Raw genomic sequence first — 109504 nt, forward strand, 5'->3', positions numbered from 1 at the left:
TAATTCAATAGGATAGGTTTTCCTCTCAGTTTGTGCGATTGTTTTCTCTGGGTACAATGTATGTCCAATTTTTCTTTGACTGTTTTTCTCTACGTCAGCATCTGGAGTCAAGAACATGGTACATGCCAATGTACAATTTCTTGATGATTTGGTAATGCTGTTATACATGATTTTATTAAACATATCTTTGTCAGAACATAAATTTTTTTGTCAGTTATGCCTCAGTTAGACAGAAGGCTGGATTGATCTTCAAAGTCAGAAATAATTACCTGTACCTCTGTATTGTCAATGATGAGAAATAACTACCATAGCATAAGCCCCAGAAGAATACCTTGGAGTAAGAGATCTAACCTTATGTTAAAAAAAAAATGTCAAGAATAAACTTAAGTGAGGAGGATACTGTACTCCTTAGGCATGTTCAGGTCATAACTTCTTGGAGAATGGATATTATGGATGGATTTCACTCAGAAATGGGACACTGCATCCATTATTCAGTTAGGTCTCCACCCATAAATCAAATGGAGGTTTGAGGTGGTATAATCAATCATTTTATTTGGACAAAAATATTTGAGGTGATAAAGTATGGGGCTTTTTTGGATGACTACAATTTACAGTTAGACGGGTCAAAAAATTATATAGATCTTTTCTCCAACAGAAAATATTTTCTGGAGCTAAAGTATTAAAGCTTTTATGAAAATCTATTTTTAATGACATTTTATTTGTTGATTTCTTTCACATTTTAAATGACAAAATTAAAGAAAAAAAGCTTTTTCCCCTGTAACATACTGCCTTTTCTCCTTCTGCTTTCAGACTTCTACTGTAATAAAAAAACTTGTTTTAGGGAAAGAAAAATAGTTTAGAATTTTCTATTAAAAAGAAAAAATGAAAAAATTAGAAAAAAGGAAAAAAAATATTAATTTCTTCCAGCAATTTTAATCAAAAATCCCACTTTGGGCCTACTCAGTTCTACATTAATTTCAATCAAGGGAGGCATGTAGCCACAAAATCAGAGCAAACGTGACTCCAACCAACACTGTCCTGATGAATGGCATTGTCAGTATATGGAAAATCATATATTTTCTTAAACAGGAGGAGTTATTAGCAAAAAATGAAAACCAGCTCCATGTGCAGACAGAAAGGCTCGTGTCTTTCCTTGTTCCAGCTTTACCCCATTCGCTAGCGGTTGGGACCTGCTCTCCCTCCACCCCATGGTGATACCAAGGGTGGGATTCATATGATGAGTTGTGGGCTCCACCTCACCCAGTAGCAACCGTATAGACAGGGTCAGATGAATCACGCCCTAAAAATTCCCATTCCTCCCCACTGACCATAAGGGGACCCCCAAGTGATGATTTCTTAGCATTAGCTGAGATGAATGGGAGACAAGAGGCTGAGTCCAACGCAACAAATAGCCATATGGTTGCTTGTAATGGACTGAGAACAGATGGACCGCTGAGCGATTTACAGATGCAATAATGCTGGATGATCCCAACCCCATAATGAAGTAATACTATCCCCAGTTTGTAGACGAGGAAATTGAAGCATGGGGAAGTGTAGAGCCCAGTCCCATTCCTGGCGAAGCCAAATTATTTGTCTGTCATTACCCATGATGAGGAAAATCTGGGAATAGAACACAGGCATTTTGAGCCCCGTCCTGATATAGGGAATCCCAGCCATAAACTGTACGGTTATGCACAGGACCTGGATCTGACGTGGAAAGTCTCCTACTTGGCCGCGCAGCCTGCTGCATCACAGTAAATCCACTTAGCACATCCTTCAAACTCTTCTTTTGCTGCAGCACTGGGAAGGACTTTTGGTTCTCCCCTGTCTTGCTGCCCATGAGTTCAGCTCTTTGGGGAGATCCCAGAAAGCAAAACAGTGAAAGGGTCAAGAGTGTTTCTGCTATTAAGTGTCACATCACCGACTCTTCTGGGAGTACCTTGGTTTGTACTTTTCCTTCCTTTACTACGGAACGTGCTCGCAAGATGTGGACTGCTGGACACCTCATGGGACGGTGGAGTCAATGCTTCCCAGAAGCGTTCCAATTTCTGTGCGCATGCCAGCACATTTTCCCAGGTAACAAACTTCCAGTCCCAAGGGATCTCCAGAAATGGGTATTTTGCTGCAGCTTACACTGCCAGCGTCATTCATTGAGATGCTCCTGCTCACCATCTTTTTCAAGGTCAAAACTAGGAATCAGCAGGTCAGGGTTGGGTGAAGGAGTGGCTGTGGCTGCTTGTAGCTACCATCTTCCCCAAAGGCTTCAGAAGACATTTCCTGGCCCAGGTAATCCCAAACCCAGGGGAGAGGCTGTGGCACTATGGAAGCTGAACACAAAATTCTCCCACCTCCAAACAGACACAGCCAGCCTATGGCTTCTTACCTCAATGCCCTGGAGAAAGAATATCGTTGAAGGCGGGACACTGGATGAATTGTCTTGCATGGCCCCAGACAAGTCATGGGCTGAGCATCCTAACTGCAATTCTAACCTGGGTCAACATCGTATTGCTGCAGCATCTGGCCCTGAGGAATCCACTGGTAGCAACTGGAACCACAGCCTTAGCCAACTTGGTCTTTCTGCCCATGGTGAGCTGTCAAGCTACCTTGCTCCATCACTACTTGAGCCAGCTGATAGGTATTTCCCATCCTCAAGGCTGTACTGTGGGGTGTGGGTTGGTGTTACACTGAATCCGGTGTAAATTGCTCCTGTGAGCAGTGACCATCCCCCTTTCTCCTCCTCCAGCTATGTGGCTTTGATGCTCTTAATTCTGATACTGCAGGAATTGTCCAGCCGCATGGTAAATCAGAGTAACTGGCAGACCAGACAGAAAACTAAGGAGGTTCGTATCCGATCAGTTCATCGATCGCATTCACCTCTTCGCTGTGCAGTTAGTACAAAAAATGTTCAGTGCAAGGCAGAGAGAGGGAACATGTGGCTGGGGCTGTGGGGAGGAGGGAGCAGGCCATTCCCCCTATCGCCGGATTAAGTGTGACACGAAATCTCTGGTTTCACAATGGTTTAAATGGTCTAAGGCTGTGGCGGTCCTTCTTCCCTGCCGCCCCTCTTAATTCTGGGAACTCTCCCATGCCAGCACTAACACTCAGGTGGCGGCAGGAAGCACTGGAATAGGTTCTTGATGTGGATGGGCTATTTTGATTTTTTTTTTTTTTTTTTTTCCTGGCTAAGGTTGCAGCCACCTCAGTTCCCTCCCCTGGCTCCCCCCTTCATAACTGAGCAAGGTGCAGTGGTTGGGAGCTGCAGAGGGAGAGGAAGACCAACGATTTTACAGGCAGGACAGATAGAATGCTTTTAACCGTCTTGCCAAACTATGCCCCAAGACGTACACCAGCTGGGTTGCAGATAAGTAGATTGGTGGGGGTGGGGGGAGGGGAAGAAGAACAGATCAGCAAAACACGGAGACTGGCAGAGAAAACCAACTGCCAAAGTACCGTCAAAGCATTTTGGGGTTTTGGGTGGACCAAATGGGATCTTTAAAGAAGCAAAAGGAGGAGGCAGGTGGATTTGTCATGGTTTGAGCCTGGTCGGCAGCCAACCACCACGCAGCGGCTCTCTCTCCCTTCTCTTCCAGCAATGAGAAGGGACAGAGAGCCAGGCTTGGGGTTCGAGATAGGACTGGGATGGGGAAAAATTCCCCTTTATGGGCATGAGCAAAAGGCAGACTCGTTAGGGGAAGAAAAAAAAGAACATACATTTATTACAGACACTAACAACACATAACAGAGTAGGACAGTGAGAAGCATTGCCACATCTTGAGAACACCTTCCCCCCACCCCTCCCTTCTTCCTGGGCTCAGCTCTGCTCCCGATATCTCTACCTCCTCCTCCAGTGGCACAGGGGCAGGGAATGGGGGGTGCAGGCAGTCAGTGCTGCCACTTCTGCCATCTTCGGTGAGGGGAGTTTCTGGAACTTCTTCCCCCTGCTCCATCGTGGTCCCCCTCTCACAGGAGACAGTCCTCCACAAACTTTCTCCAACATGAGTCCCTACCACGGGCTGCAGTGTTCCCCACACTGCTCCGTCGTGGGTCACTAACTTCCTCCGACTGGATTCCCTCCCACGGCTGCAGCCCTTCCCGAGCTGCTCCGGCGTGGGACACCCCCACGTGCTGCAATCCTCCCAGCACTGAATTACAGCAGCGGGGCTGCCTTTTCCCATGAGACCCCGGCCTTCTTCGGGCACAGCACCTTGATCATCCAGGTGAAAAAACACAGGCCATAAATCAATGTCTGCTCCACTGTAGATCTCCATGGGTGGCGGGGGGGGGGGCGCCCTGCTATCTCCCCACAGGATACAGGGAGGTCTCTGCTCCGGCACACCTCCCCCCTCCTTTCTCCCTCCGTTCCTCCACTGACCTTGGTGTTCACGCAGCTGCCCCAACTCCTCCTCACAAGTCCGACTGCCCGTCACCACGTCCCTTCTTAAATACGTTATCACAGAGACACAGCTGATTGGCTCAGTTTTTGAGCAGAGGTGGAGCTGACTTGGAGCTGGGGGATCTTCGAAAAGCTTCTCACAGGGGGGCTGCCCCTATAGCCCCCTCCCCTGCCACCAAAAAAAACTCCACCACTCACTCAACCCAGGACAGGATTTGAAGCAGGGCTGCAGTGTGTGGGCAGCACCCCTCAGCGGGGACTGCTTGGGGTGGCTGCTCTGCATGGAGGCGGCTGCAGGGAGAAAATAGAAAATGGGGACGGGAGGACACGGTGTGGAGGAGCTCAAGAGCTTGCGTAACTGAGGCATGATGTGAAACATGCTTGACTGCATGCCCTCATGTCTGTTGGCCCTATTTGGACCAGGCTCCTTTCCTTACCCCTCCTCACATCGGCTGAAGGGCACTTGGAGCACAGGATCTCTTGGGGTCATCTGCCAAGGTGGCACCACCTTTTATTTAAACAACCCTTCAACACATCCACCATCCTGGCTGAACTGGCTGCCAGACTATTCTGGGAGTGGTGTCCCCTTGATTCAAGCTGAACTAGGTTAGATTTCTTTCTTTTTTGGTCATTCAGACAAAAATAATGATATTCTCATCTGTTCAGCTCCAACATTATTATGGGCTTTTCAATGGATTCCATATTGCGCCCTCAGTTATAACATTAAACCAGCCAGTTCCAAACCACAGGATGATTGAAACATTCTGGTTCAGCTGCGTGTTCCAGCTCACGTCAAGCCAAGTTATTTTAAATACATCAAAATTCATGGGATGCATAAAGAATGCAGGTCAAACACAGTCACAGAGATCTGTGGCTGATAGGAGTGGCGTTCAAAGAATGCCACGGGGCGAGACAGTACCCCTTCTTGCTTTGTGAATTTAAAATGAAATGAAATAGAATAAAATAAAATAACATGGATTTAAAAATACACGAGGAGACAGATCTTAGCGCATAGAGCTGGAGTTAGTCCAGGTTACCTGGAAGAACCTGGGCAAATATGTCATTGACTCCTAAGTTTGCCTGTCTGAAATATGATGAGTCCATGACCTCCAAGACGATATTTGAAGAACCTCAACATCCAGCAATGTCTGGAAGTGGGGACCAAACAAATATACAGACCTGCAAGTGTCTACGAAGCAGCATAATCAGGGGATGCATTGCTTTCCCCTCCTAGACTCTTAAAAAAACAAAGCCAGGTAAAATGCAGTAGAATTTGAGACTGAAACCTACAGACCTAGGACATTTGAAATTAGGGAGTACACAGACTAGGAGTATGAGACCACGAGACATGTTTTCTGAATGACTGTTTTTTATTTAAAATTCCCCAGTCTGAAAGTCGTTACTGAAATATATCTATTTTCCTTAACAGAAAACCTCAACTAACCAGTACTATGAAAGCGCATCTTAAAATACTACAAGAAATACAGAGTTGCATTTCATCACTGTTGAACACGTCAACTTTGGGTGAATGAAGCCTTTGAAAGAGTACTGAAACCCAGATGCCACCTAAGTTTTGGAAAATCATTCAGGATTTTTTTTTTCTGACTACTCTTCTACAATAAACGTTTTGAGAGCACAGTTGCACATTTTAATTTCAGGCCACGTATTTGACTGTCAGGAGAGCACAAGATCAAATGATAGGAATAGATGCCTATTAGTTATGCTGAAATAACTGAATAGCCTGTTTTCATGCCCTGTTGAGCTCTCCATCTCTCCTTCTGTGACTTGCTCTATAACAGTGTTTATTCTGATCAATCTGAGTGTATACAATCTTTTGCAGCTTTGTTGGATTCATTCAAGGCATCAGAAGTGATTTTTTGGCCAGTGTAAACAATAGTAACAGCGAGCTTCAACCCATTTGATGTGGTTTAAATAGTTCAGTAAACCCATAGATTTTTATTTTTTTAATAAGAGTGAGAAATTTAAAAGCGAGTGTAAATGTATATTGCGTTTACAATAATAGCTGGGAATTAGTCTGAGTGTATTACATCAGCCTGAAATATTAATTTTTCAGAATTCTGAGCTCCCTTTTGACTTTAAGTCCAAGTCTTTGAAATCCTGAGTGCACTGAACTTTGACTAGATCTCGATCCCTTGGGGGACGTTTGCAATATCTCTCATTTCTGCAGTGATGCTGAGCTCCACCGCTTTAGTTCAAAAGCCTCGATTCTGCAATATTTATGCGCTCAGAGTCTGATTATCTCACCCCAGATCTAGGTTTAGGACTGTCTCTACTCTTCTGTAGTCAGTGGGGAGAGGCAGCTGTGTCCAGAGGGCAAGTCTCCCCTCTGCAAGGCAGGTTGAATTGCTCTCTGGAGCTGCTGATCTCTGTCCACTGACGATGCAATAACCCTAACGTGACCACAGCTATCACACAGATGCCCCAAATATCTGCCTACAGCGAGGTGGGATGAGCTCGGGTGTCAGGCACAGCCATTTGCAACGTCAAGGATCGTTCCCCTTTAGGCAGAACCTGCCCCAGGAAGACCCTTCGGGCTTGCAGAAAGAGTGAACGCTTCTACCAAGAGCAGGAATTAATACCTCTGGTGACGGAAGTCTCAGAGCATCACGCTGAAGGACCATCAGCCACACATTTCACCTTTTGCATTTTTTTCACCTCTGGCTCCAGACGCTTTGCTCTTGGCCTCCCAACTCCCCCATCCCGCCCAGCTGCAGCTCACAGTTATGAAGCCATGGAAGAGAGCTGGTGTGGAAATTATTTTCTCATGTACCTGGAGACCAGCATAATTTCATATTAGAACCTAAAATTAAAATCCTATTATAGTAAAAGTAACTGGAATCCCAGGGGGACAACATACCAAACATTAGCTGAAAACACCTTCCTGAGCATGCAAAGAAAATCATAAGGGAGAATGGCATCTGTTACTAACATCTGAGTGCAAATTCTTTCCACCTGCCACAGGCAGAAAGGCAAAACCCCCTTCATTTTCTGCCGACACTTGAGCAGCCCATCTAAAGGACACTGTAAGCTTCATTAAACGGCTTTCCACCGTGGCCTGCGCGGATGCTATTTCAGGCCCTGCCATCAGCCAGCACCAAGGAGGCACCTGGGGATGCTGGTCCAGCTGACCAGCTTGCATTTCCCAGCTAGTGTGAAGAATGATGGAATACTTTCATTTCCTGAGCAGAAACTGCCACAGTCTGTATTCCTACAGATGTATCAAAGGAGGCTAGAAAATCCCTTATCAAGGCAATTGCGGCCACTATAGGAAGAGAAAAGCTTGATACAAGAGAAGGGGTGAACACGGACAGCGCCAGTAAGCTAAGAACATAAATGCAACAATAAATCATAATATCGAGATCCTATCGTGTCCCTTGTCAACTACGAGCCTGAAAACCATTTCTGAAGGTCAATGACATTAGCGCCATGTGATGTTCGGGGAAACCGAGGCACACAATGCTGTACTCACATTGCCCGGGAAAGCTGGAAATACAGCCTGTGTCTCCGAAGTCCTCCAGAAAGCCTTCTGAAGGCAAAAATCAAGAAAGCTGGGCAAATCCAGGTCTCTCTGGCTGCCGCAGCATGTGCTCAGGCACAGTGTGGTTCTGCAGGACCATGCTGGGTCACCCTATAATGTCCTTCGAGTGCCCTGTTATTTTCTCCTGTCCTTCTTTTTGCTATTTAATTCCAAAACTAGATCTCTTAATGCAGATGTAAAGCGCCCAAAGGAGCCCCTATCTCAGGTTGGGAGCTCACGTCCCCACGCCTGTTTTTGCTGGATGGTGGAGGCCGTGAAAGGGGGAGGGCTCAAGAAGGACTCCTTAAATTAGTCAGGTAATCAGAGGTAAAAACAGCATCAATGATGCCTTTGGTCGTGGCCTTCAGCTGGGCTTTCAATGGCACCGCTGTAGAAACTACCCAGGCTGCAGGTTGCCATGCCCTGCGTTGTCTGTGCAGCAAACGAGAACAGATACACGAATAAAAACTGATCCTTTCTCAGCTGGTCTGGTAGCTTCTCCCTACCTCCCGTGCCCTTGAAGCAAAATTGAGTGGCTAGCATTAAGCAGACAACAGGTCCTGGGATCCTCTCCTCGGATCCTGCCCCAAGGGCTGGTAGTCAACCAGTTGCCCAAGACCATGGCCAGACAGCTTTCGAGTACCTCCAAGGATGGAAACTCCATGACCACCCTGGCCAACAAGCTCCAGTGGTCAGTCAGCCTCACAGTGAAAAATTGTTTCCTGATATTCAGAGGGAACCTCCTGTCTTTCAGTTTATGCTCATTGTCTCTGGCCCTGTCACTGGGCATGTCCTGGGTTGGGTGAGTGGTGGAGTGTTTTGGTGGCAGGGGAGGGGGCTATTGGGGCGGCCCCCTGTGAGAAGCTTCTCGAAGCTCCCCCAGCTCCACGTCAGCTCCACTTCTGTTTGGGAAATTGAGGCAATCGGCTGCACCTCTGCGATAACATATTTAAGAAGGGACGTGGTGAGGAGCAGTGGGACTGGTGAGGAGGAGTCGCTGCAGCTGCATGAACACCAAGGTCAGTGGAGGAACGGAGGAAGAAAGGAGGGGGGAGGTGTGCCGGAGCAGAGACCCCCCTGTATCCTGTGGGGAGACGGCAGGGCGGCCCCCCCTGCCACCCATGGAGATCTACAGTGGAGCAGACATTGATTCATGGCCTGTGTTTTTTCACCTGGATGATCAAGGTGCTGTGCCCGAAGAAGGCCGGGGTCTCATGGGAAAAGGCAGCCCCGCTGCTGTAATTCAGTGCTGGGAGGATTGCAGCATGCGGGGGAGTCCCACGCCGGAGCAGCTCGGGAAGGGCTGCAGCCGTGGGAGGGAATCCAGTCGGAGGAAGTTAGTGACCCATGACGGAGCAGTGTGGGGAACGCTGCGGCCCATGGGAGGGACTCATGTCGGAGAAAGTTTGTGGAGGACTGTCTCCTGTGAGAGGGGGACCACGATGGAGCAGGGGGGAACAAGTTTTGGACGCTCCCCTCACCAAAATGAAGGAAGTGGCAGCACTGACTGCACCCCCCATTCCCTGCCCCTGCGCCCCTGGGGGAGGAGGTAGAGATATCGGGAGCAGAGCTGAGCCCGGGAAGAAGGGAGGGGTGGGGGGAAGGTGTTCTCAAGATGTGGCAATGCTTCTCACTGTCCTCTGTTATGTGTTGTTAGTGTCTGTAATAAATGTATGTTCTTTTTTTCTTCCCCTAACAAGTCTGCCTTTTGCTCGTGATCATAAAAGGGGGATTTTTACCCATCCCAGTCCTATCTTGAACCCCAAGCCTGGCTCTCTGTCCCTTCTCATTGCTGGAGGGGAAGAGAGAGAGAGGTGCTGCATTGTGGTTGGCTGCCAATCACGCCTAAACCACAACAGGGCACCTCTAAAAAGAGCCTGGCTCCATCCTCTTTGCACCCTCCCCTCAGGTATTTATATAAATTTGGAAGGTCTCCCCAGGCCTTCTCTTCTCCTGGCTGAACAGTCCTATTTCTCTCAGCTTTTCCTCATATGTGAGGTGCCCCAGTTCTTTCAACATCTTTGTTGTCCTTTGCTGGACTCTCTCCAGTATGTTCATGTCTCTCTTGTACTGAGGAGCCCAGAACTGGACACAGCACTCTAGGTGTGGCCTCACCAGCACAGAGTAGAAGGGCAGGATCACCTCCCTCAACGTGTTGTCAATATTTTGCCTAACACAGCCCAAGATAACATTCACCTTCTTTTCCATGACGGCATGCCGCTGGCTCATGCTCAACTTGGTGTCCACCAGGACCTCCAGGTCCTTTTCTGCCAAGCTGCTCTCCAGCTGGGTGCCCCCCCAGCATGCCCTGGTGCCCAAGGTTGTTCCTCCCCAGGGGCAGAACTTTGCATGTTGACCTTCATGAGGCTCCTGTCATCCCATTTCTCCAGGCTATTGAGGTCCCTCTGGGTGGAAACACAACTCTCTGGTGTATCAGCCACTCTTCCCCGGTGGGTGTCATCTGCAAACTTGGTGAGGGTACACTCTGACCCATCATCCAGATGATTAATGAAGATGTTAAACAAGACTGGACCCCTGGGATACACTGCTAGTTACTGGCCTCCTACTAGACTTTGTGACACTGACGACCACCCTCTGGGCCTGGCCATTCACCCAGTTTTCAATCCACCTCACTGTCTGTTCACCAAGCCCATTTACTTGCTCTAAAAACGCCCTGATGTGACATTTACGGAAAGTGCTACATAAAAGCCAGGCATTGTTATTAAATCTCACCCTTCGTCAGCAAAACACTTCAACATGTGCTTAAGATTTCGGGTAAGCTTAAAGCGCGTTGGGGCTCAAACGCCTGACGAAGTGCCGTGCTGAAGCGAGAGGGATCGCTGAGCAGAGGTAACACGCTCCTGGCTCACCGATTGCACTTAATGGGTTGACATTAACAAAGTGCAACCTGGGACAAAGCTGCATTTCACTGCCGAGATGCTTTGCAGCGGGGGGAACGACTTGGCACTGAAGTGCTCACCTGCAGCCCAGTCCTAAAATCACCGCTGTCCTCCTCTGCGGGGAGATTTTACCACGAAAGGACAAGGCAAGAACAACTCCTGTGGCAACAGTCCTGAGCCCAAAGAGCAAGGAGAAAGCCAGCCTCAGTGGCAGACAGGCAACAAGTCCTCTAAGCTTGAAAGGAAGCATTTACTCCAAGTTCTTTGGAGGAGATTTGCTCCATCGATTCATTACGGACGGAGCACAGGACCATCAGCTTCCTAACTTTGAACTGTTGGAGTTATAGAAGTGGCAGAAAAATTATTTTGAAAGAAATCAATGCCCAAACTTGCCTTTTTGGTCTTGAAAAGTTCGTCACGTTGTTCTGAAGGCAAAGCTTCTCTGCAACCGCAGTAGCCGCAAATGGATTAAAAAAAATATCAGATTCTCACTTAACGACCAAAATTTGGGAGCTGGTGTTTGAAGGGAAAAATTAAATTGCACGGTATTTGTGGCAAAATCGACAGATTTCAGAACACAGTAACTCATATAAGCTGAAAAACTTTACAACTAGATGATGTAGAAGTCTCTAGCTTATAATAATTTTTAAAATGTCTGTTCTTGCTAAAGATTAATTCTAAAACAGCGTGTATTGGGAGCTGATCTGTTTTATGCTTTCAGTCAAACAGCATGCTGCTTTAATTTATATTTTTATGAATGCATAAAAGAAATATGTCTGTGTACTTACATAAGGATGTGAGTCCCACTGAACAAAATACCTGAGCCCTGCACAATCTTGCTGAATTTATCTGTCTGGGAAAAGGCAGTCCAGGCTCTGGCACTTGTGTCAAATACTAATTTTACTTTGTGGCTCTGTTTTTTTTTAATTCATTCATTTGAATCTTTGTTTGAACTCATTTGTTTCAGAGCTCCTGAGCAGGTCCCTGCAGCACAACCAAGTCAGGCAACCAGGGTCTGGTCACACAAATCAGCGTGCAGGGTTTGGCCCCAAAGAATTAAAAACAATAAAAAAAAATGGCCTTTAATGATAAAGGAGACAAGTTAAATTGAAGCGTTTTCAATGCAAATTCACCTTTATACCAAATTAGAAGAGTAACCTTGAACAGCTGAATAAATTAAAGCATAAGATGACTTTTTACATTAAACTTTGGCCTAGTTATATATAAGTTGCATCTCAAAAAGAAAGGAATGCAATAAATAAATGCATGGAAGCATTTGATGGTGCCATTCCTTAGTGAGGACTGTAGAGACAGCAGGTTGACTCTGCACCCTGCCTTGCACAGAGGACATAGCAGTTTGCTCTTTCTAAAATGTTTTATTCTAGATTTCAAAATGGAAATGCTCCATTTCTATAAAGAGAAGTGAAGTGAAGTGAAGGTAAAGTAAAGGTAAAGTAAAGTAAAGTAAAAAAGTAAAGGAAAGTAAAGGTAAAGGAAACTAAAGGTAAAGGAAAGTAAAGGTAAAGGAAAGTAAAGTAAAGTAAAAGTAAAGTAAAAGTAAAGTTAAAGTAAAGTTAAAGTAAAGTAAAGTAAAGTAAAGTAAAGTAAAGTAAAGTAAAGTAAAGTAAAGTAAAGTAAAGTAAAGTAAAGTAAAGTAAAGTAAAGTAAATAATAAAAGTATAGTAAAATAAAATAAAATAAAATAATAAATTAAAATAAAATAAAATAAAATAAAATAAAAACAGGGTACTAAAACCCCACAATATATAACATTCAGTAGGTTGGGCAGCTTTCATTGATCTGCCAAAATACTCAGGAATACCTCTTCTCCATCCCAATTTGAATAATCAGATCTTATAAAAACATCAGCTGCCCCAAAAATTCCCTGTTCAGCATAAAAACCAGTCCCAAGAATGGACTAACTGCTCCCCATTGAAATGAAAAAGGGTCCTGGATGACCTTCCTGCACTGGACCCAAGAAGCTTCTCCTGATTTAAAAGGGAAGAGTCTGCTACCACAGCACGCAGCGAACAGGACTTTTCCCTCTAAATATCCCTGTTGAAGACTGAAGATGTTCAAGTAGAGAAATCAGAATCTGGCCCCTGGTGAAGGGACAGCCCAGATCCTTTGGGGATAGAGAAATGTTTTAAGCTTAAAAGGAAAACCCCAAGAAGCCCGGCCATCGTGGTGCACCATGCCTTCAGAAACACAACGAACCACTTGTTTTCTTCTGGCTTTCCTTCCCTGAGCCTTTCCTTCCTCATTTCAGACAGCTGAAATAAGAGTTTCCCAGGCCTGGCTCTGAGATCTGCTGACTCGGGGAAGGGTTCAGCTGGCTGCCAACCAGCTGTGGGAATTTCCCACCCAGCGTTACAAAGTGCAAGCTCACCCAACAACCTCAGGCCCGTAAAACATCCAGTAGAAATTACTTTGTCAGAGATTAATTGCATGGCAATTGGTTTTGAGCTATCAAAATTGAGATCTACTGGTGTTTCCAAAGTCTCTCCCCAATTGTATCCAGCCTCTGGGGCCATCACAGTTTCAAATCTGCCAAAGAGAGCATCTCTCTCCCCACGAGTGCATCGGATGGGGGGCACAGAGCAGTGTGGGCAGGTCAATTGAGGAAGGACTTGCTGTGGAAGGACACATCCTATTTTGGAGCAGAATTAAGAAGCTGAACTATCAAAAGACAAATCTGAAATAACCTGTGGCCCTGTCCTGAGCAAGAGAGGTGTGAGATAAACCCGATAATTTGAAATAAGCCCTGTGAAATAAACCCAAACCTGTTCCAGCACGTGGGGACACCATGATGGGTGTCTAGCTTTATTTTCAGATTAATGTGTTCAGTTTATACATGTATGGGTGGTTTCATTGCACAGAGCTGCAAACGCTTATTCAATCTGCCTAGGAGCCCAGGACTGTTGCTCCTTGCACCTACTGATGGCCAAGGAGGGGATGGCTGTAGAAGTTTGGAGGAGGCCAAATGGAGATGGAAGAGAACAAGGGAGATGGGCAAACAGTAGGGCATCTCCATTCCCCAGCCCGAAGTGGGGTGGGAAGAGAAATGGGATCTGAATATCACGCAGAGGATTTTGGAAGAAGTAGGTGTGGAAGTGGAGGGCAGCAGTCCTGGCAGGAATCTGAGTCTGACCCAGAAGAAGGGCCTTTCAGCACCAGACTTTCTCCGCAACTCTCTCCCCAACGATTATAGAAGAAACACAAGCTGACAATCCATGCACCTCAGTTCCTAAGACCAACCAGGAGGAATCCTGGCTATATACCAGTCTTGAAAGACAGCTTAGCAGTACTGTAAAGCGATCCTTTTATCCATGAATCCCAGTGCAATAGGAACATCCAGTGTCCAAGGAAAAATTCTGCCTCTTTAAGACACCGCGAGAGCCCACTGAAATAAAACTCTCGCCTCTCCCACAGCTGCATCCACGCAAAACCCAGCATGATCACTGACCACCTGAGCAGGCAAAGCTAGCTCGCACATGAACAGTGAATAATTTGAAGACAAATACTAGCACTGTGTTAATATGGTCAAGGATAAAAGAAGGAACTTTTGGATCAGGTGCTACACAGAGACAGTTCCAGCATCTCTCTCTGCCAACAACTTACTAATAGCTCAGCTGAGATTACTGTTCATACTACAGTGGCAACCAAAGCCCCACTGCGTTAGGTGTGTACAAATGAACAGGTGATTTTATGTCCCAAAGGGTTGCCATTAATTAACTTAAAGGCAGGCTAAGAATGAATTATAAGACCCAGCTGACCCTGGGAGAATCGAGGCACACAACGTTTCAATACAGAGGGAAGATCCCACAGGAAATTTCTGATCAAGCTGTGACTGGATATAATTTTCTCTTGATTTATCAACTTTACACTCAGAAATTCCTTCCTCTCCTGGGAACAAACAGTCTTCCTCTTCATCAGGCTGTTTATGAAGATTAGCTTGGCAGAGTGAGAGCACTGGATGGGAGATGCTCTATATAAAATGCCCAAGGTATGAAGCCACAGCCTGAAATTATAAACAAGAAGAGAAAAGGTGATTAAGCTACTGAGGACTGTAAAGATATTTGTGCTGTGAACTGTCCATAGGTTTAGCAGGAACCAACTAGCCTGCAAGAAAAGCCGGTGTGGAACAGCACACCTTTTCCATTGGCTGCGAAACAGGGCTTGAAGGTTAAAATAGAAAAGAAAATCCAAAATGTTCACACACCTTAAGAAAGAGTGAAAATCATTACCTGGTCATGTGTAAACGGGTAGTTGCATCGATGGCACTGGAGGCTTGAGCTTACGAGCAGGTAGCATGTGACTCTGGCAGGAGCCTTTCAACCTGAGAAAAGACGCTGCAGAAATGGTCCCTTCAACATCCATGTCCATGTTCTCCTTTCTCCAGTTCTTTTCCTTCCTCCTTCCCGTACTTCCTTCTATGAGTTCTTGCCATAAATGGGGAAAGAGGCGCTGGATTAAGAAAAGGATCCTTACCTGATACATCACGGATTTGGCTGGGACTCGACACCTTCTACACAAGGTAAGATGAGCCAGGGCACATCTGCAGCTCCAAGGTAGTTGTACGTGCTTGCTTATCCCATCAAATGCAAACATCTTTGTCTACATCAAGCGGCATAAAGGTAAAAATGACATTTACCACAGCATAAGAATATATAAATATGGATAGTCAAGCAGCTGACCTCTTGAGAGCTCACAGCATAACACCCTCAGATAGCTCCTTGGCTTGCTTTACCACCAGGGTGCAAGATCCGGCTCTTTCATTTCAGGAGGAAGGAGGGGAAACTGGACAGAAAAATGTGGCAGGAAACCTGGGATCTGATTGTCATTTATTTCCACCCACAGTGCAGCAGGAAAAGGCTGGAATCTATTAAGCAGTTCAAAATTGAACTGGATCCAGTTGTCAAGCTGAACGCTTGATGTGTATGGAAACAGAAATTCACCACAACATCATTTCTAGCAGTTATGAAAGCATAGAGATACAGGCATTCATTATAAACACTGTCTCCTGAAAAGCTTGCATTTCAGACAGCGTACTGATTAGCAAGTAGTAAGATACCTATTACATTTAAAGTCAATCTAACATGATCAAGGAACAGAAGGAAAAGTGTTCTCCTTGTGGTCTACGGGATGGGATATGAGCTTTCTAGCCAGGAAGATGCTGCTGCAATTCTGCTTGGCATTGGTGTGCTGTAGGATTACCAATGAGAAAAGTGAAAATATCATCTTGGCCATGAGTGTCCAGAATTAGGCAGCTTCCTGTGAAACCTGTCAGAGCTGCAAGTCCTCTGAAACCACAGGGAGCAGAAAAGGTGATCAAGAAGTTTGGTGCATCCATCATCACTTAATGGCACTTTGGTACCTTGATTCCCTCTTCCTATAAAAAGTCATTTCCAGTTCAGAGTTGGTTTAGCTAAAGGTAAAGGCTTGGCAAACCAACGTGCTAAAAACCATGTGGTCTATTTAGGTAAATATGACTTTTGAGGCCTCACAATGGTCCGTACCAATTTCAATACCTGTTACCACCTCTGCCCAATGCAGGCAGTGATTTTTACACAACTTTATGAATGCCAGGAGACGATTTAAAGCTGATACACCCTCCAATATTCACCATGCAGCATAACCAGAAAGCCCAGTCAAAAACTCAGCCCAAACCCTGTGTTAAATACACATGATTAATACAGACTATTAGATGAAAAAAAAAAAAAAAAATGCAAGCCCTTAGTGTGGTTTGCTTCTTACGCAGAAGTTACAAGCAAAAGAGTGGAGGCGGCCCAAGAGGTTCATTTCCTAAGGGAGAATTCAAGTCCTGGAAACCACTTCGCCGAACACGGATTAGTTTTCCAGCCTCTGGTGTTCAGCAGCTTGGCTTGGTGGAGATGCCATCACGGAAGGGAGCCCTCGGCATCGCTGCCTACCTGCAATTACCCTCTCCTGCCTCTGTTTGCGTTCTCATGGCTGGAAACAACATCCACCACCACACAAAGCATCGCATTAAAACCATGTGCCATATGGAAGAAATCAGAAGGCTTCCGAGTAGGTCTTTCTTTCTCAAAAGGACTAAAGCAGCCCTCGCAGACGTTAGGCACCGAAGCTCACATACTCATCGTCTAAACCAGAAGCAAAGTTTTAAGCAGCAAGTGTTTCACAAGCCTAGGATAAACGCCACACAATGATGAAAAGCCTCAGGAGCCTCACCGAGTGTTAGAAGATGGTCCTGCTCCTAACTGAATGGCTTCAGAGGCTTAAATACAGTTTGTGGATTAGTCCTCCTTGCAGGCTGATCCTTGAATCTGTCAACGGGCTGGTGTCTCTGTTCCCATCACCTGTGAAATGGTGGGACCAGTAATTCATGCTCCAGAGGGAGGTTCCAGTGGGCTCAGCATTCGTTTATAGTACCCAGTACCGCTGGGTTTGCTCCCCTAATTACAAAAGAAGCTCCACACTAGGATGGGCTTTTTTAACACCAGTTAAGACTCAGGATGATTTAGGGTACTGAGTAGATGAGAAACAGTGATATTGCCATGTTACAGATAAGCAAATGAAACACCAAGAGGAAAGAGCCCCGTTTTCAGCTGATACAAAGGGAGCACGCCCAAAGCGAGCACAAAGTCCAACAGAGAGGATGTGAATTAAATCCCAAGCAATACGCACAGCTGGCAGCCTGTAGCAGTGCCAGCAATGAAACCTAGTCATACGAAGGGCAGATTTTCCTCCTCAGGTTTCATTCTCCTCTCGGAAGCACTCCCATCCCACCCAGCACAGCAAATTTCCTCTTCCAGAAATCTCAAGGACTGTTTCCCCCCTCCATCCTGATATGACCCCGTCCACCAAAGCTCGTTCTGTGCTGTCAGCAAGATACTCAACCAGCAAAACCAGGGTCTACACCCAAATCTACACCATCTTTTTGAGAGGCAAAACCCCCATTGCTCTCCCACTTCCTTACTACTGTCTCACCCCCATGAGCACCCGTATGGTTCAGTGGTTTAGCTGTCAAAAAAAGCCAGAGTAGTTCTAGCTCCAGGTTTTTTGGTTTTTTGTTTTTCTCTAAGCTGCCCCAAATCCACAGTTCTAAGCAGGAAAGCTGAGCACAGCAGCACACGTGGCTAACACCCAGGCAAGGACCCTTTGGAAACCAGAAATCTTAAGCCTTAACTCCATTCTGGGAGCTGCATCAGGCTGGAATGGTCAAGGTGTACTGCTGGCTCTAACGCAAAAGCTTATGAGAGCATCATCCATTTGGTTTAATTAGATCCAGGATCTAATTAAATGCTTAGGAAACAATCAAAAAAAAAAAAAAAAAAAGCCAGAATCCTGACCTCAAGCATCTTAATTTTGGTGTTGAGCTACTTTAACCCCTCTGCTGCCAAACCCTAAAAGGGTTCAAATCCGCTGGTTTTAAATTAAACCACTTGACACAAGCCTATGACTAGGACCGTTACAAAATTATTTTTCCCCTCCAGCAGGCTGAGGTTTGACACGGCTCACACACAGCGAGGAGAGGGAAGGGATACTGCTGCCATGGTTTGTCAGATTAAAAAGTAAATACAGCCAATTCCTCTCCCAAGCACTCTTCCCAGAGGCAGGCTTCAACACTTGCGAGCAGCTTTGCTCCATTTCCTTCTGTGAAGAGCATACCAGAGGTTTCAAAGCACTGGCTTTGGAAACACAGACAGCTATTATGAGGCTTTGGGTAGATTAATTAATTGCCTGAAAAAAGCTCCTTACACCACTTTGTCTGAGGATTGCAAAATGCCATGTTTATTACCAACGTTTCAGTGATTCCACAGGAGACATTCAAACTCCTATGCAGAAATACATTTAAGCTCCAGACATTTCAGGCTCACTCATCACTGTGAACCACAAACACACATCGGATTATAAGCCCACCATATGATACAGTAAAATCTAGTTCTGTTTTGTAGGAGCTGAAAAGCCTTCCCAAGTAAAATCTTTTTATTTTTTAGGTCAGAATCTCTTTTATTACTTTTTTTTTTTTTTTTTTTCTTGTATCCCTTAGTAACAAAGCCCCTCGCTTTTCACATTGTAGTAAAAGACCTGCAAAGAACTAACAAACTGTGCATATAAAAGGCAAAAGTTATCCTAGAAGTATGTCTCTGAGCCTCATGGGGATAACAATCATGTCAGTGAAGAACGAAGCACGAGAATACTGTTTGGCACACGTTACCTGCTGCGTCTTCCCCCGTGGAGCATCTGTCCAGATCTGCAACATTATTTGGAACGTAACGGTGCTTGGGTTTCAGGTAGAAGGGAACTGAGGAGGCTCAGAAGCACTTCTGGCAACAACAGAAGCTGTGTTATTACACAGTAAGTCTTGATCAGAGTAAAATATTGATACTCGTGTACCAATCAATAAGCTGTTCAAATCGTGACACATCCAGCGGTTCTCAGCCCACTCACTCTCTAAGAGCTGGAGCAGCTCCTGTGCCGCAGTCCCCAGGGCAGAGTACATTGTGCTGACATTCCCCCACTTCATTGTCCAGCCGAGGATAGCTGACACTCACATTCCTAATATTCTACCAGTTAATATTCTCCCACCACCACCCCTTTTTTTTTTTTTTTTTTTTTTTAAAAAAAAAAAAAGTGTCTATCCTAAAGCCCAGCCCTACAAGAAGTGCTACATTAAATTCTGTTCCACAGTATGACAAAGGGGTGGGTAAGTATTTTTCACTGCCACTTTCTCAGCCAAGTGAATACAAGAGAGAATATCGCTATTCCAAGATATTTAATAAGAAGAAATTACAGATTGAAAGTCCTCCGGGCACATGAAATTCAGCTAATACGCCGCTCAAGAAAGGGTAACTTCTTACAAACAATATCACAATTTTTTGCTTTAGCATGGACGTGTTGGATTAACACAAAGCACGAAATACTGAATCAGAGGCAACAGCTAGTGCTAAAACCCACAACAATAAAAAGTATGGCACAAAGAATGCTAAACTAAATGATGTGTAATTAGTATTTACTTTTGGCAATCCTGGTTTGGACTAATTCATGTCAGAGATTCGTTCCCAGTCAGCACCAGGTTCAGTTAACATACATTTCGCGCAAAGTATACTTTAAAATTCATTAAATAATTAGTTGTGTAAACATATTTTCCTTTCACAGTAAAACAATAGTGATTTGGGTATTGGAAACAAACAAAAGAACCCCAGACAATATTTTATTTCCCAGTACATAATGTAGGTTATATATAATCAACCATATTCAGCAAGTAGGTAAAGTGCATGCCAGTAACAACTTGGACTGTAAATTAAGAACTTGCAGTGCAGAAGTACACTTTACTCCAATACTAACAAACTAATATGAAGTAATACAAAACAACGTAGAGTAAGATCCTGAAAGCAACATACTCTATGTGATTTACTGTACCATTCTTTAAAAGGTAGGCTGAATTACTCTGAAACAGGAAAAATTCACATCAACTATTAGTGGAATAAACAGTTAAAAGCTTCACTAGTTAAAAATATTGCACCAAAAGTGTTGTATTTGAAAGCAATACAAGAATTTTTTTAATATAAAAACACTTTAAAAAAAAAAAAAAAAAAGACATATTACAATAGCTACTTGGAACTAAAATAACTGGTAAACCATAGGAACTGATGAAATGTGAGTTCTCTGCCATAGGTGATAGATACATAGATTACCCGGAACCTCTCCTATACGGTGTGAAGTTTGGGGTGGAAAAGGTCTCCCACTGTCCTGTAGTCTTGATGGAGCCAACTCTAAACTCAACAAAACCTATCAGACAAAACTGACAGTATTCCCTTTTATTTTAGAAATACGGGTCTGCAAGAAGTCTTGAAATGCTTCACCACCAGTTAGTGCAAACCAATAAAAGCCACGAGACAGATAGATCCTACCACGACTATCAACCGTTAATACAAATGCCTACAGCTCCGACCACAGGCCCCTCAGCCTGTGAGTCTGAGGCAGACACACAAAAACCCCCACAACCCATGAAGTTCCCATTTCGAGAGCTGGAGGCCAACGGTGGGGAGACCTTTGGAAAAATGAAAGGCAGAGAAGCAAAGGGACAAGAGACCTTTCACTAACATCTATCAGAGATGTGGCAGCCCAGCTCCAACACGGTATTGAAGGACCACCCTAAGCAAACGCTAAGTTCACGATGCTCTGAGGACGCTGCATCCCATGACAGACTAATACCAAAAATATAAAACCACTGTGTGCAGGTGAGGGATACAAAGAGCAAACTCCAAGAATGGAATCAATCCACCTGTGAAGAAAATCGCTTCCTCCGCTCCAAAATCAATTTCTTCACTATGGGTGCAGCTTAAAGGGGAAAAAGAAGACACACAAAACTGTGTAGATGATGGTCGACGATCAGCAGCCCCTTCTTGGAAAGCAGAAGCATGTATTTAACTTTGACACTTACTTTTTACAAGTGGCTCAATTAAGCAAAACATTTATCAAATGGCCAAAAAAAAAAAAAAAAAAAAATCTGCTCAATAAGTAGATGTCTCTACCAATCCATGCACGTTAACTAACCTTCTCTTGATTTCCCAGGACATGGCAACAGACAGCTGTGGCCACTAAGTCTTCATTACTCTTATAAAATTTCTGGGTACGTTAAAAAGCACGATTCAAACCTATTAAAACTATTTGCTCAGGGAACACAGGGTTTTATCAGCATCATTTGCTCACCTCAGCATTAACTTACAAAAAAAAAAAAAGCTTCAGTGACTTAAAGTTGGACATCTGGCCCTTAGTTCTGCTATTAACTATTTTAAAGAAAGACCTTGAGAGAGAATTAATAGGCTGTAATCATCTAAAGTAGTCTCATATGCAGTTCATTTCTCCTTCACTTCTTCATTGCAGTAAAAAAAAAAAAAAAACCAACAAAAAAAAACAACTTTTAAAAGCAGCAACGTAAAAAAGCACATAAAAGTTGATTCAGATTATATCACATCCCTTCATATTTACAGTTTTTCTGTAGTAAAGAATCCACTATCATTGTTTCACCGCAATTAAAAATCTTGCCCTTTTTAATCCTAAAACAGCCTTCAAACATCATCCAAGTCTGGAAACATTTTCAAAACCCTCAGGAACTCAACAACAGCAGCATCGTATTCCAGACCGTATTGCAAACACCTCCCATGCAACCAAAGTGCCTATTAAAGAAACCGTCTTGGAAAAATACAGTTCCCCGAGCCTCCTCTTCCTCATGATACCATCGCCAGTGGCTCCTGCGGGTGCTACGTTAGTTTCTTTATTCTACGGTTCTGCTTATCAATATTCAGCGTCGCACGGTCTACGGAGGTAGTGATGGAATCGAGGGCTTCGTCCTGTCTCTCCAGCTCGGCTTCTGTCTCCAAGGCAAGGCCCTTCAGTTTCTTTAGTATCTGTCAGAAGAAAAGACTGAGAGCTTTCAGCAAGCGACCGGCCGGTTCTTTGAGAACTGCAACAGACCCATGGCAATCAGTTATTTTATTGCTTGAAAGGACCAAATCGCTTGCTGGAGTCGGCCCTGAAGCACGCTGGTGAAAAGACACAGGTCTTGCTCCCGTGAGCTGAACTGAGATGAACTAAACAATGAACGAAAGACCAGAAAAAAAATCAAATCTGAAATGCCAGGGTTGTATGGAGGGAGGAGGGAATGAATTAGAAGTAAAAAAACAAAAAAAAAAAAACAAAACAAACAAAAAAAAACCAGTGTAAACATCAGCTTTTTGCTGCTTCTGTTAGTTTCTCCTTGGTACGTCTGTATCTTAGAGGAGTAGCTTGTCCTGAGATGTTGTGCACGTTGAGAGCCGATGCGGAGAGCACGGCTGGTGCAAAGCCAGGAGGGGATCACGTGGCTGAAGGCGTAGCAAGGTTAGGCAGGGACCAGGTCAAAGGACAGAAAAACGCTGTTTTACTACAGCCCACTAAAGAAAGAAGTGTCATTGGATGGAGCAGAAGGGAAAAAGTGAGACTTGGGCAACCAAACAAATAATTTTCAAGGGACTAGAGAGGGTGGTGTGGTATGAACAGACGCCAAGGCAGCCAAGAGGCTCAGGCTGTACCCGAGATGAGAAACAACAGATGCACTGGCCACAGCTCTATTCCAGGCTGCGAGCATTATATTACATATCAACTGGTTTACACTACACTTAGCAAATCACTGTTCGTATGCGGGACTGTAAGTAAACACCCTGAGCTACTCCAAGATTGAGAAGGAGACCCTATTGCCTGAAAAAGCCGCTAGATACTGGTCCAAACAGCACAGGAGCCTCTGAAGGGAAAGGAGAAAGCCAGGCTGATGCATTCTTAAGGCTAGGAGACATCCGTCACGATACCATACGCTGACTTACGGGGCCTACTCATCTTTAATTTTCATCAGTTGACACAACCCAGTCCAAGAGCAGGGATCCAAACAACACAAGAAAAATCAGTCTTAGCTCCTTACCCTGTAACACTGGCTCCTTTTAGCAGCAGCCCCAGGCATGAGTTATAGCATTGCCTTTTCTTCCCTCTTGTGGCTACTCCCTTAACAAGCCTGGCTGCGTGAACTGAAAGCACCTGCCTGGCAGGCAAGTCTCAGCTGCCTTCCCTCAGGTGTATCAGAGGGAGATCTGGAAGCACCGTATCATCCTGACTGGAAATCCAGCTCCTCAGTCGCTTCAGATCGTGAAGGGCTTGTCTCTGCTGGCCTGCGTGATCTGCTGCCTTAGGCATCCACAGATGGGTCCGCGAGGGTATCCCCACTCTGCTTAAGAAGGGAAATTTATCCAATCAACTGCCATAAGAGTCTCCAGGAAAGCAAATTACCCCAGCACTACCCCACAACGTTGACTGCTGTGGTGCATGAACATCCAGGGAACGCCACTGAAGACAGCAGCCTGTCTAACAAAGTACATCTGTGGCTTTTGATAAAATAAGGGAAAAGAATTATACTTTATACAAGTTTAATTTTGGTTTTGTTTTCTTGTGTTCCTTTTAGAATCTGCATCATCAGGTCCCAGAAGGCTGCTGCGAAACAGCAGCAGCCCTTTTGCCCCCACGCGGGGCTGAGCTCTGCAGCAGTCCCATCGTTTGCAGCTAGGCAAGTTACTGGTTTGAGAAAAGCAGCTAGGAATATCCTATCTGGCTGGAATGGCAGGGGGAATTTTACGCAGACAAAATGCTTTGACTAAAGCTGGACGTCAGCCACAGTAGTGAGATTTATCTCGTAAAAAAATCTCTCAGCTCTTTCCATAAATCACAAGCAGCTAGAAACACGGCTCTGTGAATAACTGGTTTTGCAATTTGGCTGCCAAAGCAAAAATACAAAACAAACCATGGATCAAGCTTAATCTACCTTTTTCTGTTCTTACCAAAACTACAAGCTAAACCCTCCTCTGTTTCTATTCCAAATGAAACACTTTGGGATCTTTCACTGTAACAGGAAAGAGAGGCTGAATTCCCCAAACTGGAGGTGGTAGACGTGTATAGGATACGCACCAAAAAGAAAAAATTACATGATCCGATCTATCATGGATACAATTCAGGACACGGGTCTGAAATAAGGTCTTGCCTCTCCTGAAGAAGTAACTTTACTACTTGGAAAGGGGAAGCTCAGAGGCACCTCTACATCAATCCTTCCTTTGAGCTTCTTCTGCATGTATTTTATATCTACAAATATACATATAAATACATAAAGCAGCCAGTGATACATGAAATGACTCCTACCATTCATAAAGTCACAGTATAATTAAGATTTAAAAAGACTTCTGAAGGTCTTCAGGTCCACCCCAGCCAACTAAGAGCAGGGCCAACTCCAATGTTCACCTGAGAATAGATTACAGGGTTTCAGCCTCCACCCCAATAAACCTTTAATTCTTTATAGTGGATTAAGAGAGAAGAGACCTCACTCCTTCAGTATATCCTGAAGGACGGCAGCGAAAGACACGTGCTTCATCATTCCCTGATGATTTAAACATGGTCTGTGCTGACATTTTTTTCAGCAAGCTTACTCAAAAGTTTTATCAAAGAGCAGCCCCAAATTTGTTTGCCAGCACAGTGGAACGGAAGCAGCAGCAGCTGCTGACGCTGTCGAGATCACAGCTGGGCACGTGTCCCAGGATGGTCCCATTCAACACCTCCACCTTCTGCTGCAGCAAAGCACACGCTTTTGGAGGTTTAGCACCAAGCACCCTTAGAGGTGTGGTAAGCGGAGCTTTCCTGAGCCATGTCCTCACCCAGCACATCTCAGGTTTGGGAAATCCATTGAACCGAGCACACGAGGTCAATGTGGTGACCTGCGGTGCAAGCCTCCAGGAGAGCCACGCAGTAAAGCAGGGGCTGGCACGAGAGGATGCAGAAAGGAAGCGGGGACACTCCTCCTCCCCCACCTCTCCAAGAAGCACCCCATTTATTTGTAAATCAAAACCGTGCCAAATAAGGCCCGGGTTTACCACAAAAAAACAGTTTGTGTTTAGTTTCAAACCAGATTACTTCTGATCGACTTCGCGTGCATTAGAGCATGCTTCACATTTAAAATACAGAAAAAGACACGATTGTTGAGGACTTAAAAGCTTTTAAAACATTAAAGCAGTAAAATGGAAACTCAGCTACAGGGCTCTGCTCAGTTCACCTGCCAATTAGGCTCTGCCTTGAAACAAATCGGGCAATGATGATGTGGTTACTCGCACACAGAAATAAAAGGCAAGCGGCTCACTTTCATCTGCTAATTCTCTTTGCCTAAGAGAGTCTGGTAATAAATCCCTTAACCCCTTGTCCATCAGCATCTTCAACCGTTCAGGCTGAGTGCTGCTACTCAACCCAGTGGGACCTGAAATGGTTAACATGCTTTTCCAGCACAGCCCACATAGCTTGCTGGAAAGAGTTACTGGAACCTGAAGTCTGGCCAAAGCTGGTCACTATTTTTGCAAAGCAAAATGATGGCAAGATGTCTAGTTATCACTGCTCCAGTTCTGTCAGCTGCTCAGAGCAGCAGTGCCTTCTGTGCCAGCACGTAATTTGGACAGTGAACCAAGACGTGAAAACTCAGCATGAAACTCTATCTGTTACACAAAGCCAAACAGCAGGTATGAGCCCATCAAGGATGCATTTTAAAGGCACATTTCCTCAGGCACTGCTCAATCCCACATTGAGACAGCCTCAGATTTATGCCACCGGATTATAATTTGGAAAGTCTGATTTATCCTTGTGGCGCTGCCACAGACTTTCTGCGCAACTTTAGGCAAGTTACCTAATATTCCCACGCAGAGTTCTCGCTGTCAAAAACAAGGAAGCAAATTTGTCACTGCTCCCCCAATCCGCCCCGTGTCGAGCGTTCAACTACAGCAGACTTGGGTCTTGCTGGGAGAAGAGGTGTCCAGTCAAGCTCTGCACCCCAACTTCTTGCACAGACTATGGGGAATTAGACAATGCAGTGCAGTTTAGATCATGATACATCTGCTCTATTTCATGTACCTGCTTGAAAAAGAGTTCAAGTGCTGCCCATTCCCCTCTGCTTCGGCTTACGTGAGAGCCGAGCACCCGGTTTAGTTGGAGCAGAGGCACAAATGGAATGACAGAAGAGGACTCCAAGCCCGTGATCCTGCTCAGTGTTTAGCCCTGTTACTTTATAATTTTGCCACACCAACCAAAGACCTATTTGCCACACCAACCAAAGACCTAAACTCAAAGTGTTGGGCACTGTGCAAACAGAGATTGAATCCTAAAGGCCTTACAAGGGAGATCTCAGTTTGGTTTGGGCCCCGAGATGCCATCCTAAGAACACAATTTAGATAAAACTTGTGAAATATGATCTACTTCCTCAATACACGGAGTATCCAGCAGTCAAAATAAGATACAGAAAGTGTCACTGTGGAGGAAGTATTGCCAATTGTAGGTTGAACTCCCTGAAATCCTCCCCAAGATCCATTCCATTATCCCCATGCAACTGAGGTCTGAATGCTAAAGCAGAACAGATGTAACCAGAAATAGCCCTTGAATGCAGCTTCCCTAGCCAAATTCACCCGTTATGAGGAAACAAAAGTGTCATTTGCAGCACTCCAAACCAGGGTGCAAACAAGAGGTTTTGACAGTGACAACTTGTCATGATTTAAGACAGTGCTTCACCTCTGTGCTGATCGGCCTGCAGCTGAGCAAGAAGGGGGGACAACTCCTAATATATTCCAATTCATAGTCCTATTATAGGCTCAAACCCACAATGAGGATTAAGTGGATTGATCTTGCACTGAAAATATTAAAAGGCCTGTTCACATCCTCTCCTGTAGCACCTGGAAAGGGGCAGGGAGACAGCACAGAGCAGCAACATCTTAAACCACTGCAACACAATTTACTAGAGGACATTTGTCAACGTCTTATGAGACAAGTGCAACTTGCCATAACAAAAACGTACGGATTTTCCTTCCTCTAACAGGCTTCCTGTTTGAGACTGCTGCTATCAGCACTTGCCTGTAGCTATGCAAAGCACAGACGTTCCTTCTGCTTGATCCAGGGTTGGGTTTGGTGTACGAATACCCAAGCTTCAACATCAGCCACTAGCAAAAGTGCTTCTGCCTGCTCCCAAAAATCAGGCTGTCTCCTGTAGCACAGAATTTCTGAGCACAGAAAACACTGGAATAGGCAAGATGGACAGGACAGCAGGTCCCTTGTATCTGAAGCACACAAAAGCAGACAAGTTTTAAAGCATCAGCTCTTTTGAGCCAGTGGCTATTTGGACAGTTATGGAAGGCTCACTGTTTACCATCTTATTTTTAGTGGCTGATTTCTCCCATTATTTCTTCTTGGACTGATACAGAAGTCTGATTTTATTTACTTTCCCAGGAAGTACTAAGCACCCATGGTGCCTCTAACATACCGCTGGCCTTGTCTGGAAAAAAATACTCAAGCAGCTCCACAAGCTTAACTACCACCTTTTATTTTGGTACCATTAAATACTTAAGTTACACACAAGCAAATACAAAGCGTTAGTTGTGAGGACCTCAGTTCTCTCCCCCCATATTGTGCCTTCCAAAAAATAAATCCCAGGCATGCTCGTTACACATGTCTGTTAAGATCAGCTGTCTGTTGATTGCTATAGGCCATGGAACAAGGCCATCCTATGAGCAAATTTGGTATTTAGCACTTGGAATGAACGGTTCCTCAACAAAAAGCTTTTTCTCTGACCTAATATTTGTGATTTCCTGAGTTGAGGGCATGATAAAAGGGTAAATAAACACTGAAGAGACTCTGAAAGTAGCAAAGGACTGAAATGAACCACCTAAACGCAAGACAACATCGAGGAAGCAAACGTCAAAGACGTGCACCAGGATGTGTTTTTTTCCCAGATGTTACAGAAATAAGTTCTTTACTACTATCTCTGTTTTCATGGCATATGCGATCTGCAGACAGTAAATATCAGGGCAACAGTTTTTTGGCAGGAACATTTTCGGAAATTAGAAAGCACTGGTCTGGCAAAATAAATTCAAATTTAGTGAATTCCCACCCCCCTCGACCACAGCCCTTAAGCTAATATTATCATATCCCCTTCCACACCCGGTGCCATTATGTCAGCCACAGCGAGGCGGTAGGCAGAGGCTCAGCCAGACCACAGAAACTTCATAGGCTTCTTTCTCCATCTCTATAGCACAATTGAGGAACACAGCTCACGCTGCCACAAACTCTGTGTTTTTTAACATAAACATCCCTTCACGAAGTCCTGGTGAGGTCCGTTCCTCAGGCACCCAATCCCAACTGCAGATGCTCAGGGCTTCCAGCTCTAATGGAAGGAATTTAGTATCATTCGGCAATTCCTGTTGCAAAACTTCTATTATTACTACTGCAAGTACTTTGTTTTCGAGGAGAGAGGAAAAGCGACAACTATTTGTCTGTTCATCGCAATTTCCTCTTATTTCTCCAGCTTCCAAAGTTCTGATGGACTCACCCACATCCCAAGTAATGAGGGGGACAGAGCCGAGCTCTTCTGGGCTTTGTGATTTTGTTCAGGTTTGTTTTCTTTTTTTTTTTTTTAAAAACAAGTGCTTGTACTATAGCTAATCAAAGAATAAAAGATCATAATCCTCAAGCGAGGAAACTGCTCAGAAAAACACTGTGGTTATAACATAGGGAAATCAAACACCTTTAATTCACTCATGGAAGTCTGATGCCACAAGTATCATTGTCTTCGATGCATGTTAATCCTTTGCACTTGTAAATCTTTTCCCCCTGTAAATGCTTTACAAACCTGATTAACCATCATCCTGCTCACTCCCAAAGCGGGAGCTGAACTGAAGCAGTGCAGAGAAGCTCTCTGGGAGCGACCGCATCAATGAAAGACAAGTCCTTGCTCCCAGCTGAAATGACTACGTGACTACACATTCTGCTCACTGATGAGACAGGCTTGGAGAAAAAAAAAGGACAAAGCAGCAGGCTACACCTCTGCAAGGAGCACCCTAAAACGTGCGGCTGGCTGCTTAAGGCCACACAGCTCAAAATGAAACAAAGCTCCTGGTTTCCTGCCCTGCTTTCTCTTTATGGATTTAACTCGCTTCTCGATTATAAAAATGACTGAAGAGGGCAAATAACGCCTTCGATAAAGTCTTGACATACCTTAGATAAGCACTGAATGTCCTCCTCGGATGTAGTTTCAAGATCTTCAACTCAGTGCTGCCAGGAGTTCAACACCCAAAAGGCTTTGCATGGCATTTACCATGATGTTGCCCTTGAACCCCATTACAATACATCCCCAACCTCCCTATCTTTCAAATCTGTTTTTCCTGGTAGGAACTCCCCTCTTCAATCCCACTTTCCTTCCCTTCCACTTCTTTACACTTCCCCTCTAAACCTCACCACATTCTCTCCTAACAGAATCAAAAGATTCTGAGTTATTTTCACTCTGCTTTGTGCTCTAAAGCAATGAGAAAAAGCAGTGCTTGGACAACAACCGGGAGCAGCTGGAGAGACACCAGTCTCTGTGAGATGAGAGGCTTCATTCCCATTTCACAAGACTCGGAAGAGGCTGAACTCCCCGTCCTCTGCTCCTCCAGCCACAGCCAACTGCTTTGAGAATATCAAGCACCAACAAAGGTTGGTGTTCAGCTGTCAAAAACTGGCCATGGGGAAGCAATTCCTCGAGAGCCTTTTTTGCAAGGTGTAGCAAAATGTGTCTTCAATAGCAGTCCGTGACCAACAAGCCTTCACATCGCATTTAGTTTTTCTGGGTTTGGCTACAAATCAGAATTATAGTGCTGAAAAGCTCAAAGCTAAGGGAGGAACAACTAGTCCTTCTGAATACATAACAGCTGTACAAAGCGTATGCACGCATGAATAATAGATTACTGGTATTTGTACAACTGTGATTGAGAAATACTCTCCTTTAAAATCCTCCAGAAGGTCAACACTGCTTCAGAAAATGCTTATTTTTTGATAAAATGATAGATCATGGAGATGGATTCTTTAAAAGACGAGAAGAACAGAGAATGATTAAGTGGTGAACAGTCCATTTTGTTTTTGAAAAAGCCCAAATAAGATATTTCAGTCAAAAGCTCTTGATTATATTTTGGTTACTGAAGCAAGTTTTGGTCTAAAACTGTGTATTTATGTGGTGACTCCTAGTAAGGAAAACTAACAGGAGTTTTATAGGAATTACAGCATGTACCTTAAAATTATTAATAGACTGAAATGATGATTAAAGAGGCCTGACTCTCAGAGAACAGGTGCTCAGCAACTATTGGGAAAAAATCAGGCCAATTCATGGCCTGTCAGTTTGGCATTCAGATCCTCTCCCCACCCATACCACCCCACAACCTCGCCCCAAATCATTAACTGGCTTAAAAATTCTTGGCTTGGTGTGGTATAAATAAACACCAGAATTGTCTTTTGAGCTCTAGTTAAAGCTTGAAAGCAGTTTGTTTTGTTTTCAACAACACTGGCCATTTAACACTGTGTTTCTAGTCTACCATCCAGCACAGGGAATTTCAGAAATTTCTAAAATTAACCTTCTGCTAAGGTTAAACTCTCACTTGCCCAGCTGTCTTTTCGTTGTTTTTAATAAACAGATTTTTCCTGCAAGAAGTTTTTGGTTTTAGCCACTCGAGTCACTACTAAGTGTTTGTGACTCTGAAATGCACTCAAGCTAACACAAGTTGCCAGATTCTAATTCCCAACTAGAAAATAAAAGAAGGGGGCTAGAAAATTGCAGGCTTGGCTAAGGGGCAATAGAATTAGCAAAGACTTCACATGATGCTATCACCAAGTTACAGATGGAATATCAAAGAGAATAAGATGCTAGAGGAAGAAAAAGAAGAAAAAAAAAGGAAAAAAAAAAAAAAGAGAATAAAGTTTAATCTTCCGTCACATCGTCTGATGTTCTGATGTGGCTGTGATCATCACCAGTAAACCTATGTTAACGGAGAAACCACTAAAACCATAGTGCTTTGCTTTTCCAGTTAGTTCAGTGTTTCAGATCAACCACATACTACAAAAAAAGGGATTCTTTACTAAAAGTTCTGAACATCAGCTATGAGATAAATTCCTTAAAGAGCCATTTAGAGGAACAATATCAGAACGGATTACTTTAAATAAACATTTTTTTCCCTAGTACAATCTCCAGCCTATATCCCCTTTATTAATTTTCTGGGCTGCATACTTATTTTCTAGCTACAAGTTCTCTCTGTGTGTTTATAAAACACTTTGATCAGCTTTGTGGATGTTTTGGAAGTAGAACTGTTACTGCTTACTGAAAAGAATAAGATAGCATAGGGAAAACACAAAGAAGCTGATAATTATTTAATGGTTAAGTTTCTTAATCTTCAGAAAAAAACAGGTTACAGTTCAGGATTCTCCTTGGGTTATAATCCTATCACTTAATATATTTTGCTGATAATCCCTGCCTCGTTCAAAATTGTTAAAAGCAAATATTATCAGTGTGTTTTAATCACAGGCTTCAATAAGCGATTTTTAATATATGATCATCTAAATGTAGCTGGAGGAATATTTTGTTAAAAGACAATGACTATGTTTCTGGTGATGAAAACGCACATTATTACAGAAGCAGAGGGAGTGAAACAACTCTTATCAAAGTTATCTCAACTTATACCTGTTTAAGCTCTTTTGCTTCTTCCTGGGAGATCTTCTCTTGCTTCTGCAGCTGAACCTGGTCGTTGTCCATCCCTTCTCTGCCTCCCACCGGAGAGCTGGGCTGTACCACTCCTCCCAGGAGTCCTGTGGCTGCAAGAAAAAAATCCTGTGGTCAGACTGCCATCTCCTGTACCAAGGGGGAGGACCAGTGCTAGTATCAAACCGGCTGACCTCTGCTTTGCTCCAAAGCCGTTTGTGAGGGGACAAGCACACTCAGAGAAGCCTAACCCAACCTGGCCTGTTAAGCTCCCTTCTTCTAGAAAGGATTTGAACTGAAATTTGTACAACACCTAGCCTGGAGGTGACCAGGCTGCCAAGAGATGACTTATTATTAAAGGCAGCGTTTGGAGAACGGGTTCATTTTGGGCTGTGGGGATTCATCTGAGCAAAGAAGCAGCAGCAACACTCTCAATCAGATACGTGAGGATTCTCCACCTGCTGCTTCTTCTCTCTTTAATCTTTTTAATTACGGAATTTAGAAGTGATGAATCAGGGACAGAGCCCAAGAGTCAAGTCAGCAAACCCCTGAAACAGAAGGGCAACACTGACGCTAACAGCCACCCCCAGCTAAGCAGCATGGATGCAATCCCTCGTGTAACATGCCACCTGTCCTTTATTTAAAGCATCGGCTCTTATTGCAGTATCTGATACTACCCAGTAGGGTAGCAGGGACGTGCTGCAAGGAAAGGTTGTTATTTCTGATGCAGATGGGTGCTAAACACCCGAGACACACATCTTGGCTCCTAGAGGCGCTTCAAACCTCTCCGAAGCTCTCCCCCTTAAAGAGGTACCAAGAAGGCAGCGAACGCTAACGCTGCCACCCGTGAGCACATGGCCTGACGCAGCACCGGACGACGACAGCAGCTCTTATGTACATCAGGACAGAAAGCAAATCGGATGCCAGAGCTCACTGCCAGGTCGAAGAGCTGGTGCCCAGCTGGCTGGCCAACTGACAGTGTATAACCGACTGCTTTGGATAGCATTACTTCCCCGTGAAAAGGGAGACAAAAGCTAAACCAGAAGTACCAAATCCTAAATCCCTCTCAAGTAATTACTGCAAACTCATAATCCCTGGAATTATTCAGATATCAGCCTGAGAGTCACTGAACTCGGCCACCGTCAAGATTTAAGACAAGCAAGTCATTCACTGTACTAGTGTTACCCTGTGCAAATGCTCCTTGTATTCAGAGGGGCTAAGAACCAGGCACTGAAAACTGCTGCTTATGGTAATTTACTATCGTGGTCTCCCTCAGATGACAAAGTGAGGAGGGAATGACAGACCTTCCCATGGCAGCAAATAGCCAGACAAGATTCCTTCTGTTTCTTATCAGCTGAGTGTCACCATATGCCAATTATTTCATGAAAACCAAGAAATCTATCCATTTCACTTCATTAATCTCGCTGAGGACAAGAACAGGAGGGGAGATATGACAGAGGCGCACAAGAAGAATGGGACGAGGAAGGAGATCTGGCATTTCCCAGCAATTTTCTAGTTTAAAAAAAGGAGATGGAACTTAACAGAAAGGCAGAAACATTTAAAAAGCAATTTTGTTTCATTTATGTCACACCCAGTTGGACTGTAAGACTCGCTGCCACCACGTGAGGACCAGAAGGTACCAAACCTCTGAACAAAGTGCTGGAAACTCATAATAATGGGAACGTTCGGTCGCAGGGGTAAGCAGGAAAAATTCAGCAGCCTCGAAAGGGATAAAAAAAAACCTGTTGAATGCCAGTCTTTGGCTATAGGTTTGAGACAGCACTGTCCTAGATTGTTATACTGCAGACTCACTGTAGGATTTCTTGTGCTTTTTAATCCCGGGTAGCTTTATCAGCTATTATCGAGGATATTTTTGGCTTGGGAAGCACTGGCTCCATCCAGCACAGAACCCCTGTTACAAAACAAACCTCACTGCTCTGTCCTGAGCATTTAAACACCCGTGCGCCTTGGTCCAAAGAAATACAGTCAGAAAAGACATGCAAAGCAACTAAAAATACTTCCAGATAATCTGGTGCGTCTAAAACTCTTCACAACTTCCTCTTCTAGGCGGAATCAAGCCAAAACTCTTAGGAAAGATGAGGGGGTTTTGTATTTACTTATACAAACGTGCAACATGCACAACTTTAAGGCAGGATTTATAAACAGAGAGGATCCAGATGAGACTGTGACAGTTGTGGAGACGTTCATGTCTCTGAGCTGCACCACCGAGGGCAAAGAATGCTACGAGCCAGTTCACAGATCAGACGTACCTCTGCTGCAAGGATATTTCTCCTATAAGTCTCTGAATCAACATTCGCTATCTGAAAATAGACACATATATTTTATGTGCACACAGAGGCAGGCACGCATAACACAGACTTTTCCCCCCACCCTGCTTTTAGGAAAAAAAAAAAAAAAAAAAAAAAATTTCAAAATCAGTATTTCCACCATGTGAGCAGCTGTGGAAAAAACCCAGAGGTTAAAACACAGTCCGTGACTGCCATCTTGTGACAGAAGACAGAGGGTGACAGACTCCGGGGAAGGAACAAACAGGGTTTTGGTGGAGCTGGAGAAGTCAGGATTTCCATAACCTCCAGTTTTCTTTACTGCCATTTCCAAATTAAACAGTCAAAATGCAGGTGGGGGTAGGAGAGCAATATCCTTGACTCACTGACTCAGATGCAAACAGAGCAGAGCAGTGGGAAATTAAGCACAGTAGGGCTGTATAACCAATTATTTTATGTAACCAGCCTTAAGACCATCAGGAACTGAACACCAATTTGCTGGAATAACTCTGCTTAAGAAACCAGCAGGTTGTTTTTCCTCTAAGTTGTTGTGCTGACGTTCTAGTGCCAGATGCCCAAGACTTACTTCCTTAAAAATTAACAAGGTTTTCCAAGCTATGCCCCTTGACAACTTGTCAACAAGAGGACATTTTCCTCCCTGCTCAAGTCCAGTTTTAGCTCGGTGGACAGAAATAGGTTCATCTATTGTTTTACTGTGTCCTTTTTCTACTTGTTTTTAATATACTGGCAATAAATCCACCCACCAATTTGTTCTTTTCTCACTAACAGTTAGGAAAAAAAGAGGATTCAGGCATGTTGATAGAAATAAATTCCTAGCAGACAAAAATTCACCAGGTCTCCAAATGAATGCAGGGTTGGATTACAAAAACAAAAACAAAAAAATAAACAATGCCCCCCCGAATTTTAGCAGAAATAAGAGTAGTAAGGAATGCCATTCTTATGGTTGTGAAAGGGCTTTAGTCTCCACTGTGTTTTCTTAAAATGATTAAACTATGCATTCACCTAATCTGAGACCTAAAATCTCCTACATCCAAACACCTGAAATTGTCAAATAACAAAATTCTACTGTTTAAGATATGAAAGTTAACATGGTGTTTATTCCATATGTTATTGAAAATCTTGCTGGACTGAAAATTTGTTTTAAACTTCCTACAATTAATTGAAGACAGGTTTAATATAAATATGCTTCCAGCTACAAACTGACAAAGGAAAAAATAACGAGAGAGGGCTCTGAAGCATGAAATCAGGAGAGAAGAATGGATTTCTAACGACCCTTTCCCACAGAGTGGCACAATACGGAATTGGTGACCGCAGGAAAAAGAATGACATTGAGTTAAAACACAGACCAGTAGCTGAAACTCAAATTAAACTAATCCTTTTACAAAGTGGTGTGGAGTTAGTGACACCACCAGCTGAGAGCACAATGTTAGAGAGGGCTTGGCATATTCCAGCTGTCAGGCTCCTGAGGGACACTCAGCTTCAGCATCTACAGTCACAGGTTTTGCTAATGTAGTTGGGAGAAAGTAAATCCAACTAGACTGGGACTGGGCCACACACTTCTGTCATCTCCACTCTCACCCCCTTGGCAAGAGGGTCTAAAGTCACCTGACAGTTATTGCTTGTGTGTTATCATCAGCATGGTCTCACCGTTGGGGCAAGGGGGGGGGAAGATTTGCCTTGTAAATATTATACACTGAATTTGAAACCCACTTGGAAACTTTTGATGCTAGCGTTATGGTTTACAGACGGGTTGCTTTGTCTGTCACATACCTGCTTGCCAAATGGAGGTCCCCAAATCTACCTGAGGAGACTTCCTGGCACCAACAAATCCTAGGGCATCTTCTAAAAACTGTATCTTCTTGCTAAACTGCATCTCCAAGATGGGGATTGCTTCGGGCATCTTTGCTGACAAGAGCCGGTAAGAGGTGTCGGGCTTCCCGATAAATCTCTGACGGACACTGATTTCATATGGTGTATGAACTCTGATATCATCTACATCCCTTGATTCAAACCGGTGAATGACCTGAGAATTGCAGTCACTGATTTCCAGGCCAGAAGCGAAGAGCGTGAGTTTTCCTGGCTTGACATTTGAGTCTGTTCTGTGGGTGATAATAACTGGAATTCTAATTACGATTCCTTCCTGGTTCTTCGAATCGGAAACTGTGGCAGTTTCCTTTGGCTTGGTTTCCAATGGCGCTTTCCAGAGCTTGCTGCTAAATGGCCACCAAGAAGGAGATTCGAGCTCAGTCAACAACCTAGAGGAGAAAAGAGAGTGTTAGAAGAGTGAAAGCCAATAGGAGGGTCGTGCTACCCCACCAGTTCAAAACAAATTACCATAGACACAAAGATTTCTTAATACTGAATCCAATCCTCCATTACACTTCACTCCTCAAACCTATTCACAGGTTACCAGGATCCATCCATTTTAAAAACAGGCTTTTCTTCATTTGCTAACAGGTTGGAAAGCGGTCCCCGAATCTCACTGTTCTGATGTGAGAAATCCAACTTCCAACTGGATTTATTAAGGCCAGTTTATACTCATCTGTTCTTCCACTAACACTGCACTTTACCTCAGTGTTTCCCCACTCGGCCGTCACCACCACTGCCTTTTTCTACCTCAGCCCTGTAGTCTGATGCCACCTTTTGCTTTGCACCCCACTCCCAAATTCCCATTGACAGTTAAAACACTGAGAGTGAAAGGTTGAGGCTGAAGAGGCCAGCAGAGACTGCCCACCGGCATCCAGCATCTGCCTCACCATCAACGTTGGTGTAGCTCCTGAAGGAGACAGGCCTCCTTGCTGGGAAACTGGTGCCTTAGCTCAAAGGTAACCAGCTCATTTTACAGAGGAATCAAGCAACTGCTCCCAGGGAAGACCACTGTACAGCCAGAAATAACACAAGGAGTCAAGCCCCTCATTTCTAAGAAGATGCACCTAAGCAGGCACCTAAGTTTATCTGCTGCAGGCAAGAAACATGTAACACTGTTAGGAAGAATCAATGACATGGAAGACATGATCCTTCTGTTGTATTTTCTATCAGCATAGCCCATTCCCCATTTCTGGGGTCATCTCCTGAGAAAGGATCATGATCACAGATCTCTTTGGGTCTAAATCTCATGAGTACTCTTTCCACCAATAAAAAAAAAATGGGAAAGAGAGAGAAGGTGGTGGTTTTGGTTTGACTTTCCACGTGCTGTGCTGCTTACCTGTTAGCATCCCTCTCCAGGTCTAAACAGGAGCTAGGGGCAGAGCCACAGTCAGCACCTATGATGCTCCATTTCTCCCACTCTCATCGCCTGCCCGTCACCCAAACCCATCCTGCTAGTAGAGAATCCTCTTTTTCAGGATGACTCAGCCTCAGTGGCTGGAAGGAAATTTTGGGGCCAACAACATCTCCCTGCGCAGCCATCAGTAACTTCAGTGTGTCCTCCCGCTGTGCAAGCAGCCACCTCTGTCACCCACCAGCAGCCCCCAGTACCCACTTCATGCCCAAGCCGAAACGGCTCGTCTCCAGTTGCAGGCAGGCATAGAGAGAGGCAAGCAAACCCTCTGGAATGCCTCCACTGCTCAAACCACCCTACCCAGTCCCCAGCTGGTACACAGCAGTGAGCTGACTGGAAGCATCCCACAGACCAAACCAGCCTGCAGGCTACTAGCTTGGTCAGGATGTTTCAGGTGATGATTTCTCAGCCCACCCTTCAATCACTGAACGGAATGGGGAAGCCATCTCTGGAGGCACGCACCGATTCTCAACTAACAGGAGGGAAGAGGCTATGTTTAAACCAAACAAAAAGAAACCTCTATGGAAGTTCAACCCAGATCAGCACTGTGTGTGTGTCCCACGCCATAAATACCTTTAAAGACTATCCAGTGATTAGGCATGTGCCACTGGCATGGTAGCTGTAGTAGATGCTTCTAATGAAGCCAGACCACGTTCAATAAAACCTTTAATGAAACACTGTCATCTTACTGATACTACAAAAGACTATTTACTGACAAATCCTAAAGATGCAAGCCTTATCAGACCAAAATAAAGTACCACTGTTTCGTTGCCATTTTGGAGAGCCACCTTGATTTAATTTGCTTTTAAGTTTACTCTAGAAAGGTACAGACTAATAAAATATGCATCACAGCAGTGCTGCTCTCAAGATACTTTTTGTAATGATTTATTTTCCATGAGAGAATCAGTCTGTGTCTACAGAAGACTTTGCAATTTTAAAGTCCTGTTTGATTTGGCTGCAGACAAAGTCTAATCTGGAAGAGGAAGCTCTAACTGAACACGCTTTGTTTACTAGCCATCAAAATTCTGCACCAGCTTCAAACCAGACCTACTTAAAGAAATTCATCTGCTAGGAGAAGCAGAAAAAGTCATACTGGGACTCAACCACTGAATTCATGGGTAGTGGAGGCAGAATGAATTGTTCCAAGAATCTACTCTCTACTAAAGCATGAACATCAGATATTAATGTAGATAGCACGCAACATGAGTAATGAGTCTGAAGCTCTTTGCTGCCCTCTGAAAATGCTGTGACACTCCTTAAAAAAAGAAAGGAGAAAAAAAAAAAAAAAAAAACCAAAACCAAACTAAACAAGCAATAAAAAAAAAACAGACCAAATGAGATGTAACAGAAAGTTCTACAATAACAGAATTTGAAGTGGCACAGTATCATAGATTTAGGGATGAATTCTGAAACTGTGAGGTTCAACTTAAGTTCAACACAGAGAATGACTGAAAAAGCCCTGGGCTCTGCTAACACACACCATCTTCCAAATTAAAAGCCATGCTCTAAGCAACCTGCTGTAAACTAAACAAATGACCTGATCTCCTTTCTACAGCACATCTTCTGCCCTCTTGGTGTATGAAAAGAACTACAACAAGGTGCTTTGGGGCAACAACGGGTTACGCCTGTGTCTTAACCCATGAAAAGTCATTAAATTCCTACTGCAATAGGGGTTCAGTCCATCACATTCACCGTGAGAAAAGCACATGCATTCACTTACTGAAAAGCAGCTGCAACGTGACAAGTCTAAACCTCCATTTACACTGCGGTAACTTATTCTGGGGAACTCTGAGCCTTAATTTTTATCGCTTTATCCCTTCACCCATCTCCCTCCCTCTTTCCCCCGGGACTGACATCCTGGCTGTGCGATGTCTGATTTATAGTCAAGACTTTGCTGCTGCACAGCCCTAACAAAGCCTCCAGCTGACTTCCCTGGCCTTCCACGGAGGAGTCAGCCCTCTGTATCAACAAACTGTATGACCAGTCCTTGTATACAAATGAAAATTTGCAACCAGTGTACTTTGTCCTCTAATAGTAATATATTAAAAAGAAACCAGTGAATCTGGTTTTCTGTTTATTTTTGGTCTTTGAACATCTGCTAGCACGTCAGACTCAGCTCTGCTTATCTGCGTGCAGGTCCACTGAAAGCAGCTGTATATACCCAAGCACACACAAGAACAGAAGTAAGAACCCCAAAAAGCCCACATATACAGGCAAGATAAAGTTAATACAGTTTTAAACATATGAAAGTATATAAAGGGGCCTGGTTCTTTTTAGGAAAGACACCACCGCCAAACTCGTGTCACTCATATAACCTTGAACTAGCAGACACAAAAGTTTGTTACCAAAGTTTCACTCTGCACAAAATCTGCTACACGTGCAGCATAGTCCTGGATGATATAATCCATGTAGTTACTTTACATCAAGTTTCTAAAGAAAGCAAGAGTCAATGAGCCTTAATAGACATTACCATATTTATCTATGTCATTAGTCTGAATTACCCAATAAAAAACACTCAAATGAGCTTCAATCACAGTCTTCCCCATTCTCTGCATTGATTAGGGACATGAAGAAAGATGTCCTCAGTTTAAGGGAGGACTGCAGGGGGTGAAGCAGCTGTATGAGAAAAACCACACACACACAAACTATGCTAGAAACCTGTCAGAACTCCTTAAAAAGCACAGTGCAATTAAAACACAGTTTCACTAACGGCCTCTGGGCTGCATTTTAGTCTGCCAGCAAGCTGGCCAAATCCTTCATGCTGTAGATAAAACAGAATCTCAGCTAACATTTGGTCAATGCCTTCCTTTATTTTTCCGTTTTTAAATCAAAGCATCTAGCTCTTCAGATTCATGAGGACAAATAATACCTCCCAGAGCATCTTAACCCAAAACAAAATTCTCTTCCAAAAACAATGAGCAGGTATTTATTTTCCTACTCATTGTTTATTGCTACAGAACTTTAAAAGCTATTGCTGAAGCTTTCAGTTATCTTGGCTTTTCATTAAAGGGTATGGAGAATATCACCAGAATCACTGTGAAATCAACACCTTCTTTTAGACATGATATCCGTCTAAAAACAGATGCCTCTTCCAAAAACAACTAGTTTGAACTTTATTGTGTTTGTTTCTTCTTGCAGGTGTCAGAGCTTCTACGAAGACACTCATAGCTATATATCTTCAAGCACTACAGTACTACTCTGAACCTTACTGTCTTGTTTTGGACTGCTATCGAATCCAACCTGCAGCATACAAAATAGCTTAGAGCAATTCACTCTGAATATTAATCATTAAAGAGTAAAGTCATAATGTTCTGATTAAGACACCAAACCATTTACTATTCACATTGCATTTTGCAACAGCTAACGTTAAGCAATATCTCAAATGCGCTCCAAATCTCTTCAGTTGTCTAAAGGCAGCACTTGGTGGCTAATTGTTTTGAACACACTGGCTTAAGTGCCTGATTGAGATTACCACAAATAGTCTAGTACTGTCTCTCCAGTTCTTGCACCACCACACTCTGCAGACAAAGCTCAGCAGTTCAGCGTTGCTCAACACTGCTTGTATTTTCCCCAAAATCTATTTATTCCACCTAGACCTAAAGGCAGGGAGTATACCATGTAAGGTTAAAAGCAGTGCAGGTTTAAAATACAAATATGGGAGCACTGTTTCTACAGCCATTTCCCTGACTACCTCCACACCACAGACTCAATCCTCACTGCTATGCGTAGATAGCAATGAAGTTCTTGGGAAGGAAACAGCAAATATAAACGCCTCAACTGCACACAATTCATATGCAAAAAGCAGCCTCAAGAGCTGACTTTCAGACAGAGCAAAAGGAATAAAATCTGCGTGAACTAAAGATTAATTGGCAGCTGCCTCCTGATAACTCTAGGAAACTGTCTCCAAGTCAATAGCCCACCTGCCATATTCAACATTTCCTTTGAAAAAAAAAAAAAAAAATCAGAAAAGCAAAACCGTGGTTGTGTTTGCTGTGGAACAGCAAAAGTCTTGTCCAAGACTGGCAAAATTAACCAAACCCAACCTTCAGTGTTTTGCATTTATGCATATTCTAGGACATCGAATAAAAATGTCAGTGTCACACCTTGTCCTTCAGTGGGGACATTAATTTGTATCTCTTTCCTCTAACGAGTTGCCTATTCTCTCAAAACTTACAGGTTAATATTTTGGAGACCTCTACCATTTCTGCAAGTTGTGGCTGAAACTCATAAGGAATTGAAAAGTTCTTTGAAGGACAGAGGACAGGTGTATATATATACACAAACAACTCCACCAGGGTGAAAAAACATCACGCAGAAGGGAGGACAGAAATACAGAAACACCTTATAAGAAGTACTAGAGCCACAAAAGACCATAACATGCTTAATCTTTCAGTGAAAGTCGACAGTTTTGTTTCCTAAAAACTTCTGTGGATCTTCCCCAGAAATTTCAGTCATAAGCAATACAATCCCACAACCACTTCTTAGCTCCGATGCTACAGTACCGTACCTGTCTGCTACATCCATATCCCCTTCAATCTTGTTGAGTCCTCTCATGATGTTATCAAACTGCTCGCCCTGGTAATGCAGCACTTTTGCCGTGTCCTCCAGTCGTTTCTGCGATCCAGTCAATAGCCCGGTCAGTTCTTTTCCCTTTGTTGACTGCAAAGCTGCTGCTTCTGCTCCTGCACCTTGGCTTGACAGCAACTGCTCCCTCCAGAAGTGCTCAAGGATGTTGAATACCACATTTCTGTTGGGTTGCAGAGAACTGAACCAATGCTTGGTGTTCTTCTCTAAGATGGTAAGGGAACTGAAGATTAAATTTGAAGATTCCTTCTTGATCTCGCTGATACTAGAAAGATGAAAGTTGACCAAAAGCTCCCCAGTCTTGTCAGCTGTAAATTTGATCGCAACAGGAGTCAGTGAGAGCCTGCCAGAGACCCATTGCTTGTTGGTGTCCAAGTAGTAAGAACAAGGCCAGCTATGGATACGTATGTCTTCGTTCATCAGCTCGCCGTTCAGATCCTCTTCTTCAAGAGCAACGCCCTCAAAGCCAGAAGGAGAAACTAGAAGAGAGAAAGAAAAAAAAAAAAAAAAAAAGCAAGAATCCTTAGCAACAAACAAAAGCTGACATTAAAACACAGTCAAGTAATTAATCCCATCCACAGCGAGCTTCCAATGCTTTCACTGTATCCTTTCAGGTTCATACCCAAGATAGATTTGGAAACAGCTGCAAATGAGTTACAAAATTTGGTAACCATTTTGAACCATCCAAATATTTCCTTCAGAAAGGCTCACCCTTGCTGAACAGGGATGTCAGTATTATTGTCCACTCCATTACAAAAGGGGGAGGCGGTACTGTTATGTTCTCATCATGTTTCAGCACGTGATTTACAACACCACAAACTTCAAATGACTACATTAATGCCCTGGATATTTAATAACTGCTGTGCAGTTTTAGACAGGGGAGATGCTTTATAGTTAATTAGTCTACATGTTTATTTTTGGGTGGAGGGGAACCTACCAAAAACAGAATCATGAAAAACTTTTACTAACTTTCCTGAGTCTTTCACATATCCCTTTTCACTGGAAAGTGATCATGTAAAATGTTTTCCATTCCCCACCTCATTATCTGAAGCAGCTTCTCGTAGACCAACAGGTACTGAAGAAAATCCAGAATATACCAAAACGCAAGTTCATCAACATATATCTACAACAATCACAATAAATAACCGGTCCTTCCCCTTCTGCTGTGATACCTCAACATCCAGGTATGTTAAGAACACACCCACAATGTCTATTCAATGCATTCAACAGTGCAGGTGAAACCACAACCACCACTAACCAGTAGCTCACAATTATTAAAGAGCAGAAACGCCCAGCCACAAATGGATATTCTTCCGAAATTGTCATGATCTCAGATCATCACATTTGGTCTCAGGAAAGACTTGGAAAAACATCTACCTTCTAAAACTCAAGGGGATACTAGAACTTCTGGTAGAACACCACAGCCAAAACCAACTCCCCCTAAATCTGTAGTGTTTGTTCTGTGAAATATTCTTTGTTGCTCGGTTACTATCAAAGACGTTTGGAAATAAAAGTTTGGGAAGAACTGGAAATTACTTAGCAGTGCTGCCGGGAAAACTTTGACCGACCCAGGTGGAAGTTAAGATGGAAAAGATGCCACAGTGGTATGGGAAGAAGCGCTGCTGGCCTGGTACACAGACTCAGCACACGTGGTAGAAGAGCAAGCTGCAGCAGAACAGGCAGAGGCTTGAAAGAGCCGACAGAACTGATTCTGGTCACTCAGCATGAAGGGGCACAACATGCAGGGCAACGGTGACTTCATTGCACCCCTGTGACAGGCCGTGTTTTCACCAGAGCCCCTGATGCTATTCGATGACATAATATTAATCCTATAGGACTTGCTCACAGGTATCTGGAATCCCAGCAGGAAAACAAAGAGCTGTCATATGCCACAGGCCTGGCTTGCTTACATCAAAACAATCTCACATTTGGAATAATAAATTAAATGAAACATATCTGGAGTGGCATCTCTCCACAATTTCAAAGAGGCTTCTTGCACCCAAGGGCCAGATTGTTTCCTGTAACATCTCCTTCATAATGCCACCATTTTCAGCAGGAACACTGAAGACCAATTATGTTCCACAACTACTTTGTCAACACCCATTATGTAATGGTGATTTAATTACTCATATATTCATTATCTTCTCAAAGCCTTTGATGTATCATAGCACAATTTACAGATTAGTACCGTAACATTATCTCAAGGTGTTCTGCTACTTGTATGGCACAATAAATGAAATGTTAGAACTCCATCACAAAATCCCCAATTAGGTTGACACTGATAGTAATTAGACCTTCTGACTTCAGTATGATCTGCTCCCCCTTAAGGAAATGTCTAGGAATCCTAATCCAAATAAAAAAGCTAATCGGCCTTTTTCAGGTAGCACTGGTGTGAATTCCTATAGCACGCACTGAGTATCTTCTAGTGCTTTCAGGCTGCTGAAACATAAATATCCCTTAAATAGAGTGCTCCAACTCCGAGTCCAGTTCCAATGATGTCTTTTATTAAATACATTCAAAACGTCAGTATTACGGAGACAAGGACTACTCATGGCATGCCATATTCCACAAAAAAAAAAAAAAAAAAAAAAAAAAAATCTTTACCTTGGTATTCAGACCTTACTTCCATGGCATTCTGATTTTTTGTGAGGCAAACGGAAAAAATAAGCTGGAAGTTTACAAAGCAGCTGGAGTTTAAAGTCAAATTCTCAACCTGTTTTGGCTTAATAAAACTGCAGCGCTAGAGAGATAACATCGCACTGTACTATGAGAGAAAAAGAGGGGGGAAAAGCCCACAGAAACCTGATTTAAATGAGTAGCTATAGCCAACAAAACAATGACAAGTTCTAGGAAAAACTGTTTCTCTCAATCATTTGTACATCATTAGATAATTTGGAGAAAAAGCTAAAAACTCAGGCCTCAATTCCTCCATCTAGAAAAGGAAGTTCCTCTAATACAGCAAAGTTAGATCAGACACATCTGACGGAGAGACTATTTTTTCCAGCCTGACCGGCCTGTGTGATTAGCCAACTGTTATATTTTCTATTTAAAGATTATTTGCTTTCTGCCTTACACAAACAAGAAGACAACAAATACTTTTTAATGATCAGTCAACTGTGACTGCAAAGAAACAAACATCAGCAGCAGGATTCCAAAACAGCCAGAAACAGAACAGGGGCTTTTACAGGATACTTTAAGGGCAAAGTGTTTCTAATAGATACACATTTACCTGCTAAGAACAGTATACTTTTTGTTACTACAACTGACAACTATGTCAGTTTAAACAACAACATAAATTATACTACAGCTGAAATCAATGACAGTTGAAACTAAATCATGTTCCAGCTTTATCAATCAGGATTTAGAAATTACAAATCCAAATTAAGTTGAACTGTTTGACACTGCCTAGATATGAAGTAAATACAATAGCAAACAGCCAATAAGCAAAAATAAACATCTTGCTTTACACCCTCAAGCTCCTAGCAGCCTAAACATGCTGCAGAGGCAAATTATATTTACTGGAAAAATATCCCATGGGACCCAGGAAATATAAAATAAAATGCATCAGCAGCCTCCCAATTTATAAAACAGTGTGTCACGTTCAGGAAAGTAGATCCCAGCCCATCCAAAGTAGCTGACATCCCCTTCCCCCACCCAGTGCAAGTCTTTGCCACTTACATTAGTTTCTGAAAATCTCATAAATATCAGCATGCTGCTCACAAGAAGCTGTTTTCCTGAGATGTCATTTCAAAAATAATGTATATAAATAATGATGAAACCAAGACACCGAAAGATTATACGTCTTGCAACAGATCACAAGGAAAACCTGGAACAAAATGCAGGTTTCCCAATGCTGACGGCTGTGACAGGCACCGCAGAACATAATGTCATCTGAAAAACAACTCCTAGACTTTGCTAACAGCAACAGCGACCTTCAACCAGGCACAGCCACACCAGGGAGGCAAGGAGAAATTGTAAACAAGGAAACGACTCTTAAACTTTTGTTAAATCTCAGCCTAGAGCCCCTTTTCACATGCCAAGAGTTCCACAAACTCTCTCCAGCCCTCACTAGCTCCCCATCAAGACAGCGTTTTTCTCTACAGCCTGCTTTGCACCATTAAGGTTGTGAAAATATTAATGTCTGATGCAGTCTCACATCTCTGCTATAAAAAAAAAGATCTTCTCAATCTCCTTACCTCTATCTGTAGATGCAGAACTCTCAGGCAGCCTTTTGGGGGCTACTGCTTTGACAGAACTGTCCATCCGTAGGTAGAATTTTTTTCCCCAAGTATTTCTTTCTCTTCAAACTCCAAAAGAGCAGGTAAAAAAAGTCTGAAGCTGAAGCAAAAATCCTACCGTGCCCCTTACCAAAAGGAAAAATATTTAAATAGGTAATGTATATTTAACTCTGGATCGAAGAGTAAAACAAGTCCTCTCAGTCCAGGAGAAGAAATGAAGCAGTCACTGGACCTGTGTATATATATGTGGACATGCCTCGAGTCTTATGATTCTTGACTCACCTGAGAGCTTAAAGGCTTTGCCTGATAGTCAGCTCCTCTCTGTGCCCGAGGCCAAAATTTCCAAGCAAAAACCTCTTTGGTAATTAAATCCATTAATTGTTGCAGCACATTTTTTCCCTGATATAATGACGTCTTCATCAGCATCAGATCTGCACAACTTTTTTTTTTTTTTTTTCCTTTTTCTTTCCTCTCACAGAGGAGAAATTTAAACCTTGCAAAAATACAGATGTATGTAAGGATAACCTGGAGCGATTTTATTCAACATTAAAAACACTCATCAATGGTACAGAACATAGCTACTATTTACAAACATTCAGCAGCACACTATAACTTAACACAGGACTTCAAAGAGTTGGATTAAAACACAAGAAATTTTACCAACGTTAAACAAACAAAAGAAGAAACAGGCAAACCATACGAAATTAGCTGGAAAAAGGCATTAAATATGTACTTCACCTGTGGCACTCATGCATTGCATTGTGTAACATCAGGCTTGTGATCACGGGTTTTGAGCAGCTAAAAACCATCACTATCCTATTACTTTTGTAACTCTATTCTCAACCTCCTCGAGTTTATATTAAAAAAAAACTTCTTAGTCTCATCTACTGGCAGCACTTTGCCTTTTATAAAACAGAACCTTGCCTCTTCTTCTCTCTGACCATCTTGTACAACACCTGCATGGAGGACACCTCACCATGCATGAGCTGTGCAATGAAAAGCAATGTTAAATACACCAACTTCCTCTCTGATGTAAACAGTGAACTCACCACTAAAGACCAAATAGCTCAGCTACTGTCCTTCAAAATGATTTTTTTTTTCCTTCCCCACATTTCCTAAAGTTTGGATAATCCCATTTCAGAAGCACTGAGCTCGAGTTCTTGTCACTTACACAGCCAGCTTATTACAAGGAACTATTACTCAAAAGTCATGATTTCTCTCTCTCCACTTTCTTTTGACCCTACCACCTGAAGTTCATAATTCTATTCCTCCTAAAACACGGCTAGAAATTCCTTATATTACAAGACATGGAATAGTTATGATTTTGTAAAATATATTGAAAAAAGCCTCAACTACAATAAAACATACCATTTCAGTATTCCCACCCAGGAAAGAAAAAAAATACAAAAAACCACACACAAACAAACAAAAAATACAATGAACAGATCTAAGTCCTTTGGAACACCATGAAAAGGACTAGGAAAAAAAAAAAAAAAAAAAAAAAACAACTGGCTTTAAATTTCTTGGAAATAGAGTCAAGAATTAAGTTCATAAACTTGAGGGGGCTACAGTCCTTAAACCACTTCCCTGTATTAGCAGAAGAGACATCTACATGATTCCACAATCAATTTCTTCATATTTTAAAAATAAATTTTTGTTGGCCTACACATCGGATGACACGTGCAGTCCCTCCCAATCTGGGCTCCCCAACATCAACGCATTACCCACATCCTGTAAATCACCTCCTTTTTTAGAAAAATTTGTCTTTTGGACACATCTGCCCCCCAAAACTGAGTGCAGACCCACACACAGTTACACACAGCAGCTTGGAGCAAGAACTAGGATTAGCAGCAAGAGAGATGGATTATATTTCCGGCAGCGTCACCGCCAACATCATATAAATTCTTTCGCTAACACATAACTCGGTGGCTGCTTCTATAAAAAGGAGGTGACTCACCTTCTCTTGTGAAGTGCTTTGAGATCATGCAATGAAATGTAAGCATTACTAATTACCCCAGGTGCGAGGAGATGCTACACACCCTGGGAGAAGGTGCTGCCAGCTCACGAGCAGAACACCGTCCCTTCACAACATGTCCACCTCAGCGCCTCCAAAACTTAGTCACAGATTCTTCTCATCTGCCCTTGGTAATCATCTGCAGAACACTTGTGCACGTGTTTCTAATGTGTTGGTGTTCGTTTCCTTTTTCTCCTCCTTCATGGATGAAGTTTCCACAGGGTCATTGTCTTTGGTGGTTTATTCCCGAAGCTACCATCTGGCAAACGATGAGTTTAACACTCCTGTGAGCCCAACAACCCTCATAAAAATGTTTAAGGCCTACCAAGTGACTCGCCCCTCTTTAAGTAAAAGCCTAAGATGCAGTTCAACCAGGTTTCTAACTCTACAAGACACAAACTACTCAGGGGTGTCCCCTCCAAGAGGTGCAGCAGGCAAAGACACACAGTATCTCTGTCCTATGGCACATGGAGAAATTCAGCTCCCTTCCTCTCAAAAGATCAACAGATCCCTGCTAAAGAACAGCTCAAGACTAAGGGGCTTCTCCATATCATGTTTTCACCCTTCTATGGAAAAAAAAAAAACATTCTGGTCCCGCTCCATTTCTGGTACAAAGCAACTTTATAGAAGACCAAAGCCCCACAAACCTCTCCCAAATACATTTAAGTGTGGGGCTGCCTCAGTTCCCATCCTTTAACTGACACCAGCCCCTACAGCACCCAGGTTAAACCTCATCAGCCTTCCTTTCAATCCTGACCTTGTCTCAGCCTCTCCAACCAAAACAGAGACACATCTACACTTCTCAAACCTTGTTCCCCTGCCCCACCTCAGCAGTGAACCCTCCCCTGTCCCCCTTCTTTCCTCCCACAACTCACTCCCTTTTCCTTCCTCAATGCCATCCCCAAAACCATCCATTTCCTTACTCCAAGCTAGAACTATCCCCTCCTGAAACACACTTCCATCCCTTTTTCTTCCTTTTTTCACAGTACAAGACTTCTTTAAGTCTTCCTCCTTCTCACCCCAAACACAACACAGTCACCTGTTATACCAGATCTTTCCCCAGTACCAGCACAGACCCCACTCTTTCCCTAGTCTTACTAGAAAAAAACATAGGTCAGTCACCCCAAATCCTCTTTCTCATTGCTACACCAGGCTCCACCACAATCTTCTTCTCTTCCTCTGTCGCAGCTCTAGGGCAAACTGATCTCGAGGGCTCTCTGAGCTCTTCTCCCTGGGATCCAGTGATAGGACATGTGGGAACAGTTCAAAGCTGTGCCACGCAAGGTTTAGACTGAACATCAGGAAGCATTTCCTTCCCAAGAGGGTGGTCAAACACCAGAACAGGCCTCCTCGAGAGGCGGCTGATGTCCCCAAGCCTGTCTGTTTAAGAGGCATTTGGACAACACCCTTACCAACATGCTTTAAGTTTTGGTCTGCCCTGAACTGGCCAGGCAGTTGGACTTGATCGTTGTAGGTCCCTTCCGACTGAAACAATCTATTCTATTCAAACCCCCACACCTTCCGCAAGCTCAGACCCACTGCCGCCTCCATGTCTACCCTTCCTCTATATATAAGTTAGATATCCAAATATATCCAGATATATGTCAGATACATGTCAGGTATCCAAATATATCCAGATACACAAGTCAGATATCTAAGTCGGGTATCCACATATGTCCATATACATGTCAGGCATCCAAATATATCCAGATACACAAGTCAGATATCTAAGTCAGGTATCCACATATATCCAGATATATGTCAGGTATCCAAATATATCCATATATATAAGTCAGATATCCGAATAGATCCAGATATATAAGTTAGATATATGTCAGGTATCCAAATATATCCATATATATAAGTCAGATATCCGAATAGATCCAGATATATAAGTTATACATATGTCAGGTATCCAAATATATCCAGATATATAAGTCAGATATATGTCAGGTATCCAAATATATCCAGATACACAAGTCAGATATCTAAGTCAGGTATCCACATATATCCAGATACACGTCACGTATCCAAATATATCCAGATATAGAAGTCAGATATGCCTGATATCCAAATAAACCCAGATATATAAGTCAGATATCCGTTCCCACGACTCCCCCCCACCTCCAAACCAGACCCCCATCCCGACGGCCGACCCCCTGCCCCTTCCCCTCACGCTTAGGCCAAACCACCCTCCCTGTACCCCTACCCCGACACTACCAAACCCCGAGCCCCGGCCAGACCCCTCCCAGTCACCCCCAGTCCCAGTCCGGCCCCACACCCACCTCCCTGAGCGAAGCCCCGCGCCGACCCCCGCATCGACGCTCTGCGCCTGCGCCTGCCGCCCGCTCCTATTGGCTGACCCGTGCGCCGGTGCGCTGCCCTTCTCGTCCCGTCCCCCCCCACCCCCCCACCCTCTCCGGGTCCCGCCCGCCGAGCGCTGAAGGTTCCGGGGGCGGCCGCGGGAAGCCTGGTCCTGGCCCCATCCCCGCCGCTCGCCCCGGGGTCCTGCCCCGCGGGGGGAGCGGGGGTGAGTATCGCCCACTCCCCCCCCACCCCCCACGCTGTCCCCTCAGCTTCGGCGTGGACGCGGGTGCGCGGGCGAACCGCAGAGTCGAGCGCGGGGACGGCGTGTGCGACGCCCTGTAGCGTCCGGGTCCCCCCAGGAGCTCCGTGAGGGGCGAACCGCCTCATGGCGGCCCCTTTTCTCCCCCCTCAGCACCCGGGGCTCCCCTACGCCCCCGGTGTCTCCCCTCTCCTGAAGCCCATCCCTGCAGGGTATGTGGCCTCATTTGCCCTCGGGGCCCCTCTCTCCCGCCTTCCCAGACACCTCCCTTTTATTCACTATTATGTACCTCTTTTTTTAAAAACAAAACAAAACAAAACAAACTTGTAATTGCTGTCTGGCCTATAGAGAAAGATCTTGAGAGGGTGGGAGGGGTGCCAGTGTTTATATCTTCTCCTGACAAATGGTTGAGCTCCAGTACAGTTGCTGAGCTGCAGCAGTTTCCCTGGGCCCCAAATATTTAGGGAGTTTCCTTCCTCACTGCAGTTAATTCATTTAGCATGCATATCCCACTGAAATTAATGTTTCTGCTGTTTTAGGAAGGAACCAGCCTTCGTTGGTCATCCCCAGAGAGCGTGATCACCCTGGCAAGGAGGAAGAAGCCACATCTTCATCCGTTGTGTGACTTTGTTATCAGATATCCCACCAACGTTAAGTTTTATAAACTATGGAAGATCCTCGTTAGCCCAATGTGGTGGGATGCACCTGCCCGACTTCTTGTTTTACCTCTGGCTGTTTATGTTTCCCTGTGAGTTTTCATGGATTTAGAGACTCGAGTCACATTTTAAAGCAGGTTTTTTTTTTTTGCCATAGCGTGATGGGGTAGCATCTGGCCAGCACTGTCTTGGCTAAGCCAGGAAAGGTATCCAGCCTGCATGGACAGGGCAACATTTGCCTGTTCCACTGCCTTTTTTCGTGACTACAACAGTCCATCTCAGGGTGCGTTCTGCCTCCCAGGAGGACACGTTGACTTTATTGAAAGAGTAGACTCATTCACTTACTCAGACTTTTTCCGGGATTATTTGATTCCCAACCATCCCTGTATTTTCTCAGCTAAATTCACTGAAGACTGGGGCAGCAGGAGAAATTGGGTTACTTGGGATGGAAAACCTAACTTTGATCACCTGCTGCAGAAGTTTGGTAAGTCATGGTATTTTTTATACCCAGTTAAAACTTGTATGCTAAATGACACAGCTCTTTTTTTAATCTTAGGAATAGAACCACTAGACAAAACCAAGCAATTCTTCAGACTTTTTTCTAAGTTAATACGTTCCATTTTCTATACTTGCTTACACTTGATGTTTTGCAAATTCCAATCTCAAATTTATTCCCACAATGAAATAAAAAAGCGTTGTATAACTTAACCATACCAATGTATATATCTGCTTAACATTAAGCAGAGGAGCAGCTTTCCTCAGGCAAGGGGAAGGTATTCGGTAGTTGCAGTGAAATATCTCTTCAGGCTGTAAAATCTTACTATATTTAATAGGAATCAATATCCCACTCCTGATGTAGATTAAGATGGAAAATTCAGGTCACATTAAATAAATAACTTCTAGTCAGATTCATGTTTGCCTGGAATGATGGTGTTGGGAGTAGGAGCTGGGCTAGGGATTGTTGCTTTTTGTGTTTGTACTGTGCTTGGCATGGTAGGCCCCCGATATCAGAGGCCGCTGCAGTGGATAAAGTTAAGGGAGTTCAGTTTCAGTATCAGTTATTCTGTCCCCACCTGGGCTCAAAGGTTTTATATTTCAGGAGAGGCTGTAGTACCTGTTGCCAACTGTGATGTCAAGGAGTACAATTCTAATCCGAAGGAGCAGCTCCCCTTCAAGGAGTATGTAAGCTACTGGAAAGAGTACATTAAAAATGGCTACCGTTCATCCCGAGGGTGCCTTTACCTAAAGGACTGGCACCTGAGCAGGTAAGAGAGCACTGTGCAAACCCCTGCATGTTGTACCCAGCAAAGAACTGTTTGTTAGCACCTGTCCACCAGAATATCAAAATACACTGCACTGTTCTTGGGGTACTTCACCCGACAAGATCCTTGAGCAGGTCATTGTTTCCCGAAGAAGTTGACATTCCTGAGCTCTTTCCTTTTCCATCTACGTTTTAAATGACTGTATGTTATTCCTGGGGAAACCATGTGGCTGGAACATTTGGCTTTTGTTTGCTGTAGCACAAGCCTTACTTCTTAAAAAGAAGGGGGACGTTTCTAATTATGTTTAATTCAGCGAGCATGTGTGTGTTATAATCCTTTATTATCCACTTTCCTTTCAGTTAACATTCCAAGTCACTAAAGTTGTCTTCACCCTGTTCTGGCTTATCTACTCCTCCAGCCTGCTGCTTGTGAGGTGGATACATTGTCCATTCCCCATGTCTGTGTAGGACTTTTATGTTTTTTCACTCAAATCTCTTCTTTCCTAAACGTATCCTGCTCTTAATCCAACTTTCTTGTGATCAGGTCTTGTTTTCATTTTTGAGTGTGACAGTGACATTCAGTAGAGGAAATTTGTCAGCTTCTGCCTCCCTGATTGCTTTCCCAGACACCAGTGCTGTGGCTTGATACAGAAAGTCTGCAGACACAGCTTGGGATGGGGAAAGGACAGCATATCCTATGGGAGAAGGCCACACATTTGTCAAAATCCCACAGCCTGGCTTCCCTTTGAACCCCCACACCCCCGTCCAGTTGGATAGTCAGTCTTGCAGGCATCTTATCTAAAGAGAACGTGTTTATTAGGAGCTGAATTAGCCATAATTAGAAAGGGTCTCCCAAATAGCAGTTAACCTTCACAGCTTTCCTGTGAAAGCACAAGAAAAGCACTACTGTGTGTGTCTTATGTATAGCTCAGAGTTGTCAACGATATGAAGGAGATGGCAGCTAAGTTTTAATGGCCTGCTAGAGACCTGATTGGTGTTTGCATCAGGGTTTTGGAAACTGAGGTAGAAGGAGCAACGTTGCATTTTTCTGAGACCCGTTTCCAACACATTATCTTTTTAAGAGCTTTCCCCGAGCAAGATGTTTACACAACCCCTGTGTATTTCTCATCCGACTGGCTGAATGAATACTGGGATGCTCTAGCTGTGGATGATTACCGGTTTGTCTACATGGGACCTAAAGGTTCATGGTAAGATAGTGTGGGGTTTTTAAGATTAATATTAAAGTGGATTGTCACGTTGTCCTTCAGGATAACATCATGCTGCAGAGTCAGTGTGGCCATACTGTATATTGGTATACCTGAACCCAGCCAGTCTTGTGTCTCCAGTTTATTTGGTTCCGGATGTGAGCTCTCCTTATGCAGCCAGCTGAAGTGCTTTCACACTTCAAAAAGCCCTGAATTGTGCATGCAAAATCTGCAAAAATTGTCGGCTCGATTATACAACATTTTAGAGCAGAAACTCCCAGGTGATCATCAGATTTGCAGAGTCAACAGGAGCCTCGGAGGGGCGCTGATGAGTTGATCAAATATTTTGCAGGTGAAAATTTTAAGTCCGGCGTTGGTGATAAGGTTGCAGCTGCAGTGTTCTCATCAGTTCACACCACAAAATGTCCTGCCATTGAGGTGTTTGTGGGACAGATTCCAAACTAAATGATGGAGAAGCACAGAGGCCATAAAGCAGGGCGATGCTATGTAGATATAGTGGCCTTTTCATATTTAAAGCAGTCAAAAATAAATTAAGAGGATGACAGTTTGGGATCAGGTTTGCATAGTAAAGCCTGATTTCTGTGTGTATGGCTGATTCTCAGAGACTTTAATTCATCTTACAGCTTCTAGGTGTTGTCTTTACTTAAACCTCTGATTTGCTCCACAGGACTCCATTCCATGCTGATGTTTTCCGTTCCTATAGCTGGTCAGCCAATATATGTGGGAGGAAGAAATGGCTGTTGTACCCCGCGGGCCAGGAGGAGTACCTGAAAGACCACCATGGCAACTTGCCCTTCGATGTGACTGCACCTAGTCTTCAGGACAGGAGAGTTTACCCTCGCTACAACCAAAGTCAACCCCCTGTTGAAATAGTGCAGGAAGCAGGGGAGATAGTCTTCATCCCCAGTGGATGGCACCATCAAGTTTACAATCTGGTAAGGTAACTGATACCAACCTTTTAATCGCTGAGATAATCAGGCACAGGCTTGAATCAGATCAAACTTTTGTTGCCACAGCATGTTGTGGATGCCAAAAGTCTAACTGGGCTGCAAAAATCTAAGAGAGATTCGTGGGCGAGAGATCTATCAGTGTTTGCTCAAGGTGATGGCTAAAAGCAAGCCTGAACTTGCAAGCCCTGTGAGTCATTGACCACTAGAAACGAGGAGAGTGTACAATGGCAGAAGCTGTCTGCACCCTCTTTTCTTACACTTTTCATCATTAGATGCTGCTAGTTGCTGAGAAATAGGATGCTAGGTGAGCGGGACTCATGGCAAGGCTGTTAGTCTTGGTTTCTAACTGTAATTTAATAATGGAAAACTCTGACAAATTGGTCTCCGTGATTACAAACCAAAATTAGCGACCTTGTTCCTTTCTCCCTGCTACTTTCTCCCACCTTTGCGCTCTTAAAAGGTGTGCTCAGGCAGAGGGGCGGCTAAAAACATTTGCCGGTTTCCAGAGTGAAACAAAATTGGGTTGTTCAGGGACATTAGAGACAGCCTTTCAGCACAGTGGTGGTATTGGTGTCAAAGAAGCTTTTCTTTTGCCGAGGAATATGATTTTACATTTTGCAGCATCAGTGATGTTACAGCTGTTTTCTTGCACTTTCCCACCTAGAGCCTAATAACCGTTTAAATTACTCCTTCAGGAGGATACCATTTCCGTTAACCACAACTGGGTGAATGGCTGCAATGTGGCTATAATGTGGTGCTTCCTGCAGGATGAATTAGCTGCTGTCCAGCGGGAAATCAATGAATGGAAAGACCCTCTGGATGATTGGCACCTACAATGCCAGGTATAACACCACGATGCAGGTTGCCTGACTCTGCTAGAGGATCATATATTTCAGGGATGTACCACCTTAATAGAGCTCTGAGACACAAAAGTCCTTAACCTCATACCTCAAATCAGTACATGTTTCATTAGGAAGTAGGAACTGGTGACAACTTCATTTTGCAGGAAATCAAATATTACTTTAGGAAGACAAGGAAAGGCTTGTGCCAGTGCATGTTTGCTATGTCAAGGAGGTGAGCATGTTGTCTGAAAAACTAATGTTTCAACTGCTCTTCTTCAAATATCAGGGTCAGCTATTAGCATCAAGATCAATCCTTTATAAAATATAAGTGCTTTTTCCTGTAAACAGAACTGATAAGACACAGAAGAACTGGTTTGAAGGCCGTTTGTGACAAAACCATGAATGAGAAACAAGCAAAATTCAGGTGAAGGTGGCAGCAGGTTTCTGTGTCTGCAAAGTGATGCTTTCAGAACACGGAACTATATGGAGTGCTGTTGTATCTTGTATGCTTCCAAAATCTTAAGCATGAAACAAATGTAAAGCTTATTTCTGGAGGCTGTTACTGCTGCTGGGTTGATATGCTTCAAAAATAGTTTCAACACACACAGCCATTTCGTACTTGGAAGAAACCCTGTTGCTTTTGAGGCTAATGGCATTTCAAGTAAGGTAAAGTATTTTAGTGCCATTAAGGAATTACAAAAAATACGATTAAACATGGTTACTCAGGATTCCAGATAGTTGCTAGGTCGATAAAATATATTTTTGTAATTCTTACTGTAAATAAGAGAGTAGTTTCCATTTCAGTGCTGTTTGTTTTTCCCCTAGTTGATCATGAAGTCTTGCACGGGTATAGACTACAAGGAGTTCTACAACTTCCTCAAAGTTATTGCAGAGAATAGGATTTCTGTCTTGGAAAACGGCCTCGATGACGAAGCTTCGGCAAAGAACACTCCAAAAGCTGCCATTTCCACCTTGGGCATGCTCCACGCAGTGTTTGATTTAAAGAGGACTGTGAAGGTGTTAACATCATTGAGTGCTAATGAAGATTTCAAGAAACTAGACCTGACATCACTTTCTCCACCTCCGGAGGCATTGCTCCACCACTTGAAAGCAGCAATAGATACAGCGCTACTCTAACTTCCTGTTTATTCAGTTCTTTGTAAAATGAACCTTTTGCAAAATGGGTGTTTGTAGAAGACTGACTCCTCCGTGTTTAACAGCTGTTGCAGTTTAAGAACAAAGAGCCTTAAAATAGAGCGAGGAGGGAGTACGTTCATGAGAAGACTGAATGCTTTTTAAATTGACAGCATTTGAGTATCGAGAGTAATTGGATAGGAAAAAAAAAAAATCTCAGACAAAGGAAAAACCCAAATCATGTTAGAATAATCTTACGAGCCCTGCTGGTGAGTTTGCATTCGGGGAAGGGGAACAGAAAATTCTGTGGATCACGCTTAGGTCTCTCAGGGCTAAACGCTGAGATTGCAGTGGTCTGCACCCTACCCCACCCCCTGCTTCTGAGAGCACTGGATACAGACGGCAAACCTGCACTGCAGACTCCAGCAGTTAAGCTCTGCTTTATCTGGTCACAGTTAAATTACTTGAAGGCCTGTCCTGCTTCCAGGTGCAGCTCAGCTTTTCTTTTCCTTTTTTTAAGGGATGGGAGTTAGCTTCTGTTGAAGCCTGAGCTGGCTCAACAGCTGTAGCCTGCACAGGGAAGAGCTGACTGTACTATTGTCCTGTACAGCAGTATCTCTCTCTCAAAAGCTGAAAGACTCAGGTAGGGTCAGCCTGCATCCTTCAGGATTGAATTTAACAAAATAATCATTAAGATGGAGTCCTGATTGCAAATCAGTGCAGATAGCAAATCTGCCACCAGTAATTTAAGCATGTGATCCACCCGTGCTCAAAAAGAGGAACTTGAATGTACTCTCACATTTCTACACACTATTTCAAGGCACAGTATTCTATCAAGCAGAGATTTGATTAATCAGGGAAGCTAGCAAGTAGCCTCGTATTATCTCCTAAAAAAGCCATGCTGTTAAAACACCAAATAGCACTACTGCATGGTTACACAGCACAATTTGCAACCTGAATGCTACCCTTGCGCTAAAAGTATTTCCAGTGAAGCACACCTCTTGCTTTTACTGGTTGGTGAGAAAGCCTAGAAGCACAAATGGCTGCACACTGTTACCTTAGTTGCCCCTTTAGGGCTCACTTGAATTATAGCTCAAGAACCTCCTCAATTTTCAACCAGCTGTCCAGTAAGAGCAATTAACAAGTTTAGAAAGTGCAATAGTAGAAATCTTCAGTAGGCTGAGAAATCACCTTGTTTTCTAGATAATCCTATGGAGTTTGTACATGCATGAAATTTACATGTCCTGTTTTCTGGTAGAAGTTCTGCATTTTGAGTAGGAAGTGGCACCTGAAGTTAAAATCAATACCTAGAGCATGGAGGAATGCAGTATGGAGAAAACAGACTTTTTAAAAAGAAAAAAACAGCTGTAACTACATCTCAGTGATTCAACCTCCTGGCAGAGTGTTTCTTTAGACTGGAAAACTGCCATTTTTAAGCAACCTTGAAATTAGAAGTTCGCCGCTGTTACTTATGGCTGTTTACATTTTCAGACAGGCAGCTGGAGCTTCCTTAGGTGAATAAGGTGAGATTTCACAGAGGTGAGGAACAGTGGTTTAAAGCTGACAATCAGTGTATTGGTGAGAAAGGATGGTTTTGGTCTTGTGTTCCCCAGTCTCACTGCATGCTGTGCAACTGGTATTGGCACCAACCACTTTAAGCACTGCAATTTTATAAAGGGCTTGCTTAGGTCAACAGTATTTTTCATTTCATGTCCCAGGAAGCTGGAACTGCTTGGTTTTGCTGTGTGAAACCAGCAAAAATACGAGTCTAGCTTTTACACCAAGAACCCATTATCTCAATGTACCTGGGATCAGTTTGGACACGCTACTGCCTGGCAGGCTACATCCTCAGTTAAATGGATGGCCTGGGTTCGCTGTGATGCAAAAATCCAGGCAGCAGCTCTCAGGGAAGAGGCATCATTCCTGCAGTTTGTTCCTCTTCCCTGTAGAATGTAGTTAAGGAAGGAAGAGGTCAGGCCAGCACGCTAGGGTGGCTAAAGAGGTGTTCAGGTGAAGGAAAGTGGGTCTCAAGTACTCTCTCTTCACCACAGTATCTTCAGCTCTGAAGGTGTGTAGCAGCCCTCCTTCATAAGGCCTGCTAAGGCTTAGTGTGATCAGTGCAAAACAATAGGATTAAAAAAAAAAAGCAGTTTAATCGCAGGAAATTATCTTATAATTTAAGCCATGCTCTCCTTACTGAGCAGGGAACAGAAACAGAAAAATTAGCTTTATTGATCCAGTCTCTCTTACGCTAACATTAGGAAACTAATTTGTAGTTCAAATTCTCCTTTCCTAGGAGTGATCAAAGCAGTAAGGGAGCCACATATTTTCTAAAGTTAAAGAGAGGAAAGCAAATTCTCAAATGACTGAAGACAACAAGAAGATCGGAATAAGAAGTATGCAAGCCTGGAATCTCTCTTAAAAATTAAACAGCTTTATTTAAAAACAAAGTTACTGTAAAACATACATTAGGATACTCTCATACCAATATATTAACTATTGTAATCAGTGTACTATTTATTAAAGCATAATACTTGTGATAAACAAGAGGAAACAGCCTGTAGAGTTTTGTTTTACTTTCCTGAAGCTGCAGACCTGGCCAATTTAAAGTCAAACTGTAAAAAAGGAGCAGATTAAAATCTAGTTCAAAAGAGCTTTTGCTCTAAATGTGCAACTCAGACATTATTATTTTTGTCTGATAGGAATAAGATACCAAATATCCATTTGCCTTTTATAAAGGCAGCATAAAGCCCAGCCCAATTCTAATCTGATTTGTACCCCACTGGCATCAGTGGGTGGTCTGTCAGCATAAAGCTGTGCACCTTGGAAAAACCAGTGTTTTTGCAGCTCTTTCAGTGCAGAAAGCCAGGTGGTTTTATGTTCTTTTCTCACCAGGATTTGAGATTTCTCACCCCATGACAACGTATGCCCATCCTTTGGGGCATACAGGAACCCCTGCAGAATTACAAAGCAGCACTAGCACGTTCAAGGTGCAAGTGTGATATCCCTGAGATTTAACAGGAGTCTGCAGAGTATAAATATACACTTGTTAAGTATCATAAAACAAGAAGTTACTCAATAGCAGCTTTACAATGCAATGGAGAGGTACAGAGTTTGGCATAGGTAGGGAGCGGAAAGGAAAAAGCTTCCTCTTAGGGATGCAGGAAAAGCCACCTCACTCCAGGAATAGGTTGTTTAGGAGCACGGAGCTGGCCTCCCCTGTCCCTGCCACACTTCGGCCGACCAGAAATAATCTCACCAAAATAGTTCTTGTGGTTTCAATTTGACCGCTTTCTATAAGAATAACCTCCCTTATGTCAGTTCACCAGTGCAAAACAAACGCAGCGTCTGAGAGAACAGTTAAACAAGGTTACAAGGCAGATTGCTGTTTGCGGGGGAAGTGAAATAAAACTACAGAGCTAAAGAAACCTTGGCCACTTTCCACCGAGATTCCCAAACACAAGCTGAGGTTGTGTACTGAACCCTTTTAGCCCACAGCATCCATGTGTCTGTGCTTTACGATCGTAGCTAGTCTAAAAAAAAACTCAGCAAGAAACCCTCACGTTAATAAATGACCATTCTTCCCTTTTTAAAGTCAACCAGAACAGCAGTGACGTGATTGCTTCTTCATCCAACAGTGTTTGGTCAAGAAAGTGCAGCAGGGAGGAGGCTCCCTTCAGGTCCTCGGGCTCAGGAGCTGTGAGTTACATGGCAGTTCTCTCTTTGGTGGAGTCTCATCCTCTGTATGTGTTCGTAGCATGACTGGGCAAGGAAGAGAGCAAGCCATTAAGGAGAAGTTTGGGAACTTTGGGCTAAAATCTGGTCTCTTGCACACAAACCAAAGCCATACTGCCCCCAAAAGCAGGATGAAATCTGATTACATGAACAATGAGCATAATTCTCTAGACTAGAAGGAAAATAACCTCCTGTGCTGGGCATATAAACAGCCCTCTTTAATTAAAAAAGGATGTAGCCCATCAGGATCACCACTGTTCCAGAAAGGCTACTACAACTTGCAGCTGGTCACTGTTGAAATCATTTCCTTACCTCCAGTGCTGTTAACAGAAAGTCGTACAGTCCTCCTCGATTGGCGGGGTCCATCAAGTCTCTGATCAGATGAATTTCAGCTCCCAGGTGCTGGATTCTAGGAAAATAATTAAAAAAAAAAAAAAAAAAAAAGGTCACAACTAGACCAAATCTCTGGGCAGCGGTGTTTGTAGGCGTGTGTTTGAAATCAGATTATGGAGAGAAGGAGGCACAGATCTGGAAGTCCACTGCTGATTCCTTGTGCATCACCTTGAGCTTCTGGGGGCTGAGTCCTTGACGTATCCAGCATGACTGGATCTCAGCAAAGATGCTCAATCATAATAAAAATGTCAACTCCTCCATTTTCCATGGTGACTCTTATTCCCCTCCTCTCTCATCTACAGTAGAAGAAGCTGTCTAGCAAGCAAACCTGCATCATCCAACAAGACCGCAGAAGAAGAAAAAGAATAAAAACAAAGGAAAAAAAAAAAACTTCTGGATTTCATGGCCCCAAGTTTAAACATTTCACCCTTTTTTGGAGACCAAACATATCCAGGCATCCAGTCAAGGATTTTGAGTCAAGTTTGCCAGGAAAAAATAGTACAGTTTCATGCTACTGGATGTAAGCAGGTTCCTGCAGTTACAGTGAAAGCAGCACAGATGGAGCCTCTCTGGCAGAAGTGTGTTACATTTACAGTCATTCCTACACAGGAAAAGTCTAATTACTAGGTAGTCAGTGTTCAAAAGCTTCCTGGTCGCCAAACTGAATCACAGTGCCCCACTGAGAATGGAAAACAGAAGATGTATGATATACATCAACAATCGGCCCTCAAAGGCTTCATGTTCCTGTTTTCTACAGTAATCTCGGATGCAGGTAAGACCTCATTTCCCATGAAAACCGTGAATTTTCCTCTCGGGTAAGAGATGGACACTCAGGAAGTCCCTAGCCACTTTATATCATGGCCAACACCACAGCTGGTAGACAGTAGCACACAGAAACCCCAATAGAGCTCAGGAAAATACATGTTAAAACACAAAGCCCACTTTTTCATTTAAACTATTTGGCTATCCTTTCTCTGGTTGAAGTATCACACAACAACAGGACTGGGAAATGAAAAGCTTCCACTTACTTTGCTCGGGATACAACATACATCAGTAGGGGCAACAGGTCATCCATGGGGAGCCTGTAGTCCTTCTCTGCCACCCGGGACACTGTGCTCTCTATCTCCTCATATGTCTTCTGGAGGATCAACAGCTTTTCTCGGGGATCCACTGTGGTACTGTCAGTATGAAAACAGCCATGTCAAAGATGCTTCCACTGCACAGCTAAAGAGATAAAGCAGCAGAACGAGAGAAAAAAAAAACAAAAAAACAAAAAAACAAAAAAAAAACACACACAAAACACACAGAGCAGACTGTCATGCTACAAAAAAAAAAAAAAAGTCCATTAAACATCTCAAATGGCTGCACCAAAAAGGAGTCAAGAAGGTTGTGCCAGGAGGCATCACCAGGGTGTAACATCATCCAGATGGACCTTGAGTCTTCCCAAGTCCTGAGTATGACCTGCTCACCCTAGTCAGCCTTTCATTTTAGACAAGACTAACCTAAGTGATAGTCCCTCAAATAAAAGCTAAAGAGCATGGGACGAATCACTTTGGGCAGTTCTATCAAGGGACTCGTAACAGTTGTCGCATTTATAAGGTTGTTTTTTCTGCCCGGAATGTCCTGCAAAGGTACACGTAGCCTGTGCTGCCTTCCCCAGAAGAGAAGTCACATCGGCTGGGAAGCTCTCACCAGGACTAGTGTACTTGGGGACCTGAGTGCTCCTGCCTGATGGATCTCACAACACTTCCCTGCTCCCCTTTTAACCTCCTTCCCACTCATTACTGCAGTACCATCCCCTAGGGTGGACTTCAAGCCACTAAATCAAGCTGAGCTTCTTAAATTGAGCTCTGCTTTGCTACATTAACATCTTGGGCTGCCACACTGGATGGATAACCCTCATGGAGCTCCATGTGTCCAGAGCAATGGGCTCTCTCATGACCAGGCAGTCACAGCCAGGCCCAAGTTGCTATGCACACCGATACGAGTGCCCTCCATTTCATCAAAATCAGATTTTGTGTAGGAATATCTCCACAAAATTGAAGGGAGATATTAGCCAGGGGAGGGTTGTGTTTAAACACGATTGATATTGTCTTGGTATTTTTTGAGGGGGGAAAAAAAAGAAATTCTATAGAAGTTACTTTATCTTTTAAACAGAAATGATATCACAAACAACTTTTCTTTAAATAATCTTGCAGGCTGACCCAGAAATGCTTTTGTAAACAGGTGTAAATTGATGGCATTTCCCAGAAAACAGAAAAATCCTTCGTTGTCAGTCAGAGGTTATGGACCGTGACTTACATCAGCTTCTGCAAACACTCTGTGGCAGACAGGAAACACTTGTCTTTGATAAGGGACCGCCTCTGAAAGGGAGACAAAGAGTTGTGCCTCTGTAAGAGCATCCCTCCGAGAGCCACCACGTGGTTCCTCAGCGATGGATCCAAAATAAGCATGTTTGCTGCCCACAAAGGAGGGCAAAATAAAGCTGTTGTAGACAGTGCCACTCTGAACACACTTCGATGTCTACAGTGCCACTCTGAACAGAGAAACATCCCCGAGCAGAGCATTACAAAGCTCATATTCCCAATCCATGGAAACTCATATGCAGCAGCTACAGATCGTAACTAATCAACACATGCCATGTAGCCCTGATTTCTGAGTATAGTCTGCCCTGTGGTTACTTAGGTGAAGCTCCATCATTATCCAGCACCAACACGTAGCCCCAGTGCCATCTCACCACACACCAAAGCTAGCTCTTCGAGTTATTTCTTACCTGGTTGGTTGTCAGGGTGAGATCTTTCAGAGGCCAAAGGTGTCTGAAAGATTACAAAGAGAAGATTTAGAAGGTAGATGTCCATGTCTTAACTCCACCCTAAGTCAGTTTGGACTGGTTTTTATCTCCTCATTTAAGGTGATGCTTGTAGGTGCAGGAGGCTGAGTTTGCTCCTCTCATTACACTGCTATAAGAAGAATTAATAGCTTAGACTCGTGAACCTCAGTGTTTTTTACTCACAGATGCTCCAGTAATAATCAGTGGAGAGTCTTGGCACTTTCAATTCCTCTCACCGAGTCTAGTCTGAGTCTAACTGCCAAACTGAGACTCTGGGTCTCCTACTACCCCCCTTAAGTCCTTGAGCTGTGTTAGAAAAGCTCACATGGCTCTTGAGTCTGAGTTATTGGTCCTCACATATCACTTCTAAAGATTAATCTAGTTGCAGGAATGGATGAAGGGAACATCTGGCTCCACAACCTTTTCCCTGCCTGTGCGCCTACACTGTTACAGCAGAGACCACTGGATGGGCCATAGCCCTTTCCAAGACACATTCTAAACTCTGTCTGACTGGTCCTGAATTGGAGCAAACCATTTGTCTGGTGAACTAGGGAAGACGACTTTTGCTACACAGAAATTAAAATTAGTATAGATAATAGCAGCTTTCCACTAGTTGCTGTCCTTCCAGACAGTACTGTGGGCACTCCATGACAGGATTTCCTCCAGCAGTTTAGGAAAAACTTCAGTGCTACGGCCAATGATGGACCCAGGAAAAGGTTATAAGTCCTTTCCGCTTGTGCCATCAGAGCTTTCCCTGGCTGCTACCTTCCCAGCTGGTGCCACGGGGTTGCATCCTGGGATGAAGAAATGTCACTTACTTCTGCACATCCAGAAACTCTAAGAGCTTGATGTCAGGAAACAGACTTAGGTCCACGATCCCTTGGCAGTAGAGGTCATCTTCTCTTTCATGATAGAGCATGTAGAGCATGAAAAGCTCAGGGTAGAAGCAGGGCAAGATCAGCGGCAGGACCACACTGCATGCCTTCTGGTCACTATGGCAGAGAGAAGCAAAGGCCTGCAGTGAGACCTATAACCTTGAGCCCCACAACACACAAAGGAAGAAGCAGCTTCTGAGACTGCAAAGAGTTCTCCCCTCCTTCCTCCTCCTTTGAGTTCAACATCACAGCAGGGATCTATAGAACGCTTTCATTCGTGTGCCCACAAGCTGAAGATGCAAGTGCATCTTATGCTGTAGGACAAGGACAGGGTACTGTTTCTCCACAAGATCTCCTTAGTCACTGAGAGAAACCTGGAGCACCAGAGACCTATCTCCAGCTGTTCTTTCTGAGCTGTTTCACTACAGCACTTGTTATTTCTTAACAGACAAAGACCAAAGAAATTCAGATAAGGCCCTTTTCCAGCTGCTTGCCAATCCACCAACCTCTTGGCTTCATTCACATGGGGATGGCTGAAGATTACAGCAAAGAGAAATCCAGACCAACTGGGGACAGCTGAACAAAGATGCTTCTTCCTGCCCCCAAACCCCCCTAAACCTGAGTCTCCCACAGTTAATCTTTCCTTCTTATTCCAGGAGCATCGTGTCTTCTACCTGCTCTGCCACATTTCCCGCATTGTACTCCCTATTTCCAGGCCTGCCTTTCTCTCAGTGCTGGCATGGAAGTCATCGTCTCCTCAGTGAACAAATTCCTGTGACTGGTGCAAAGCACGTGATAGTGCTGAGACTTCCACCTCGCACACAACCATGCTACTGCACAGCAGCTCATGGTGGTAATCTTTCAAGGCTGTGTACCACACACCTCCAACTCACCACCCCATTCTGCTACAGAACGAGATTAGAAGTTGCTCTCGTGCTTCGAGCAGAACTACTGAAAGCTTTGCACTCAGAAAGAAGCGTGGGCACTAAACCTGACTCAAACGGACAAATCCAATCAGTTCAGCACTTAATGTACTTTAGAAGACACCCCATATGTCCACGCATCTTAATATTAAACAACCAGTGGTGACACTTACCTTGTATCTTCATTCATACACTTTGCAGGCAGCTGGCCTTTCTGTTCCAGTGCCAGATTGAGCAAACCCCTAGAAGAGGAGCAGAACCAAGGTTTAGTTCCCTCCCTCCTTCTTTTAAGGGTAATTTGTTACAAGTGAGGAGCTCAGCTGTCCCACCAACAAAGCGGGGCGTTACTAAAGCTCTCTGTAATCCTTGCAGTGTTGTTTCGGTATTCAAGTTTAACTATTTGAGGGCTTTCTCCATCACCAGCAGAAGCTGCCAGGAATGAATAAATGTTTCAAAAATCTCCATAACTTCTGAAGAGTAGGGTGGTCACTCTGGAGATCCTCACTGCGGTCTGCTTTGAGCACCATCTCCTTGTATGCCCAACTCAAGGGACATGAAGTTTCAGGACCAGCGATTCTCTAATTCATCTATGAGGATTAGAGGACGTTCATACTCTGAAAAAGTTGCTTGGGTTTGTCTTGATATTTCCAAGCCAAAAGTTCATAATCTGAAAATGGGGATTTGAGAGAGGTTGCCCTTTTTTTTGGTGTAGAAGTATCAGCCTAGGAAACTTAGCCAGGGGCACAGCAGAGCAAGGTGGGTCTCCCTCCCCACACTGCATCTGAAAGGTCTTGAGACATGAAGCAAGCTTTCTAATGTCCATGTTGGTTCCCCAAAACCATGAAGGTTTCCCAACCTTCACGTGAACCAATGTCAGGTTGCTCAGCTGTTCGCGAACACAGCTCAGATGAACTGAATCAAATCTGCCTTGTTCCCATCAGCTGTACTGCTGTTCTCAGACAACCCCTTATCACAGAGCTGGCAGTCTTCCTCAAGCACACAAGGCTACGCTGATAACAACAGAGCTTTTATCCAGCTTCCTATTTTTAAGGCAATGCCACCCTGAGTGCAGCTAGAAGCAGAGTTCCTCACCTCTACCTACTGTCCCATTTCTTGTATCTTCTCCTAAAAGATATTCAAACAGCAACAGGACCCCAATCATGCCTTTGATCCAGTCCTTAATTACACACCCAACTGAACAGGCTCATTTTAGAGTCACTATCCACATCAGCTGAGCCTCAACAAACACGCTTACACTGCATGTTCTTAACTCCTGTTGAGTTGAAGCACGCTAACCTCAAGCTATTTTTCATTCAAATATAGATATCGTACACCACTCTTGTGTGCTCTGCTGTACTTTGGTGTCCTTGTTACTTAGTGAAGCTTCTTGCTCATATTTGTGCTCTTCTAAATGAAGTCGTCTTATGGGCAACAGCTCACTGAGCTACCATAACTCAGTGAGATTTAATCACATTAAAGCTTCTGGGTCATTTACTGAGCAATGGGCATAATAAAGGTTTTCTAGGTCCATATGACGACAGTTACTGCAAATAACTCTTTAGCTAGCACCATTCTGAAGCAACTCTCCCAAAAAATATGCTGTGAAATAAAGCAGTCCTGTCACCCAAAAAAATTATCCCAATAGTCTACTCCACAAGCCCTCTATGCTCATACCCACTGGAAGGAGTCAGTGTGCTTGACTTACTGGTAAAACTCCCATATTTTCTTTGCATAGTACTTGACTTCTTCTTGTGCCATAGTCAGCAAGTGTCTGTTGGCCCCAATCCCAGAATATGTTGCCTGAAAAGCTATCGTCAAGGCCTTCAGCAGCTTTCCCAGTGGGTGCAGAGAAGACTTCAATGCCTGCATGATAGAAGAAAATTAAATTTTACAAGTCAGCCCTTGCCATTAGTAGAGGATAACACTGAAAGGCCACGCAACCTTCTCTTGCCAGCAAAGGAGAACAAGCCTAGAGGTAATCAACTATAATTTTGGTCTATTTTTGCTGCCACAAGTCCGTTCTCCTTCCATTATCAGGCAGAAATGCGTTTAGTAGAATTGCTGTTCTGATGAGATTTGCTGTGATATTCAAGAGAGCAAAGGGTGCTTCAGGGAAAGGCTGGTTGAGTGAAAAACAACCACTGAGAGTGCATGGAAGTTTATTAATCATTTCCAGCAGCTGGTTATTCCCCTACACAGCTTGGGAACCGAGAGTGAAGCTTTATCATCTCTTCCTGGCCTGTATAGCTGTACGCAAAACAAGTGTCCAAAAAGCCTGAAGGATCACCCTCTTCTTCACAAGCAGAGGTGTTCACAAACAACTTAAAGAAGACTCTTGAAAGCACTGACAATGTTATATGCACTAACAAAGCAACACAAAGTTGCTACAACCTGTGTCTGTGTCTGGTGGACAGACATGGATCATTATGACTTTAAATTTTACCTTCTCTAAATAACTCTGTAGTGACTCCAGCTCCTGATGCTGGACAAGCTCTTCAAGAATATCTTCTGTCTTCCAGGATACATCCTCAGTCCCCCTGGAAAATGAGAGGTGAAGAAAGAAAAACCACACAGTGAAGCACTCGGATAAATCCCAAGTGGTACTTCAGGTGGGTACCAAGGGGGCAATAAGACTGTTAGAACAAAAGATATTTTTCTCTACCCTTTTCAGTGGAATTGCCCCACTCACTTACAACACCTGCGATTATCTAAATTCATCACCTTTGACTTCCCTTACAATCAGCCTGGGTTACATCCTGCACATGCTTGTCTTATCTATCTTAGATATTTTCTTAATGGGAGATGAGTTTTCTGTGCATCAGCTGATGATGTCAGCTAGGTCTCCCTTGAAGACAAGAGGAGCCAGTGATGACTGGGTCACGTGCAGATACTTACATTTAATCAAATTAATTCCATCCAAGTTTTCACTTATAAGAATTAGTCTCAAGAGCACAATCTCAAATTCAGACTTAAAATTCATCCTGCTTTCTCATGAGCAGGAACAACTGGATAAGGCTTGAGTTTCTAACTTTAACACATGGCAGACCCTAATGTAAACCACTATCCACTCTACACAAATGGACTCCTCTCTTGCAATGAGGGCTGGCAATACTCATACTTTTGGCAGAAGAGATACTCCTGAGATTTCCTCAGCTCCTTGCTTGTTTGTACGTGGAACCCTGTGAAAGACTCCTCCGTTTCTTCTTTGCAGCCAGAATGGATGAACTCCAGGAACTGGTCATAGATTCCCTTCCATCTCTTCTCCACTGGAAACAACTCGAGGCCCAGCTGACTGCAAAACATAACATGGCATTAGGCTTTTCTGTGTCCCTCCTCAATTACTTCAGGCTACACCTCTAAATATGGAAGGTTCTCCAGGATCAGATAATAACACAAGAACCATGGGAGCAGAGGAAGATGGCAGTGCCTAACTGGTAATTCAATGAAAGGCAACTCAAGTCTATTGTCCCGACAACGAGATACTTTGGGAGGAGAAAAATTCCTGGTGCATGGAACATCAACAGTCTGAATCTTTGCTGGTGAATCGATCACAGGCTTTCTGCTCCACTTATGGTTGTTTCTAACTATACACTATTTCAACTGAAAGCCTGCAGAAAAGACTGATAGCAAGAAGACAGTTGAGCAACCACCACCAGTAGCTCTTGCTGCCTGAAAAACACAGGCAACAGGAGCTGTTCCTGCAACAGAGACACTCTGATGGACTGGAAATGTTTTGAAGAGGAAAGAAGAGAAAATTGAACTGGGTTTTGTGAGAGGAAATCCCCTCAGAGGACAGGCCGCTGTCTTTCCCACTGGGACCCCCTCATTTGGGTTAAACTGGCTGAACACAGGCCCTCCACCTTGGCAACCAGAGCATTCCTTTGCAGAGTTCAGCCCTGAGGATAAGAATCTATACCGAAGGATGTGGCCTGATGTCTTCAGCTCAGCTACTCTTGCATGCACACCATTGCCTGCCAAAGCAACATCAGCTCCCTGTGAAGGTCTGATCCTGGCTCCACAGATTTCCCCCACACAGAGCACTACCCAATTCAAGCTCTTCAGAGCTTCATGTGCTGTCAGCTGGTAGTATTCCTGTAGTAGCAAAGAGGGACAGGAAAGGAGCAAGTGATGCATTTTAGCAGCCCACCTTTGCCTGTCTAGCTGTCTGTGGGTGCACACACAAACGTGTGCGTGCATGTGCACGCATACACAAATCACTGAAAATGATATGCCTCCAAAACTCTCTCCAGTCTGAGGATGGGAGTAACTCTGGGTGGATGGTGGCAGGATGGGAGTAGAACATCTAGTTTCTGCTTCCTATGTGACATTAAGATTAAATGACAAACTGTGATCTCCTTTTCTCCTTTCACTGCATATAAACCAGTTTTTTAAGATCAACTCTTTCAGGCAAGGACTGCCTTGATCCCTGTAGGGTTTGATCCAGTACTCCTCTAGGTAGAGTCAAAATACAAGCCATGACCCAAGAAGTCATCTGGTGTTGCTCACGCTTTGGTTATCCTGTCATCCAACTGCTCGTTCGATGTGTTCAGGATGCCGTGCGTCTGAAGGCCTTGGCCCGATTTGTTAGTAAAGGTTCCCTCCAAAATGAAGCCATTGGCAAATGACAGTTTTCCCTGCAATAGAGAAATAAAGGGTTATTCTGCCAAGATTTCATTAGAGAGAGGAAACAAGCTGGACCGGGATCTCAAATTCTCTTTTCCACAGAGCCAGCTCCTGAAACGGCGACTAAGAACATCTTCCAGCACGGAAGTGCACATTTTCAGCATCCAAAGCAATAGAGTCATTAAGGTGGCAGTCACTGGAGAAAACATGTCCTTGCTATTGAATGATACACGCAGGATTCTTAAGGGGAAAGACTGCCACAACTGTAGAGTAAAACATTTGCACTATGCTTTACAAAAACCCAGTATCTTGAGTTATAAAATTTTCTGGCTTAAATTTGACAGTAGTTGTTTCTAACCTAGAGTGAACACATGAAACTTCAATTTCTCCTCTGTTTTTCCTCTCCTCATCAAAACCACAAGCAAGTTTGTCCTCACAGGTAAGGGGAATCACATGGTATTCACCATAAATGCTTTCAAGATGTTTGCTGCTACCAAGAAAAACCTTGAAGTCTCTTGAGGCAAATACAGAAGACATGCAGTAGCTTGACTCAAACTTAGAAGTTTTAATTAAATCAAATCCAAAGCCAAACAATATTGTAACTAGTCTGGCTTTGAATACGAGCCTGAAACCCTCACTGCTAATAGCAGGAGGCACTCCATCTTTAGATAAAGAACAGATTTTTCTAGACCAACCACTAAAACTAAACATTAATTTTGGAGGAAGAAGTATCTAAGGACTTTGATCAGTCTCTGCAAAATCTACACTGAGTCTTTTGGATGAAGAAGATGATGACAAACTCTTCCTCCCAAGACAAGTCAGTAAATGACAGGGCTCATTTGTAATCATTACTAAGTGTCCCTTGTGTCTATTTTGACATCCACTCAGTCTATTAGAACCACACATTTCCTGTCAGACTCATCATAGATTTCTGTAACAAGCCAGAGGACTAGTTTTCCCTGCAACGGGGCATGCTATGAACACTTTGACCAGCTGCTTCTGCTACAGATCAACCACAAAATGTTGAACATGTCAGTGCAGTGTCCAGATTGCAAAATTAAGCTTCTAAGATCCCTCAGCTATGTTAACATCTCAGTTACGTTAGCATATTGCTGGTACTGCAACTTTGTTTGGTTTATACATCATTTCCTGTGTTCCCAAGCACTACAAAGACTAAAACATTTGTTCCAAGAATACAAAAGCATCCCGACTGCAGCTGCGAAGCACAGACAAAAATGTCCCACAAAAAAAAAAAAAAAAACAAAAAAAACCAAAAACCAAACAAAACAATAAACCAAAACCCTCAGTGTAAACAAAACACTAAAAACCAAAACAATGCACAAAACCCCCAGCTACTTGAAGTCTCCCAGCTGCAGCCTTCCTTCTGTGAATGGGACTGATAGTAGAAAAAAATAATCTAAAAAACAGGAAAAAGTTACTTTTCTGGGTGACTGGGATAAGTGGAACAAGAGGGCATGAACTTTGAAGATTAATTCACTGGCCCTTGTGGAAAGCAAGCAACTGTATAGAAAGACTGAGATGAAGGAAATGCTCACCTTTCCAACAAATGTTAGATCTTCCGTGAAGTTCCCTTCGTAGACAGAGTCATCTTCCAAGAGAAGAATCCCAGAACCCTTCATTTGAAAGCAGAAGTAGTGAATTCATGACGTTTACTTCCTATCTGCTCAAATTAATCTAGAAACAGCCACTGACTTGGAGTATTTATGGGCTGCAGATACCGAAAACCTTTTTGAAAGCCCAACGCGTCTTTGTAGTGCTCAAGAGAAAAGCAAGGAGGTGCTCTAGAGATAACCCACTAGGCATCACGGCAGAGAGACGTCCTGGGTAGTCAGGAGGTTTTAGACAACAGTACTGTGGCATTCATTTCCCTAGCAGAAGGAACAAAGGCAGGTTCCTGTTTTAAGAACTGTCACCAAGAATTGCCACAAGGGTCGAACTCATGGTCCTCCCAATCCTGTGACCTTTAGGTGATTGTAGGCAATTGTGTCATTCTTTGCAAGACAATTAAGAGAAAAGAAGGCAGCTGCTACTTAGAATTAGCTTCGTCCCTTGCTGTGCAGTCAACGGGGCTTAAATGCCTCATCCCATTACCTCCCAACTGCCGGCTGCTTACAGTAGCACACAGTTCAGGGAAGGAGCACCAAGATACAGAACAGACTCTGGATAGTTCATACCAATGGGGAAAGATTCTTCTTGTCAGGGTTTAGTCCATGGTTTGGGCCCGAAGGTTTATACATACCCATACCAGCCAGAAAATGTGGTCACTTTTAGAGCTGTAACACATTTTCCGCTGGAATGGTTTTCTTGATGGAAAGCGCCCTTTCTGGCAAAAATAAAAGGTTTCCAAGGGAAGCTTCTTGGCCATACCAATTTTCCACTAGGAAAACTGAAGTGACTGCTCTCCACCCGGAAGCCTTGTGAAGTTAAAGGAGACTTTGGCAGCTGGCAAACCAAAAGACAGCTTTATTTTGGTTTCCTGCAGATGGAAGTTTTATGGAAAGCCCTTCTGACAAAGTTTCCATGCTAAACATTTTGTCCTAATTTGGTGAGTGGGGAAGGGGTTGTTTGCTTTTTTAAGCGCGTATTTTTCATGAGCAGAAATGCTTTTTTTTCCAAGTCAGCTCTAGCGATGCCAAACCCTTTTGCTTTCCCCACTAACATCTAAACTTACAACGAACTGGACAGCCACCTGGTCATAAGTAAGCTCACATTGGAAAGGTAAAGGCTTAATAATCTCTAAGATAGCTGTAGTATCATATATAACTGCACAGCACTTTACATGAGTTCTGGTCTATAATATTGACCTGATGGTCAGTCAAACAGCCAGACCTAAAAGGTGTCTTAAGCACGAACAAGGAGAAGTGACTCTCTCACATCTAGCTCCTACCTGCACCTCAGGAAGATGATAAGAAACAAGACTTAATCTAGGACTTGTTCTTGAAACACATTATTATGGTAAAATACCAGGGCTTGTTTTCTTGTTTTCTATTTTCCCTCAAAGATTATGAAGTGAAATCTTAATTTTGCCCTTGATGGAGAAGTCCATATCCCATTGATGTAGAGAGTCCACTGAAAATGGGTACTTACCACCATTTTGTCAGCATTAAATGTCCTTTGATAGCAGACACCTGACTGGGTTACTACAATGCCTTGTCCATGTTTGTGATCGTCGAGCCATGTCCCTATGTATCTCTCCCCTCTGCAATACAACAGAAAACAACTTATGTTTTTCCTCTGTTTTATTAGATCTTAATCAAATTGATGTATCATTTACTGAGGCTACTTTTACCTGATATGACACTCCATGCAGCACAAGTACCAGATGTACTGCACAAATTCAATTCATATACTGCTTCCCCAGGAGTTCAAGCACAGTTAAAGCAGAGGTTGAACACATACCCACTTCACTCCCAAGTGTGCCCATCAAAACATGATGCTTTACCCCTGGCCATAGAGGGACAAAACCACCAGGCACTTAAAGCCAGCTTTGATCTATACCACCCTTACCTATCTTTGTCTTCCCAGACTCCATATCCATTCTTCTTGTCATTTTCCCACTGTCCTGAATATTTAAATGGATGCTCAGCTGAGAATTTCTCCAGTATCCCAAACCCTTGACGCATGTTGTCTTTGAAGTAACCTTTGTAGACCATATCATTCCCATACCTGCAGGGAGAGACACAGACAGAATTTAAGACTGTGCCTATCTGATAGCTACTATTAGGAGTAGGAAGCTAGGAAAATGAGTAGATTGGGCTCATCTGCCTGCTAAATATTCCAAATATTTGACTGACAGCTCTGGAGCTGGTAGCTGTTCAGTATTAGGAATGTACATCACCCAAGCTAGTCACTCCACAGATAGTTTTCAATATTGTCTAAGGACACAACACTTAGGCTTGCAGTTGTCCTGCAACTCAGTCCTTGACTTCTCACCAGCTAGGTTGCAGTGACCACTGGTTAATCCAGAGTGGGAGTAGATAAAATCAAGCAGGAAGCCAGATCTGCCTTCACCTTTCCATGCTTGCCAACCCACCACTTCTCCTGGGCTCATCCCCCTGAGAAGTCCCCTTAGCTCTGTCCATGCTGGCCAGCAGATCTCCACTGCTGCAACAGAGAGCACACGCTAAGCAGAGCTATCAGCTATAATTATCAACATGCTCTCACATTTGACACCAGAGACACCAGCTCAGCATTGCTCAGATGCCTCTGAGTTCCTTAGAAACTTCTGCATGTCCTGTACGCTGATGCATAAATAAGGAGAACAACAAAGAAGATGGCCTATCCCAGATCAACAATCCCATCCATCATTAAGGAACTACTCTACACAAGATTTAATCCAGGTAACGTGGCCAGGGGAGACAGAGCGAGCTGTGTGCTCCACCAAGTCTGTCCAGGGCTGATGGCACACCATACGCTCTCTGCTCTGCAACCACAAGCATGAACACAAAATAATATCCTCACTTATAGGGCACGAGGATGCTGTGTCAGGTAGTTACAAAGGTCATAGCTTGCAGAGAAGCTCTTACTATTCCAACGCTCAGGAGGCAGGGCTTGTGAAGAAGCAAGACTGCCCATCTCCAAAGCAAAAGCTTCTGGTACCTGAATTACCCTGGGTTTTACACCGTGACTAAGACTTTCAGAGTGAGGTGGGAACATGAAATACATGGAGTCCCCTTTTTCCCCAGAGTCCCTCTTTGGGTTTTACTTACTCACAGATTCCATAGCCTCTCATCTTGCCCTCATACCAGTGGCACTTATAGCAGTCATACCGGTCTTCCGATTTGCGTGGGACAAGGCATATTCCAAATCTACAAGGTGCATATGGCAGAGGTCAGCATGGCAAAAGATGACTCAGCTGTACTAGCTGAAGTTTAAAAACTAAGGACTTTCCAGGCTCCCAAGCTGATTTACATGTTTGGGGTCAGCTCTACCTCTGACACTATTTCCAGTTGTTGACAGACTTGCTCCAAGGAAGAGCTCATCTCCTTGTGAACTGCAGTCACAGTTTCTCATTGCTTCTTCTACAGAGCTACTTTTAGCATTGTTTTTTTTTCCTGTCTGTCCCCATTCCCCAGTTTAGGAGCTGAGTGAGACTACCAAAGTAATTGCTTTGGTCCAAATTAATTGCTTTCTTAATCCCAAGACATTTTTTTCCCTTAAAAAACCTAAACTATTCTGGAGTTCCTGTAGAGATGAGAAATGTAAAAGTCTTATTTTCAAAAAGTTTCAGAAAAATAACGTTTGCATTTCATAGTATGATTTCTTCCCCCTGAAAACCCCTCATTTATGAGAGGTTTTTAAAGATTTCTAAAAATAACTTTTCCAAGGTATTTCACATGAATAAATACACCTAGATTTAAAGATCTGGGGTCAGATTTATCCAGCTGAAGAGATGTCTGCATGTGAACCAGGCATCTGTGCACACTCCCTGTCCATTCTCTCTAGGTTACGATCTATTAAACTGTAAGTCAGGTGTCCAAAATACGTCAGATGAATTGGGCTGTACCAGTGAATTGTGTCCCTCTACAAGATGCCAGTGTCCCTGTACCTCTGGGAGGAACCATTTCTTAGCTTATTTTGAAAGCAAGAAACATCTTGGGTTTTTTTCCGGCTTACCCGTGCTCCAAGCCCTCTTTGAAATCTCCGACGTGGTTGCGTCCGTTGCACCACTTCAGTGTCCCCCTGCAATTCAAGGCAAGCATTACACAAGGGAGATCACCAGCAACGTTCACATCTGCAACAGAAGGTACCCAGGCACTACCTAGAAATGGCTAACATCAAAACATTTCCTCAGGGGACAGAGACACAGTTCTCCAGGCACCTCTGGAACCTTGGTTTGCACCATATAGATTTAGTACCATAATGTTTTCATGCCCTGGAATGAGCAAGAAGAATCCTTTTCCAAGTTCCGTAATCGCAAAAACATTTTGTAGAGTTGCTGGGTCATCCACTTAGGGCCTTGCATATGAGCTTTTTGTAATTGCAGTGCACCATGTGATTAAGCCAACTGAAGTTCCAGCATGGCACATCCCCCATAGACAACATAATGACACCACAGCCCAGAACTTCATTGTGCCAGGCACTATGAAAACAAGAGACAAGCACTGCCCTAAAGGGATCATATCTTTCCATCTGTTTTGTGTGGGGGTTGCAGAAGTGATTACACGAAGTAACAATGCAAATTGAGATGGGAACGGTCAATGCGGCGGTCAAATTACTGCGTGGGCATGCCCAGTTGTGAATTCACTTCCCTCCCTCCCAGTCTCCCACTCCACCCACACCCACTCACTGTTTTAATTCTTGCCTCATGCCAGACACCGTCAGCTCCCTACACATTCCCCAACCAGAAACAATGGAAGATGGTGCAGTACCAAAACCATGACGCATTTGTTTGACTTTCACTGAGGTTGTTGCTTTAAACACCTACATGAGATGGGCTCTTTTTCTGTTTTTTCCAAGGAAGTGCTCAGATTAATTTTAAGTGGATTTAAAATACATCTTCTTTTCCTTTACTAGTGCTAGCAAAGGAGAGCAAGCCAGAGAGAATGCCTGCTCCAGCCATGGAGATGGATTAAGCTACCTCCCAGTGGGGGTATCTCCTTCCCCCACACCAGGTCATCAGGAGTTCTGGGACAGAACAGTGAAAAATGCAGATGTTTTTGTTGAAGAGCCCTGAGTCACACTGCCGTAGCTTTTGGATCATGTGCTTTGCCACACCAGCCTCTCCATCAGAGGTGAATACACCATCAAGGCCAGCTTTGCTTCTCCATAGCCTTGTATTAGTAGCAAGGGACATCATAGAAGAGCAATTTCAGGAGAGGGAAGGAAAGCCTAGCAGTTAAGCAGTTAAAAACACAGGTATTAAAAGCACCTGAAGTCACTTAGTTCTGCCACAAATTTCCTGGGATGCCTCAGTCAAGTCACTTAATCTGAAGCAGCAGAGGTATTTATTAATCTCATTTCCCCAATCCTAAAACAGGAGGAGACAAAGAGCAATGAGGGGTGCTTCTCCCTCCGCGTTTGCACACTGTGGTTTTCAGATCTCTGTTAGGAGTGCAGGTGCTGAGGAAGGTGGGGATGATGTAAAGGACCGCCTCAGGCGTAGCTCTGCTCTAAACACCTATTAAATGTTATTCTGGGGCAAGGCCTAATCTCTTACAAAGAGGATTCCGGATTAACCTTTTGCTTTTGGATATTCTCATTATTTTAAGGCTCCTTCAAAATATGCCTGTACATCCTTTTTGCTCCAGTAGCAACTGTAAACAGATGCTAAATCTCAGGAAGTATAAAACTTCTAAATCAGCCTGTTTTGGTGTCTGAGGAGTTTGGTCATATTTCATGTTTCTTCACTAACACAGAGACTGTGTTCTATCCTGTGTCAAACAGATTTTGGTTGAGACTTTAACCTCTGATTTACAGACCATTCCATTTTGGCAGAGCTCACTCTTAAACTTCAGTCGGATAGAGTGAACAGTTCTCATGTTCCCAAGAAAAGCATTTGAGTCTCTTTTGTACTTTTTTTTTTTTTTTTTTTAGTTCCTTTGATAATGTTTGCATGCTAAAATAGATTTTAATAGCACACGATAAAACTTTTCCCTCATTCACAAGGAAAGGCTTTTTACTGGCTTTTTTTTTTTTTTTTTGTCATCATGATGGTAAGATTTTATGCCTCAGGCTCAGATCCTGAAAACAAACATTAGCTCAAGTCTAAATCCTAATTACAGGCATAAGACAACGCAGCACCTTCAATGTGAACTTTACCACGTTATTAGGGATAACCTCTACAATTTACTGCATAAACCAGTATCTCTAGCAAGACATCTACAACACAATAGATCATGTATCAGGACCCATACTTTGACTGAGCCCTGAAATCGAGCAAATGTGTCCCAACTGCCCCCTGAATCTGTCCTCAATACCACATTTCCCTCTGGAAACAAGCGAGACAGGAACCAGAGACGCTGGCACACCCTGGGAGATCACCAGCCCAGAGTCTGTGGTCCAGGCCCTCAGCATGGGATGGATCACCCCCTGTCCACAGCCTCTGTGTGGCATCTATACCTCCACCTCTGCATCCACGGGATCCAGGATCTGCATCCACTGGATATTTCCGTGTTCTTGCTTAGGAAAGGGGCAAAAAAAAAATCTCCTTACTTGCCATGCGGCTTTCCCCAGTGCCACTCGCCCTCGTAGGATGCATTCTTGAACCTGCCCTCCAGCCTGAAGACATAGGTGAAGAAGCGGCAGGATGGGGGCTCAGTGCCTTCTCCAGTCTTGCCCCACAGTGGAAAATCTCGCTTCCCATTCAGTGCCTGGCGGACAGCCTGGTTCAGCTTCCACTGCCAAACAGCCTACGGGCAGAGGAAGAGGAGTGCTGGACTAACGAGTGGAGAAAGCATAATAGCTCCCAACAAGAGATATTTAAGGAGGAGCAGCAAGAAGCTGTTGGGTTCCCATCAATTCTGTGCCATTCGGCTGGCTGGCTGGGCTGGCGAGTTATGGCCCATCTACAGCATCAACAGGAGGTGCTATCTTGGGTCCTGCAAGCTGGATCCTGCACCAATGCACAAAACTTCCATGTCATTTAAGCCTGACTCACCACCACTACCTGGCCTCGGCACAGGACCATGCTGATGGCACTGTACTGTCCCATGCTCTGCAGCACACGCTATGGGACAGGCCACTTCCAGCATCCAGATATTTTTCATCTACCATCAACTGTCTAAGCTACCTCTGGCTATCTAATACGGTATTGTTTCCACAGAGGGTGAAAAATAAAAACAAAAACCCCAACAAACTCCACACTGCTTATTTTTCCACTTTAAATAATTTTTTTTTTTTTAAATGGCAAAAATCACAGAGGAATGGCCTTTGCTGCATTTAAGCAGGTGCAGAGCCCACTGAGCTGCCTTCTGATCAGGAAGCTACAATCCTGACACTTAATGGGATTTCGACTTCCCCTCGGTAGTCACTGTTTTGCCTCCACTACAGAGCTGACATCCCCTCTATGCTATTCCCCTGCTTCAAAACTCGGTGCACAGAATTTCAGGTGGAACAGAAACACCCTGCCCACTGCTAACCTTCATCTGGGGGTCTTTGGCAGAGAGAAAGAATGTTTCTTCTGGGGTTATAATGCGGAGTCTGTACCTGTGAAGCAAAAGACATTACAGAGACTATGAAAAACACATTTCTCAGTCAAACAGAAGTTCCTGCTCTTCCCGTTCCTCTTCAGAAGCTAATGGTGCTTTTGCAGTCAGTTTTTCCTTCTCAAGAGGTACTCAACTAGTCAATTGATTTTTGTTCTCTAGATCTGGAGCCAAAACCATTTTATTATGGATGGATTTCAACGTGCCAGCATAGGCAAGCAATGCAAGGAAAAGTTGCTGTGATCTCATCTGAGAGGTGCTACAATTCCCTGTAGCCCAGAACCAAGGAGATGGGACAAAGTTTTGAAACGTTTTCTCAGTTTCACAATCAAGTTGAATATTTTTTTTTTTTTTTTTTTTTTTTTTTAACCTCCAAGCAGAAATTTTTCACTTACAGTCCTGGAGCTGATTTCTCCTTGCAGTTTTCATCTACCCACACAAGCTTCAGATCAAAACTCTGAAAGCTGTTTCCCTGGAACAAAAAGGAGAAGACATTCCTGTTATTGATGTAAACATCACACTTTGTCTCCTTTCAGTCAGTCCCTTGAACAACAAAACAAGACTGGGAGCAGTGTAAATTCCCTCTTTTGTGGTCCACACATCTATCCAAACTACATCAACAGACCTCGGAGTCTGAAGGAACACAGAAGAAGGAAGAAAGTTCTTAGTTTAACACTTAAGTGGTGTTTAATAATGCCATGGCTACAACTAACAGTTACCGATCTTAGATAGCACTTATGTCTACAAGAGTTTCTTCCCTATCAGATGACAACACTACCAAATCATCCCTGGCAGCCAGTGTGCCCAAGTTTTGCTTATCACTTACCTAGGATTTGGACTCCAAATGGCATGGCCAGCAGTGGCCCACAAGAACAACAATTAAGGACTCATTAGTTTGATCAAAAGCACACCAAAGAAAAGAAACAAAAATGATTGAAATACTAGGAAAAGGCTGTGTTTGGTATTACATCTCCTTACCCTACCTAAAGTCCAGATGCCCTCACTACGAAGCTGCTGTCTGTAAGGATGTTGTTAGCCCAGGTTAGGTACTAGCACTATGGAGTTCACCACCAGCTAATCACGGATGTATCTGTCAGATTTGGGGGAACAGGGAAGGGAGGAGAGCTCAGATTTCCAGCACCAGAGCCCTCATCGGCAGCCTCCTGCTAGCAGCCCAAGTTAACCAGTTCAATCTCAGTCCAGTTATGTCTCCCCAAGCCTCAATAACAGTCACAGCAGCAGATGAAACATAGTGAGTGGGAACTGTTCACTGAACAGAGACGTCTACAATGTAGATATCTTCATGTGAGCTCCTCACCCTGTGTGCTCATCCTAGTCAATGGAGTCGAGGACATGATTCAACTTATCCTGGTTTTGGCATCTAAAATAGGTCAGATAAACCACACCCAGACAGCAAATGTTTCTCTCCTCTGACTATAAAGGGAGCCTGGGGGCACTTGCTCACAGCGACATCACTACAGTGCTAAGAAATCTACAATGTAAAGTTGGATAAGATAATCTCCACCCTATTTCCTCAGGCCTAGACCCTGCAAGCTGAGTAGGACTGCCCAGCGTTATCACAAAGGCTCATGTTTGGAAGAGCCCCGTAAGATCTATCAGCTCACAAGGCGGTCATGTGTTTGGACACCCGAGGGGCTGGCACATGACTAAAGAGCAAGCAGAGAGAGGTGCACATGAAGAGAGCCCTGCTAGATTACAGGTGCTGTCAGCCAGAGCAAGCCAAGCTGGACTTAACTAACGTGCTGCAGAACAGCTTTGAACGTGTATTATTCATCTAGCTACCCATGGCTGTAGACACTCCCTGTCTGCCCCACACCCAGGCCCCAAATCCTTGAAATAGCCCCAAAAGCACCTGCAACTTCTGCTGCTATGCCACTACCAGAGTCAACCATGAAAGATTGTATTCAGTCCTATGCATAAGTACTTACAGCATAGTATCTTTAACCCCCTAGGCCCCCTTTGAATAAGCAAGGACAGAAATCAGCAGATTCATATGCCAGCATGGGTTTGGGTTACTAGAAAGGTGCCTGTGGTTGTCGGATAATACACATTTATGGGGGAAAAAGTTTTGAGGGTGCTCCCTTATTCCTTCATCATTACACTTGCTTTTATTCTCCAGAGCAAACCACAAGTGCGTGGATCTGAGACAAGGTTTTGCCAACAGGCAAGCTCTGCTGCATTTTCAACACCAAAGGAACCCGGTTTTTGCTGTCATTTATCTACTCTGCCCTTCTGATCCCTCTGAGAGACTGTAAACTCACCTGAATTAGCACCAGGACATCATCAAAGAGCAAGACCCGGTCTGATCGATTCGTGCTGGCAGAGATGGGAAGATTTTTGCTATCTTCCAGCAGCCTTCTTTCAGGTACACAGAGCATGTCCTGCAGTGGGAATCACAGAGGTCAAGATGGAAGACCGAAAGCATCAGGAAACATCGGGATTTGGGAGAGGACATACAACTAAAGCCAACAGTTCCTGCAGGGGCCATTTGCCTCATGGCACAAGCTGACAGTGGCAGCAGAACTGGACACGACACTCAACTTCTGAAGCAGCCAGTGACCGTAAGGCTTCTCCAAAGCTTCCACACTGCCCTATTCTGTTGGCCTCAAACCAAGCCTCAAATTCTTGATCCTCCATGGGAAAGTAGAAGTGTAAGACCTCCAAAAAAGAGCTCCCCATCAAGCCACTTTCTACGTCCATGACTCACTGTGAATTTGTAGCCCAAGGATTTCCATAAGGACTTAGTAAAACAAGCTTCATCCAGGACTTGGCCGATGAAGGACTCCAGCTTCACATATTCCTTGATGGCACTGGTAACCACATCCTTCTCAGAGCCCTGATAAAAGAAGGCAGGGCTCAAGCACCATTTCAGACCGGCTTGTGCACAACATCTATTCTCTGGGCTACAGCTGCAAAAAACCTTCAACAGCTCTGAATCCAAAGGGCCAATGAGAGTTAACACTCTGACCCCCTTGAAAAGAAAATCCTCCCAAATCTAGCATTATCTCTGCCGCCACCAGAAGTGTGCAACCTTAGACCATTTATTTGGCCCTTTGAAGCTTCTCTGGATGAATAGCTTGTACTGTGCTGGAGTTGCCACTGTTCATTGCTTTGAGACCTTCAGGTGGGCTGCACTCCACTGCTGCTGGTTTACTACCACCCTAGCTGTCCGCTGGAAATCATTTTCTTTCCAGCCTGCTTTGGATTCACTGATACCACCACAAAGACCCACAAGCTCTGCAAAAGGTGCTAGCATAAGCCAGTCAAGTAACGTCACATAAAGCTCCCTACCTCTTTGAGAACCTCATTCAGCTTGGTAAGGAGCAGGATATAATGCTCAATATGATCTCGGATAGGTTTGTGAAGAACAGTGTATAAGGCCAGTGACAAGGAGGTCTCTGAGGTGAAGTCTGTGAGGAATTGTTTCAGCACTGTCTTATGGTGCTTCCAGGCCTCACTGCAAGATGGCGAATTAAGACAAAGGGTCATTAATGAGTTTTTCTGCAAACTGCCATTCCCTCTGCTTTCCAAACTATACACTACCACACTCCCAGACAGGGTACAGAAAGACTTGAAAGAGCAGGAGATGACACAGTGCAAAGGTATTTGCACACCAAACACACAGAAATAAGGCAAGGAGGCAAAGAGCTCCATCCATCCTGCCTCTGGCCCAGCGATCTTTGCAAACAGGAACCACACCCACAGACATACAGAACACAGCATGAATCTCACGATGGTTTGCACCCCAAGAGGGTGACTCAGATAAAGTAGCTGTGAATCCGCTCAGGTCTAGTGCTCATGCTGTCATTTGCTATATCCACGAGACTCAGGTGACATCTGGGAAAAGCGATAGAAATTTCCTGCCAGATTCCCCCAGAATCCTTTCTCAGGTCCCACCCCTTACCTGAACCCCCAAATTTACAGGCTTTCTCTCCTACAAAAGGATTTGCGCATGGCTCAAAAGAGATGGAAAGAGACCTGTAGAGAAAAGCTTCCAACAGCTCCTGCCATGGTCTCAGAAGATGGCAGGAGCAACCAGTATGGCCAGTTCAGAGGAGAAACAGAGATCCCTGCGAGGTGCAGTGTTCAGTGCTGCTTACTCCCATTTAGCGTCTTAACCCATACAATATCACCGTGTTCCAATCAATCCCTTCAATAAGCATTTTTCAGCCCACTGACCTTTTGTTCTCTGTGGCATGTTCAAAACCGTGGACTACAACGTAGTTTGCAAAAGTGACAAAATATCTGTTGGCAAGAAAAAAAGACAAACACACACAAGCACGAGCTGAGTTAGAGATCCACATTAGCTATGAGGTTTAAGTGACAGAGGGAAGAAGATCATTTGAAAATGTCATGTCAGGTCCACCTTTCCAAGGGAGACAGAGACGTAGCTACTGTACTTCCCACCTTAGCTCACTCCCCTTTTGTCCCCTTTGCCAGCTCCTTGGTTTAACTGCCTTGTTGGCTTTTGCACTACTGTCGTTACAGGAAGTTTTAATCATCCTGGCATTTAGCATAAGCAGAAGTAAACTTGCGCAACTGTCCTGGAAAGCGAACCTACAAAGGCTGAGCTTGAGAGATCACTTTTGGATGTATGAATTTCTGCTGGTTGAAGTAAAAGTATCAGGTCTGTATTACTGATGGTAAATTCAAGTCAAGGTGTCCCACGCCAATTCATCTCATCTCACACTAGAGGGAGATCGAGCCACGTTTTCTCAGCAAATACCACACTTTCTTCCAGTTCTGTTTTCAGATAAGTCACGTATAGTGTCCAGACTCATCATCATTCATTACATCTCTCAGGGACATGTATTTACTGCTGATTTTTCAGGCCCCTGAACAGCAGCTTTGCTTCCTCCTAGATCGCTCCAATAAGCATGAGATGATGTAGGATCAGGCTTGCACAGAGTGAGTCAGCAGAGGTGGGTAGGAACCAGCTCGTTTTTACATGACGCCCAACAAAAACAGGTTTTCATTTCAAAATGAGGGGAAATTAGATCTTAAGATAAACTTCTCCTTTGTGTCACCTGAAACCTCAGCAAAAGTTTTGACCTTTTACGCTCCTTTTAAAGGCAAACCTGTTTTAATTTACTGAATCAATTCCCAAATGAACAACACACATTTCTCCAAATGCCATTCACATAAAGGCAAAGCTTGTGTATCACTTGCTAAAATTATGCTGTCCAAGTAAAAACAAAACAAAAAGTAGTCCTTCCTTCCTCTTCCTTCCACATCCATAAAAACCACCAAAAGCAAGACAAAATGAACAGCAATGTCCAGGAGCCAGCATGCCCAATTCCCGTTCCTGTGTGGGTGCCAAACTGCACAGACAGTACAAGCCCATCTGGCAAAGGCTTGGCCACATTTATGGCCAATGCGATGAATGAAGGATTGAATACTGTCTGATCTTTCTGTCATCTCAGATGTCCATAAACCATTTTTCATGCTAGGGCAGCACCACGCAGGTTACACACAGTACAGTGCTTTTGGTAAACATTTTATTTTGTGTTGCAAACAGATGGGGAGCAGATGTAATTAATTATAGAAACAGCAGTGGGGCAGTACGTTTTTCATATCATGCTACGTCCATCATTTTTTACCAAATCCCTTTCCAAAAGCACAAAAATGTGACACAAACAGGTAATATGAACTGTGTCTAGTGACATCTTCTCTCCTCAGCCCTATGAGTCCTTTAAACCTGCTGGTGCATGCCTTTCTGTTCGTGATGACAGATCAAGCTTTGCTATCATAAGCTCCTCACACAAATTCAACCCCGTCCTCTTCCCATTTTTAAGATGCATTAAAAAACCCTATACTTGCAAGAAAAAATTCTGCCTCTTACAAGCATACTCACAGCTACAAAAAAAAGGCTACTTATTCTGCTGTCTGCACAGATGCTATATTCTGCAGCACTGTTGTGATCAGGGAATCACTTCCCTGACCTAATGACTGAACACTAGTGGACAGGATTGAATGAATTAAATGCACAAATTAATTGCACCAATCTGCCAGTTAGTTGATAAATTTGGTCTCTTACGCTACTCCAAAATGCTTCTGTACTTACTGGATGTAGAGGCTTAGAAACAGGTCTCCTTTCCAGACAGTGTAAATGTCCTGGACGCAGAATGACTCAGAGGTGCTGCGTTTTTGTTTTAATATCCGGTAATTTTCTTCTGTGAGGTTCCAGAGAGCTTGAAACCGATCGTTCAGGAGCAGGAAGAGCTTAAAGTTCTCCTTTCCCTTCTGATCACTAGGCTCTTTAAGGAAAATATAGGGGAAAAAGGCTATCAGAAAGCCTTGATTCCAAGAAATTGTGTGGAAAATATTGCCTGCATCTAACAGCCCAATTTCTTAGTGTCAAGTACATATATTCTTAGAGGAAAACAATGCCAAGGAGGAAAGAGATGATGAATATTTGGAGTTGTGTCCCTGTGAGTAATTGCATGGGCTATCCATGCTAAGGCTTTCTCCTTCCCATTCTTGTGAAGGACGTGGTCAGGGCAGCCTGTGAGGCTCAGCCCCAGCTCAGGCACAAGCACCAGAGGAAAATTTTCCACCGCTGGCCCAAAGGGCTGTTCCTGGTCTCCTTGGAGGCTAGACTAAAGAGGCGGTGACATGAGAGGCAACCACCCTACGGGCCTAATCCAGTCGCACCACTTTTGGCCAGACAGGCTTGTGAATATTTATTTGGATTTGTTATTTCAGTGGAGCTGCTCTGATTTACTGCCAGCTCAGAACCTGCACCCACAAGTTTTACCTTCAAAGACAGGCACGACCACAGACAGAGAGCAGGGAGGCAGAATGGGCATAGTTTAGGGGTCGCGTATGTGTGAGATATATTTGGGATTTCCATTCACCATGCTGGAAACAAGCCTTGGAGTGGGTGTACAGGCTGATATTGGTTAGAATCTGGATTAACTTAAAGCAACAGGAACCACAGTCCAAGGCTTGAATGAAAGGCCATAGGCATCCTTAAGAGCTGACTATCTTAAATGAAACATCTCTACTTACCACTTACTTGCCTCCAGCGAGTCCTCAGCCACTGAGTTGCAATTATAAATCCTGGCACACAGGTGTGCCAGTGACTCAAGGCTAGAACTACAGACAAGAAAGTAGTCTTCTCTGACCTACCTGCCTGGAGCAGAGGCTTGAGGATGAGGGCATCTATCCGTGCCAGGCATGCTGAGAAGGTTTCCTCCACTTGGAGCAGAGATGCAGTTGCTTCAGCTGTGCACATGTCCTGGACACAACACAGAAGGCACACATAAACTCCCTTGCAAGCGTATCCATCTACCAAGACTTCAGTGCTCATTCATTGCAAACAATCAACCTCTTGACAGCACACACAGGTGTAATTGCTGTCCCCAAAAAGCATTTGAAAATGTTAGAAGAGGAAACAGAAACCCAATAGCTCAACATCAGCTGGTGTGACAGAAGACCACCAAGGTTACGTCCCATTTTCCTGATGCCCCAAATCGAACATCTTCTTAGGTGGGCCATGATACCTCTTCCACATGACTGGAAAGGCCCTAAACTTCTTACTAGGTGGCTAATCCTGCTTAGTGCTAGATTTGTTCTCCCAGAAGAAAATCCCTGAAGTACAAGGCAGCAAAGGATGAAGCAGACCATCTCTTCTCGTATCTCTCACCAGTTTTCTGCCCGGGTGCCTCAGTCTGCATCTTTTGTCACGAAAAGCTATTGTACGGAGCTGCAGAGCCGTGCCAGCCATGCCCAAACACCTAACCCTTCAGAGGAACAGAGGTCTGGTGTTACTCCTTTCCAAGTAGGACACTGCACTGCTTATATGTCACAACTGCTGCGTCAACAAGAAAAGCTTGCCTAAAGTGGAAGTGGGAAGCACTTGAAAAAAAAAAAAAAAAAAAAGGCAAAAAAAAAAAAAAAGCAGGCAGCAAACCCATGTGAGCAAACTCCAGTAGCTTCCTCCTTCCAAGCCTTACCTCTCAAAAGAAATGTATCAGAGGAAGTGAACACAGCCAGCTAATAATGTGTCATAAGAGTCTTCTCTGGAAAAAGGCAGGGTGGTGAAGTTAGTATGGGCACAATAAAGTGATACTACTAACGGTGATAAAAATATAAAACTCTTGAGATTCTTTTATCTTTGTGAAGCAAAACAGCAAACTCAAGGGCCTAAATATGGTCTGTCTACATTTATCCTTAGCCTGTAGTGCACACTCAAAGCCTATGTTCATAATAGTAAGCAGACAAGGATATGGCATTATGCTGTAAATATTTACACTGCTAAAATGGTGGCAGAGTCTTTGGCACAGTTTTAATGTGTGCCAACTAGTGCCTCGCCAAGACAATTCTCAGGTATGGCCCAGGAACCATTAGAAACAGGTAGCTTGCACGTGGTCATACTGTTTTGGGAGGCAAGGAAAAATTAGCTATCTATAAGTTATGCAATAACCACTTGGCTATGGGGCTAGACCTATTTTATTTACTAATGGAGACGTAACTAGAGTCTTTGCGCTCTTTCCAAGAAGAGCTGAACTGAGGCTATGTGCTGGTGGCATACTCTAAGACATCCTGAACCTCGACGCTGGTTGCTACAAACAATAGGTGAGATTCATTCTCCTTGTGCTGAGATGTTGGGAGGTCAGACATGGAGGCCTAACCCTACTTTATACTTCATGGGAACAAACACCTTGAGCATCGCAGCATGGACTGTAAAATGGTCACCCGGGTGGGGTGGCTAAGTTAGGTGGGAACATCTAATTTTTAAGTTTCACACATGGGTGGATGTTCCTTCCTGAATAAGAGCTTGAGTTCCCTAAATTCACCAAACCCTGCTTAAGAACGCCCTTTCTAGGTCATCCTGGATCTTGGGCTGAAATGGTGTCACGGAACAAGGGACGCTTTGCAGTTTGAATGGTTAGCTGGCCTGGTTTTAAGTGGTTGTTCGGACCTAGACACAACTGACTGCACAGATGAATGTCAATGTTTTCTCCTTAGTAACAACTGCCTCCTAAATTTCATTTGTCTGAAAAATGGGAAGCGTTAAAAAATTCCATAATCTCATTAGTTTGCATGTTTTCATACATCAAGGCCTGGATGACCCTAAGGCTATTTTTTTGCAGAAACACTGGCGATTCATCCCAGAGGAAAACTCTAGGCATGCAAACAGGTCAAAAAGCTGGAATCCAGACTCCTCCTGGCCCCTCCCAGTGAAGGCAACTGATCCAGGAAAAAAGTGAAGCAAAACAGCAGCCAGCTCTCACCCCAGAGCACCAAGAGGACAGGACAGATCTAGAAGTTTATTTTTAGCCACTGCTTAATCTCTTGTCTTATAGACACAAAGATAAAGTTGTTTCTTACCAGTCCTAGAGAGCACTCAAGCTTGTTAGACATTTCCAAGCATGTCACATGCTTAAGCAGTGAGTAAACAGGCTGGATGTGTGACAGCATTTCCTTTTCAAATGTTTTGACAGGCCAGGAGGTAGTCAGTGGGGTTGTATTAGGCTCACTGAGTACCAGTCTGGTGGATTTTATTTATTTATATTTTTTTAAACCTGTTTTGGGGAAGGAGGGAAGACAATTCCATCATTTCAGATGGCTCTGATTTGAGAGGATGTCTCCATCTGGCCTTTATTTAATTGCGCAAGAAAATGTTTTATCCTGTGCAAAACAAAAAGAATGCGTGCTAGATGCCAAACTCATATCAATATAATCAGAGAAGCCACCCATTCATTATGTACAGATGATTTAATGTAAATTTAATGACTTAAACCAAGGGTGCAAATACCCACAGCTTTGCTCCACAGGACCACGATAGTCCATGAGCAGAGGCAGGAGGCTGAGGAGCTCCTCAGGACTGAAGAGCACATGTGCAACACTACAGGAACATCACTGCTCCAGCCTAGGTGTTACTTGGTTACTTCTGTAATGGTCACCTGGAAGAAGAACTATGTATGGCCAGGGTGGACCTACTGATCTGGATGCAGCATCACCCCTTCCAACCGTCAGCTGGTCCCACACTCTGCCTCCTGCCCATCTGCAATCCTGGTTCGTGAAGGGTCTACAAAGACCCGTGAAGACCTGAGCTCAGACCTTATGGCGATGACCCTGAGGCGTTCCCATGGTGCAACAAGTGGGTTGAGAAACCCCTGCAGTAGCAACACCGTACAGACACCCAAGACAACTCTGAAAAAAAAAAAAAAAAAAAAGCATTTGGATACTCTTTTCCATTATAACCTGATACAGATTTAAGAGAGTGTTCTGTTTGGGCTTTGGTGTTTTTTTTTTTTTTTTTTTTCCTCTTTTTAGCAGCCATGTTCTTACCCTTCCTTGGAAAATTTGTGGGCTACTTCCTGCCTGAACACGACAGTCAGGGATCATTTGCTGAATGGGGGAGCACCACCTACCAGCTTTCAAAACAGCCCTTCTGGCACCACAAAATGACCTTTGTTGCCACATCACCTCACATCACACAATAAGGTCAGCCTGAGTTTCAGACACCATTTCCAGGCTTTCCACATCAGTTCTGCAAGAACAGCATTTACATGCTTGTTCTAGCCCACTTGTTGCACTTACCGTAATAAAACAGTTTGGATCCTAAGATATTATTTTGATTTTAGTTTAAAAGTATGATTTTGACTTAACATGAAGCTACAGTATCTCTGAGAATATAAAGTACAGCGAGGCCCTTAGGATTAAACAACTAGCATGCTGTGTGCCTTGAACACTATAACAATCGTTATGGACTCTGAATTAACACAATAGGTGCTGGTTATGGATCTTGACTTGAAACAATAGGTACCAGAGGAAAACTGGCTTGGCTGGGAAGATCGGCCAAGGGAGAGGTGAACATTAACCAAAGATGGAGTGAGCATGCGCAGGGATGGAGTTCAATCAACTGACAGAGTGATGAAGACTATCGACGACCACCAGAGGACCCCCGTCCAGTATAACCACGCATGCATTAGAGACATTTGCATATGATAATAATTTCCAGGAAATAACATGAATATGCTAATCATTGCCCTCCCCCCATTCTATTTAAATCAATCAGTAAAGATGACCAATGATTTCTGTAAAATAGGAATATAGATAAGGTGAGGTAACGGAAAGCCAATCATTATTAAGGTCAACTTAAACGTTATGAATTTATTGATCTTATGTAACTATGACTCTGCTGAAAAAGTGTATAAATATGCTGTGCTTTGTACCTGTCAGCGAACACGTCTTTGGCGGAGTTATCCCCTGTGTTCCCCAGCGCTGGAATAAAGAAGTGCCTGCTTATCTGCTGTGTGTAGATAAGTTCTATTCGCAATTGTGACTGCTAACACACTGAGGCAAAGAAGATTTGAAGTTCATCACCTAGTAAATAAAACCAACACTGGCTCAGCCACAGAAGACAAAGGAAACAACTGGTACTGTCCAAGCTCACACGGAGGTCATGTTGTGCATTGTCTTGTATGGAAAACTGAATGTGAACTGCAGTGCTGCTGCACGCCGCTGCATGATGGGAATGCTGAGCAGAAACCCAGGGCTGTCACATGCTGTCTTCCCCCAGCTCGGACGCAGCTTTCACACAACTCCGTGGTTTCATAATTGTGTGTTTGCTCCACAAAGGGCCAGGCAAGCTTAAGCAGAGCCACTCTGGAGCCTGTTCACATGGTTTGAGCCTGCTCTTCATGCATGGCTCTGCTGCTAGGGAGTCGAGACTTTTGAAGATGGTGCACTCCTGATGGCCAGAATTGAAGGAGGCGCACCTCTAAGTAAGGGTCCTCTAGCTGCACGTAGCATGACAGCGTCTGGTTTTATGTGCAAAGTCAGAAAGTCTATGGCCTCTGAGGATGGAGACTTCTGCTGGCAGAACAAAACAACCACCAGCCTGCTTCAGGCTCCCATGAGGAATGAGATCGCCCTAGGAGAACATTTTCCAATGTATGAGACACATCTATTTATTCTCCTTAAATGAAGGTACAAGAAATCTATACTGCATGGGTCTGTAGAGAAGGGACACACAATAGTACTCGTCTAGAAACAGGAAAAAGACCTTGAGAAACAACTTCTGTAGGAGTCACGAGATCTCTGTGGCTTGTCACGTTCTTGGTCTGTCTGCTGAGTGTGACAATGAAGGCAGAAAAAATAGTGATGCAGCAGCCAATAGCAACCTAAGTGGCTGATGAGCATCTAATAGATGGGAGCAGCCCGTGTCATCAGGGGGAATATTTATCCTCAATAGGATCTGTCCAAAGCTGCTAAATGCACATTTCAGAAACAAAATACATGTCCCGAGGAGCCACAACAGGTTGTTATACCCTCTTTCAGGAATTTTCCAGAAGAGTGGGTGAAACAGATAGGAAACCAAGCAAAGAGACATTTTGGTGGAATGCTGAGCCTCTGTGGTGGTACAACAACCATAACCTTAAATTGTTACTAAATCATAACCGCGTCACATATTTTCCTCTGCAACAGCCTCATTGTCAGCTTTGCATAGAACCCCTTTCTACTTTGGAGTCTGTAGCTCTGAGGCAGCTGTTCCACCAGGAAAATGTCTGGAAAGCCCCATAGATTTCAGATGTGACACAAAGTCTCTCATGGAAACTCACATCTAGTCAAACAATCTTATCAGCCCCTGTACACTAAGGAACAAACTGAACATCCACAGAAGGACTATTCATTTTCCATCTTCCTCTGCGAATGCCCCTCCGTGCTGAAGTCAAGATTATCAGTCAACCAAAACACTTCTCCGATGGAAGAAGCCTGTTATGAACGATGCCAGATTTAGGGAGTGCTTAGGATATTTTAATACTAAACCAGGTGGGATGTAAATGCCACCACCATGTTTCCTGTATCCCCTCCCCTCCTTAACTCTTCTCTTTCCCTGCATCAGCCATCCTAAAAGGCATTGCGCCTTTGCAGCCCTTCCAGTCTCATCCATTCTTGCAGTTCATAATCTTTCTACTACCAACTGCCACAGAAATGAGGCCAGTCCATCATTTTGTCACATGCAGTCCTCAAACTGGCCAAGTTTTCCTTTCCCTGTCCTTTGAGAGGCAGTGGAGTTATTGCTGAGGAAGTACCTGCCTACTACTGCCCGTGTCAAGTGAATACATCATCTTTGCAGAGGCAGGGATAAAGCTGCTTTAATTCAAGCTCTAGTTCAGAATTAAATAAAAGCATTCCAAATGGAAGCCAAGAGGTACTAAAGATACTTCTCTGTCAGGATAGACCTGAAACTCTTCCTCAGATATTGCTTTTCACTCTCTAGGCCACTTTCATGATACCAATGGTGTTGCTTTTAACTGAAGCTTCTAAAACCATCTAAGAATGCAATATAGAACATGGGAACTTACACTTGGACTGGTAAATTCCCCTCCACTTTGCTGCAGGATACAGCTTAAAACATTTCAAATTTAAACCTCTCTTCTTGCCAGGCTGTATTCTAGATGCCCAGAACTCCTCCCTTGCTCATAACCCACTCACCATTTGCATGAGCATTATGTCTTTCCCCAAGCAGTGTATAGCTCTAAAGGATGCACATTACAGGGCAGAATAATATGCAGCTCTGCATAAAAGTTGCCAGCAGGGAGTTTCTCCCTCAGAACTTAGCAGATAAACTCATTAAAAGTTTATTGTCAGACTGAGTTAATACAGGCCTGCACTTTCCATCACATCACTTCACAGTGCGTGACGTAACAGACAAATCTTGTGACCTTAAACCACAATGAACACAGATATAACTATCTGTGTCCTCCTCTTGGCCAGCTCAATATCTGTATAATCATGATTAATATGATGAAAAATTGGTGGCTTTTTTTTTGTGTGTGTTGGTTTGGGGTTTTTTTGGTTGGTTGGTTGTTTTTTTTTTTTTTTTGTTGTTGTTCTTTTCTTTTTTTTTTTTTTTTTTTTTGTGGGTGGGGAATAGATTAGCATGAAGTGTTAGTCATAAGGGGTGCAAGGGGAGAGGAAGGATTGTTTGAGTTTGGACCATGGACATAAGCCTTCTTTGCCAGATTACTTTTTAACCTGGATCATCCATTCCCCAGCATAGTTTAACGTACCAGCACATAAACATGACCAGAAGCAGGGTGGGATCTGCTCATTCAAGAAGTAGTGCCAGCTCAGAGTCCAGAAACTCAGGAGCTCCTTAGGCCACGGGGTCAAACTCTGGTGACCAACACCAAGACAGTCGCTCCTCTCTCTGTCCCAACCTTTGCTGCTTTTCTCCAGGGGCCGAGTACCCTCATGCATCCTAATCGCGTTTCCCCCCTCCTGTGTCACGCTCCAGCTGAGTCTGCATTCAGGCCAGGACAAAGACCATTCTGTCATGTGGAAAAACAATTCCAGACTTTGTTTAGCCAACACCAACACGCTGGAGCAAATTCTCCCATTCAGACTCCACTCAGGCCTCAGATGGTCACGACTCGGGATGAATTAGTGTTCTACTTACCGGAGCCACCTTGTAAGCAGACAGAAACACACAGTGTGCGAGTTAAGAGGTAATTGAGAATAAACAGGGCAGAAAGACAATAAAACTCCAAATCCCAAGACAGCCGTTAGCAGCAAAATAAGGAGGAAGAGAAGAACAGAGGTAGCAGTTACTTGGATTAGGCTTTAGCATGGGGTACAGAGAGTGTGCCAATGCCAGCATGTGAAGGAACTAGGCAGGGTCTGGTTCAACATTTTCTTTACAAAGGGAAATTGCTGAGCCCGACAGCAATGAAAGTCGGTAGGCAGAGCTTAAAAACACACAAGAAAATGAACAGATTCATCAAGACTCCCACCATGAACACAAGACCCTCAGGTTTTTGGTCAGTCCAGGTTCATGCACAGACGAGGCCACACAACAAACATTTGGAGCACAGGGCAACCACCTCTACTCACAAGCGATGGGGCCAGTTCAGGATGAACATCAGGACATTTGACCTCACCACGTCTAATTAAGCCATGGAACTCACAGCCACAAGAGTCTGTTGTTGCTACGCGAATACTATACACGCATTCAAAAGCAGTTAGACGAGTTCATGGAGGAAAACTCAATTGAAAGCTAATAAAAACAAAAGCATCAACTCCAGCTCAGGAAGCCCCTGAGGAGGCAAAAAGCACATGTGGAAGCAGTATTACTACAACCCTTCCTAGGTTTTGTGGTGTTCTTCTCCAGGCATGTTCTTCTGCATTATGAGAGGTGAGATAACCTGGCTTGATATTGCTGATTTCATGCCAATTGCTTGTTGGTCACCTGCATGACAGGACCTCAAGCACTGAAAGATGATACAATGCAAGGTTGTCAAAATATCTACCATGTTAAAATCTAAGCAAATTCAGGATAGCTGTGTGTGGCCAGGAGCTTACGAAGGGCCAAACAAGTATTCTGTGCTCTCTTCAGAAAGCACTAAATCTGCATAATTGATTTTTCAAACCCAAGGAGAACTCGCCCTCCTCCCTCCCCCCCCCCCCCCAACTTCTGTCTTTCTGTCTTTAACACAGAAAAACAGGAAAAACAGGAAGCTATGTGGGGGGGAAGGGAGTGTGTTTTTATCTTTAAAAAAAAAAAATATATAAACAGTGAACATAAAAGCTTTACACAAATTCTATCTGACCCAGCTATTTTTCTTTCTTCCCCAAACCCAAATTGGAAGCTCATGTCCTTTCCTTAGAAGTTCCTGAGCCAAATAAAATCAACTGTAAACCTCTAGTTGACTTAAAAAGGACAACATCTGTCTGCCCTTTCTGGGTGTCTGAAGCTTACACCCATTGTAACCGAAAAGAGGCACATGAGAAGCTCAGTTGAATCCAGCCTTAGTGAGATGAGTGAACCTTTGAGCATACCTGGTCTCTCTCCACTAGCTACAGAATTAAACAGCTCAATAAGACCCTTTACTTGTTGACAACTAAGTCTAGAGAAGATCACTCTCACCACAATTAAGGATATCATTCAGCCTTTGCAAATAGCAAAGCAAGTAGCAAATAGCAAGGCCCACAGGTGAGATGAGATGATGTTTACTTAGTGGCTTAATTCCCCATGGCCTTGTAGCTCCCATTATCATTATCGTTATCACTTACAAGCAGCTTACGCATGCAGCAGCATAACTATTTTGACCCAGCAACTCATATGCAACACAGAATGACATGGGGTTATGGGATGAAACTCCAAGACAAACCTGAAACAACTGCAGGTTGTCTGGAGGCAGCAGAGAAAAGGAGATCATGAGAAGAGAGAGCTCCATCATTCTCCATTGCAGTGGAAATACGGGAAAGACAGAAGATAACAGCTAGGGACAACTTTTGTGTCACAGCTCTGGTAGCATCTTTGGGAGCAGGAGCTCTCCTCCCTTGGCCTCATATTCTCAGTATGCCTACTCTGTTTTTCCAAAGCAAATGGGGTTTCAGCGTGGCCTCAAAACCCAAGAAAAGTGACAGAGCGCTACACATCTGGGGTTTAGAATATGCGTTACGATCTACATCGAAGCAGTTTTGAGTCAGACCCTGAGCATCAGTCTGAATTACAGTCTGGAAACCAATTCAGAGGCACAAACAATAGCAGAGGAATGTCTCCCGGGACAATGGGAGAGCTGGTAGCAGAACTACTTCACAGTTGAGATGGAGTTCAACGTGCACTAACATCACCCACCTGAACCATCCTCTACACTCAGCACCTCCAGAACTTGAGTAGGACCAGAAGAGATTTCACTTCCTTTGTGTTAAAAGGCAGAAAATCATCATAAAACTGTGACGATAACCACTTTTGAGATGGCTGGCTCCACCAAATATTCACAAGTGAGGCTCTGGATCCATTCTCTAGCTGACCTGCCTTTTGACACCACTACTTGACTCTCTTCCTGTCTCACAGATGCTTGCTTATGCTAAAGGCAATGTCCAAAAGCTAACAATGTGTCACTACAAAATGCCACTTAGAAAAACCTCCCAGATCTGCCCTACCAAGTGACCCATGTAAAGCCTAGGCACGTCACAGCATCCCCAATACCTGCCAGAAACAGGGCAGGACTGAAGTCCATATGAAAGAATAAGAATGGATTAAAAAAAAAAAAAAAAAAAAAAAAAAAAATTACTTACTTGGATTAGTTTAATCTGCACCCAGAACTTCTCTGCTTTCTGTTTGTGTTCCTTAAACTCAAACAGAGTCCGGGAGCATTAACAACAATCCTGACCAAAGAACTGCCAAATTTTTCTTCCCCTCTCCTCTAGTGCCCAAGGCCTTTACCAAAGACTGAGCATAGTAAGAAGCTTCTAGTGCTTCATCAAGCCCTTCAGGTGCTCTTGGAGGACAAATTACAAGCCACTGAAGGCAGGACAGACCTGCAAGAGTCACTGGTGTTTCCTAACCTCTGATCATCATTCTGAGACGCCACAGTTCACTGACACGCTTTGACTGCCAAAACCCAGGTCTTTTGATGACCTGAAGAGCTGGTCAAAGCTCTGACAACACTGTTTCACAAGAAAATTCCTGTTTGTTGAGCCTAAAGCACTTTGCATGAGCCCTGTCCAATTCAACAGGAATGTAAACAATATCCGACCAGGTCATGCCAGTGGTCTAGCTAGTCTGGCAGCAAGAATAAAAGCTGTTATTTAGAGAACAAATATAAGCTTGGCCATTTTCTGAGGTTCATTCCTCTTGTATTCCCCCAACAACCAACTGTCACATTATGAATCTCAAAACGTGCAAGCCTACTCCTCGTATCTGCCTATGGACCAGTTGTTCTGGAACCTATTTTATCCCTCTTGAACTTGCTGATGCTGTTTCCCTCCAAGATGCATTACTAAATTGAAGGCAGGGTCTTGAGGGACAATTCTGCCTAGTTTCCCTGTAAATCCTCAAAAATCTTATCTTTCAGTTCATTGGGAATTTAAATCACTGCAGTAGCAGTAATGAAACTACCAAGTTCAGGGAGTAGCTGCAAAGGTCTAGGAAGCTTCCAGGCCATAGGAAATTTCCACAGACAAAGAAACACAGCTTTGGTTCAAGTCCAAATTAAACTAAGCTAAAGTTTAAAAACAGTCCCTCCTGTGATTTGCAGCTCCTCCTCTTCTGGCTCTAAACACATAGTTGTTTGTTACTTTTGAAAAGTCTTAAGTGTGTTACTGTTCCCCTATAATTGGGCCTTTGACCCAGACTTTTCACTTAACACCTAAGACACCTGCAAGCTTTTGACTGCTTCCCTCCCTTGCAGAAACCCAGGCGAGTTTATCAGCCTCTTTTGCCCTGACTAATTAGTTGGGTATTGGTTTCTCAGGCAAGCTGTGCAATCCCTGCATGAATGCACAGTTTCCAGCCTTACTTCATCAGGCTTGGATTGCCAGGTGAGGCTGCCTGCTTGCCTGGCACGGGTGGAAAATCCCTCCCTCAAAACAGGAACAAGCCCCAGCACACACAGCTTCAGGCAGCTGCCTGGAGGAGCGGGACTTCTCCAGCATCCCTTTCTGGAAAACACAAGGTGAGAGCAAGCAGAGGGTTTAACGCCACATTACTAGACCACTCTGGGAATTAAATAACTTAAAGACAACGTACCTTCTTTATGCAAGGCCAGTGTGTTGTCTAGATGAAGCACAGGGGTGCATGCAAGTCAATTTTACACTTCAGGAGAACGCACTCCACACCTTTGGTCCCTTGCACAGGTAAAATTTCTACCGATAGAAAATACTCCCAAACTTTACTCTGCCTCAGGACTTTTACTTATAGCATATTACCTTCAACAATCCCTTCAGCCTGCTAAGGCTGATCTGACCCCCCTCCTGCAGTACATGGCTAGACAGAAAACTAAGCCTCAGGATCAACGGGAAAACAACCAACCAACGAACAGTGATCACAAAACCCCAAAACAACCGGTGTGTAGAGCAACGTACCTTGCATGAGGCAGCCAATTAAAATTCTCCCGTGGTAAATGCTACGGCAGCAGCTCCTCTGAGCTTCTGAGTCCTGAAATACTCGGCCAGAGCCGCCGCTCTCCCCTCCCACCTCTCCCTCCCACGTCTAGCCGCCTCGTTTGCTGAAACACAGACCTGGGCCTGTTCATTAGATGAGACACCCACAGAGCCCAGAGAGACAGTTACGAAACCCGGGCAAATAGGGTTTCTAAAGCAATTATTTGTTATTTGCATTTTTAAAAGGACAAAACGTTTTGTGATCTATATTCTTGCAGCTCCTGTGTTGGGGAAACATAAAATACAGGAAACTGAAAAGGAAAAGGACGGGATGTGTTTTCCTTTGTGCGAGGGCGTTTCTCAGCTCTAATCCCTTTTCACCTACAGTGCATTCCCATAGCAGCTTGCCAAATGAAGCTGCTGTGCTTTTTCTCCTTGCTCTGCCAGTCTCTCCCCTCATGTGACTTCTGCACTTGCTGTAGGTCACAGACGGAAACCCTGGGAAATGGGATGTTTCCTGCTATTCAGAGCCTGCCGCTGAGAGCGTGTGACAGCTGGCATACCACGCATGCAAAGTCTGTCTTCTGCTACACCTCAGCCAGCAATAAACTATTTCCCCTCCTTCTAAAACAAAACTAAAAAACCCCAAACCCCCAAGTCCATATATCAGGAGCACCCAGAGTCCTCCCCAGCCGCCCATCTACTGGAACTCAGCCACCACCCCATCTCCTAAAGCACCAAAGGATTTTTCCAGTTGGTCACCAATTACGGCAAATTCCCACGAGTGTTTTGTCAGAGCAGCAATCGCCACCATGCACTCGCTCTCTGCATCCGAAAAAGTAGATACGCTGCCTGACAAAAGCCCCATGCCCTCCCATTCTGCTTCAGAGCATGCTGAAGAGCAATAACAAAGCCCCATTCTTTCCCAGCCGCTCCAACATGTTACGACTCAGCAGCTTCCCTCCTCCCCGGCTGTATGATTTCAAGGACTTTTACAAACTACTAGAACTTACTGCGGGCTGAGGGATCAGGACAAGTTGGTTTCTATAGCGAGGATGCTCAGGGTGTAACAGGAGACAAGAGATGCCTCAATCACCTTTTGTTTGGCGAGGATCTTCTATTGTGTTGACTTCCTTCCCACTTTCCTGGACTCTTGGAATCTTTTCCAAGAGGGACATGCCCATAACTCACTGTCTGCCTCAACACAATGGTTTACACCGCAGAGGCAGGCAGAGCAGCAATCCTTATACACAGCAGGGAACATACCAGGGAAAGATGTAGTCGGGGAATGGAAAGGATGGGTGAGCAATGAGCTCGCTGCCGGCCTCCTACCTGCTCTGCAAGCTGCGAAGTCAAAGAGCTGGGGATCAGGACTTCAACACAATTACAGACCATTTTCTTCCAGTCCAAAATTTGGAATTAAATCAGATTTTACGTGTCCTGAGGAAGTGGACACCCACAAGGGATTAGATGGCAGAGAGGCACCTCAAGTCTTTTTGAAGTATTTGCATAGGTGCTTGAACCCAGGAGGACTTTCCAGCCTCCAGACCCTATCTAGATAGATGAAGGCTGCATCCTGGCAGAGCTTATGATAGTGCCTACCCTCCAGAAAGGCGTAAGGGTTTCAGAGGTCCCAGTGCTGAGCATTTCCCTATTGAGCACGAAGGCTTAGGGATCTCCAGCTCCCCTGCAGCATTGCATGAGAGGCTTAGGACCTCTGCTCCATGCTGCGAGAGATGGACACTGGAGAACCCACCTTACATTTAAGGTGTTCTGGTTCAACCCACTGAGTGGATTTGGTTCTGGGCCCCGAGCTCAACATTGTGGCTTGTTTCTGTACAGTTTTGGTCAAATGGCTTGTTGTGCGTGCTTTGGATTAATGTTTTCCCCCGTTACTCTTTTTTAAATCCAGTCTGGTAAAGCTGTGTTGAAACTGTGCTAACATGGAGGGCTGTAACGGTTTGGTTTGGGAAATCTTTTTTACTTCTGCTTATGTTTCTCCTCATCAGAACACTGTTTCCAGTCACTCGGATAGTTTTCCCAAAATGCTCAGAATTTGAACAAACGTCACGTTCAGCCTGAGAGCTCCAGATTCCTTCTCAGACTTAACCCCAATGAACAGCAGCAGAAGCCCCAAGTCCTGATGTTTGCACCTCTGCTTTTCAACACTGAGACATCTCTCCTGGATGTGGACAAAGCAAGTCATGATCTGTACAACCCAGTTCTCAGTACGCTTCTACTCATTTGCAGCTTTTCCTTGTCTCCCACTTCTCCACAGCCCTTATCACCCTTTCTCCTTTGGATGCCTCCAACAGCAAACCAAACAGCCAGGATTTTTCTTTATCTTCATCTGAACAGCTTCACATTCCTGCCTCCTACGTGCTGTCCTCAACACAGATAAGACCTCCAGCTTTCAGACCAGGACATTTCCCACCATCATCTAACCTGTGCCCATTACATGGACAACTCAGCTGATTGTGCAGCAGCTACCAGATTGCCAACAGTTACAACTTGAATTCTTGTTGCTTTGCCTTAAAACACTGGGTGAAAAACAGTAGTAATTTGCTGCCACTTGAGCAACCACCAAGCCATCCTAGAGCTAGAACCGCTCTGAGTCCTCTTCATCCACGATGGGAACCGTCACCACACTGTGGACACCTTTAAATCCAGCCTTTAAAACCAGATTAGGTCTGGGTTGGATATGGAGGGCGAGACACAGCATAGTCCATCACCCATATTGTATAGACAGTATTTCTTCAGGTAAAGACTGATAGAGGTTAAGTGTCAGTAGCTCTCTGCTGTCTAGAACATTTCTGCAGTAGACAAGACAGTGATGAGGACAAAGACATTTAAAGAGCACCAAGGCTGTGCATGAAACGTGATTCTCATAATACTGCAGTTGGTTCCCCATCCTGCTTTGATAGGAGGGGAAGAAAGGGGGGAAAAAAAAAAAATATATATAGCCAAAGACATATTTTGCAAGCAGCTAAGTTTTAATCCTGATCAATCGGAAGAGAAAAAGTCCTGTTTTGATCTTGGGAACTTGTTGGTTTCAAAACTTGAAGTAAATAAAAGAAAGTAGACCTGAGAGATTTAAATTGTAAAAAAGAAACAACAAAAAAAAATCAGTCACACATTGACAGATGCAGCTTTTATTTTGGAAAAAAAAAAAAAAAAAAAGGAGTCTACACCTGAACTTTTGTGAGAACTAAGCTTCTACTGAAAGTTTTTTTTTAAATAAAACACGGCAGTTTTCTACAAAAGTCTGTAGAAATCTTCCCTATCAGCTCTGGGTCTCTCTCCCATTATCTGACCAGATCGTTATTAATTAAATTATTGCTGGCTATCTGCAGCCACAGATCTTAAACACAAAGCACGTGATACCATCTCTAAGCCAGGAGCTTAGGGAATGCTACTGGTATTCATCTGTCCATAGACAGCAATATCAGGTGGTTCAGACTTTATGTTTTGCTCTCCTGCTCGACCTCAGTTTTAAATCTTTGTTTCCTATGCTTGCATGTGTCACTCTGGGGAACATGGTTTCAAACTAGGCTTAACACTGTCCCTAGAAACATCTACTCAAAGGATATGCAGTACAGTGACACCAATGAACATGCTGTCTCCAAGAGGCCTTCCCCTACACAGATGGCACAGCAAATTGACATTCAACCACCCATGACAACTACAACCATTTACCCCCCCTAGAAATACCAAACTAAATTTGATCAAGCAACCTCTAAGGCAAAGAGTTCACCTTGCTCTTCCTGCTTAGGCATTTTAACCATCCGAACAGAAACCTCCACCAAATCTCACCCCAATTTGTACCTTGTGAGAAAACGCCTCCTTTCATAGAATCACAGAATGGTTTGGGTTGGAAGGGATGTTTAAAAATCATGTAGTCCAACCCTCCTGACATGGGCAGGGACATCTTTTGCTAGATCAGGTCGCTGAAAGATCTGTCCAACCTGACTTTGAACACATCCAGTGATGAGGGATCTACAACATCTCTTGGCAACCTGTTCCAGTGTCTCACCACCCTTACAGTCAAGTGTCTCACAACCCTTGTGATTTCCTCTAAATACAGCTTCCCTGAAACAAGTTGCCTTTTCCATCAAGGAAATTTTGTTTTGTTTGTTTGTTTTTTTAATCAGAACTTATTTATAGCCCAGTTTCCTCTGCTGAAACTAGGTCCCAGGCAAATTTTTGAATTCTGTGGCCAGTGATGCTGAATCAGCTCTGTTGGCCGGCACATCTTTCTATCACCAGGACCACCCCATGTTACGAGAACCAACCATTCTGGAAATAGCTGCTTTATGACTCATTCAGTTACAAGAATATCCTTGACTATACCAGCTCCGATACTGGTTTAATGAAGCATTTCCCAGAGCAGCAGCAAACAACCTGCAGCCTCCCATTCCCACAGCATTACTCAGTGAAATCTCAGCTCCTGGTTACCCCTAGGTAGAGGCTGCTTGAAGATGTGAGAAAAATAAATGTTTGGGTTTGTTTTTTTTTGCTCCAACAAAAGATAGTTCCTCCTAGCACAAATCCTAGTTTCATATAGCTTTCTTTTCTCAGAATCCTAGAATGGTTTTGCTTGGAAGGGACCTTAAAGACCATCCAGTCCCAACGCCCCTGCCACAGGCAGGGCCCCCTTCCCCCAGCTCAGGGTGCTCCCAGCCCCGTCCAACCTGGCCTTGAACCCTTCCAGGGAGGGGGGCACCCACAGCTGCTCTGGGCACCCTGGGCCAGCACTTCACCCCCTGCACAGGGAAGAATTTCTGTCTTATGTCCAACATAAATCTGCTCTTTTCCAGTTTAAAACCGTCCCCCCTCATCCTACCCCCACCCCCTGATCCAGAGTCCCTCCCCACCTTTCCTGTCCCCCCTTTAAGCCCTGGGAGGCCGCTCGAAGTTCCCCACAGAGCCTTCTCTTCTCCAGGCTGAACCCCCCCAACTCTCTCAGCCCGGCCTCCCAGGGGAGCTGCTCCAGCCCCCCCAGCATCTTCGTGGCCTCCTCTGGCCCCGCTCGAGCATCTCTGTGTCCTTCTTCTGTTAGCAGCCCCCATATAAGGAATTTTTTTTCCTTCCACAAAGTTATTTTTAAAAAATCAGCATCTTCCTTTACCCCTTAAGGAGTTTCAGATGCACATCAGTTTCAAGGAAAAGAGGACTGAGCTGGGAGATGGAGGAGGCAATGCAAATCTAAGATGGACCAAGCCTATAATCCCAGCCAGCAGCAACTTGGCATTTCTGCTGCCTTGCCACAGGACCATCTGAGGCTTTGACAAGGTGTGGGGCATTCATAGAAGCTGGGACCTCACTGGATCTGTTATGGTTTAGGCAGCTAAGGATCTGACACAGCACCCACCCCAGACAGGATCAACAAGCTGAAATACTCTGATTCTCTCACCAGGGGACTGTAACATAGAGGTGTCTGATCCAAGCACATACTCTTTAACTCATGTGCCTTGCAAGCCCAGAAGCAGAGTATTTGTGCATGCCATTGGGAAACTATGCATGGAACAGGAGCTAAGTGTGCAATTATTCATATCTCATGCAAAAGAAGTTTCACAATCTTCTTGATAATCAAACTTGTCCTGGTTCTTTTCACTGAGGCAACACGAGCCCTTTTCCCTAAAGGGTAAGAAAGGCATGCAAGGGAGGAGTGACTAGAAAACAAGCAACAAGAAACTGGGATCAACAATGGGCACAGACATGTTTTCTACATTTGAGCTACCCGCAGTAAACCAGTATAGAAATCAAACACTTCTAGAAATTCTCCAGACTCGTCAGGATGCACAGAAGAATTCAGGTAACAAGCACTGCAGTCGCACATCTGCATCTGTATTCCTGTCCATGTGAGATGGAGATTGACAATCAGACAAGACCAGGGACAGATTGCAGCACAAGACTGGTCAGGAGCAGGACAGACACAGAATAAGCATAAGGAGAGAAGGCACGAAAAATACAGTAGTATGGACTCAACATCTTTCCTTACCACACTCATTTCCTTCCGTAGGAAAGCCCTGTACAAAGTTAAGAGACTGACTCTTCCTGAGACCTCCAGTCTTGGTGTCTGCAAGACAGAGAGCTCAGATGCAAACCAAATGCCACAGTATTGATCCCACACAGGCTCTCAGCTCAAAGAGTCAAGAGTTAATCCCTGGAAGTGTGCACAGTCTAGACATTTCAGCCTTAGCTGAGCGGCCAGATGACCTAAATACCATTTCCTCTGCTGTTTACATGACCTTTGGCAAGTCCACTCCACCTGTGCTCTCCTCCACCAGACAGCAATTGGTCCAGGTGCTGTCTCTGATGACATGTTCATGCAGTTCCTGGTCTATGGCAGACCTAGTTCTTAGCACCAGAATTGCCAAAGGTCCCTTGCCATCAAGGACTCACTACAACTTGAAGTTGTAAACATGCAAGATCATCTGAGGCATTGCCAAGACCCTGGACAGATAGTAGCTATTGGCTGATGGCTTTCACCATGTAGCACCTGGTTCTCTTTAGTGTAAGAAAGAACTGGAAAGGGGCAAAACCAAACAGAGCACACTGGCCACCAGCGTAAGGGACAAAACATTGGTCCTGATCCAAGGACCAAAAAGTACCCAAGAGTAACATGTCTCCTTGTGCCTGTTCGTCAAGCTGTACCAGTTCCTTAGCCTGCTGGACAAATGCCAGCTGCAACAAGGTGGTGCTGAAACTGTGCATCATGAGCTACACCAACTGGTCCCATCCTCCCCCTGTCCTACACAGCACAGGAGATTAGGCTGCCAAGGTAGAACTAGATGGTCACGATGAGGATGGTCACCATTTCAAGGTGTCTCCCCCTCCATGTGACCTGTGGTACTTGCTTCTACCTTGAGGGGTTGGTCAGGATGCCCATCCATCTGGCCGTAGCTGCCATCCAAAGGTCAGGGTGCTCCATTGCTCTCAGAACTTTGGAAAGCCCAGATGGTTTACAGACCCTTTGAGAAGATACCTAGCACCACATCATATCCAAAGACACAAGCTCCCTTGGGACACCGTACCACATAGTGTTACATGACTGATGTGCTTACTGTTCAGTAAAGCAATTCTAATTCTTACTCCACAGAAGAAAACAGATAGAAATATCAGTCTTCAGAGCAGCTACCTGCAACAGTGACAACTGGCCAGACCAAGAATCCATTGGGATTTTACTTGAGGATTACTTCTCTGTAACAACAAACACAGAAACAAAGAAGCCTTTTTTTAAATAAACCCATGATGCCCGTTTAGTTACAGGAATGAAACATGACTCATGATTCCAAACTATTTATTGCTCTGTGGTAGCTTGTCTAACCAAAGGCCTTGCTAAAGAGGAAAACTGACTGTCAGTCAGTCCCATTTTCATAGGAGCTGCTATACATGCAGGAAGCCAGAAAACAGAAAAACAGACAAAAAGAAATGCACTTTTTTTATGTTAACATCAAGCTGTCATCTTTCAGCTCAGAATAGCTTCTTCCTCTATGCAAAGTTATCTGAAACTGTGAGCCTTTCAGTGATTAGCTGGACGGATAAGTTTCCAGAAAACTATATAATAATTAAAAAAAAACCGCATCATATTGCTCTTTCATTGTAGCAGAATGATTACAACTCTTCTGGCTCTGAGAATGACATGAAAATTTGTCTGAGGTGGAGCAGAGAAGTGGTACCAGTGAGGTAAGCAAGTACTTAATTGCATGAGTCTTTTGGGCTGCAGAACGTCCCAGCAGGGGAACGACACAGAGGTCTACAGTGCTTGACTGCAGGAAGACGGTGACTTTTACCAGGGCTCTTCCAAACACTCCAAGCAGGATGGCACAATCCCAGCTGCAATGCTGAGGCCTTCTTCCCACTCCTTGGCAAGCTATGTCAGATGCATCCAGTCAGCAGATCAAAGCAATCCGATAGCCAGAGGCATCTGGCACGTGGAGATATGAAAGAGGAGCAAGGGTGCCAAGCTACATGTAGATGAGAGACTCACAGAAAGAGGATGAAGAGCAGAAGTCAACTAGATTTTCTTTCTTAATGCATAAGGTGTTTCTTGTGGCCAAGACCAGTCCCTCCCCATCATCCAGATGGGTTTTATGGGTACCTCCTGAGAAAGCCACCATTTGATTTGAGAGGGCTGAGAAAGGCTCTCCTCAAACACAGGCAACATGGGAAAAGATGACGAGGGCCAGACAGCACATGAGCAACTCTGAAGAGCGGAGCAAGTCTTGGTTCAGTCTTCCCCCCATTCCTATCCCTCCCAGTTCCCAAATCCCCCACTGAGGTAGCAGCATAGACCAGGCAGCCCACCAGCAATCCACCTTTGCTGCAAGAGCAATGACAAGTGACTACAACACTGTCAAACCAGGAGGAAACGACCTTCTTTCTGCGGTGGCATGAGACCAGTGGCCCTCTCCTTGCCTTTGAGCAACCATCCCACAGCACCACACCGGCTGTGTCCAACCTCGCCCTTCAGTGGCTAAATGGGGACAGCAAGGTCCTGTCCCACTGGGCTGGAAGCCATCTACAACCCTGAGGCATGTCGGCTACATAACGAGTCCAACCGCCTGGAGACATGCTGCCGGGGAAACAAAGGCACCTTGTCCCATAGCATGGTGGTGAATCACACCATTATATCTCGCTCCCACGGCACATGCCCTATCAGCACCGGGAGGGATTTTGTGAATATTTGCCTCAATGCAAGTAGGAAATGAGCAACATTCCTGTTTTACGGAGGCAGAGATTTTGCTGATTTCACAGCCTCCCCAAAATGACTTGCATCTTAAACACAGATGCATCCTTTCCTAACCCTACAAAATACCCGAGCAATAACCTTTGGAGAGAGACACTGTCACATACTGAACATCACCCCGTTTCCACAGCTGTAACCCCCCCTGATCTTCATCATGCCACAGAGCCAAATCTTTTGCAATAGGACCACAATCCCCCACGAGACCACTTCAACAGCTGTTTAGCAGCATCTCCCGGCAGCCAAATGCCACCTGAGCAAAAAGTCCATCTTACCATGGGTTGAGCTGTCAGCCAGGATACGTAGCCATGTGAACAGAAAGAGGAGCTGGTGGTGAAAGCTGCCTGCTATAACTTTTCTGCTGCTTTATTTACTCACTTTAAGGGGAGGGGAAAAAAAAAAAAAAAATAAAAAAATTCAAGGAAGTAATGCTCCTCTCCCAAGGTGCACTGCAAAACATTCTTGGTAGACATGGAAACCCCTGGCAGGCTGCCATCGCTTGGCCAGTCTCCACATTAAATTTCAGTGAGCAACTCAACACTTGAATGGCTTTTAGAGAATTTAAAGGGAAACGGCAGCCGTGGACGGGTGATGTGGCTGCCGCTCCCCATAGGCAATCATTTGGGGTGTTTCTGAATTTGCTTTCAGCTCTGTGGGAAGGCTTGTCGTGCTCCTGTGCACAGGGCAGGCAAGTTATGACGGAGCCAGCTGAAAACAAATGCAGCCTCCGCACTTCTCCTCCAAAGGAGGTTTCCTAGCCACAGTCTGCAGGGACAGAGGGCAACCTTCAAATGACTCAAGGGGAGCTGCAAAGGTGAAGGAAAAAACATTTCACCACGTTTTGGGGATTAAACTGCAGGCAAAAGTACTTAAGAAGATTTATTCCTTCCTTCTCCTGGCTTCTTCACTCTTCTGGATCCCAGGTCTCCTCCCCTGTCCTGGGGCTTCCCTGTCTTTGCTCATGGTTGGGCTGAAGAGCGATGGGGAACTGGGAGTCTGGTCTCCCTGGAAATCTCCAAACACCCCTGAGAGCAGGCAAAAACATAGGCTTGGGACCTTGCTGTTGAGGGGGAAGAGCAAGGAGAGCAGAGAAAGCCTGGAATTGCTTGGTTGAGGCCATGGGATCCTTGGGGGGTGGTTGGATAGAGATGATACCACACTTGGGCAGGGAAGGAGACACTCCATCTTGCCCCAAATCTGTTATTCCCACTCATCCAGGAACATATGTTCTCCATGGCAAAGGGCTATTTCTCTCCAAATGCTGTAACCCTGCACAGCACCCATCACCATGGCTTCAAGGTGCTCTGAAGCACACAGAGGAAGGGAAACGGTGTGTACCCAGCAGAATGAGCGGTGTAACGGAGCTGCGACATACACAGAAGTTACCCACTGGTCTGGTCTCAGATTTTCATCAACGGTGACTGCAAACAGGTTTACTACATGTAAACACATGCAGGACACACAACTTCTCTCTTCAGGGGCCTTCTCACGAAAGACACTTGCCTTAGAAATCTCGTTAAGAAATCCTAGTTACTTGGCAGACATCGATATCAATAAAGCCAGAATAAAGCAAGGACATTCCCCTGCTCTCTTCTTCGCTCTTCATCTGTCTGCCCATCGTTCCAAATGCAGGCAGATAGCAAAGAAGCCCCAGGACGGGGAGAGAAGATGAGGCAAGCAACAGCCACATCCCCTTTCGGTGGATTGACCCCTGGGGCTCTTGCTGCTGCACTGAGCAGAGTCTCACAGATGAAGACGGCAATTTTCTTCCGAACAGCGTTGTCGTGCTTTTGCGTAGCAGCAACGCCGGCACCGCAGCGATTGGCGACGTGACGTGTTTAGCAAGAGCCACGTTTCATTTGTTTCCCAAGAGGATGCCAAAAGGCGCATGCTATAAATAGGAAGCTGACAAGCTTAACAGCGCCTGTGGTTTCACTGAGAGATCGGTGGCCATCCACTAATTGGTGAGTGCATAACAGCATGTGCAATGTGGGCCATGAGTAACCTTATCCAGTGAGGGGTCATTGCTGGTAGGTCTGTGTGGGGAAAAAGGCAACAATTTCCCCTCTCTGCAAAGCCCACTTCCTCACTGTTGCTACATTCAGGAGTGTCGCAACACTTTTTTCTTTTCTCTACAAAATATGCAGCTTAATGGGTCAGGTCACCAAATTAGAAGTAGATTCTTGGGTACAAACAGTTATTTTGTCCTCCTTGTCATAACAAAAAAAAAAAAAAACCACACTTTAAAAAAAAAAAAAAAAACCAAACAAAACAAACTCTGAAAGATCAAGGGAATAGAAGGCCAGCATTAAATCTTATAATTTAAGATCCCAGCAGGAGATTCTGCTCTGACCTACTCCAGGTAT

At 44.1% G+C, this 109504-nt stretch overlaps 3 protein-coding genes across 20 annotated transcripts; 1 reads left to right on the plus strand and 2 right to left on the minus strand.

The window, feature by feature from the left end:
* Positions 1-18585: 18585 nt before the first annotated feature.
* On the minus strand, positions 18586-50702 carry SNAP47 (synaptosome associated protein 47). 6 transcript variants are annotated; one of them, XM_042802039.1, is made up of 6 exons: positions 46607-46809; positions 46283-46449; positions 42010-42565; positions 35993-36477; positions 31899-32029; positions 19576-22230 (listed from the first exon to the last, which is right to left on the minus strand). In XM_042802039.1, the coding sequence occupies exons 2-6, from the start codon at positions 46347-46349 to the stop codon at positions 22084-22086; spliced, it is 1386 nt and encodes a 461-aa protein (XP_042657973.1). In that variant the 5' UTR covers positions 46350-46449; positions 46607-46809; the 3' UTR covers positions 19576-22083. The 6 variants fall into 6 exon arrangements, with proteins under 6 accessions (XP_032867688.1, XP_042657973.1, XP_032867680.2 ...); XM_033011797.2 differs by lacking the exon at positions 19576-22230 and adding an exon at positions 18586-19143 and having other exon boundaries at positions 46283-46813; XM_033011789.2 differs by lacking the exons at positions 46283-46449; positions 46607-46809 and adding an exon at positions 50624-50702.
* A 49-nt stretch (positions 50703-50751) lies between these two features.
* On the plus strand, positions 50752-59105 carry JMJD4 (jumonji domain containing 4). 3 transcript variants are annotated; one of them, XM_042801830.1, is made up of 8 exons: positions 50752-50868; positions 51444-51652; positions 51958-52044; positions 52660-52825; positions 53904-54029; positions 54715-54982; positions 55693-55839; positions 56665-59105. In XM_042801830.1, the coding sequence occupies exons 2-8, from the start codon at positions 51604-51606 to the stop codon at positions 56974-56976; spliced, it is 1155 nt and encodes a 384-aa protein (XP_042657764.1). In that variant the 5' UTR covers positions 50752-50868; positions 51444-51603; the 3' UTR covers positions 56977-59105. The 3 variants fall into 3 exon arrangements, with proteins under 3 accessions (XP_042657764.1, XP_042657762.1, XP_042657763.1); XM_042801828.1 differs by having other exon boundaries at positions 51444-52044; XM_042801829.1 differs by lacking the exon at positions 50752-50868 and adding an exon at positions 50897-51116 and having other exon boundaries at positions 51444-52044.
* Positions 59106-59387: 282 nt separating this feature from the next.
* ALS2CL (ALS2 C-terminal like) lies at positions 59388-107497 on the minus strand. 11 transcript variants are annotated; one of them, XM_033011709.2, is made up of 27 exons: positions 107414-107497; positions 89609-89701; positions 86672-86780; positions 85605-85797; positions 83720-83785; positions 82832-82997; positions 82248-82376; positions 81802-81921; positions 79915-79991; positions 79454-79520; positions 78528-78724; positions 75990-76055; positions 75083-75181; positions 73881-74039; positions 73461-73572; positions 71909-71986; positions 70236-70363; positions 68848-69021; positions 68173-68266; positions 67435-67592; positions 65903-65971; positions 64750-64923; positions 63875-63917; positions 63403-63464; positions 62130-62279; positions 61021-61117; positions 59388-60735 (listed from the first exon to the last, which is right to left on the minus strand). In XM_033011709.2, exons 1-27 carry the CDS (start codon positions 107414-107416, stop codon positions 60664-60666), a joined length of 2955 nt encoding a protein of 984 aa, XP_032867600.2. In that variant the 5' UTR covers positions 107417-107497; the 3' UTR covers positions 59388-60663. The 11 variants fall into 11 exon arrangements, with proteins under 11 accessions (XP_032867600.2, XP_032867634.1, XP_032867614.2 ...); XM_033011743.2 differs by having other exon boundaries at positions 89489-89701; XM_033011723.2 differs by lacking the exon at positions 107414-107497 and adding an exon at positions 99403-99420.
* Between the last annotated feature and the right edge of the window lie 2007 nt (positions 107498-109504).

Source organism: Tyto alba, unplaced genomic scaffold (assembly GCF_018691265.1).
Source record: "Tyto alba isolate M040663 unplaced genomic scaffold, T.alba_DEE_v4.0 Super-Scaffold_38, whole genome shotgun sequence".
Lineage (NCBI taxonomy): Eukaryota > Metazoa > Chordata > Aves > Strigiformes > Tytonidae > Tyto > Tyto alba.

Excerpts from the sequence above, each read along its gene's own strand:
- SNAP47 (XM_042802039.1), bottom strand. The coding sequence starts at position 46,349 with ATGGACAGTTCTGTCAAAGCAGTAGCCCCCAAAAGGCTGCCTGAGAGT. Across the intron at positions 36,478-42,009 it reads GATATGGATGTAGCAGACAG|GTTGTTGACTGAGCTCGAAT; the intron begins GTACGGTACTGT and ends TTTCTCCTCTAG. Across the intron at positions 32,030-35,992 it reads GACCTCCATTTGGCAAGCAG|CCACAGGACTCCTGGGAGGA; the intron begins GTATGTGACAGA and ends TTTTTCTTGCAG.
- JMJD4 (XM_042801828.1), top strand. The coding sequence starts at position 51,780 with ATGGACAGGGCAACATTTGCCTGTTCCACTGCCTTTTTTCGTGACTAC. Across the intron at positions 52,045-52,659 it reads TCACCTGCTGCAGAAGTTTG|GAGAGGCTGTAGTACCTGTT; the intron begins GTAAGTCATGGT and ends TTTATATTTCAG. Across the intron at positions 54,983-55,692 it reads ACCATCAAGTTTACAATCTG|GAGGATACCATTTCCGTTAA; the intron begins GTAAGGTAACTG and ends TTACTCCTTCAG.
- ALS2CL (XM_033011709.2), bottom strand. Across the intron at positions 85,798-86,671 it reads CAAGCCTCTGCTCCAGGCAG|AGCCTAGTGATCAGAAGGGA; the intron begins GTAGGTCAGAGA and ends TTTTCCTTAAAG. Across the intron at positions 65,972-67,434 it reads AAAATATGGGAGTTTTACCA|GGGTTTGCTCAATCTGGCAC; the intron begins GTAAGTCAAGCA and ends CTCCTCTTCTAG.